This window comes from Physella acuta, unplaced genomic scaffold (assembly GCF_028476545.2).
Source record: "Physella acuta isolate Inbredline_101_S28 unplaced genomic scaffold, ASM2847654v3 ptg000883l, whole genome shotgun sequence".
Lineage (NCBI taxonomy): Eukaryota > Metazoa > Mollusca > Gastropoda > Physidae > Physella > Physella acuta.
In genome coordinates, this window is record NW_026732400.1 from 771,850 (window position 1) to 888,705 (window position 116,856).

The window sequence follows — 116,856 nt, forward strand, 5'->3', positions numbered from 1 at the left end:
TTTTGTGCCCACAATTTTCAATGCGACATTTTGCAGTCACCACACACACACTCACGCGCGCACGCACACACACACACATACACACACACGCACCAATTCGCCTCCCTAAAAATTGATGCAGAAGATTCGAAAATAAGACCAGGATCGATGCCGCCATAGTTACGTAACAAAGTGGTTGACTGTAATGTTTGAGCACGTGCTCCTTGAGTCGTCTGCCAATCGTCTGCTATTACTTCCCGGTTTGTCTCCCTTAAGTCGATACAAAAAGTATGTCAACTACGTCATCAATATGGTTGGAAAATTACCCGTCTGTTCGATAAATGGTGGCGAAATAGTAACTCGTTTCTTTCTCTCTGGTAATTGGTTCCCCACTTGATTACTATTGACCTTGTCACAACGAAAGTGACCTTGTATTTGTATTTCAACGGTAAAGCGTGTAATTAATTACCTTGAGTATGAAACGTATATCAATACCTGCGGCTCTACAGCTAGTAGATTGAGGGGTGGGGGGGGGGGTAGACCTGCTCCCCTCTTTCTTCTATCCAGATTTATCTGTTGTTTCAACCTTCTACGTCAACTTAATCCTAATCCTTAGGGATTAGGATTAAGTAAATACTAATCGCACGTTGTAAAAATGAAGAGCTACTTAAACTAGCGACTGACCTTTTCGTTAAAATGATGGCAAGATATCTAATTTCCGACAGACAAAATGATGGCAAGATCTCTAATTTCCGACAGTCAAAATGATGGCAAGATCTCTAATTTCCGACAGTCAAAATGATGGCAAGATCTCTAATTTCCGACAGTCAAAATGATGGCAAGATCTCTAATTTCCGACAGTCAAAATGATGGCAAGATATCTAATTTCCGACAGACAAAATGATGGCAAGATCTCTAATTTCCGACAGTCAATCAGGCAACATAAAGGTCCTGGGGTTTTTGTTTTGCTAACGTTTTTACATACGTCTTTCTTACACCCTGTATTCGGCACCTGCCCATTACATCCTTACTTCCCTGTTATAGCCGTTATTACATCCTTATTTCTCTGTTATAGCCTTTACTTATATACCTGCTCATAACATCCTTATCTCCCTATTACAGCCTTCATTACATCCTTATTTCTCTATTATAGTCGTTGTCCCTGCTATTTTGACTTGCATCAATCTAAAGGTCATCCAAAAATGTTTCCATAAAATTACATCACATTCATAAGTCGACCATTATTCCGGTCACGTGTCCTTGTTGTCGAGCAGAGAATTATGGGATACCACACTTACGACTAGTTACTCGTGTCTTTTTTTTTACAATCGATCTCCACCTTGTTGCACTGGGCGTTTGAAAAAAAAATTGGGCCAAAATACGATACTGGTCCAAAATATGATACTAGTCCAAAGTACGATACTTGTCCAAAATACGATTCTGGTCTGAATACGATACTGGGTCAAAATACGATACTGGGAAAGATATCATACTGCACAAAGAAACGATGATAGGCTAAGATACGATACTTATGGTACTGGGTCTAGGTACGATATTTTGTCTATGTACGATACTGGACCAATATTCGCAACTGGGTGAAGATACGCTTTTGGGTCTAGGCACGACACGATGCTGATCCAAGACACAATACTGGACAAAGATACGATACTGGGCAAAGATACCATACATGGACAAGATACGATACCGGGTCTAGGTAAGATACTGTGCCGATTACTTATGTTCAGCCGTTCGATACTAGGCCGCGATTCCATCCTGAGGTTTTTTATTACCCGACTACACAACAGACACACTGCACGACACATTCGATGTATGAACCTTGAACTTCCGGTCGTCTTTTTGCTCGTGTAAATCACTGTGTTCAAACTGCACAATTTTAGACTGACTTACGTTTCTACAAAACACAACTTTAATACATAGAACCAAGTCAGGCTCACTTTTAAGCTAAACACAATTTGTACACATGGATGTGTACAACTAGCACACACACACACACACACACTCACACACTACGCTTACCTATATATGTGTGTGTGTGGCTAACAGTGATCCTTGTGTATGTGTGTGTATGTGTGTGTGTTTGTGTGTTTGTGTGTGTTTGTGTGTGTGTGTGTGTGTGTGTGTGATGATCTGACGTCATAGATGACACAAGTTGTAAAGCCAGGAGATAAAAGTGCGAGAGAAATGTCAGGATGATGTTTTTTTTAGACCACTCGCGACAAGCTGGGATGTCAGGTGACATTAATGTCAGGCAATAATGGGCTAATTATGGGAGAATTGTGGGAAAAACTATGGGAGAATTTGTTTTCCTTTAGGTGTGAATCTGCGGCAATCAAAGAACAGTGTGTGTGTGTGGGGGGGGGGGGGGGGTTGTGTGTTTTTTTTTAATCTGCGTGTGCTTATATCTATTTTTTGCATATGAGTCCGCATGTATGTATGTGTGTGTGTGTAAGTGCGAGTATTTGTATGTAAGTGTGTGTGTTAGTGTGTGTTTGTAAGTGTGTGTCCGTGTAAGTGTGTGTATGTATGTGAGTGGGTGTATATGTATGTGAGTGCGTGTTTGTATGTAAGCGTGTGTGTGAGTGTGTGTATATGCTGGTGTGTTTAGGTGTGTATGTGTGTACAGATAACAACTATAGTATGTGTGAGTGTAATGAGGCGTGTAATGTTTGTACGACTGTGTACATGTATGCGTGTGTATGTAACGTGCGAACATCAACTAAAGACCAACAATTGTTGCTGGCCAAAGATAAATCTCAACACCTGTTGGCTGAACCACAACACAATCGAACAACAGCTGTTCTTATGACGTCACAACCAGCTGTTTACAACCCCATAACAACCAGTCCCGCTGGGCACACAACATGACGTATCTTTTGTTTTTACACCACCTATCAACTGCTCACTTTATTAAAATGCCCACTAAGGTCAAACTTCGGCAGCTCATTAACCCCTGGTAATTAACTTAACACTGGGTCATGCCAGGCCCCACCCCTTGACGTGCCGCCATTAGCAGACGATTGTTTCCTGCTCTGGCAGCCGGGGAACAAAACAACCAGGTGAACAGCTTTACAGCTCTGTAAATCTCTTGACAACTTGTAAACGATTTACAACGAGAGAATATGCGAACATTTCAACACAGTCGAATCGTTCACGTCAAAAGTTCCAATCCCGTCTGTTCTACACACAGTACTTGCTCGTCTAATGTCGAATGTTCACACAAGATTCAAACCAATTGCAACTCTCTTTGATCGGTGTGTAGGCTTACATGTTGAATTATACAGTCTTTAGTAATTCACCCGCGTGTTTGTTGTGTGTAGTGTGTAGTGGTTTCCTTACCGCCCTCTCTCGCTAGGCCTAACAAATGTTGTGTCACATGACCCAACTTCGCTCCACTTCCTCGGCGTGACGTCAGAGGGCCGGCGGTGACGATCTAAAAATAGGTTGCGACCTTCGATAACCAGATTTAGGAAAGGGGGGGGGGGGGGGGAGGGTAAGGAGAGCGGGTTAGTCTGCGCACCCCCGTCAACTTAGCATAAAGTGTGGTAGAAAAAATGCATCGGTGTAGAGTACGTGTGCTGTAGGATAACCTACACGTTTTTTTTTTAATGTGCTGTTTTATTTCGAAGGAGCACATTCAACTGGTGGGTTGTAGAAATCTGACCCGGCGCGGTTTGCTTCGGTTTGTGGGAGTTGGACGCGCATTTCTTTCTCGGTTGGTGGTGTGCATTGTACACGATCTTAAGCTAAATCTGTGTTAGTGTGGCATATATAGGGTTTACACGATCTTAAGCTAAACGGCCTGTGTTCATGTAGCATAAAGGGTTTGCACTCTAAACCTGTGGTAGTGTGGAATATAGGGTTTACACGATCTTAAGCTAATCCTGTGTTAGTTTGGAATATAGGGTTTACACTCTAAATCTGTTTTTGTGTGGCATATATAAAGTTTACACTCTAAATCTGTGTTACACGTTTACACGATCTTAAGCTAATCCTGTGCTCTTATGAAATATAAGTGTAGGCCTACGGATATTATTTTCGTAAAATTTGAAACCACCCGTTTCTTGAGTGTTGATCAAGTTGTTGTAAGTAATAGATTTTGTTTCGTTTTAGACATTGGCGTGTTTTTTGTTTACTTTCGTTTTTTTTTTTTAATTTGTGACGTCATATGTAGTCTGGTTGCTGTCAGTTAAATTTTATTACGTCTGGACTACAGGATAGTCAGGTAGTGGCAGGCAGGTGGTGACAGTCAGGTAGTGACAGGCAGGTAGTGACAGGCAGGTAGTGACAGACAGTTAGTGACAGGCAGGTAGTGACAGGCAGGTAGTGACAGGCAGGTGGTGACAGGCAGGTGGTGACAGGCAGGTGGTGACAGTCAGGTAGTGACAGGCAGGTAGTGACAGGCAGGTAGTGACAGACAGTTAGTGACAGGCAGGTGGTGACAGACAGGTAGTGACAGGCAGGTAGTGGCAGGCAGGTGGTGACAGGCAGGTGGTGACAGGCAGGTAGTGATGAAATGACAGAAGGGGGTAGTATCACAAATTACTAGAGGGGTGGTATCACGAGTTACTAGGTGTTCTGTCTTACCCTCATAAAATATTACAACTATAAAACATCAAGATGTCAATTCCCCCACCTCCTTCGTGGTCCCCACACCCACCTCCTCAATACCCTCCGATCTCCACCCTCCGCACGGTGTTTCTGTGTTCTACATATCCACTATAACAGTTTTATATATCTGTGGATACAGCTTCAACTGTATCGTGGATATATGTCCTATAGATCCAGTACAACAGCTAAATCAATAGAACACTTGTATTCCAACATGTCTTCAATTGTTCTGTTCTTTCGATTATAACAGCTACATCAATAGATCTTTTATTCCAACATGTCTTCAATTGTTCTGTTCTTTCAATTATAACAGCTACATCAATAGATCTTTTATTCCGACATGTCTTCAATTGTTCTGTTCTTTCAATTATAACAGCTACATCAATAGATCTTTTATTCCGACATGTCTTCAATTGTTCTGTTCTTTCGATTATAACAGCTACATCAATAGATCTTTTATTCCGACATGTCTTCAATTGTTCTGTTCTTTCAATTGCAACAGCTACATCAATAGATCTTTTATTCCGACATGTCTTCAATTGTTCTGTTCTTATCATCATCAGTGCCCCTATCACAATTGATCTAAAAATACTCATTTGATTGGTGGGTTCAGCTCAATGATTGGTTGTCGCCAGAGGTCATCAAAGCTAAGCCCCTTCTGTCTCCATCAGCAGACGCCAGTCGTAAACTCAGGTCTATATTTAGCATCAGCCGGCTAGCTCAATACTTACAATATGCGATTACATTTCAATTGATACGTGTAATTAGATTAGCTACAAATAGAAAAGCTTTTCTTTAAGCATAGTATCTGGATTTTAATTGCAATACGTGATTAAAAAATCGTCTTCGGATATTTGTAGTATGCTTTAAAATATCCAGGTGAGTTCAGAATATAATGTTTTATAGTTTCTGCAAGGAAACTCGCGAAGTTCTATATTTAGTAACCATCTCTAAATGGACGCGGGGAGTCTGACTGGCTAGCATGGGAACTAACGTGTGCTATTCCTAGACGGTTTCGGCGAGAATTCGCATTTGGGGCAGGCGTGGAAAAATCGCATTCCTAAATAAAAAGGTGACGTCATGATGTTGTCTTAGTGCTTCGGATCTAGCATTTGGTTGGTGGCTTTGTAAGAATTATGTGGTTATGTGGTTGTTTCTTAGTGCACGAGTTACTCCGTGGATTTTAGCCGTTTGATATATGCCCATGTGGATTTAGCCGTTTGATATATGCCCATGTGGATTTAGCCGTTTGATATATGCCCATGTGGATTTAGCCGTTTGATATATGCCCATGTGAGTTGAACCGTTTGATATATGCCCATGTAAGTTGAACCGTTTGATATATGCCCATGTGGATTTAGCCGTTTGATATATGCCCATGTGGATTTAGCCGTTACATCTGTTACATCGGGTTCGTATCTAAGTTCAAAGACAACTCTATCATGTAAGCTCACCGCCCCCCCCCCCTCCAACCACCTTCTCCCGTTCCCCTCTCCTCCCCCACCCCGTATCCCCCCCCCCACCATACACACACACCTTTACCCGTCACATCGGCACACATCAAACAATACATATAATCGATACGCGGTGTTCTAAAAGTTTACATTTTGATCATGAATTTTTTACACTCGCACAGACCCATTGTCAGGTGTTTGATGGATGTGTATGGGAAATGTTGGAAATGTAAGGTAGATGTAGGATTTTTTTTTTGCAAGATTTACCTGTTAGTTTGATGTGTGAATGTTTGCACAACTAATTTGTGGCTCAAACTTTAGTATGTTTTGGTTATGTTGCTTTTCATTTATTCACACACACACACACACACACACACACATATATATATATATATATATATATATATATATATATATATATATATATATATATATATATATATATATATATATATATATATATATATATATATATATATATATATACACTATATCAGAGTGTACATGCGATATTGACTTTCTTCTTCTTCTTCGTTCTTAATTTTTTATGGTGTAAGGGCTCGAGTCTTTAAAATCTTGAGACATTGTGTCGAAGCCACCGCTGATTTACTTTTCTCCTGCTAATTCTAGAAACTAATTTAGTCGAGATGTTTTCGTGAGCACTCTCTTGGCTCGTATTTGCCTTACCTATGCTGGTGATTAGTTGATGAAATGGACTGGTCTTGTTATTCCCTGAACTTGAAATCCGTATAGCCCGCACAAAATAATCTGATGACAGTTGGGGGATCTGATGTGGGATAAAGGACGAGTTAACGTGTCTGATTAGGCAATGTTTCCTTTATGAGTTGGCCGAACCAGTTTTTTTAATGCTATTTCCGTGTCAGGGTGAAAAGCCGGGGATAAAGATTAGCTAGGCTGGGTGGAAGATAATCTCGTTAAGGGTGGCGCCGTTTGCAAGTGTAAGAAACAAGACAGACAGACATTTATCTTCAGGTCAGCCTGTAGATTGACGCGGTCATGTTGGGGGGGGGGGGGGGGGGTGAAGGTTGTGGATTTGATCCAAGACCCAACTGACACTGAAGTTCTTGTTTCTCTGTAAGGGAGTGCTACAGTGGGCGCTTGTATGAGCTTGTATGAGTGCTACAGTGGACGCTTGTATGAGCTTGTATAAGTGGTACAGTGGACGCTTGTATGAGCTTGTATGAGTGCTACAGTGGACGCTTGTATGAGTGCTACAGTGGACGCTTGTATGAGCTTGTATGAGTGCTACAGTAGATGCTTGTATGAGCTTGTATGAAGGCTACAGTAGACGCTTGTATGAGCTTGTATGAAGGCTACAGTAGACGCTTGTATGAGTGCTACAGTAGACGCTTGTATGAGCTTGTATGAGTGCTACAGTAGACGCTTGTATGAGTGCTACAGTGGACGCTTGTATGAGCTTGTATGAGTGCTACAGTAGACGCTTGTATGAGTGCTACAGTAGACGCTTGTATGAGTGCTACAGTAGATGCTTGTATGAGCTTGTATGAGTGGTACAGTGGGCGCTTGTATGAGTGCTACAGTAGACGCTTGTATGAGCTTGTATGAGTGCTACAGTAGACGCTTGTATGAGTGCTACAGTAGACGCTTGTATGAGTGCTAAAGTGAGCGCTTGTATGAGCTTGTATGAGTGCTACAGTAGACGCTTGTATGAGTGCTACAGTAGATGCTTGTATGAGCTTGTATGAGTGGTACAGTGGGCGCTTGTATGAGTGCTACAGTGGACGCTTGTATGAGCTTGTATGAGTGCTACAGTAGACACTTGTATGAGTGCTACAGTGGACGCTTGTATGAGCTTGTATGAATGCTACAGTAGACACTTGTATGAGTGCTACAGTGGGCGCTTGTATGAGCTTGTATGAATGCTACAGTAGACACTTGTATGAGTGCTACAGTGGACGCTTGTATGAGTGCTACAGTAGACGCTTGTATGAGTGCTACAGTAGACGCTTGTATGAGTGCTACAGTAGACGCTTGTATGAGTGCTACAGTAGACGCTTGTATGAGTGCTACAGTAGACGCTTGTATGAGTGCTACAGTGGACGCTTGTATGAGTGCTACAGTGGGCGCTTGTATGAGTGCTACAGTAGACGCTTGTATGAGTGCTACAGTAGACGCTTGTATGAGTGCTACAGTGGACGCTTGTATGAGTGCTACAGTGGGCGCTTGTATGAGTGCTACAGTAGACGCTTGTATGAGTGCTACAGTGGGCGCTTGTATGAGCTTGTATGAGTGCTACAGTGGACGCTTGTATGAGTGCTACAGTAGACGCTTGTATGAGCTTGTATGAGTGCTACAGTGGACGCTTGTATGAGTGCTACAGTAGACGCTTGTATGAGTGCTACAGTAGACGCTTGTATGAGTGCTACAGTAGACGCTTGTATGAGCTTGTATGAGTGCTACAGTGGACGCTTGTATGAGTGCTACAGTAGACGCTTGTATGAGCTTGTATGAAGGCTACAGTAGACGCTTGTATGAGTGCTACAGTAGACGCTTGTATGAGCTTGTATGAGTGCTACAGTGGACGCTTGTATGAGTGCTACAGTAGACGCTTGTACGAGTGCTACAGTAGACGTTTGTATGAGTGCTACAGTGGGCGCTTGTATGAGTGCTACAGTAGACGCTTGTATGAGCTTGTATGAGTGCTACAGTGGACGCTTGTATGAGCTTGTATGAGTGCTACAGTAGACGCTTGTATGAGCTTGTATGAGTGCTACAGTAGACGCTTGTATGAGTGCTACAGTAGACGCTTGTATGAGTGCTACAGTAGACGCTTGTATGAGCTTGTATGAAGGCTACAGTAGACGCTTGTATGAGTGGTACAGTAGATGCTTGTCTGAGCTTGTATGAGTGCTACATTAGACGCTTGTATGAGTGCTACAGTAGACGCTTGTATGAAGTCAGTTGCGTGGCTAGGGTCACATGTCGCACCCGCACACTTTTCGCCACACCTTTGTACAGTGGTAGCTGGACATACGAAAAAAATTTTTTGGATACGAGTTATCGAATAAGTTAAATCTTGCTTTGACATACGAGCTGTCGAATGAGCTAAATCTTGCTTTGACATACGAGCAATACTTGAGACACGAGTAACCGGACTAGCGTATAAAATAATTTGCCCACCTGAGTGTCGGCTGGCACAGAGCTGACCACACTATCCTTTCATATGCCGAGGTGATAAAAACGAGTGAACTCTACTTCACCTGCCCCATGGACCGTCAGCTCCAACTTGACAACCTGGTCGTCAATGACCTTGACCTTAACACAAGTCAAAAGTTTAACCGGAAACCGTACCCCCCACCACAGGCAACTGACGCACCTCCCCCCCGCATCCCCACCCCCTTCAACGAGGTTGACTGCCACTCACGGGCCGTACAAAACACCCTTCCCCCGGGCAAGTTTATCTTCCGCTATCTGAAACCACCGCACTAGGTTTCTGCACTGTCGCACTGACGTCACGGTCTAGCTGCTCCATTGTCTAGCTGGTCGCTTGGTTAAAAATAGATCTGGATTTTTTTTGTTCAGCTTTAAATAGAGGCTTGAGAAAAGATTGCGACGACTAGATCTAGCAGTAGTGCACAAACATTTCAAGACCGTCTTTGTTGTGCTGCTTGTCTTGGGTCGGCTTGTTGTTTGTCTTGGGCCTGCTTGTTGTTTGTCTTGGGCCGGCTTGTTGTTTGTCTTGGGCCGGCTTGTTGTTTGTCTTGGGCCGGCTTGTTGTTTGTCTTGGGCCGGCTTGTTGTTTGTCTTGGGCCGGCTTGTTGTTTGTCTTGGGCCGGCTTGTCTTGGGCCGGCTTGTTGTTTGTCTTGGGCCGGCTTGTTGTTTGTCTTGGGCCGGCTTGTCTTGGGCCGGCTTGTTGTTTGTCTTGAGCCGGCTTGTTGTTTGTCTTGGGCCGGCTTGTTGTTTGTCTTGGGCCGGCTTGTTGTTTGTCTTGGGCCGGCTAGTTGTTTGTCTTGGGCCGGCTTGTCTTGGGCCGGCTTGTTGTTTGTCTTGGGCCGGCTTGTCTTGGGCCGGCTTGTTGTTTGTCTTGGGCCGGCTTGTTGTTTGTCTTGGGCCGGCTTGTTGTTTGTCTTGGGCCGGCTTGTCTTGGGCCGGCTTGTCTTGGGCCGGCTTGTCTTGGGCCGGCTTGTTGTTTGTCTTGGGCCGGCTTGTTGTTTGTCTTGGGCCGGCTTGTTGTTTGTCTTGGGCCGGCTTGTTGTTTGTCTTGGGCCATAATGAAGCATTAAGTGTCAACATGTTATGCGCCATATGGCGTTACGTGTCAACATGTTATGCGCCATATGGCATTAAGTGTCAACATGTTATGCGCCATATGGCCCGTAGACTAAAGTTTCACCTACTTTGCTGCCATAGCATTTGCCCATCCAAAAACAAACAACAAGGCAGCAGTTGTTAGAGGGTTCCCCCTAGATGGGTTGATGTGCCGGGATATTGAGCCTCATCTGCCTGGGGACACCGCTTGTCATTTTTATACAGGGTGCAGTCATTCACTTACACTATTCATTCAGTCACTTTTATAGAATTTACAGTCAGTCCCTTTTATACCTGTACACTCAGTCACTTTTATACACTGTACACTAAGTCACTTTTATACCTATACATTCAGTCACTTTTATACACTGTACAGTCAGTCACTTTTATACACTGTACACTAAGTCACTTTTATACACTGTACTACCAGTCAACTGTCACCATATCTAAAAAAAAAAAAACTGCACACAAAAAATGCAGGGAAAAAAAAATCTGCAGAAAAAAAAAAACCAACATCACAAATAATTTAGCGACAATTTCTGCCATTAACTTGGAGGTATAAAATGTCAAACCTATCGCTCAAGCGGCGTATGACGTCAACGAAACAAATTCGTTTGAAGCATTGGATTCGGACAAGCGCAGAAGCCACACTATTTGTCGCCTCTGAAAAGTTAGAATAATTCTCGACTGTTTATGTTCTCCATTCTGGCATCGCAAATGTTATCTGGCACAAGAAATGTTATCTGAACTCATGAATTATTCAAGATGTTGAGATCATATTTTAAACCTGCCAGTTGGCCCCGCGGAACAGATTTGTCGAGTACGCTACATAACGTATATGCCAGATTTTTCAAGCAGTGCAATTTACGATTATTTTAATTGCCGAGAAACTTTTGACGTCGAAGCTTTTTAATTTGAATGGGTTCCATTCTCTGTAGCAGGTGGTTGGGGGATGGGTCGGTTTTGCTGTACTGCAAGGGGCTCGAGTTTTGGTCGATCTCTGATTTCAGTATTTGCTGATTAGGTTGTTGTTGTTTCTTTGGGGTTTTTTTTTTTTGGGGGGGGGGGGGTAGCTTTTAAAATCCTTTTTTATATTGTTGCATTTTTTGTGTGTGAAACTTTTTATATTCTCTCACTAGTTCTTTAAGGGGAGGGGGGGGGGGGTAATTAGCAACAAGCTAGACCCTGTCTGTTGCTGTACTCACATCTCCATTTGACCTCACCAACTTTCCAAGGTCAAGTCAGGGGGCGCCAAAATGGGTTGGAAAAATAAATTGAAAGGTCGAGGGGGGTGCAAATCGAAAGTTTGAGGGGGGGGGGTGCAAATCGAAATCTTGAGGGGGGGGGGTGCAAATCGAAAAGATTGTCCGATAGGTAATTATCACTATTGTCACTATAGGTAATTATCCAACGCTATTTTTGCTTTACAGATATTATATAAAATACGGGCTATTGAGAAAGTATGATTTGTTATATCTGAATGACTGTCATTAATGTCAATAACAAGATGCGTGAGTTTACAAACAGAATACAGGAGTTTTATGTTGGCACTTTCCCAAAAGTGAGTTTAATTTGAAGGGAATCAGCTTTGGTCAACATTGCTGTCTTGGTCAACTCTGCTGTCTTCTTTCAGTCAACATTGCTGTCTCGTCTTGGTCAATATTGCTGTCTTGGTCAACATTGCTGTCTTGTCTTGGTCAACATTGCTGTCTTGGTCAACATTGCTGTCTCGTCTTGGTCAACATTGCTGTCTTGGTCAACATTGCTGTCTTGTCCAGGTCAACATTGCTGTCTTGTCCAGGTCAACATTGCTGTCTTGGTCAACATTGCTGTCTTGTCCAGGTCAACATTGCTGTCTTGTCCAGGTCAACATTGCTGTCTTGGTCAACATTGCTGTCTTGTCCAGGTCAACATTGCTGTCTTGTCCAGGTCAACATTGCTGTCTTGGTCAACATTGCTGTCTTGGTCAACATTGCTGTCTTAGTCAACATTGCTGTCTTGTCGTAGTCAACATTGCTGTCTTGTCTTGGTCAACATTGCTGTCTTGTCTTGGTCAACATTGCTGTCTTCTTTTAGTCAATATTGCTGTCTTCTCTTGGTGTATAGTCTTACGGTGGACATGTTTATTTGCGTGGTCAAAAGTAAAATTATTTCTGTTTATTTGTATTGTGACAGGAAATGTAATGATGCGATGTGTGATGATGTGTGATGATGTGTGATGATGTATGATGACATGAGCGAATGGCGTGTCAACACGTTGACGCAGCAAAAATTACCTTCATCGAGTTTTGAGTGGAAATTACCATGGGAGGGTCAAAAGGTTAAGCCAATCTCTAATTAGGAAATCTTTCATGTTGTAGCCCATATAGCAAGGTGAAGGACGAGTTGTACCACTGTGACCTTTGGATGGCCTACGCATGCGCACGGGCAGCGTGTTGTCCAGCCTCGTGCTGGGTGTTGATATATTTTTATAAAACCTCGCCACGCCCCTCGCTGACGTCACAGAGCAACCATTGAGAGTATTTCAAATCTTGATGTAAGTGAGATAAGTCTTGTGCTGGAAGAATCGATGTAACCAAGTGCACTAGATGTAGCGTTGGCCGATTTAAGCAGGTGCACCAGAGGTAGCATTGACTGATGTAAGCAAGTGCACTAGACGTAGCGTTGGCTGATTTAAGCAGGTGCACTAGACGTAGCGTTAATTGACATAAGCAAGTGCCCTAGACGTAGCGTTAATTGATTTAAGCGCATTAAAACTGGCCAGGGTTGAGAGAATTGATTCAGCCAACCAGTTGTTCATTTGTTTGTTTGTTTGTTTGTTTGTGGGTGTGTGCGTGGTGCTATAGCTCAAATCCTTAACATGGTTATTTAAGTTATGGCCAACTTGGGTGAAGATATATCAACATACATGTACAAGATCTCACTCCCGCTTACCTGCGTGTGTTTGTTTGAAAACACAGATGGGGAATATTACGGGTGGGGGGGGGGGGGTTGATTTAATCATGGCGTCATAATTCAGGTTATGTGCATTAGTGTAAGTTCTGTTTGCGTGTATGTGTGTGTGTGTGTGTGTGTAGGTTTGTGTGTAATTACATTCTGTGTGTGCGTGTAGGTTTGGCGTGTAATTAGATTATGTGTGTGCATGTAGGTTTGGCGTGTGATTACATTCTCTGTGTGCGTGTGGATTCGGCGTGTAATTACATTATGTGTGTGCGTGTAGGTTTGGCGTGTTTCATTGCGTGAAATGCTGAACGCCCTCCGCTGATGAAGATAAACTGAAGCCACCGCCCCTTCCTTGTAAAGTTAGATAACGTGGGGTGTGTGTGTGTGGGGGGGAGGGGTAATCAGGTAAACAGTGCAAAGGGTAAACACGGCTCAGCGTGCATGAGGGGATACGTGGGTCAAATAGTAGCTGGATACGGTTAGCTGGAAGTCATAGTCAGGGTTAAGGAGATTGATCTCTGACCTTTGACCTCCGATCGTCTCGCTGCGCTGCGTCAACTGGGCTACACGAGTGGCAATTTCCTCACTGGTGACGTCACGGCTGTAGGATAAGTGGAGGGGAGGTGGTGGTTGCAGGAGTGAGGTGGGGGGGGGGGTCAAGTTATTATTTTTTTCAATCCTCCACTGTCGCAGTGACTGCATTACATGCCTACATTAAAAATAGATGGGTCTCGTCTCCCAACTAGCCTGAGCTAGCTCGGCCATGTTTTTTTTTATCTCTCCCTGGTTTGTGGGCAGTGGTTCTCAAATGTGGGCAGTGGTTCTCAAATGTGGGCAGTGGTTCTCTAATGTGAGCAGTGGTTCTCTAATGTGGGCAGTGGTTCTCAAATGTGGGCAGTGGTTCTCAAATGTGGGCAGTGGTTCTCAAATGTGGGCAGTGGTTCTCAAATGTGGGCAGTGGTTCTCTAATGTGGGCAGCGGTTCTCAAATGTGGGCAGTGGTTCTCAAATGTGGGCAGTGGTTCTCTAATGTGGGCAGCGGTTCTCAAATGTGGGCAGTGGTTCTCAAATGTGGGCAGTGGTTCTCTAATGTGGGCAGTGGTTCTCTAATGTGGGCAGCGGTTCTCAAATGTGGGCAGTGGTTCTCAAATGTGGGCAGTGGTTCTCAAATGTGGGCAGTGGTTCTCAAATGTGGGCAGTGGTTCTCAAATGTGGGCAGTGGTTCTCAAATGTGGACAGTGGTTCTCTAATGTGGGCAGCGGTTCTCAAATGTGGGCAGTGGTTCTCAAATGTGGGCAGTGGTTCTCAAATGTGGGCAGTGGTTCTCAAATGTGGGCAGTGGTTCTCTAATGTGGGCAGTGGTTCTCTAATGTGGGCAGTGGTTCTCTAATGTGGGCAGTGGTTCTCTAATGTGGGCAGTGGTTCTCAAATGTGGGCAGTGGTTCTCTAATGTGGGCAGTGGTTCTCTAATGTGGGCAGTGGTTCTCTAATGTGGGCAGTGGTTCTCTAATGTGGGCAGTGGTTCTCTAATGTGGGCAGTGGTTCTCTAATGTGGGCAGTGGTTCTCAAATGTGGGCAGTGGTTCTCTAATGTGGGCAGTGGTTCTCTAATGTGGGCAGTGGTTCTCTAATGTGGGCAGTGGTTCTCTAATGTGGGCAGTGGTTCTCAAATGTGGGCAGTGGTTCTCTAATGTGGGCAGTGGTTCTCTAATGTGGGCAGTGGTTCTCTAATGTGGGCAGTGGTTCTCTAATGTGGGCAGTGGTTCTCTAATGTGGGCAGTGGTTCTCAAATGTGGGCAGTGGTTCTCTAATGTGGGCAGTGGTTCTCTAATGTGGGCAGTGGTTCTCTAATGTGGGCAGTGGTTCTCTAATGTGGGCAGTGGTTCTCTAATGTGGGCAGTGGTTCTCAAATGTGGGCAGTGGTTCTCTAATGTGGGCAGTGGTTCTCAAATGTGGGCAGTGGTTCTCTAATGTGGGCAGTGGTTCTCTAATGTGAGCAGTGGTTCTCTAATGTGGGCAGTGGTTCTCAAATGTGGGCAGTGGTTCTCAAATGTGAGCAGTGGTTCTCTAATGTGAGCAGTGGTTCTCAAATGTGGGCAGTGGTTCTCAAATGTGGGCAGTGGTTCTCTAATGTGGGCAGTGGTTCTCTAATGTGGGCAGTGGTTCTCAAATGTGGGCAGTGGTTCTCTAATGTGGGCAGTGGTTCTCTAATGTGGGCAGTGGTTCTCAAATGTGGGCAGTGGTTCTCAAATGTGGGCAGTGGTTCTCTAATGTGAGCAGTGGTTCTCTAATGTGAGCAGTGGTTCTCAAATGTGGGCAGTGGTTCTCAAATGTGGGCAGTGGTTCTCTAATGTGAGCAGTGGTTCTCTAATGTGAGCAGTGGTTCTCAAATGTGGGCAGTGGTTCTCTAATGTGAGCAGTGGTTCTCTAATGTGGGCAGTGGTTCTCTAATGTGAGCAGTGGTTCTCTAATGTGGGCAGTGGTTCTCAAATGTGGGCAGTGGTTCTCAAAGTGTAACCACTGAAGACTTGTGTATCTGACACATCTGTTGGTTATGTGCACACAAAGTCTCAGTCTCTTTAGCACATCATCTTCCCGTGTCTCCCACCCCCCCCCCCCCCAGAACCCCTGCACCTCCACTGTATACCCCCCCCCCAAAGAACCACTGAACCTCCGCTGAACCCCCCCCCCCCCAAGAATTCCTGCCATCCCCTCTCCCCCAAGAACCCCTGCACCTCCTCAGCACCGCCCTACATTTATATTCCCCCCCCCCCCCACCCCCATCACCGCCCTACATATAATGACCCACTTGTTGAACCTACCGAGAGATTTGTGAATGAGGCGAGGAAAAAAAAAAAATCTTTCACGCGCTCTAGTTTTTTGGTGCGAACGTACACGAAGCCCAACAACCACTGATTAGGCTCCAGGATTTTACGGAGGAATCTTTTTTCTGATGTGGAATTATAGTAAGGTCAGATTGAATGAATAGTGTTGTGGCATTTGTTTTGTTTTGTTTTTTTGCTGGAGTGGACGGGTCGCTCTATTCTTGTGGTAGTTGTTTTTACGGTAGGTTTAAATAGTTGTTTTTGTGTGTATGATTAGCTGGTTGTTATACTGAAGGACTATATACTCGTTTTAATATAGGAATGTGCAGTTGTTTTATTATAGGAGTGTGCAGTTGTTTTATAATAGGTGTGTGCAGTTGTTTTATTATAGGTGCGTGCAGTTGTTTTATTATAGGTGTGTGCAGTTGTTTTATTATAGGTGTGTGCAGTTGTTTTATTATAGGAGTGTGCAGTTGTTTTATTATAGGAGTGTGCAGTTGTTTTATTATAGGTGTGTGCAGTTGTTTTATTATAGGTGTGTGCAGTTGTTTTATTATAGGTGTGTGCAGTTGTTTTATTATAGGTGTGTGCAGTTGTTTTATTATAGGTGTGTGCAGTTGTTTTATAATAGGTGTGTGCAGTTGTTTTATAATAGGTGTGTGCAGTTGTTTTATTATAGGTGTGTGCAGTTGTTTATATAGGTGTGGGCAGTTGTTTTATTATAGGTGTGTGCAGTTGTTTTATTATAGGTGTGTGCAGTTGTTTATATAGGTGTACGCTGTTATTTTATTATAGGTGTGTGCAGTTGGTTTATTATAGGACGAGATTGTCATTCCACTTTAGGCCTAAGTTTTTCTTGTAGTAAAATAGATTTTGTGACCAAGTCATTTGTTTTCAGTAGCTGGAACTACCATTAGGATACCAATAAATCCATGTGTTTAGAGTAGCTGGAGTTACCTTTAAGATACCAATAAACCCATTTGTTTAGCTGGAGTTACCTTTAAGATACCAATAAACCTATTTGTTTAGCTCGAGTTACCTTTAGGATACCAATAAACCCATTTGTTTAGCTGGAGTTACCTTTAAGATACCAATAAATCCATTTGTTTAGCTGGAGTTACCTTTAGGATACCTATAAACTTATTTGTTTAGCTGGAGTTACCTTTAAGATACCAATAAACTTATTTGTTTAGCTGGAGTTACCTTTAAAATACCAATAAACCTATTTGTTTAGCTGGAGTTACCTTTAAGATACCAATAAACTTATTTGTTTAGCTGGAGTTACCTTTAAGATACCAATAAACCTATTTGTTTAGCTGGAGTTACCTTTAGGATACCAATAAACCTATTTGTTTAGCCGGAGTTACCTTTAATATACCAATAAACTTATTTGTTTAGCTGGAGTTACCTTTAAGATACCAATTACAGTAGGATTGAGTTACCTTAAAGATACCAATAAACCTATTTGTTTAGCTGGAGTTACCTTTAAGATACCAATAAACCTATTTGTTTAGCTGGAGTTACTTTTAGGATACCAATTACAGTAGGATTGAGTTACCTTAAAGATACCAATAAACCTATTTGTTTAGCTCGAGTTACCTTTAGGATACCAATAAACCCATTTGTTTAGCTGGAGTTACCTTTAAGATACCAATAAATCCATTTGTTTAGCTGGAGTTACCTTTAGGATACCTATAAACTTATTTGTTTAGCTGGAGTTACCTTTAAGATACCAATAAACTTATTTGTTTAGCTGGAGTTACCTTTAAGATACCAATAAACCTATTTGTTTAGCTGGAGTTACCTTTAGGATACCAATAAACCTATTTGTTTAGCCGGAGTTACCTTTAATATACCAATAAACTTATTTGTTTAGCTGGAGTTACCTTTAAGATACCAATTACAGTAGGATAGTAGTATATTAGGTCGCTTTTGGACCGCATTTTTGGCGGAGGAGCGGATGGGGAGGAGCAATGACATACAGTAAAATACTCGGGCGCGGGATGCGCAATGACATATAGCAAAATACTCCCAGCCTGGCGCATCGGGATGGGGAGGAGTGTACGCCAACTGCCGGAGGAGCGGATGCGGATGCGCAAAGACATATAGTAAAATACTACGCCAACTGGTGTTGGCGGAGGAGTGAAGGGTGAGTCACCTTTTGGTGACCTTGTGACGTAATCATTGACCTTGTGACGTAATTAGTGACTTTGTGACGTAATTAGTGACTTTGTGACGTCATCACTGACCTAGTTACGTAATTTTAATGCGTTTTTAATTAGTTTTAATTTAATTTTTAAATTTTAATTAGTTTTTTAATTAGTTACGTAATTTAATTACTTTGTTTGTGTTTTGTTTGTTTAATTTGTTTGTTTACTTGTTGTTTAATTTAATTACTTTGTTTATATTGTGTAATTTTTATTAACGAGTTACGTAATTTGATTATTTGTTTACTTTTTAATTATTTTTATTTTGTTTATTTTTAATTTAATTTTATTTTATAATTAGTTAAATTATTATTAACTAGTTACGTAATTTGATTTTAATTACTTTTGTTTATTTATTTATTTGATATATTTCTTTTCTTTGTTGTTTAATGTTGTTTATTTATTTGAATGTATGTATGTTTTAAATAAAAGACTAACACTAGCATGTACTAGAACAGTCTTTGTATAGGGACCATTCTCCAACACAACGAACGTTACAAAAATAGAACATCCGTTAAAGATAACGATCAGCCACAGCTGTTACGTATCGACCCGCCCGCGAAGTTTTCTCACCGCTGCCCGTTTTAATGGGAATGTATTGATCGCAGCCGCTGGCCCATCACACCTAATTAAATTTTGTTATGCTTCACCGAGTTTCCCCGCTCGATTTGACGGGTCATGGTGATTTATGTGGGTTCGCGAAGCGATCCCACCGGGGGGTATGGTAATTAACGACGTACATTAAGTGGCTTTCCGCGAAGTACTTAGGTCATTATGCAACAGATGTTGTGCGACAGCTGGTGGTGTAATTACGCTGAGCAATCGTATAAATGTCCGCGAAAATTGTGTTCTAATCACTTCAACTTCGGACTTCACACCAAGCTTCACCGCGACTTGTCCAGCCTGCGACCTCTGTTGACTCCTGAGACTAACCCACGCCCGCTTTACCAACCATCACATCCACCTAACCCTACACGGACCACCTCTTTTGTGCGTGTTTATTCTATTAAAGGTAAGGTTAATATTACTTTTGTTTTAAGAGAGCTAACCCCATTAAAATCAAAACTTATTAAATAAGTAGTCACAGGTATTTACATTAATTTTGTATCATACACCGAGGTAAGGTTAATATTACTTTTGTGTTAAGGGCGCTAACCCCATTAAAATTCCTTTTAATTAATTAATTTACATTTTGTATCGTACACCGAGGTAAGGTTAATAGTACGGATTGTTTTAAGGGAACTAACCCCATTAAAATACCCTTTAAATAAATATGTATCTAAATAAGTAGTCACATATATTCCTTTTTAGTGTACAACCGACCAAACAAGACAACCAGTGAGCTACCTATCCATCCCTGAGGCATCCACTGAACCAAACGTTCCAACTACAACCAACTACACCACTTTGGATCTCCACATACAGTTAACTACACGTTCAGCTTAGACGTTCAAACCCATAGGTACGTTTCATTTTTTAATTTTGTTTTAAGTATGTATTTTATTTCATGTATTTTATTTTATGTAATTCTTTTTATTCTACAGCCAGCGACCTACCCAAGCATCCGACTACTAGACACATCGTCAATAATGGAAGCCGCCCAACCTACCACCCACCAAGCCATGACCCGTTTCACATGTGAGATCTGCAACCGACTGTTCACTCGCAAAGACGCTTTGACAAGACATCACGACTCTGCACACGGACGACAAAGACATCCCTGCACAACATGCGGGAAAGTATTTACACTACTTTCGAATTTATCAAGACACTTTAAGAAAGCACACAACAACCAAACATCACCGACCGACACCCCATCAGCAACCAACAGACAAACACACCAACCCACATTAGTGACCGACACACATACTATCCAACTCCCAACAGCGAGCCAAACAGCTCGTACCGCGACCAACACTAGCCCCTTAAAACGACATACGACGTATGACGATATAGCAAACAACAAACGCGTAAAGACTAACAACGACAGTACCATTTATTCAGACACCGCTATTTTTCCTGTAGACGAACTTAGGGGAGATGCAGTAGACTTACACATGACCACAGACAAAGCTTCACCTACATGCCTTCTTACACACATTCCCGACTTTATTAAACATAATCACGCCATCAACATGTTACAACAGGATTCACATTCCAAACCCTACACAGACAATTTCTCGTTTTTTAGATGTTTAGCCACACATTTAGGGTCACCCTTAAAAGGTCTTAGAAAACCAACATTAAAACTCGCGAAACAGTGGCAAGCGCATCAAGGTCTCGGGACCTTGGATAATTTTAGCGGGGTTAGGTTGGTCGAAATTCCCCTCTTAGAGTCCTGTTTTAGTGTAAATATTGAGATTTTTGAATTTGACGAAAACCAGATCCTTTCTCCGAAACTTAGAAGTAGTGATAGGTTTAGGGAGACTGTATATCTTTTATTTTTTCAAAATCAGTTTATGTACATTAATAATATAGGTGGGGCGGGTCACGCTTTCGCATGTTCTGTGTGTAACAAATTATGGCCCACCGTTCAACAAATGAACAGACACGCGAAAGGGTGTAATGGGGGGAAACCCGTAGATAGGTATAAGGGAGGGGTTTATCAGACACAGCAAACAATCTGGGAGTTTTTAGCGTCCTATGGGTTAGATGTAGATAGTAACTTTGTTTATCCCTTCCGAGCAACTTACGATTTCGAATGCTATTTCGACCATACCGAGTTACCCACGTTAGGTAGAGTTACAAAAAGCGTTGCCAAACACGTGCCTTTGTCTTGCTCTGTCGCCTCAAACGTAGATGGGTTCGTCGAACCCATCTGTTTTATTTCGACTGGTGACCCTCAAGAATTAGTGACTAGAGTTATTGACAGACTCCACATAATCGCCGAGGCAGCTTATGGAATTTTGAAAAAACAGTTCGAGCCTGTTTTTAAGCAAATCAGGAAGTTATTTCCACCTAAAGCTAGGGGTAGTGATAATAAGTCGAACGACAAAGGGTTTGATAGGTTTCTTAGCGGTAGATTAGACGAGTATTTGCGACAAATGCCGGTTATAGGGTTTAATTCAGGAAAATATGATATAAATCTCGTTAAGCCGTATTTTATTCAGTACTTTTTAGCTTATTCAAACACAGAAGAGGGGTTAGAGGAGGGACCTAGAGCTAGTTGTAACGATGATGAAGACGACGTAGAAGATAAACAAACACCGTTTAAATATGTAGTTAAAAGAAATAATAATTTTATGTGTATATCAACAAATAAATTAAAGTTCTTAGATATAGTTAATTATCTAGCACCAGGGTTTAGCTATAGTAAATACCTCGCCGCATATAATGTTAAAGAGACCAAGGGATTTTTTCCGTACGAATATGTCAAAAATTTAGCCGTCTTAGATGAAACGTCTTTACCTCCGCATTCGGCCTTTTTTTCATCATTAAAAAATTGTAACATTTCAGACGAGGAGTACGCGACGTGTAGCCAAATTTGGGTAGAGAAGGGGATGCAAACGTTTAAAGATTATCTTATTTGGTATAACAATATCGATGTAAAACCGTTTATCGAAGCGCTCGAGCAGCAAACTAATTTTTACAAAAATTTAGGGGTTGCTATTTTTAAAGACGCGATTTCTGTCCCGGGGGTAACCTTAAAATACTTATTCAAAACACTTCCCGAAAACGTTTCTTTTTCTTTGTGTTCCGAGCGCGAATCAGAGTTACATAAAACAATCCGAAATAATATCGTAGGGGGCCCCTCCATTATTTTTCATAGACATCACGAAAAGGGTGAAACGTTCATTAGGGGGAATAGTAAAAAGGTGGTACAGGCAATTAAGGGGTACGATGCGAACGCGCTTTATTTATGGTCTTTAATGCAAAAAATGCCGACGGGATTTCCGATTATTAGAAATAGTGAGGAGGGGTTTAGACCGCGTAAAACGAATCATTACGGGGAACAGGCTTTTCAGTGGTTATCGTGGGTTTCAAAAACAAAGGGGGTAACTTTAAAAACCGCGTTTAACGGGGGCGAAGTTAGCTTAGGATCTCGCCATATAAGAGTAGACGGGTGGGACGCGAACACTCGAACCGTTTATCAGTTCCATGGCTGCCTCTTTCATGGACACCCTGACTGCCCTTTAACTAAAGACAGAACAGTAAACCCCATTAGTAACAGACCCTTGACTGAGTTATTTAAAAAGACAAACGAAATTACGAAGTACCTTACCGAGACTGTTGACGTTAAAGTCGTAGAAATGTGGGAATGTGAGTGGGGGAACCAGAAAAAAATGAACCCAACTATTAAAGACTATTTAAACTCTATTGACAAATCACAAAAGACACCGACACCGACCTATGGTAAGAAATGGCCCCTGACTGAAAAACAGATCATCGATTCTGTTTTAGACGACTCGTGTTTTGGACTGATAGAATGCGACATTAAAGTACCGGATAGTTTAAGAGAACATTTTAGTGAGATGACACCTATTTTTAAAAATACGGACGTTACGCGCGATGACATCGGACCGTTTATGAGACAATACGCGATCGATAACAACTTATTAACTAGCGGTAGACGGACTTTAATCGGTAGCTTTACAGGGGAGAAAATTTTATTAGCGACCCCCCTTTTAAAGTGGTATTTAAATCATGGGTTGGTAGTCAGTAAAATTTATCAAGTCGTTGAATATAATCCGGTTTCCTGTTTTAAGACATTTGGGGATACAGTTTCAGATGCTCGAAGAAAGGGGGACATAGACGACAAATACGCAATAACTAGTGAAACAATGAAATTGTTAGGAAACGCGGCATACGGTAAAACTTTGACGGATAAAACACGACATGCGGACATGACCTACTGTAGTGATAGGGATATAGGGGATTGTATTAATAATCCGCGATTTAAAAAAATGACAAAACTTACCGACGCTGTTTACGAAGTAGAAACGTTAAAAAAGAAGATAGTTTGGGATCTCCCTCTTCAGATAGGCTTTTTCGTTTATCAGTACGCGAAACTTAGGATGTTAGAATTTTATTATGACTTTATAGACAAATATATAGATAGAACCGACTTTCAGCTATGTGAGATGGACACGGACAGTTTATACTTAGCCCTAAGTACCGATGACTTGTTAAAAGCCGTTAGACCGGGACTAGAACACGAGTTTTTTGACATTTACGACAAATGGTTCCCCTCAGAAGTATGCGACTCACATAGACCACAATTTATAAGCGGCAAAGGCACGGTAGATAGTCATTGTCTGGGGTGTAGGGCTAGGAAAATTTATGAAAAAAGAACACCGGGGTTGTTTAAGCTAGAATATGAAGGGGATGGGATGGTATCTTTATGTAGTAAGACGTACCACTGTTTTGGCGAGTATAATAAAACATCAACCAAAGGATTATCTAAAAATCACAACACACTAGGCAAAGAATCTTTCATGCAGGTCCTCACAACAAAGGAACCAAGTGGTGGGACAAACACAGGGTTCAGAGCATACAACACGGGGATATACACTTACACCCAACACAGAAACTCACTTTCTTACTTTTACATTAAAAGACAAGTAGACGCAGACAATGTCACAACATCTCCCCTAGACATATAAGACCCTTTAGTTTACCAACCATGACTTTAACGAGACTTTAATGTAAATATGTAAATAAGACAGAACCATGACGGTATGCTGATGGGGTTGTTTTTATTCAATAAAAACTTATGATATAAACGATCTTTTTTAAATTTTTGATGTGAGTTATTGTTTTGTTACTTGTCCCTGAAAGTTATGTAACTCGGTATCCTGTATAAGAGGCATGACTGAAATCAAAATCAACCATTTAAAATACTGGATCCGAGTTGGAAACCGCTCTTTACGGCATTGATCGGTAGCCCACCCAGGTGTGGTAAAACAGTATTCAGGGAATACTATAAACACCGCAGTATAAGAACCCTATACCATGTCCGGTGAATGTTTTTGTCTTCAGTGCTGTGGATGGGATTCCCGTGAGAGCACGGGAATGTCGGATCAAACGGAAACGGGTCTTGATATTGGACCAGATGAAGTGAGATTGTATCCTGTACAGATGATCAATACCTTTCATGAGACTAATCAAGGGGAGATGAATCTAGGTTATGAGAGAGTGTTTGTACAGCGACCTATAGGTGGAACCTTTATTGAGCCCCTTGATGAGACACCACCACCACCCAACCCATCTTCTGACAGGGACAGTGACATCAGGTTCCATGATGAGGAGGAAAGGTTGCAAACATTTTCGGGGTGTTGGTCCGACGTCTACCCGGTCGACCCTATCAGTTTGGCTAAAAATGGTTTTATCTTCATTGGACCTGGTGACCTTGTCAAGTGTATTTTCTGTTTGAATACGTTGATGGGTTGGGAAACGGGTGATGTGGTAGAAGAAGAACATCGACGCTATTATCCAGACTGTCCTTTTGTACGGGCTGCACATACACACACACACACACACACACACACAATCAGGAGTTGTTTTAAGTAAATAAAATTTTTATATACATTTAAATGCTCTTTTGTGATTAATTGTAATAGCTGATTAAAAGGTGTGACAACTTTCCCATCCAACTTTGAAATCCTACGCAGTCAAAACATCGGTGTAAGTTATACACCGCAAACGTAACTTTTTCACTCAAACCAAAAAGCTCTCACATACACACACACACACACACACACACACACACCATCACAAAACGAACTGGTAAAGACAAAAACAATATTACATCGGGAAAACTTCACCGACCCTAGTATAAATTCTATCCGCAACAACTCCAAGACATGAATGGACAGAGTTTGAAACAGGCCTCGGTGAAAACTTCACCGACCTTAGTATGAACTCGACTGTCAACAATTCCTAAACATACATGTAACAACTTTGAAACCTACCTAGGTGAAAACTTCACCGACGCTAGTATACATTCTACCCACAACAATTCCAAGAACATGTATGTACCAACATGCCTCGGTGTTAACAAAACTCCCTCGACTCTAGTGTAAACTCTACCCCTAACAATTCCTAAACATACATGGTCTAGCTTCGAACCCTGCCTCGGTGAAAACTTCACCGACCCTAGTATAGACTCTACACCAACCCCTTCCAAAACATCGTGTACCAACATCACTCGGTGAAAACTTCATCGAGCCTAGTATGAACACGGCCCACCCCAATTCCTAAAACATGCCTGTATCAACTTTGTAACCTGCCTCGGTGAAAACTTCACCGACCCTAGTTTGAAACCTACCAACTCCAAAGCATGCATGTAACAACTTTGAACCAAGCCATGGTGAAACCAAAACCATACCACCCTAGTATAAACTCTACACCTAGCAATTCTTAAACATGTATGGTTCGAGTTCAAAACCAACCTCGGTGAAAACTTCACCGACCCTCGTATAAACTCTACACCTAGTAATTCTTAAACATGTATGGTTCGAGTTCAAAACCAACCTCAGTGAAAACTTCACCGACCCTCGTATAAACTCTACACCAACCAACAACAAAACATTGCCTCGGTGAAAACCAAAAACCTATGATACTGTCCGTATAACTGTTAGTGAAAAGCACGGGATCCAACCGGGGGGAAAAAACCGATTAACGTGGTAACAGATGTTCCCACACTTAACGCTGGCTTCGCGGAGAGACACTTAATGTACGTCGTTAATTATCATACCCCCTGCTGTGTTCGTTTCGGCGAACAACACATAAATCACCATGACCCGTCAAATCGAGCGGGGAAACTCGGTGAAGCATAACAAAATTTAATTAGGTGTGATGGGCCAGCGGCTGCGATCAATACATTCCCATTAAAACGGGCAGCGGTGAGAAAACTTCGCGGGCGGGTCGATACGTAACAGCTGTGGCTGATCGTTATCTTTAATGGATGTTCTATTTTTGTAACGTTCGTTGTGTTGGAGAATGGTCCCTATACAAAGACTGTTCTAGTACATGCTAGTGTTAGTCTTTTATTTAAAACATACATACATTCAAATAAATAAACAACATTAAACAACAAAGAAAAGAAATATATCAAATAAATAAATAAACAAAAGTAATTAAAATCAAATTACGTAACTAGTTAATAATAATTTAACTAATTATAAAATAAAATAAAATTAAAAATAAACAAAATAAAAATAATTAAAAAGTAAACAAATAATCAAATTACGTAACTCGTTAATAAAAATTACACAATATAAACAAAGTAATTAAATTAAACAACAAGTAAACAAACAAATTAAACAAACAAAACACAAACAAAGTAATTAAATTACGTAACTAATTAAAAAACTAATTAAAATTTAAAAATTAAATTAAAACTAATTAAAAACGCATTAAAATTACGTAACTAGGTCAGTGATGACGTCACAAAGTCACTAATTACGTCACAAAGTCACTAATTACGTCACAAGGTCAATGATTACGTCACAAGGTCACCAAAAGGTGACTCACCCTTCACTCCTCCGCCAACACCAGTTGGCGTAGTATTTTACTATATGTCTTTGCGCATCCGCATCCGCTCCTCCGGCAGTTGGCGTACACTCCTCCCCATCCCGATGCGCCAGGCTGGGAGTATTTTGCTATATGTCATTGCGCATCCCGCGCATCCTGCTCCCGAGTATTTTACTATATGTCATTGCTCCTCCCCATCCGCTCCTCCGCCAAAAATGCGGTCCAAAAGCGACCTAATATACTACTTAGGATTGAGTTACCTTAAAGATACCAATAAACCTATTTGTTTAGCTGGAGTTACCTTTAAGATACCAATAAACCTATTTGTTTAGCTGGAGTTACCTTTAGGATACCAATTACAGTAGGATTGAGTTACCTTAAAGATACCAATAAACCTATTTGTTTAGCTGGAGTTACCTTTAAGATACCAATAAACCAATGACTCGAGACGGTAGTGCCGTCTGTTCTGTAGAGCCGCTATTTTTTTTACCTGGCAGTGGAAGCTACTGGAAGCCTGTGAACAGGTGAACCCTGTGTGACGTCACACGACCCCTATCAATAAATCACCTATTGGCTTATCGATGACCTGGTTCTAATTGGGTCATTATTGTCTCGCCATGCCGGTCTGGTCGATTAACTAGGTCAATTGTGCTGGATGCCATAGTGTGAGCTTAATTTTGGACACACAGAAGGTTGTGATCTAAATCATATATTGAGAGCTTAATTGTTGACATAATGTGGGAGCTTAGTTGAAATATTGAGTGCATTGTGAGTTTAATCTACACCATTTCTGTTGGATCTAGGTGAAGTTGATTCAGAATTTTAGCTAAATGTTAAATTTCGTGTTGATTGCTAATGCAATAAATTATCTTAAAGGCCAGCTAAAATATTTTATCCTAGAAAAATGTACTCATTACGTTTTAAGAATGCCAGTGCATCTTTTTTTTTTAGCAAGCTAAATACGCTGTAATTAAAGTTGGGCATTATGTATTTTTTAGCAAGCTAAATACGCTTTAATTAAAGTTGGGCATTATGTATTTTTTAGCAAGCTAAATACGCTTTAATTAAAGTTGCGCATCATGTATGATTTTATTGTAAAGTTTGACTTTACGAAACGGCCCCGTGTTAATGTAGTGGTGTTATTTATCAATAAGTCGTATTGAAAAATATGTCGGCCTACAAGATTAGATTAAGCTCATATATCTGCTCTAAAGTCATCTTTGTGTCACAATGTTGTAGTCATACAGGTGGAGTTGATGGGTTAAAAGATCTAATGGTAAAAGAAAGGTGCAAATGTCTGAACAGCTTACGGCAAAGTGTTGGGGGGGGGGGGGGGGGGGGGGTAAAAGTGGAGGTAGAGCTACGGATGACGTAATGAAAAGCTTTCATGATCCCTCATCAGCCCTCTCCGGATTATAATTTATGCTAACGCTAATGTTGTGACGTCATGCCTCTCCTGATTATAATTTATGCTAACGCTACGGTGGTGACGTCATGCCTCTGATCAGAAGGTGAACGCTAATTTGAAACACTTGAGCAAATCTGCTCAGGGTTGTGTGAATGTGTGTGTGTGAATGTGTGTGTGTGGATGTGTGTGTGTAACCAGTAGGGTGTGAGTTACATAACCTCTGACGTCACTTCTGGTCAGGTTTTTAACTGACGACTGCTTGTGTGGGTCGTTCGCTCTTTGAATTCTGCGAAAGGGGAAAATATCCATCATGTGGTTAAGATGTGGGTGTTGTGTGGTTACGGTGTGGGTGTTGTGTGGTTTGTGTGGATACAATTAAAGCATTGTGGTAATTGTGTTAGTAGTCCAAAATGGTGAGGCGCTTCAGGTGTGTACAACTTTTCTACATGTGTACATTTTTCAGTTTGTACAACATTCTGTGATTTGTACCTTTTTTTTTGTCTGGTACAATACTGGATTTGAACGTTTGTAGATTTACACAAAATTTAACGATGTGTACGCTACTACATTCATTCGGCATTTCTAGTTTTCTTACAATGTTTCTAGATTCGTACGTTTTAAGCTTTGTACAACATTTCAAGTTGTATACAACATTTCAAGTTGTGTACAACATTTCAAGTTGTGTACAACATTTCAAGTTTTGTATAAGATTTCAAGTTGTATACAACATTTCAAGTTGTATACAACATTTCAAGTTGTGTACAAAATTTCAACATCAAGTTGTGTACAACATTTCAAGTTGTGTACAAAATTTCAACATCAAGTTGTGTACAACATTTCAAGTTGTGTACAAAATTTCAACATCAAGTTGTGTACAACATTTCAAGTTGTGTACAAAATTTCAACATCAAGTTGTGTACAACATTTCAACATCAAGTTGTGTACAATATTTCAAGTAGTGTACAGTATCTGTTCTCCCTTACCTCACGACACCTGTAAACCTAACTTAAAACCAGAACTCAAAAATCTGATGGCTGTTTGCTGTATTAAATGTTGACCTGCGCGCACCAAACCACCTCGATCGTGTGTGTGTGTGTACCAGCTCGTTCGTGTGTTCTTGTATGCAAGTGTGTGTGTCTAAGTGTACCTGTGTGTGTGTGTGTGTTCGTGTGTTCCTATTCGTATGTGTGCTAGTGTTCGTTTTCATGTGTTTGTGTGCGTGTCCGTGGTATACGTGCATGCGTGTGCCCCCTATCAGATAAACACATTTACAACACTGTGTTGGGAATCAAAGTCTACCACAGCCTTCTCCAAGTTAGACAAAACCGACTAGCATGTCGTCATGATTAGACTGTGAACGTGAGAGTAGACAGATTTTTAGCAGTTTTAAGTTGCCCCTAATTCATTAAACATATATCCTTTAATTATTCACAGAATTCGTTAGTTCACACATTGATCAAATCTATCTCCGTTAGTGTCTTAGTAACATTTTTTAAAAAATTTCCTGAAAGCTTTTCAACCGAGTGAATCGTCCGCTCCGTTCCACCCGTCGCGTTCTTTTCATCACTAGAGTTACCGTTCTTGATATTCTCCTTGTTGCCTTTATTAGGGGACTTTATACTGATGCGGTGAATTTGTTATAAGTCTTCACACTGCGCACGTTAATATCTGACAGGGAAAAAAAAGTTCCACGAATGTTGGATTAAAACTGTAGACTTTATCCGACTCAGTGTGTGTTCATTATGTCGGATGTGTGAAAACCCGGACTTTGACTGAGTGTGTTCATTATGTCGGATGTGTGAAAACCCGGACTTTGACTGAGTGTGTTCATTATGTCGACCAACGCCAGTCGGACTGTAGTGGACGCGGGGACCAATTCTCGCACAGGTGCGCGATCTGACGCGAAGGTCGACTCGCTGCGTCACTCGTCTTGGAGTCTCTCCCCTCCCCCCTCACCGGACATGAAAAGATCCGAGTCGAAGAAAAGTGACGACGACGACGATGATATTTTCGATGTCGGCGTCAGCCCAGGGGCGTCAGCGGCGTCACCGAAAGCTCCCACCAACAACGTCGTCCGGCGTCACGTGAAGCAGCGTCTGTCGGACGACGGCTCGTCCTGCACGGTGAAGAGCTCCTCCCTGGCCTCCATCAGCGAGGAGGAGGTGCTGAGCATGTTGGAGACGCTGGGGGAGCGGGAGATCATGTCTGCCATGCCGCCCTGCGACTGTGACGAGTGTCTGCTGCAGGACCCTCAGCCCGAGACCCCCGGCCTCAAGAAGCTGCTCAAGCGGGTAAGTTGCTCTGGTCTCCCGTCGCTGTCCTGTGTTTGCCCAGTGCTGTCCCAGTTGCTGTCCTGTGTTTGTCCAGCTGCTGTCCTATGTTTGTCCAGTTGCTGTCCGGTGTTTGTCCAGTTGCTGTCCTGTGTTTGTCCAGTGCTGTCCCATTTGCTGTCCAGTGTTTGTCCAGTGCTGTCCTGTGTTTGTCCAGTGCTGTCCTGTGTTTGTCCAGTGCTGTCCCATTTGCTGTCCTGTGTTTGTCCAGTGATGTCCCAGTTGCTGTCCAGTGTTTGTCCAGTGCTGTCCTGTGTTTGTCCAGTGCTGTCCTGTGTTTGTCCAGTGCTGTCCTGTGTTTGTCCAGTTGCTGTCCTGTGTTTGTCCAGTTGCTGTCCTGTGTTTGTCCAGTGCTGTCCCAGTTGCTGTCCTGTGTTTGTCCAGTAGCTGTCCTGTGTTTGTCCAGTTGCTGTCCTGTGTTTGTCCAGTGATGTCCCAGTTGCTGTACTGTGTTTGTCCAGTTGCTGTCCTGTGTTTGTCCAGTTGCTGTCCTGTGTTTGTCCAGTTGCTGTCCTGTGTTTGTCCAGTTACTGTCCTGTGTTTGTCCAGTTGCTGTCCTGTGTTTGTCCAGTTGCTGTCCTGTGTTTGTCCAGTTGCTGTTCTGTGTTTGTCCAGTTACTGTCCTGTGTTTGTCCAGTTGCTGTCCTGTGTTTGTCCAGTTGCTGTCCTGTGTTTGTCCAGTTGCTGTTCTGTGTTTGTCCAGTTACTGTCCTGTGTTTGTCCAGTTGCTGTCCTGTGTTTGTCCAGTTGCTGTCCTGTGTTTGTCCAGTTGCTGTTCTGTGTTTGTCCAGTTACTGTCCTGTGTTTGTCCAGTTGCTGTCCTGTGTTTGTCAAGTTGCTGTCCGGTGTTTGTCCAGTTGCTGTCCTGTGTTTGTCCAGTTGCTGTCCTGTGTTTGTCCAGTTGCTGTCCTGTGTTTGTCCAGCTGCTGTCCAGTGTTTGTCCAGTTGCCTTCCTGTGTTTGTCCATTAGCTGTCCAGTCGAGTGTTTTGTCCAGTCCACCTGACGGACTACCCAAAGCACTCATACAGGCTGATTGTGTTTTCTCTTTACCAACTCATAAAAAAGTCTTGCTAGGTCGAGAAACAGGCTGAAGTTTTTTTTGTCCAAGTCATATTTCGGCTATTTCCACTGTTTATTTGTCGTTTGTTCCACATCGGTGTCTTTTACCCAAATACTTGTCTTTTTTCCGTATACTATTTTTTTATCAATACTTGCCTTCTCTTCCCTCTCCCCCCCCCCCCCCAGACACACATACTCCCGTCTACTAATATTTTTATTAATACCTGCATTTCCCCTGTACAGTGTATAGGCCTACTTCTTTTGCCCCTTTACATTGCAACCTTACTCCCATTTTTTTTAAAAACTAAAAAGCCTTTAGACTATATAGCCTTTAATTTATAGGCAAAGGCTCTAGTTATGCTTCTAACACAGTACTGTACTTGTGATTGTTATTCCCCAACAATGTGATCGAACATTCAAAAAATAGTTATGGCTGTTGTTTTTTGAAAGGACGAAACCACATTATGTTAGCTGACTCAGCATTTGTTTCGCTGGTCTTAAATACCTTACTCCTGTCTCACTCGGAAAGTTAAGGTTATATATGTACGTACTCACATAATCCCACACCTGTACGTACTCACACAATACCACACCTGTACGTACTCACACAATCCCACACCTGTACTCACACAATCCCACACCTGTTAGTACTCACACAATCCCACAACTGTACATGTACGTGCTCACACAATCCCACACTTGTAGATGTACTTACTCACACAATCCCACACATGTACGTGTACGTACTTACACAATCCCACACCTGTACGTACTTACACAATCCCACACCTGTACGTACTTACACAATCCCACACCTGTACGTACTTACACAATCCCACACCTGTACGTACTTACACAATCCCACACCTGTACGTACTCACACAATCCCACACCTGTACATGTACGTACTCACACAATCCCACACCTGTACATGTACGTACTCACACAATCCCACACATGTACGTACTCACACAACCCCACACCTGTACGTACTCACACAATCCCACACCTGTTTTCGCTTCAAAACAACAGCACTATATAAAAAATGACATATCAAACGGAAACCGCAATAAATAAAACGTGAAACAGACATAAAAGAAACCCACGTTTACTTCATATAAATCATAACGAACACGAACTTCATCAACGATCACAATTAATAACACGCAATTGATAAATCTCAACTGGTAAAGTTAAATGGTACATTCACTTTAGCTTCAGACAGTAACAATAGTTCATGACAAACTGAGCACACTTTAAACACTTGTAATAAAATCTAGCGAGGAAGAATTTACGATTTTTTAAAAAACCCTATCACCTCTTCCATTCACAATCCAATAATCAAACAATTAAAAACTGACTTTAAAACCTAATTCTACCGACACTTTAGTTTTCCTTTTCAGTGTAAATATTTTAATTTTTAAAAAGGTTTCGAATAGAATAATTTTAGACGAAAACGTGTAATATTAAAGGGAGAGTATCCTACCTAACCTAGTAGTATAAACATTATCGTTGTTATGTCCCTTGAATTAATCCCTTCTTTACATTAAAACTAAGGAATGTACTCACACAATCCCACACCTGTACATGTACGTACTCATCAATTAATCTAATAAGATAAATATGTTTAACTACAGATTTAGCATTAGGACCAGTGGCGTAGCGAGGTCGGCTGTCACCCGGGGCGACACCTAATGGCACCCCCACCCCCTAAAGAAATATATATATATATATATATATATATATATATATATATATATATATATATATATATATATATATGTATGTATATATATATATATATATATATATATATATATATATATATATATATATATATATATATATATATATATATATATGAGTATGTGTATACGCATGTGTATATGTATTCAAATATTTTTTCTAGATGTATTTAAAAAAAATTACACCCACCCACCACCCCCATCCCATACATGGATTAACATATAAGTTACAAGGATTCTCTACCTAACTTGCGATTGCCTTAAGTGCTCGGATAATACTAACGATGTTTATCTATAGTCGGTTATAAATACTGCTGGATGTAGCATGTCTTCTCTTCCCTTGTTGGGACTTGTCAACTTAGCTCTTAAAAGACTAACTCACTGTAATTAATCGTTTAATTAAGTGGAACTCTCATTTTTCTGTATATGTTTGCCTTGGTGTCACCCATCCCCCTAAATGGTGTCAGCCGGTGCGGTCCCTAACCCCCTCCCACCCCCCACCCCACACCCCTCCCAGCTACGCCTATGATTAAGGCTTGAACAGATTTTCAGTAACGGAAAAAATTCAACCAATGGCAGCCGATGTTTGTCTTTCCGTGCTTTATTTTTAATCCTTCACCTGTTTGTACAAGATCCAAAGCACATAGAAAGTAAGTTTTGTTTGAGTTTGTAGATCCTTAAAATCACGACTTTAAAGGACATCTTTGCTTTGCAAATTTTGTTGTTTTTGCTTTCTCGTATACGAAGTAGGCCTATTGAGAAAGTAATGTAATCGTGCAAAAAAAAAGTCGAGATTTTCACAGATCTCGACGTTTTACACCTCTCTGAGCCGAAAAAAAAAACAGTTTTGCAAATGTGTCCGTATGTCGGTGTGTGTATGTGTATGTCTGTGAACACGATAACTTGAGTACCGTTACAGCTAGGTTGCTGAAATTAAATATATAATAATTCTATCAAGTTTGTAGTTCTGTCTCAACCGTTCAGCGATTTCCGGTAACCGGAAGTGGAACTTTTTCTACTTTCAATTTTTCAAAAGCCTATAACTTGAGTACTATTTCAGACAGATCAATGAAATTTCACAAATAAGTTAAAAATCTAATTCTCCGCTTTTTCCTATTTCTCAAAAAACGCATGCGAATTTATAAAGTACTAAAAATATAATATTATATTATACAAAGATTGTTTGGCGTTCACTTGGTGCGCAATTCTTTTTCTACGAGATTCTATTCTATTTTCAAAAGTTTAGTAATTTAAAATGGATTAAAAATCATGTCTATATCCCGAGTTGCTATCCCCCGTAGTGTTTTATATAAGACTACTCGAGGAAGTTTAGGGGAGATCAATCCCGGTTTTTCTTTTAAAATTGGTTTTTACTTTCTTGTAGACGTGCGCAAAAATTAAATGAGATTTTTCCAGTTTTTTGCCGTTTTACTCCTCCCCCCACTTCATTGCATACGGATTATACACGGTGTATCATATACGGAATATACACGATGTATCATATACGGAATATACACGATGTATCGTAAACGGAATATACACGGTGTATCATATACGGAATATACACGATGTATCATATACGGAATATACACGATGTATCGTAAACGGAATACACACGGTGTAGCATATACGGAATATACACGATGTATCATATACGGAATATACACGATGTATCGTATACGGAATATACACGATGTATCGTATACTGAATATACATGATGTATCGTAAACGGATCATACACGATGCATCGTATACGGCGTATACGGAATATACACAATGTATCGTATACGGAATATACATGATGTATCGTATACTGAATATACATGATGTATTGTAATCGCGCAAAAATCTAGTGGCAGACATTAGAACATTTTGGTCTTACAGTAAGGTTTGTTAGCGCGTCCAAATCATGACGTCAAGCTACAATGTTATCACGTCATAATTGTAACGTCACAGGCATTGATATTTAGACCGACCAACAATACAACGTGTATGTTGTACCGGATGACGTAGGTTCTTATCATGATCCCCTAAAAACAACAACGTAATTCTCCGGCTCTCTTCCAATTATCCAGCAGCAAATTATCTGTGATTATCTGGCGTGCCATCTATCCCGTGGTTTATCGATGTAGGAATTAGCCGAGATGACAAGACACAATAATTGGTTTTGTTTTTTTAAACAAACCGATTAATTTAAACAAAAAAAAAACATTAATTTTGTTTTTAATGTAAAATTATTCCAATTGACCATAACATTTCTATTGAAAGAGAAAAGAAATTTAGGAAAAAAATTACAGCAAATATAATCTTTAACGATTTGTTTGATTGGGCAGATTACAAGATTGTGTGGTCATGCGCAACAGCCTACAAGTTCGAACTTTGGATTCGAACTCGAAACTTTTTGGCTAGCAGCCATACATACTAGTGCTCGACCATTCATGACCACACGATTAAATCTGAACTTATCTTCTTTGAACTCGAGCCACATTTTTTTTATCTATACTATGATTTACATCCGGGTATTTTTAGTCTTTTTTTACGCGTCTACTCTTTGTATAGGCCTATTGTGACATAGTTTACCTTCATTATGGTTTTCGTTCCTTGCGGAGCATAGGGCTTCTGTCAAAGCTTCCCACTCTCAACGGTCCCCTCACACACCTGTTCCCATTCTCCACAGTCCCCTCACACAGCTGTTCCCACTCTCAACGGTCCCCTCACACAGCTGTTCCCACTAACCACGGTCCCCTCACACAACTGTTCCCACTCTCCACGGTCCCCTCACACAGCTGTTCCCACTAACCACGGTCCCCTCACACAGCTGTTCCCACTCTCCACGGTCCCCTCACACAGCTGTTCCCACTAACCACGGTCCCCTCACACAGCTGTTCACACTCTCCACAGTCTCCTCATACAGCTGTTCCCACTAACCACGGTCCCCCCACACAGCTGTTCCCATTCTCCACAGTCCCCTCACACAGCTGTTCCCACTCTCCACGGTCCCCTCACACAACTGTTCCCACTCCCCACGGTCCCCTCACACAGCTGTTCCCACTCTACACGGTCCCCTCACACAGCTGTTCCCACTCTCCACGGTCCCCTCACACAGCTGTTCCCACTCTCCACAGTCCCCTCACACAGCTGTTCCCACTCTCCACAGTCCCCTCACACAGCTGTTCCCACTCTCAACGGTCCCCTCACACAGCTGTTCCCACTAACCACGGTCCCCTCACACAACTGTTCCCACTCTCCACGGTCCCCTCACACAGCTGTTCCCACTAACCACGGTCCCCTCACACAGCTGTTCCCACTCTCCACGGTCCCCTCACACAGCTGTTCCCACTCTCCACGGTCCCCTCACACAGCTGTTCCCACTAACCACGGTCCCCTCACACAGCTGTTCCCACTAACCACGGTCCCCTCACACAACTGTTCCCACTCTCCACAGTCCCCTCACACAGCTGTTCCCACTCTCAACGGTCCCCTCACACAGCTGTTCCCACTAACCACGGTCCCCTCACACAGCTGTTCCCACTCTCCACGGTCCCCTCACACAGCTGTTCCCACTCTCCACGGTCCCCTCACACAGCTGTTCCCACTAACCACGGTCCCCTCACACAGCTGTTCCCACTAACCACGGTCCCCTCACACAACTGTTCCCACTCTCCACAGTCCCCTCACACAGCTGTTCCCACTCTCAACGGTCCCCTCACACAGCTGTTCCCACTAACCACGGTCCCCTCACACAGCTGTTCCCACTAACCACGGTCCCCTCACACAACTGTTCCCACTCTCCACGGTCCCCTCACACAGCTGTTCCCACTAACCACGGTCCCCTCACACAGCTGTTCCCACTAACCACGGTCCCCTCACACAGCTGTTCCCACTCCCCACGATCCCCTCACACAGCTGTTCCCACTAACCACGGTCCACTCACACAGCTGTTCCCACTCTCCACATCCCCTCACACAGCTGTTCCTAATTCCTTCCTTTCGGTCTCCTCCGCACGCTTCGTCACCATGTCTTCCTGGGTAGACCCCTACGTCACCATATTTTTTCCCTGGGTCGACCCCTACTTCGCCATATCTTCCTGGGTAGACCCCTACGTCACCATATCTTCCTGGGTAGACCCCTACGTCATCATAATTCCTGGGTCGACCCCTACGTCGCTAGCATTGCTGACTCCACCCCTTTGCCTGCCTGGCACTATTACCAGAGTCCTTCCTAAACAGGATAACTTGAGAACTGTTACAGCTACGTTGATAAAAAATTTTATATAATTATTCTATCAAATTTGTAGTTCTGCATCAACTTTTCAGCAATTTCCGGTAACCGGAAGTGGAGCTTTATCTACTTTCAATTTTTCAAAAGCGTATAACTTGAGTACTATTTCAGATAGATAAATAAAATGTCACAAATATGTAAAAGATATAATTCTCCGGCTTCCATCACATTCTCAGTAATTTCCGCTTTCTGAAAGTAGTAATTTACGCTATTTCCGATTTCTCAAAAAACAGATGCGGATTTTATAAAGTACTAATAATATGACATTATACACAGATCGTTTGGCGTTCATTTGGTGCGCAATGCTTTTTTTTACGAGATTCTATTCTATTTTCAAAAGTTTAGTAATTTAAAATGGATTAAAAATCATGTCTCCGTAGTGTTATATATAAGAATATTCGAAAAAGTTTGGGGGAGATCACTCCCGGTTTATTTTTTTTTAATTTGTTTTTACTTTCTCGTAGACGTGCGCAAAAATGAAATGAGATATTTCCAGTTTTTTGCCGCTTCACTCCTCCCCCCCCCCCCCCCACTTCATTGCATATGGATTATATACATGGTGTATCATATACGGAATACACACGATGTATCGTATACGGAATATACACGATGTATCGTATACAGAATATACACGATGTATCGTATACAGAATATACACGATGTATCGTATACAGAATATACACGATGTATCGTATACAGAATAGACACGATGTATCGTATACTGAATATGCACGATGTATTGTAATCGGGCAAAAATCTAGTGGCAGTCACTAGAACATTTTGGTCTTACAGTAAGGTTTATCAGTACGTCAAAATCAGGACGTCACGCTTAAATGTTATCACTGCATAATTGTAACGTCATAATTGTAAATTGATATTTAGACCGACCAACAATACAACTTGAATGTTGTACCGGATGACGTAGGTTCTTATCATCTATGATCCCCTAAAAACAACGACGTAATTCTCCGGCTCTCTTCCAATTATGCAGCAGCAAATTATCTGTGATTATCTGGCGTGTTATCTATCCCGTGGGTTATCGATGTAGGAATTAGCCGAGATGACAAGACACAATAATTGGTTTTGTTTTTTAAAACAAACCAATTAATTTTAAAAAAAAACATTAATTTTGTTTTTAATGTAAAATTATTCTAAGTGACCATTACATTTGTATTGACAGAGAAAAGAAATTGAGGAAAAAATCACAGAACCCACAAGTCTTATGATTCAGATTCCGATTATTTGATTGGGCAGATTACAAGAATGTGTGGTCATGCGTAACAGCCTACAAGGTCGAACATTGGATTCGAACTCGAAACTTTTCGGTTAGCAGCCGTACATACTAGTGCTCGACCATTCATGACCACACGCTTAAATCTGAACTTATCTTCTTTAAACTCGAGCCACATATTTTTTCTCCATACTATGATTTACATCCGGGTATTTTTAGTCTTTTTTTTACGCTTCTACTCTTTGTATAGGCCTATTGTGACATAGTTTATCTTCATTATGGTTTTCGTTCCTTGCGAAGCATAGGGCCTCTGTCAAAGTCTCCCACTCTACACGGTCCCCTCACACAGCTGTTCCCACTCTCAACGGTCCCCTCACACAGCTGTTCCCACTCTACACGGTCACCATATCTTCCTGGGTCGGCCCCTACGTCACCATATCTTCCTGGTTCGACCCCTACGTCGCCGTGTCTTCCTGGGTCATAATTCCTGGGTTGACCCATTTTGGCGCCCCCTTAGGTCGGCGCCCGGGGACATATGTCCCCCCCCCCCCTCTAACCTCATCGCTTCGCCTCTGGTTGACCCCTACGTCGTCATAATTCCTGGGCCGACCCCTACGTCGCTAGTATTGGGGACTCCACCCCAGGCCCTGCCAGGCACTAGTCAGAGTCCTCCCTAAACATGTGCCCAAACCCTCGCCATTTCCTCCAGGATTTGGCGATGTATTGTTTCCTATTTTCTTCATCCGTTTCTGTGACGATGATATATTTTCCGATGGACTGGTGTCATTAAAATGTCCAGCCCTAGTCTAAAGAAGATGTGAATCCATTGCTGAATAAAGCGAAGGATCTTCCTTTTAACAACCTTGTATAATTAGTTTTGTTTAAAAAATCAAAACAGAATTTAATTAAGTTTAAAAAAACATGCAACGAGTCCTCTCCTCAGGAAGCGTCAGAGAGTCAATGACACGAATAACTATGTAGTGTGGGCATCTCTTCTAAATTGTTCGCAGATCGTTCGCCCATCTAATGCCATTTTAGAGAGACCCTTTGATCCTTTCCAAAATATTAAAAAAAAAACTGTTTAACAGGTTTTATGACGTCTCATCAGGACGTCAGTGTGGACGTCAGTGTGGACGTCAGTATGTTTGTGGGGGTACAAAAACACCTGCACATCTTTTTATCTTCTAGTTTAAAACATAAAAAAGCGCTGAGTATTTCGGACATAAAAAAATCAAGAGAGAGCTATTCAATGAAATCGAAATGATAATCGTCTCTTGTTATATTTTTTTGGTGTAGTCTCTTTTAGTATGGATTTGTTCAGTTCTTTTATGCTATAAGAATTTTTTTTTTATTTGACATTATGTTTTATTCTTAACAGTTAATAACTGAATTGTTGTGCTATATCTAAATCGTTTATGTATAGTGTTTTTTCCAACTATTTACAAATATAGAAAATATTATTGTACGATATGTTTTTTAAATATAAATTGATAAATAACTTTTTTGTACATCACTATATATATATATATATATATATATATATATATATATATATATATATATATATATATATATATATATATATATATATATATATATATATATATATATATATATATATATATATATATATATATATATATATATATATATATATATATATATATATATATATATATATATATATATATATATATATATATATATATATATATATATATATATATATATATATATATATATATATATATATATATAGGGTGTATGACAAAAGGCCGACATCCAAAAGGCCGGCAAGACAAAAGGCCGACATCCAAAAGGCCGACAAGATAAAAGGCCTTTTGGCAGTCGGCCTTTTGGCAGTCGGCCTTTTGTCTTGTCGGCCTTTTGTCTTGTCGGCCTTTTGGCTGTCGGCCTTTTGTCTTGTCGGCCTTTTGGATGTCGGCCTTTTGGCTGTCGGCCTTTTGGCAGTCGGCCTTTTGTCTTGTCGGCCTTTTGGCTGTCGGCCTTTTGTCTTGTCGGCCTTTTGGATGTCGGCCTTTTGTCGTGTTGGCCTTTTGTCTTGTCGGCCTTTTGTCCATGTCGGCCTTTTGTCCATGTCGGCCTTTTGTCCGGATCCCCTATATATATATATATATATATATATATATGTATATATATATATATATATATATATATATATATATATATATATATATATATATATATATATATACATACATATAAGCAATATATATAGATCTGTCTGTAAGCTTTTGTTGAGGACGGTATAGTTGTGTAAAAACGTGAGCTGTACTGCATGACGCCACTCAGCCATCTATTTATGAAAAACGTTCGAGTCTTTGGATTTCAAAGCTATTTTTATCGTTGCTATTATTAGCACTAAGTGACGTCACACCACACCATAGTGACGCCGTCCTCACCCTTTTCGTATACACACCTCTCTTGGTTTTTTTTAAATTTGTGACGTCATGTTATCGATATCTTTTCTTGCTGACGTCACAAGGATCCCGCCACCTGACCTACCTGATGACATCAGTGAGCCGGCGTGGGTATCGTCTTTAAGCTCTTCTAAAAATAAACATCTTAAAATAACATTTCTATTTTCGTGTCTTTGTGAGCGAATATAAACCTTGCAGTCCTGAATTGTAAACAAACATGACTGATTTTAATCTTCTTTTCTTCGTTTTTTTTTCTCTCTTTGTTTTTTTTTTATCTTAATGACAACCATTGAATGTTTAAAAACAAAACAGAGACATGTTATGGTTGTGGTTTTGTATCAATTTCATTGCAAACTTATCATCTAAATTAAAAATGCATTTGTGATGGATTTTTTTTTAAATGTAGGCCAAAAGGACGAATTGCGAAATAAACATAAGATATCTAACAATTAGTTGTAGCTGAAGACAACAATAGCCCCTTGGCTGTTCAAATCGATTTGATATGACGTCATCTGTTTATGTAATGATGCGACATGTCCCCCAACGTTGACACGTATCGCATCAAAATGATCTCATATTCCTACGTCATCAAATGACGTCACTCTAGATATATTTCTTGTCTGATGAGGCTATGCCATTTGTATTTATTTATAGAACTTGTTGTTATTTGTGGTTTATTTTGGTTTACCTCGATTGGGCAATGTTTGAAAAATAAATCAAATATTCAGTTTAATATTTAGTTGCTTCTCTAGTGTTTTCAAATAAAAGTGTTGGAGGTTCGCGTATTCAGAGTTTCTTCCAGGCATCTCCTCGCCCCCCCCCCCCCCCCAACGAAATGAAATTTATATAATTTATATAGAAAATATATACTTTTAACAGTGTCCGCCCACCCGAAGAAAGTCTACTGCCCCCCCCCCCCCCCCGAAAATTTCAAGTGCCCCCCCCCCCCCCCCGGAGAAAAAAGTCTGGAAGAAACACTGCGCGTATTTCATATCTAATCATCCGCTGTTGTTGAAATACCTTTACTCAATATTGATGGACGTGTTTCTACGCCCGTATCAGTGTTTCTTCCAGACATTTTTTCTCCGGGGGACACATGATATTTTCAACACACATTCACACACACACACACACACACACACAAACTACGTTGCTGTCAAAATAAGCGTGCATTTATTCACAAAACTACGGTAAACATGTTGGGGAAGTAACTACCGTAAAACTGGTAAAGAAGGCCGTTCATCTAAACCGCAGGAATGTTGGATCGGAAAGGTGATCCGTCGTGAAGAAATCAGTGGACCGTGACGTCTGTGTGCGTGTCTGTGTGCGTGTGTGTGGGTGTGTGTGGGTGTGTGTGTACGGCCAAGTCTCATGTACATATGTGTGTTGGGCATGGTTTATGTGTATGTATGTGTGCGTTTACATGTCAGGATGTGTGCGCTTGTTGCATGTGTGTGTGAGTGTGTTTACATTTGGTGTGTCTGAACATGTGTGCGTTTGCGTACGTTGCAGTCTAAGCGTGTGTGTATACTTCCGGTTTGTACGCATATGTGTGTATTCGGATGTGTGTGTGTTTGTTCGTGTATATTCCCATGTGTGTGCGTGTGTGTGCGTGTGTGTGAAATCAGGTTGAGTGTGTAGCTAGCTGACTTGTGTCGGCTCAGGTGTGGGTAGACGGCTGACCTCTTGACTCCATTCATTAACCTCGTTCATCAAACGTTCTGACACAAGCCTAGATGTGCAGCCTGAGTGTGCAGCCGCGGTGTGCAGCCTGGGTGTGCAGCAGAATAGTGTCATATTTGCTCGGTGTGATAATTGTACTGATGATGTTGCTGTAACGGCACGTGTGTCAGGACCCAGGTGTGCCACGACCCAGATGTGTCACGACACAGGTGTGTCACGACCCAGATGTGTCGATTGTAGGAAAAAAAGTCACAGGAAAAAAAAACACAGGAAAAAAAACACAGAAAAAAAGTCACAGGAAAAAAAGTCACAGGAAAAAAAGTCACAGGAAAAAAAGTCACAAACATATATTTGCATGATATTTGTTAATACTTTTATGTATTAAATATTGAGAGAGTGCAAATTAACTTAGGATTAATTAAATGTAATGTAATGTGTGTAGGCTGTATACACATAGTAATTTTTATAATTCATCTGAAAATAGTTATTATGAAGTATGTAGATTGTAATTATTTTAAACTTAAGATTAGTAGCATTTAATAGAATGCCCCAAAGTCCACGTTTTTCATCGTGTTTTTTTTAATACCAATATTAAATTACCGTGAAATGGTAAGTTCATCTGACTTGCTGCATTCAACTCATGGCAACAATAGCTATATTTAGTTCAACCACCTTTACTGTCCACATTTATCACGCTCATTACATAACAAAACTTAGGATCAAAACAGAAAGCCGACAAGGTTCAAAGGCTGTCATTGACGCATAACGTCAACAACACAAAATATGTTCGGACAATGACTACCGAGGAGAGGCCGACCAGAGAATAGCCTACGGCAAAATGTGCCTAAATTTCTTTTATAATTAACTTTTCTACCGCGTATTTAACTAAATATGTAACAAAAGTTGAGATTGTTGTGTTAATTATCTTAGAGTATTTTTACTTACAATTGTTATAAATCATAATGCTTTTAACGTCTATAAATAATTTATGCTATCAAAAAATACAACCCACAACAATAAACACACAAAGTTTTACAATTCTTAACAAATTAATAAAAATATTTCTAAAAAGATTTTTGTGACTTTTTTTCTGTGACTTTATTTCTGTGACTTTTTTTCCGATAAAATTTTTCCACTGTGACTTTTTTTCTGTGACTTTTTTTCCTAGCAAAAACTGTGAGTTTTTTTCTGTGTTTTTTTTTCCTGTGACTTTTTTTCCGTTTACCGATGTGTCAGGACACAGGTGTGTCAGGACTCAGGTGTGTCACGACCCAGATGTGTCACGACACAGGTGTGTCACATTCCAGGTGTGTCCCGACACAGGTGTGTCTAAAGCTGTGTCGCCGTTGGTGTGTCCTACGGGCGAGGTGTCGCAGTGTGTCCCGATGGTTTCCTGCACTGGTTTGTTTACAACCTGATAAGGTTTGACTCGACATGTAGTGCTGACAGACGGCAAGCAGAAGCAGACGTCTCTGTGGTAGGCTAACACCAGCGGGCGTTTATTCACTGGATGTGTTACAGTTAATTTCTAGACTTGGATACTTCGTTATGTTTTCATTGGTCAACTTTTAGATTGACCAGCGGATGTTGACTCGCATATTCAACTTATACTTATAGATTTCCTGGTAGAATTTTTTTTTCGTGTTTTCATTTGTGACATTTTGTAATACGTGTAGGTTTTTTTTTTTTTTTTACAGGTAAGGGAAGGGAATGATCCTACTGCTATTTATTTAAATAATGTTCCTTCTGTTATAAAGTATCACATTTTTGTCACATTCCTTGGATTTATTTATCACATTTTGCTCAAAGTTTAAAGTATCACTCATGTAACACAACTGTGCTTGTGTGTATAACACCTAGGTATGTGTGTAACACACCTGTAAATGTTTGACGCCTGTATAACACACCTGTTCTGGTGTGTGTAACATATATGCACACGTGTGTATAACACACCTCTGTGTGTATTACACACCTCTATGTGTATAACACAACTTTACACGACATTTCTGAGCGATTGAATGTGTTGACTGTTAGGTATGTTTAATGGTGTATTTTATGCTTGGTCCAAATGGCATTTGATTTTTATATGTGGGAAACTATCAAAACGTATCGTAACGTCGGTACACATATAATGCTTTGATAATTAAGTATCGATGCCCAGAAAACTGAAAACGATACCCGGAGTTGTTGAACAGTTAACCTGCGCTAAAAATAGATGGTGGGTCACTAGGCGGTACTCGCAGTATTAAGGCGGTATTGTCCAGGGATTAACGGGCCGGCTGGACAAGGAGTGGACAATTAGACACGTGACACGGTGTCTGTATGGACATTGGGTGACCTGTGGCAGCCTGACCTTGGGAACCGTACAGGAAATGGGTGGTGGGGGGGGGAGGGGTACCGCTCGTGGTTGTAAGGTTTCGGGTGTAGAACTCTCGAGTCAGCTTCACAAATCAGGGAACTAGTCAGGTACCTTCCTAGTGCGTGGTTTACACCTGACTCAAGTGCCAGAGTTTCAGTGGGTCTCAAACTTTTGTATCTGGTGTTTTCTCATTCAGTTAATCTCAAAGTTTTGTTTTTTTTAATCTGGTGTTATTTTCATTTAGAGGATCTGAAAGATTTGATGTTTTGATTGAGTAGATCTCAGTTAACTTTCTGGTGATTTTGTCCAGGATATCTGATAGATATATCTTCGGTATTTTTATTTTTTTTTGGTGAGTGAATCTCAAAGTTATCTATTACGTGTTTTATTAGATGGGTATCAGTTTTCAAGTGCATATTTTTTTATTACTGGATCTCAGAGAAGTAAAAAGTCCTAACTAATAAGAACGTGGCTGTTTGGTTTGGGAGGGGGGTGGGGGGCATCGCAGGTAGGGAGGGCAGACGAAGTTTTCCTGTTATTACCTGTATGGAGGGGGGGGGAGGCGTGAGTGTGGCTGATCACGTGGTCACCTAACAAGAAAACAACATGACCCATCTAACTAGAAAACAACATGACCCATCTAACAAGAAAACAACATGACCCATCTAACTAGAAAACAACATGACCCATCTAACAAGAAAACAACATGACCCATCTAACAAGAAAACAACATGACCCATCTAACTAGAAAACAACATGACCCATCTAACTAGAAAACAACATGACCCATCTAACTAGAAAACAACATGACCCATCTAACTAGAAAACAACATGACCCATCTAACTAGAAAACAACATGACCCATCTAACTAGAAAACAACATGACCCATCTAACTAGAAAACAACATGACCCATCTAACTAGAAAACAACATGACCCATCTAACAAGAAAACAACATGACCCATCTAACAAGAAAACAACATGACCCATCTAACTAGAAAACAACATGACCCATCTAACAAGAAAACAACATGACCCATCTAACAAGAAAACAACATGACCCATCTAACTAGAAAACAACATGACCCATCTAACAAGAAAACAACATGACCCATCTAACTAGAAAACAACATGACCCATCTAACTAGAAAACAACATGACCCATCTAACTAGAAAACAACATGACCCATCTAACAAGAAAACAACATGACCCATCTAACTAGAAAACAACATGACCCATCTAACAAGAAAACAACATGACCCATCTAACAAGAAAACAACATGACCCATCTAACTAGAAAACAACATGACCCATCTAACAAGAAAACAACATGACCCATCTAACTAGAAAACAACATGACCCATCTAACAAGAAAACAACATGACCCATCTAACAAGAAAACAACATGACCCATCTAACTAGAAAACAACATGACCCATCTAACAAGAAAACAACATGACCCATCTAACTAGAAAACAACATGACCCATCTAACAAGAAAACAACATGACCCATCTAACTAGAAAACAACATGACCCATCTAACTAGAAAACAACATGACCCATCTAACAAGAAAACAACATGACCCATCTAACTAGAAAACAACATGACCCATCTAACAAGAAAACAACATGACCCATCTAACTAGAAAACAACATGACCCATCTAACTAGAAAACAACATGACCCATCTAACAAGAAAACAACATGACCCATCTAACTAGAAAACAACATGACCCATCTAACAAGAAAACAACATGACCCATCTAACTAGAAAACAACATGACCCATCGTGTTGAAATGTCTGTTTAAACATGTCGTCATCGATGATAAAAACCAGAGATCCAGTTTTACAAATCTACTCCCCTCATGTATTCTATAGTTAGGCAAGTTGGCCTTTCTTTAACAGAGACTGTAGTATCAACCTATGATCCCTGGGGTACAACAGTTTCAGCAAGTGTGAGAACCGCTGACTCCCTGTACACAATTTTTTTAAAAATCTGTATGACAACCTTTATTTACCTCGAGTTTCACCTGGGGGTGCACTTTAATCAATAATTACCTCATGTTTACGTTCCACGACCAAGTCATTAGCGGTATGCGCTAGCGGGTGTTTTATGGTGAGTAACAGACGCCAACTACATGGGGGGCTCACGTGCACATCTGTAGCCGTGGTCTGTTTACTCACGGACATACACACCACTCATATATATATATATATATATATATATATATATATATATATATATATATATATATATATCGTTACTCCAATTACAATGTAACGATGTGGTCGAGTAGTAGAGATCTTGACTGCTAGCCCGAAGGTCACAAATCCGCATCTCAATCCTCAATCCGAACTTGTGACTGTAGGACCTCACTAAGTCCACCCAGCTCTGGTGGTATAAAAACATAAACTCTGCTCCTTCTGCCCTGTGGGTCGTTAGATCTAAAAAGGTAACTTGACCACCTCCAATCGCCCTCTGTGCCAGACCAGACCGCCATCTTGTAGCGCTGGCTCCATCGACCACCAGAGCAGTTCATGTGATCATGCTGTTGTCGGCACGTCCACATTTGAAACCGCTGGTTGTGGTGATGCTACTAGTCCTGTCAGCCTGCTGATCCAGGGTCGTATCCTACCTGCTTCACATCAGTTGGTGTGGTGGCCTCACACTACCTGGTGTGGTGGTCTCACACTACCTGGTGTGGTGGCCTCACACTACCTGGTGTGGTGGCCTCACACTACCTGGTGTGGTGGTCTCACACTACCTGGTGTGGTGGTCTCACACTACCTGGTGTGGTGGCCTCACACTACCTGGTGTGGTGGTCTCACACTACCTGGTGTGGTGGCCTCCTCACACTACCTGGTGTGGTGGCCTCACACTACCTGGTGTGGTGGCCTCACACTACCTGGTGTGGTGGCCTCACACTACCTGGTGTGGTGGCTTCACACTACCTGGTGTGGTGGCCTCACACTACCTGGTGTGGTGGCCTCACACTACCTGGTGTGGTGGCCTCACACTACCTGGTGTGGTGGTCTCACACTACCTGGTGTGGTGGCCGCCTCACACTACCTGCTGTGGTGGCCTCACACTACCTGGTGTGGTGGCCTCACACTACCTGGTGTGGTGGTCTCACACTACCTGGTGTGGTGGCCTCACACTACCTGGTGTGGTGGCCTCACACTACCTGGTGTGGTGGCCTCACATTACCTGGTGTGGTGGCCTCACACTACCTGGTGTGGTGGCCTCACACTACCTGGTGTGGTGGCCTCACACTACCTGGTGTGGTGGCCTCACACTACCTGGTGTGGTGGCCTCACACTACCTGGTGTGTTGGCCTCACACTACCTGGTGTGGTGGTCTCACACTACCTGGTGTGGTGGCATGTGGTCAGTATGACATGTGGTCCGTGGTCATGTGGTCAATCTAAGAAAACACACAGAAGGCACAATAAAATACGTTATACAGAAGAAGATAAAGCGAGCCAGATAAAACATGTACAACAACCCCAAAGCAAATGTTTTGCTACTCCACGATCTACTTCAACGATCTGTGTCAAAATACTCTTTGTTTAGTATTGATTTCCTGTACATTCGTTTATTATATCTATAGAAAAATGTCATATAGAGAAATACTAGCTAGGTCAGCCCAACTTTTTTACGGGCTTTAAATTGCAACACACAAATAGTATTGATTTTAACCAAGCAAACAGGGAACAACAATTTTGCAATTATAAGCAAAGTCCTTGCTCCAGTTTTTTTTTTTGCATTTATATTAAATTATATTATTTATTTTGCGAATTTATAAACGACACTTCTGTTACATTATATTAATTGGATTGTGGTTGTGCGCGCTTTTACGATCTAAAATAAATTAATATACTGTCTGTTATATATTTTAATAAAGCTTAAGAGCGATTTCGTAACTGAATTTCTTTGGAATTTTCTTGTAAACAGATTATGTGTACATAACCTTTTTTCTTCTTGTTGTCTTTCTCTTCATCAAATTTGACTAATTTTGTCGTATGTGAATGAAATAAGTTTGACCAATCAGACTGCTTGTTGTATGTGATTGAAGCAAATTTGACCAATCAGACTGTTTGTTGTATGTGAATGAAACAAATTTGACCAATCAGATTGCATCTCAGATAGCTGCTAGCTGACATGGTCGCCATGGACACTGTCGCATATCTTTTCCTGCCAGTGGGATCGCAATCATCTTAAACCGTGTTTACCTATGTATGACCTACCTCTGAATGACCTACCTTTGTATGACCTACCTATGTATGACCTACCTCTGTATGACCTACCTCTGCATGACCTACTTATGTTTACTTTCCTTTCACTCCCACCCCACTTACAATCCGTATTGTATGACCTACCCCTGCATGACACCCCCGAACGACCCGCCCATGTATAGTCTACCCCCCCCCCTCCATCTCTAGTCTCTCCACCCACCAGCGTCTACTTCTATTTTATAGTCCACCCTAGTGTAACCCAAGGGTGATTATTAGACAATCGACCGGATTAGCGAGTACACATCCAATTGCGACATTTCCATTGTGTAAGGTGTAATTTTATTTTGGGTTTGAAATATTGTAAAGCCGGCGGCAATGGACTAAATGGTGCTGTGTGTGGGGGGGGGGGGGGGTTACAAGTCTGTTGTTTGAGATTGCGCAAGAAATTCTATTTGTATTTTTTAAAGGATCAGGCTGAATTACATTTGGTATCCGATTAGGATAATGTAGTTTTCTCATTTTTTAGAGGAAACTGCTCCACTCTACTAGCACTGACCAACCCCTGACCATCTTGTATTCTTGTCGCCCCCCCCCCCCCCCCCCCCCCAACCCTTGTTAAGTCAAAACGTCAAGTGACAAACGCCCGGAAAAAATTTGAACCAATAAAACACAATAGAGCCCCCGTCAATATGGCTGCCGACCATAGGGTGATCAACATTCCGGTTTCTAAAATTAGTTGAAGTCATTGCGACTCTATGTTAAATTGCTTCCTATAGAATGACGTACTAAAATTAGTTGGAGTCATTACGACTCTATTTAAAATCGCTTCCTATAAAATGACTTACTTGACTTAATCAGAGGCGTAGCGAGGGCGGGGCGGGGGTGCGGGTCGCACCGGGTGACACCATTTAGAGGGGTGTCACCAGGGGAAAAAAATTGCCAAATTTTCAGACGAAAAATGCTTTTTTTGCCTGTTCCATTAATAATTTGAAGTACAAATTTAGTAATATATATATATATATATATATATATATATATATATATATATATATATATATATATATATATATATATATATATATATATAGGTTTTTTTGGGGGGGGTGACACCACGAAGTGCCGTACCGGGTGACACCCGACCTAGCGACGCCACTGGACTTAATCCATTGAAGCCCCCCCCCCACCCAGTTACACCTCTCTACCAATAGCATGTCTGAGGATACTTTTTTTCAAGGGCCATGTTGCGTAGGGGTCTTTTTGTTGAAAGTCATATAGTCGTATGACGAAGACAATTGGTCGGGGCAGTCTTGTCACGGGCCATTATGAGGCGGGACCTCCCGTACTGGAACACACAGCTCCTCGTCATCTGTAGGGGGTTGGGGGATGGGGTGGGGGCTTCAAACGTTTAAAGTTCACCCGATAACCACAGGAAGTAATCGATACCAGAATTGCTTCAGGGTATCGATTATCGCTCATGGTCAGGAGTTCGTGATGTCTCCCCCCCCCCTCCCCCTGCGCGCACACACAAACACACGTATAGAATTTGTTTTACACTGTTGTTAGAAAGCCGGGTATTTAGTCAAAACAGATTATGTCACGTGATCGCTATTTATTTAAATAAAAACTATTTTAACACGTATTGCACATCCTTTTTCGTTAGTGACGTTAATCACGCATTTAGCTGCTTTGTATGTACATTTTTAAACTGCTTTAAGTTTAGTATACCCCCCCCCCACAAGTTATGAGGGAGGGGGGAGGTTGCCATTTTGTAATCCATGATTGTTGACAGCGCGAACCTGGTTGCCTAGGTGACCAGACTTCCGGTTCAAGGCCTGACCACACAAATTATCTTTGATCGTTTTTTTCTGGACTGACAGATTTCATTGATCCCGTTTTCCGAGGTCCACGGTATTCAAACAAGTCTAGCGTTTTATAGTTCAAACAAGTCTAGCGTTTTATAGTTCAAACAAGTCTAGCGTTTTATAGTTCAAACAAGTCTAAAGTTTTATAGTTCAAACAGTGTCGGGTGTGCTGATTATCTAAACCACAAAGCTAGTGACGCAAGACGAAGTTTTCACCTGGGTCGGATCGTTCCGTTTCTTATCTAATTCTAGTTTGTTTTTTTTTTTTAAAGAATTTTATACTTTTAACCAAAGATAATGTCCGGTAACTGTTCCCGTTGCTGAATTATCCATGCAATCGTGAAAAATAAAACGTAAATTCGCGTGCGTCTACTTTTACCTGAATGTGAATAATTGGCATAATTGGCATGATTGGTATTCATTGTAGTGATTTATGAATATTTGAATAATGGATGAATATTTAATTAAAAAGTAAATTATTTTTGAATGGTTGTTGGATGTTTGAAAGGTTGTTGTTTATTTAAATGATTGGAGAATATTTGAAAGATTGTTGTTTATTTAAATGATTGGAGAATATTTGAAAGATTGTTGTTTATTTGAATGATTGGTGGATACCTCAACTGAGTCATAGATTGACCACCTCCTAACTTTTCTTTGCCCTCATTCAAGTTTTCCGAATGCCATTTACTTTTTCTTGTAAGTTGAGTGTGTACGTGAGTGTTGGGTGTGTGTGTGGGGGGGGGGGGGTTGTAGGGTATTGATGAGTGAAGAGTGTCCCATATACTGAGATGTGTATAAGAGGGTTGGGTGTGTGTGTGGGGGGGGGGGGGTTTGTGGGGTATTGATGAGTGAAGAGTGTCCCATATACTGAGATGTGTATAAGAGGGTTGGGTGTGTGTGTGGGGGGGGGGGTTGTGGGGTATTGATGAGTGAAGAGTGTCCCATATACTGAGATGTGTATAAGAGTGTTGGGTTGGTGTATGGGTGGGTCAGGGTCGGCGCTACCTATAGGGCGAACTAGGCGGTCGCCTAGGGCGCGATTCCTAAGGGGGGGGGGCGCAAAAGGTTTAATCGCTATTATAAAAAAAGTACCTAATAATTAATAACTTTTATATATAGTTTGGTGTCGTAGTTCTGGAGCATCGCGTCTAGTTATGTTTAAGTATCGAAGCTTGATATGTGTTGTGAATGTAGTAGAGTATATTGAGTAGTCGAGTTTATCGTATGTAAGATGATTTCAATTCAGTACGGAACACACTTCAAAGAAAGGTAGGAGTCCTCTAGCTGAAAAATCTTTAGTTTTTTTAGGAATCTACATTACCACTCATAAAGTATTAATATATAATATTAAATAGGATGGAATTTATAACTAACCGTAAACTTTTTTTTTCAAATTATATTTTTTTTATATTTAATTAATAGTTCTAGAACAGCTACCCGTTTGATTTTTTGAAAGGCGTCCCTTTATTTAGGGCAGGGGTCGGCAACCTTTTGGGACGGAAGAGCCAAAAGTTATAATTTACCAAATATTCCAGTTTTTAGAGAGCCACTCACATTTTTATTTCAGTATTATGATATTTGATTAGGATTATATATATATATATATATATATATATATATATATATATATATATATATATATATATATATATATATATATATATATATATATATATATATATATATATATATATATATATATATATATATGCATAGATCCATATACATATAGCTTTATATACATATATAGCTTTAAATTGGAAATAATATTTATTCAAACATACATATATTTCGCAGAAAAAAAGTATTAAAGTATTTTATCTAGCTCTGCTAGAATAATAAAATCAGTAATCAAAGTATGTAACTTTAATTATTATAGACTATTAACAACAGTTTCGCCTTGCATGCCTTTTGAAAGTTTGTTTAAACCTGGCTAATAAAATTACTTGTTTTCAGTTTCAAGCACGCCTCTTTTTATTTGTTAGATGCCTTCTTTCTTTACTTTCACTATATTCATGCAAGAAAACGCTTGCTCGCATGAATATATTGACCCGAAGATCGTCAGCACTCCAAATGCAAACTATAGCATCCTGTGCAAGACTATTCCATGCGTCACACAGTAGGGCCTCAACTCGCGGCATTTCTTTTAGAGCTGTCCAGTTGTGCAGTGAAACTTGCGTGTTTTACTGGACCTCAAAATCCTCTAACTTGCTCTTGAGATCTGTGAACTTACCGCTCCACAAATTTTTGGTTTTCAAATCTAGCAATTTAATTTGGAGCGAACAAGCATCAATTCCATTTAGCTCAATGTTAATCGCATTTGTTTTTGTGTTGAGAGAATGGACTATGAAAGTCAGAGTACTTGGATTTCTTTTGAATTGCTCAAATCATCAGTTAACCCATCATTCATTTTTTTTTAAATATATATTACCGAGTGTTGCAGAACAATATTTTTGTGAGTTTAGAAAATAAAGTAAAATAATTATTAATATTTGTGAATGGAGCTGAAGAGCCGAATCTCGACACCAAAAGAGCCGCATGCGGCTCGCGAGCCGCAGGTTGCCGACCCCTGATTTAGGGGATCCAAAAATGTGTAGAATTAGCTTAAACGATGAGGTACAATTTAGTGAATGTCATCAAAATTGAATAGAAGTATGTTATGATAAAGCTACCATTTTTGGAATTTTCAAACAAAATCAACTGTTAAGTATTCAATAAGTAGAAGATATTGCTTTTCACAATCTTACATAGCTAATATAAAAGATTTGTTATAATCATTACGTAATGAAATTTAGAGTGTTTTATTGTGTTTTTAAGCATGTCTTAGTTACACTTGGTTAATTTAGCTATTCTTGTGAAAGTTATTTCCCTTGAATGAAATTTTGGTCTTTGGATTTTTAAATGGGAAATAATTCGTTGCTTAACTTTACATTCATTTCAAATTCCTGCACCTTAGGTTGACGCAGGGGCGTAGCGAGGGGGGGGGGGCGGGGGTGCGGACCGCACCGGGTGACACCATTTAGGTGGGTGACACCAAGGCAAAAAATAGCAAAATATATAGAGAAAAACTTGAGGGGGGGGGGTGCAAATCGAAAGTTTGAGGGGTGGTGCAAATCGAAAACTTGAAAGTTTGTCCCCGGGAAGGGTCGCAACGCCTCTGGAGGGTGACACCATTAAGTGCCGCACCGGGTGACACCCGACCTCGCTACTCCACTGGGTTGACGGCTTACATATAAACACAACTGTAAGTTATTATTTGCTATTGTAAAAATTATATAGAGCTTAAGATCTAATCAAAATAGTTTGGTAGGTTTTTTAGCATTATCAAGTTGAAAAAAAAATGCATCAGTAGCCGTTGTATATTGCAGTTCTTAATGTTAGTAGACATACAGTCTTAGTCGTAAATTAAACATCTAATTCATTGTCTTTTCTTATTTTTCACCCTTTCCTAAACGATTCATATATAACAATTTTAGACTGGAATCTATAACCTTTTATTTTTCAAAAACAAAACAATCGTTACATAATCACACAATATAGACATTTTACAATTATACCTAAAGACGGTCAAGCTTAAAACAGGTAAGTTCCGTTTTGGAACTCACCTTGGGAGGACTGCAGAGAGCCCAACAATACAAGAGCTGTGGTTTTTTTTTTTCAAAAGTTTTTTTCCAGACTTTTTTTCTCCCGGGAATGGGAGGGAAGCACTTAAAATTTTCTAGGGGGGGGGGGTGGCGGCGGCTATGTCGTAAATTACAAAATAGACTCATGGACTTAGCAACAATTTCAATAAAATGTGATTACCCTTGCAAACTGGAATTGAAGGAATTAATATAAACTTTTGAGACGAAGTAGGCAAGTAAAAATCTGATTTTGATGTCTACTTATAACGTGTATGCAATTTATAATAAACTAGCCGTCCCGGCCAGGCCCTGCTCTGGCTTCTGTGAAAAACCTTTCTGTTAAAGACCATTACCTGTGTGTTTAGTAATCATCATAAACCCGGCATTGCCCACCCAAACCACAACCAACCAAAACAACAAAACGCAAACATAACGCTAACACAATTATAAATACAAACGAAAACAAAAACCTAACAACAAACCCAACCACAACCACAAACACCAATACAAACACAAAGAAAAAACAAACAAAAAAGCAAACGAAAACAAAAACCTAACAACAAACCCAACCACAAACACCAATACCAACAAAAAAAATCAACGAAAAAAGCAAACGAAAACAAACCAAATCCAAACGCAAAACCAACCAAAAACACAAATACAAACCCAAACAAAAAAACACAAACAAAAACGAAAAAAGAAAGAACAAAAACGAACCAAATCAAAACGCAACCACTAACGCAAACCCACCTAAACACAAAGAAAACACTAACGCGAACATAAACGCCCGGGGCGGAATCACCTGTTTTAGCTTAATGAACGACTATAGTACCCCAACTTATTCATAGTCTTTTGCACTCACTTAAACGAACGCGCCTGTTTCAATTTGATGAACAATTTTAATACTCCAAGCTTATCCGTAAAATACCTACAACATTTGCACTTGATCAATCCCCGCTAATTATGTAATTATTTTTTTTTCCCAACACCAAAACAAAGTAATTAAAAAGTAAATACTTTTCCACAAAATGCAATTGTTTTATAAAGGGAAGTAATTGTGTTTTTCCTAATTTATCAAAGGGAAGTAAGTGCTATAGGACTAAATAAAGACATAATTAGAATTTTTGTAAAAGATGATATTTTTTTTAAAACTTGTGTTTAATGAACATGCCGATAATTATTACTATAATTTGAAAAATGAAAATTATTTCCCAACACTTTCAATAGTAATTTTTTAGCTCATAAATTTAGACAAATGCGCACGATAATTTTCTAACTTTTAAATTCGTACACTTCCAACGACATACAAATGCATTACATACAGAACTGAGCTTTATATATTAGATAAATATGTCCGTTTTAATTGTTTTCTTATACATGTTTTAGTAATTAATTTGTGTGAAAGGGGGCATTTTGATAAGTTTTGCCTAGGGCGCTGAATAACCTGGCGCCAGCACTGGGTGGGGGAGGGGATGTATTGATGTGTGATGAGTGTCCTGTATATTCAGATGTGTATGTGAGTGTGTGGGGGGGGGGGGGTAAGTGATGAGTGTGTCCCATATATTCAGATGTGTATGTGAGTGTTGTGTGTGTGTGTGGGGGGGGGGGGGGTAAGTGATGAGTGTGTCCCATATATTCAGATGTGTATGTGAGTGTTGTGTGTGTGGGGGGGGGGGGGTAAGTGATGAGTGTGTCCCATATATTCAGATGAGTATGTGAGTGTTGTGTGTGTGGGGGGGGGGGGGGTAAGTGATGAGTGTGTCCCATATATTCAGATGAGTATGTGAGTGTTGTGTGTGTGGGGGGGGGGCGGTAAGTGATGAGTGTGTCCCATATATTCAGATGTGTATGTGAGTGTTGTGTGTGTGGGGGGGGGGGAAGTGATGAGTGTGTCCCATATATTCAGATGTGTATGTGAGTGTTGTGTGTGTTGTGTGTGTGAGGGGGGGGGGGGGGGGGTAAATGATGAGTGTGTCCCATATATTCAGATGTGTATGTGAGTGTTGTGTGTGTGGGGGGGGTATGAGTATGTAGGCAGATCTTGACCTGTAACACATACCTTCATGTATTGCAAGCCGCCAGATTTGTGTAAGCACACTAGGCAGTTGAGGTTGTTTTTTTTTTTACAGACTTCCGGTTCTAATCGCCGGAAGTTTCTCCCGACAACCTGGTTGGCTGGAGGAGGGGGGGGGGGTTGGAAGGGTATAGGGGTGAAGATATCTGGTTGCCTAAACAAAGCGCGAGTATAAACGTCAGAACACAAACAAATTACGAGAATATCTGTCACGTGATTCATCACTAGACCTTGGACCTCAGCGTGGCTGTAAACAAGGTACAACTTCCGGTTCAAAGGTCAACTTTCCCGCCACTGTGTCGGTGTGTGTCATGTCACCAGTATATGACATAGTGAGGTGACATATATGTCATGTACGTCAAATGTTCTAACGCTGCACCGACTCGGCTAAATGACTCGGGCTACTACCCTAACCACAAGGGGCGTTCTAGAACATTCATTTTTGAATGCACACGCAGATTAATTTTAGAGTGCAGTCACGTGATAATCTCCAAACAAGTCTTTACCAGCAACAGAAAGTACTAGCACTTTGGCCACTCTCTCAAACCAAGTACTCTGTCGTACGCCTACGGCTACATACGTAGGTAACTGTCAACCTCACAATCCATTTCGGCGAAAGGTCAGAGCATTTATCTGGCAATAACTCAACCAACGTCTATTTAAAGCAGAGATCCTGGCATGCCCCAAGGCTGTAGGCTAGTGCACGGGCTAGTAAATGTCTGTAAACCCTGGACACCATACACATACGTTAATACCATATATCGTATGTTACCGCTATTACAATAATAGCTAGGTTTATTCTTCAATGAGTGTTCTTCTGATTAATGGTTCGCGATCGGCGTGCACAGGTGTATTTGCTGTATATATATATATATATATATATATATATAGCCTATATATATATATATATATATATATATATATATATATATATATATATATATATATATATATATATATTAGTATATACATTATATACATAATGTCCCAAGTTAATACAGAGCTACATCTAATGTGGCCACCACAACGAAGTTGTTGGTTTGGCTGGCCAGTGGCCAGTCCATCTCACCGTTACAACGGATTAGAACCTGTAACCCACGTGTATGGTCAGCAAGCTACCCCTCGACCACCTACTCGGTCGTCTGCCAGTGTTGCGTATACGATTACACGATGGCAGTGAGCCTTGTGCACGAGCCAAATGTCCGCAGACCTGAATTCGAACAGTTTGTTTTTATCGTTTTGTTTGAAGCTCTCCCCCCCCCCCCTCTCTGCCCGCCACACACCTACCCCTACCCGCATGAAGAGCGCGCGGCTACTCATTAATATCGGTAATTTTCAGCGCCGCCCGGCCACAGATTTGTCAGCATTCCGTGGTTGGCGTGGGCTTGAATTGCTTAACTCCCCTCGAGTTTTCTTTGAATTGCTTAATTCCCTTTGCGTTAAACCTGAGCTGTTTCAAAGTTTGGAATTTTTTCCTTGTGTGCATCTTGTGGTGTAGGCTAGGAGGTGAAATGGATTTTCCCGATTTTTATGTGTTTCCATCAGGCGCCAGACTAAACAAATAGTCCTGTGTTTGAAACGATTCTTCTCTTACATTATATGAATTTGATTTTCGTCGCGCGCATGCATACGATTTAATTGATCTAATTAATTTTCAGTAGATGAAATTTAAAACAAATTTTTGCATTTACAGTTCAAGTATTTATTATCTAACAACTCCGATTCTCGTTGTTATTTTTTTCTTTTTCTTTATTTTTTCGGTATTTAGAATTAGCTTCATGTTTAATTTACCTGATGTCCATTAAGTTAAAGGGAATGTGTGTCTTCATTCATTGATAGATCTCGCTTCTACCGACTTTAAAACTCGGTTAATGATCAGGCCCTGCCCAGTAATATGGGCTAGAACCAATAAACTTTTTAAAAAAATATAAATATAAAAAGTCGCCAATATTTTTCAGATTTTTTTTTTTAATGTTGTTTGATAATGTGGGGAAAAAAGACGGTATTATATGGTGGGGAGAGGGGAATTACATAAAAAGGTCTAAAATAAATTATTTTTGCCCATCCCGCCCCCGTCGCCGCTTATTTTGTACTAGAATAATGACGTATTTTCAACACAATTCTGACGTCATAATACGCCCATATCAACGCGTCTCCCCAGCGTGTATCGACTCGGTGCATGACTCGCGTTAAATGTTGCTTGAACAGGTGGACGGTAGGTGTAGGTAGAGGAGCATGTCACCCGGGGGTGGGGTGGGTGCAGGAGAGCATGTCACCCCGGGGGGGGGGGGGGGGGGGGGGGTGCAAGGAGCATGTCACTCGCGTGAGGTGGGTGCATGGGAGCATATCACCCGCGTGGGGGGGGGTGGGCAGAGTGTAGGATTAGACCCGGCTTATCATTACCCTGGCGTGGTACGGTATGTTCGATCTTCCACGTCGTTCATCAATTGTTCATGGATTTTGTCGTTACTAATGTTTGAACGTACTCAGTGGAAAACTATCGATTTGTTAATTGTGTTCTGTTTACAGAACTTTATTGGCGAAGTATACGCATAGTTTTATAGTTTTAATTGTGTTCTGTTTACATAGGTTTATTGGCAAAGTATACGTATAGTTTTATAGTTTTAATTGTGTTCGGTTTATAGAGGTTTATTGGCGAAGTATAGTTTTATAGAGGAAACGTGTTTTTTTTTTAATCTATATACATTTATATACATTCATCCATTAAAAGTTGTGACATGTTGATATTTTTTTAATGATTGGGCCATGATTGTGTCGTAATATTTCTGCAAACTCAGGTGTTTATTGTTACGGTGTAGTGGGTAAACATGTGTGTCTATTGTTCTTTACTAGCGGGTGAACACTGTTGTATCGATGTATTGGTAGTTGTATACTGTAATAATGGTGGACGGAGTGGTCTAGCGGTAGAGAGCTAGACCACTCCGTACGAATCCGGGTTCAAGTCAGTTGACCGTTCCTGAGTCCACCTAACTCTGATGGGTACCTAACTCACGTTAGGGAGAGTAAAGGCGGCTGGGCATAGTCTTGACCACACTATCTCTTCATATGCCGATGTCACACAAACAAGTAAACTCTACTTCACTTGCCCCATAGACCGTCAGGTTTGAAAGGGAAACGTTACTTTTACTTACTTATACTGTAATAATGGTGATATACTTATGTAACAATTGTTATATACTGATTTAACAGTCATTATATAATCATTATATAATGATTCTGGCATGTGATGTATTGGATTATCAGTAGTAATATACTTTAACAATAGCTATTAATAGACACCATAACCTTCAATAGGTTACAGATCACTATACCAACACATAACATAACATCACTATATCAACACGTTACATAAGATCACTATACCAACACATAACATAACATCACTATATCAACACGTTACATAAGATCACTATACCAACACATAACATAACATCACTATATCAACACGTTACATAAGATCACTATACCAACACATAACATAACATCACTATATCAACACGTTACATAAGATCACTATACCAACACATAACATAACATCACTATATCAACACGTTACATAAGATCACTATATCACCAAGTTACATAACAACCCTCTACCTACATGTTACATTACATAACAACCATCCAATCAACGGATGACCTAAGTGCCATCTCCCCCCCCCCCCCCCCCCCCCCCCCCCCGACAACCCCATATATACAACCTTTAACGTCCAATGCTCCAGTCCATTTGTCTACAAACTTCGATATTTTTTTTAAAAATTGCTTGATGTGCATACCCGATTCCCTATGAACCACCACCCCCTTTTAACTTAATGTGCATACCTCCTCTCTGCTACCCCCACCCCGTCAGCTTAATGGGCCTACCCCTCCCCCACCCCCAGTAAATCGAGTTGCTTACACCAGCAGCCAACTCCAGACTTCAGAGAGAAATAAAAAACGACCAGGCTGGTCTTCTTCCTGCATGTGTGTGTTTGTATGTGTGTGTGTGTGGCTCTCTGTGTATGTATGTGTACGCTTGTGTGTGTATGTGTCTTACATGTTCGCCAAAGAATGTGGACTAGAGAATTTGGGATACGCAAACTACAAATGTGCCTATAGTTTTCAGTTGACGCAGTCAAGCGCGACCACATGCACTTCTTATTGTGTGGTGTGTGTGTGTGAGGTGTGTGTGTGTGTACTAATGTAGGCTTCAGGTCACATTTAGGAAGTCATTTACCTTAAAAAATAGGGTTTAGATTCTTGCTGTAAGTTATTCTGTGGGATGTGACGTTCATATATAGGGCCTACTTGTATTTTATACTGATGGATCAAGGTATTCGTCGTCATTTGTGGATTGTGGATCGACCTTTTTGGATTAGTTATTCAGAGCTAGTGGATGTTTGGATTAGTTCTTTAAAGCAAGTGAAGGTTTGGATTAGTTCTTTAAAGCAAGTGTAGGTTTGGATTAGTTCTTTAAAGCAAGTAGATGTTTGGATTAGTTCTTTAAAGCAAGTGTAGGTTTGGATTCGTGTGGATTTGTTATTGTTAGCTAAAGTTTAAGTTTCTAACAGTTCACTCAATGAGTTGAGCCTAGTCGTACCGTCAAAACACTTTTATGTGAAGACCTGTTTACTAAGGTACTACTGCTGTTAGAGTACGATCAGAAATTTGAGCTGTGCCTGCAGTGATACCCCAAGTGTGTGTGGGGGGGGGGGCGTTGTCCTATTTACACCTTTGTTTTACGACCAAGTAGAACTTAATCTGCTTCTATATTTCCGCGTGTTTATTATCTGCGTATTGAAAATAAGCCTAGTATAATGAGCCATAATTTTTCGGGAGTTTGCATGCAAGACGGGTACCCTAATTTCGATTGTCCTATTAACGATTGTGCTAATGATGATTGTCCTGTTAATGATTGTGCTAATGACCAGTGTCCTATTCACGATTGTCCTATTGACGATAGTCCTATTCACGATTGTCCTTTTGACGATTGTCTTTCTCACCATAGTCTAGAAAAATATCTTTAAGCTTTAAATAAACACGCCCCTTACAGTAAAGTTGGTTTTTCAATAACCAACATAATTCCACACGTAAAATATCGGGCACTTCATGTTATTTATATAAAAGAAAGCATAAGCGTAATAATTTAAGCCGATATAAATACACGATACTTTCATACTATTGAGTTGAATATCTGTTGTTTACACATTGACCTATGCTTGTCATTGAAAAATATTTTTAAAAGAGCATGTTTTAATTTGATAAGAAAAAAAGCTTTTTTTTTTTTTCAAGCAATTAAACGTTTCGACCGTCTGCCTTCCTGTGAACGACCGTCCCACATTGGCTGAGATGCCCTCGATGTAGGACAATAATTATATCGGGGGGGGGGGGGGGGGGGGGTATGGGCGTGGCTTGTTTTACGGTTGGTTGGCTGTTAGAACACGTTCATGCACCGTTGATCCGTTAATCCCCCAACTGCCTTATCCACGATTTTCATATGCTAAATAGGTACTAACAATGTACCAAGTTGGTAAAAAAAATTTTTTTAATTAAGATGGTCGTCTAACAACGTTAGCATTGTGAGGACAGAGGGACGATAAGGCGATACAAATCAAACGAAATCATCTCCTACTCAAGTGGTTCGTTGGGGAGGGGGGGGGGGTTAAGAAGAGGAACACAGTATTCCAACAATACACATTGCTTTGTTTGTGTGCATGTGTTCTGTAGCAAAGCTGTAAGGGCGTTAACTGCGTGGTTGTATAGAGTGGCCGCGCCTTGATATAACCCCACCACAAGAAATATTTCACCAGAGGCGTAGCGAGGAGGGGGGGGGGGGGGGTACATATGTCCCCGGGTGCCGAACCTAGTGGCGCCTAAATGGGTTGGAAAAAAATAAAAGCTTATTTTAATGCCGATAATGTTTTTACATTTAAAAAAAAATAAAACACATGGCATAGTTTTTCCATTGTGTTAATTTTTTCTATGATAAAAATGTAAAAAAAAAATGTTTTTGGCTTTTTTTTTTATTTTTACTAAAAACATCAAACAAGTCCAATAAAAATCAAACTGTTATATTTTTATATATTTCGAAGCAATTCTCGTTTATGTACATTAAAGATTTTTTTATTTCATTGCTTGGAGGGGGGGGGGAGTAATCTCTCTTGATTGTACAGACAAAGACCTCATTCTTTAGCATTTTACTTTTTTATGTAGCAGGCTAATTCGTTTGATTTTTTTATTATGTTTTTTTTTAAGCGAACCTTATTACAAGTTTACAACCTCACGTTTGATCTCTCTTAGACCGGAGTGACCCCTGACCTCTAGGTTTTATATGTTGACGTTCGGCCGTGCGTTTGATCAATCGATAAATTAAAACGACATTTTGTACCCGATGTTTATAAAGCCATTAAATTCCTGGCCTTTATGGTTGATGGTCTAGGTTGTTTCCCTTGATGATGAAGTATTGAGCCGGTAGAGTGCCGTCCCTTCACGGAAGTCGAGGAAACGATAACAACAAATCTATCAATGGTATTTCTGGTTGGCGTGGGTTAGGGTTGAGGTAGTCGGGTTAACTAAGCTGTTAAACCGTCGGTTAATTTTGTACGCTCATCTGTTAAACCATCAGGTCACTGTTGACTCACCTGTTAAACCACCAGGTCACTGTTGACTCACCTGTTAAACCATCAGGTCACTGTTGACTCACCTGTTCACTGTTGACTTACCTGTTAAACTTTCAGGTCAATGTTGACTCACCAGTTAAACCACCAGGTCTGACTCACCTGTTAAACCATCAGGTGACTGTTGACTCGCCTGTTAAACCATCAGGTCACCGTTGACTCACCTGTTAAACCATCAGGTCACTGTTGACTCACCTGTTAAACCATCAGGTCACTGTTGACTCACCTGTCATGCCTACCATTGTCTGATCTACCTCCCCCTCCCGTCCCCTGTCCTATTGATTTCAACAAACGACTCTAGATGACCGCCAACACGGGACAGTTGTCATGGTAACGAATCTGTTTGTGCATCATCCAGTCCATACTTTGGTCTTTCATACCTTCCCCATTATTTCACCCCCCCCCCCTCCCATACACTTTATTTCCACTTCCTGTTATAGGTTGCACGATGTTTTCACTGATGATCAAAAACGGCATTTAGACTGGAAATGTAGCATGTTTTTTTATTTAAATTATAATTTGAGTCAGTATTTTCTTCCGCGTACGGCTAGTCAATGTAGTGGTTGTCATTTCGCAATTGCGTTGCCTCATTTGCGAAACGCGAAGTAAATAATAGCTGTGGAAAAAATCGTGGGGGTGTAATTATCGAAAATAGGTTAGTCGTGTGGTGTTGTGAGTTTTGTAACAATGAGGGCGGTGTTTGCTGCGGCGGTTTCGTGGGTGTAGTTGTTGGAAAGTTGTGTGTACTCCGTGTCTCGTGACTTTCATAACGGCAGTTGAATTTTGTCACTCAAGTTGTGGGCTGTCACTTGAATTGTGTAATGTTGAATTATGTGATGTCCATTTAATGAATGTGATGTATATTGAATGAATGTGATGTCCGTTGAATGAATGTGATTTCCATTGAAGGAATGTGATTTCCATTTAATGAATGTGATTTCCATTGAAGGAATGGGATTTCCATTGAATGAATGTGATTTCCATTGAAGGAATGGGATTTCCATTGAATGAATGTGATTTCCATTGAAGGAATGTGATTTCCATTTAATGAATGTGATTTCCATTGAAGGAATGGGATTTCCATTGAATGAATGGGATTTCCATTGAAGGAATGGGATTTCCATTGAATGAATGTGATGTCCGTTAAAAGAATGTGATTTCCATTGAAGAATGTGATGTCCGTTAAAAGAATGTGATTTCCATTGAAGAATGTGATGTCCGTTAAAAGAATGTGATGTCCGTTAAAAGAATGTGATGTCCGTTAAAAGAATGTAATGTCCGTTAAAAGAATGTGATGTCCGTTAAAAGAATATAATGTCCGTTAAAAGAATGTGATGTCCATTGAATGAATGTGATGTCCATTGATGTGTGTGATCTACCCTGAATGCACTGAACCTTAGCCATGTTTGTAAAATCTGTTAAGACGCGCCTCGGGATACAAACTCAACAGCATACGGTTATGCTCGTACCTTAAGGTCAAAGTTCGAATCGAAGTGGCACGACGGGAACATGGGGTTGAAAGGTCAGGAGGTCATGGAGTACAAACTAGCCCAAGCCAATTCTTACTTAAACATGAAACGCCGGCCTAGTCTATCAATCCGCGCCTTAAGTAGTCTGCCCCAGAGCCTCGCACTTGTGAGATTTATCTTACATCTTGTGTCTTACATCTTGTGTCTTACATCTTGTATCTTACATCATGTGTCTGGTTGTACAAGATAAACCAGGCAGAGTCGTGATAAGCCCACTGTGTCAAAATCTTGTTGCCCTAAATTTTGTGGCCCTACTAGTCCACTGCATCTAAATCTTGTGGCCCTACAAGCCCACTGTATCAGAATCTTGTTGTCCCACATAGCCCACTGTGGCCTTATTGAATGAGTGAGTGATACAGTATCCATACAGATATCCACGACCTTTCCCCAAGAGAAGAAACTCGCCATCCTTTCCTGGCTCGCTCTCTCATTCTTTCTGAGGGCTAAAATCGATTTGCGGTGTGGAGTTTTTAATTAGACTGTCATAAAATATGCGGTCAGCTGCTGGGAGGTGTGTGTGATTGTGAGGGAGGTAGGGAGGGTGAGTGAGATTCGCGTAACGTGAAGTGATGCTCATTTACCCCCCCCCCCCCCCCCCGCTTGATATTTAAACCTAATTTTGTTCCGTCGCTATTTATTTAATTAAAATTATTTTTAAATAGTTGACAATAGTTGAGTGGAAATATTTCACGAGTTTTGTATTCCCGTATCCTGATTTCATTTCCCTGTGGATTTGTAACTCCGATGGGAGAGCTACATTTCGCAACACGCTATCCTTTGTTACATCAGTAGCACACGGAGTTATCTTCCCATTCGAAGAGTTGTCTTTTCTATTTATTGTCTCGCTTTTTAAAAGTATTTTCAAAACAGCCAGGGAATAAAACAGCTATGTGGTGTAATGATTACCAGATGTGTTGGGATCATTACCTATTAGAAAACGTAATTATATTAGTCTGTGTGTTTGTTGAATGATTCTATTTTTAGCGGTTGGTAAGTTATACAATGTTGACGATGTTCGGTTTTTAATTCCATGTGTGCTTCTGTGTGTACCAGTAATATAACACGGTGATGTAGGTGTGTTGCCGCTCTATAACACATTGAAGTGTGTAGCCGTTATATAAAACAATCATTTAGGTGGGTTGCTGTTATATAAAACAATCATTTAAGTGATGTAGGTGTAGATGTGTAGCTGTTATATGATGCTGTGATTTATAATTTTAGACTGTGTTGTGATGACAGAATATCCGTCTAAACTTGTTTTGGATCTTTGATAATCTTATTTCATATTCGTGCAATTACCATTGCTAGGTGAATAGTTTAATTATTTGTTAATTACTTTATAATATTAACGGACTTAATTTTCTGTAGGAAGGTATTAGAAACTACCTGGTATAAGTTTACTCACCTGTTGAAGCAGGGAAGTGATGTTTAGCTCACACACACACTTTGTATAATGGTTAAGTTCGGACTACCTGACAGTTAGACCATTTGTGTTAACTTTAAAAAAATTTAAAACGTGTGCCCATGCTTGAAGAACTGAATACACTTGGATCACTTGCGGGCAATAGACAAACGCTTCTTGTGACCTAAAGGACCGAAACACACCTGTAACACACCTGTAACACACCTGTAACACACACAGCCGATGAGCAGTACAGCCCACTAGAGCCCGAGTGTCCACCACCACCACCACCACCACCGCCCGCCCCCGTGTGTCCGACAGACATGAACAACCATGTCATCTCGCCCTACCACCTCAGTGTGTCCGAGGCGGAGGATGACCTCAGCGACTGGGAAAGCCCGATTGATATCGACCTGGCTGACCCTCCGCTTCACAAAAAGAACGTAAGTAGTCTACTACGTCACTTCCCCCCCCCCCCCCCCCCGTAGTCTACTTTCACTTCTCCCCCCCCCCTAGTCTTCTACGTCACTTCCTCGCCCCCCCCCAGTCTACTACGTCACTTCCTAGCCTGCCCCCCTCCCACCCCCCCACCCCTCCCCGTAGTCTACTACGTCACTTCTTCGCCCCCCCCCCCTAGTCTTTTACGTCACTTCTTCGCCCCCCCCCTAGTCTTTTACGTCACTTCTTCCCCCACCCTCTTATCTCCTTTTGTATTCTACGTTCCCTTCCCCCCTCCCCAGTATTCTGTCACTTCTCTCTCCCTCACCCCCATCCCATCGGCTGCTCCAATTTCTCAACGACTTTCACACAAGATATTGCCCAACAATGTCCATGTGACTTTCCTACTTTACTGAACTCAACAAACAAGTAGTTGGGATTCGGGTATTCCCAAAAGTTTGGGAATCCCCATTCAAAGTCGTGGGCGCAACAACACAATTTTCTCAGAACGGATTTTGTAGCTATGACCTAGCCGGCTAAACCTCCAACACCAATACTGTTATCTATCTCAGGTTTAAAATTATTTTTTGAGTGTTTATTGTATGTATAGCCCTGTTACATTCAAAGATTGTCAGAGGTACTCTATGTTATTTTCTTTGACACTGTTAGGTTTAAATAAATAATTAGAGATACTGTTAGACAAGATTTGGTTTTAGCTCATATTGTCTTTGTTAACGCTCAGTTCAGTTTTATGTTAGGGTAAGGCTTTGGATCAAGTTTGTGATAAGGCTTGAGTTAAGCTCCTGTGACAGTATCAAACAATAGAGAAGATAAAGCCAAGCAGCTGAAGCATGTACTCTCAGCTTTGGACATTAAAAAAATGACCTGTGGATCAGCTGTTGTATCCTCCGTGGCTTACCTGTGCTGGGAATAATACAGCTTGTGGACAGGTATACCAGGTTCTTACACCTGTCCTCAACCAGATTAACAACAGTCTTAAGTGCACATTTAATGAATCAAAAAACAAGCGTCCTCAACTAATCCACATCATCAATCTAAGTAATTAAGCAATTCATTTTAATTAGCCGAATTTCATTGTAGTAATTTCGATGGGAAGGGGAGATGGTGGTAGGGGCGGGGGGGGGTCTCCTCCACTTGTTGTATCCCCCGGGCACCAGGTACAAATGTCAGTCTTTAGCTTGTTGAGGTGGACAAATTGTCCAGTCATGCCGGGGACATTTCAGGATTTGGTGGCAGTTGAGATAAACAAGACATGTGTCTCACATAAACTAGAAATGTCCCTATGTCTCACATAAACAAGACTAGTGTCTCACATAAACAAGACGTGGCATGTGTCTCATATAAACAAGGCATATTTCTCACATAAACAAGACATGTGTCTCACATAAACAAGACATGTGGCCTGTGTCTTATATAAACAAGACATGTGTCTCGCATAAACAAGACGTGTGTCTCATATAAACAAGACATATGTCTCGCATAAACAAGACGTATGTGTCTCGACAACACCCGCCGGGCCTGCAATTAATTATCTGTCGATAATTCTCCGTTTAATTAGGCTAATGACTGGAGTTGTTCTTTGAAACTAGATAAGAGCTAATGTATGATGTGTTCTTATAAAAGAAAATTTTATTTTAATCACCGGTAAAATGCGACGGTGAGTTCTGAAGGTAAATCTACAACATCCTGAGTTTACCTGCACGCTCCTTCTCACCTGAGTGTGAGCTGTTGTACCCCCCCTCTCCCACTCCCCTCTACACTGCCTCTCCAGGCAATTATAACCTAGTAAACATCTCCGTAGAAGAAAGCTCTAGAACCCGACCGCCCCCGCCCTACGACCTGTCATCGCCCCACATGACATAGATGACGTAGTAAACATGGCATCCACCCCCCCCCCCCCCAACCCCAGCACGGCACTACTTTCCTGACTATTATGACGTAGTAAACATGGCACCCCCTCTACCACCACCGCACTACTGCTCCTTACATTCATGACGTCATACATAGCACTTCCCCCCACCACTGCACTACTCTTCCCCCCCCCCCCCCGCGACAATGATGACGTCACGCGCATGACCGTGACTCTAAGACCTGCTCACCCTACCCTGCCCCACCACCACCGCACTATTCCCCCCCCCCCCCCATTGACATTCATGACGTCACGCACATGACCGTGACTCTAAGACCTGCTCACCCTACCCTGCCCCACCACCACCGCACTATTCCCCCCCCCTTGACAATGATGACGTCACATACATGACCGTGACTCTAAGGCCTGCTCATCTCCTACCCTGCCCCACCCATCTCTGCCTGTATGGACGGGCCGCCTCCCTTGATCCATCACGTTCACCCAGCCATCGATCCCCTGCCAATACCTGACTCGCGATCGCTGCTTACCTGCCCTTCTTTCTATAAGCCCACACTCTCTGCTCTCAGTGGCCATCCACTGACAAAACCACGTATGTGCCTTAGGTAGAACTTTGAGAGGATCCGGTTACCTTTCAAAATTATCAAACAATATGTTTTATTGAATAATCTATCAGTTGAGCGTCATTCCGGAATGTAAAATAAGCGGACCAAAAATTTTAAAATTAAAAAGTTTACAAATTTTGAACCGTAATTTTGTGTACTGTAAAGGAAATCCAATATTTCACGTACTATTGACTATAATACTACTCCTTCTTTAAAATATATAAAAATCTACTTCTTTATTTTTTTTTTGCGTGAAGCCAATTTAAACTGTTGTTTTTTGTTTTGTTTTTTCCGAATCACAACTTTATGTAAAATCAACAAGTTTTTCATTTAACCCTTTAAATCCCAGATTTAACTCATAAAAGCCCAGATAATTTCTATTAAAGGGCAATAAGTCCTGTTTCTCCCAGACCTAGTTTTCCTATCCAAGACAATCCACAAATAGCATGACGATTACGTATGACACGTTCAAGTGCACGTTTTACAAATCTGTTCTTTGTAACTGAGTGACATAACATTTCTGTACAATTATCTTTTATTTTCCCCCTGTCGATAACTCCAGCGGCAGTTTCTATATTTGCTCAAGAGTTACCGCACCTGCATTGATCGAACCTATATCATCAGATGACGCTGTGAGCTATAATCATCTTTTGTTTGAAATCTATGCCCTGAGGGCGTGTGGGATAATTGAATGGCCAATAATCAGACGGCGTTCGCATCATGGTGCGCATCTATTGAACTGCTCCGCATACTGCCGTCTTGCGTTGGATGTCAGATCAGGTGTTCGCGTGTCGTCTGTCATGTTGTCTGACATGTCACGGTGTCTGTCGGACTGACAGCACGCGCCTCGCACGAGATGTTTGGGTCCCGATTGGACCAGGTTTAAACATTGGACGTAGTGAGCAGACATCTGATGGACATAGATCTTCACGGACTTAGAGCACCACCTGTTGTGATAATTCTTCACATTGGACTAGATCCACCTGTTGTGATACTTTACATTGTACCAGAATAACTTGATGTCATACTTCACACTGGAATAGATCCACCTGTTGTGATACTTTACATTGGACTAGACGGACTTGATGTGATACTTCACATTGTAACAGCTCACCTGTAGTTTATCCTACCATTGGACTAGCTGGACTAGATCCACCTGTTGTGATACCTCACATTGGACCTTGTCAACACCTGTTGTTCAGGCTACCATTGGACTAGACACACCTGTTGTTCATGCTACCATTGAACTAGACACACCTGTTGTTCAGGCTACCATTGGACCAGACACACCTGTTGTTCAGGCTACCATTGGACCTTGTCAACACCTGGCCGGCACCTTTTGTCTGACCACACACCACGGTGCCGCAGGTTTGGAGATGTTTCTGCGACAGTTTACCACGCCATCGTCGGTGAAAACATTCCACCTGACTAAAAGAACATCGCCGGCGTTTGATGATGTAACTACCTGATGTTGTTGTATGTGTAGTTGTTGTTGTACTACATGAAACCACAAGATGTTGTATGTATAGTTAGTTGTTGTACTACGTGCTACTACAAAATGTTGTTGTACCAAATGCAATTATCTGATGTTGCTGTACCACATGCAACTAGCTGATGTTGTTTACGATAGTGTTGTAGTTGTACAATAACCACCCTCCTTCTCCCCCCCTCTCCCCCCCCCCCCCCCCAAGATGTCAATTCTCTACTTGTAACAATGTAGAAATGGCTACTATACTACATAATAGTACCTAGATTTTTTAATTGTACTTCTACTAGCTACTTTATATATAATCATTTTTCACAAGCACCCCCATCCTTTTCCTTCATGTTGTAATTATTATGGTGTTTCATTGCAGGCTAGGTATGAATTATTTTTAAATTAATCCTGAAACTATAAGAAATATAATTTGTGTTGTACAATGCGACCCATGTGAAGCCATAAGTGTAATTATAAGAAGTGTATCTAGCTTACATAAGTTCTAAGACTTGTTTGTTCGTGTCTAGACTAAGTACTTCTATGTCCGTGGCTGACCAATCAAACGCGAGCCTTCAGTCTGGGTAGCAGACGTAGCGGTCTTCTAAAGGTCAGCGTTTCTGCGTCCACCTCCGCGGGGGGTCCAAACAGGGGTCAGTTCTACTCTCGTCTGCTAATTGGCACCTCTCATGTTTGTTTCTCTTTCCCTCCTTTAAAAAAAATATCAATTCCCAAAAATCTGTTATGATCTCACCAAACTTGATAGGGTTGTTTACAAAACCGAAATCTTAAAACTTAATTTTTCTTTTGTTTTTGTTTTGTTTTTGTTTTGTTTTTGTTTTGTTTTTGTTTGTTTTGAAGATTATGAGTATCATCATGCACTGAGTATTTAAAAAAGTAATTGTATCTATAGTTGTAGTAGCCCATGCAGGACCGATATTTTAATGAACAACTTCCATGCTTGACAGTCAATTATCAGTCGAACTAATTATATTTTTATTATGCTAATATTCTCACTGAACTGCTGCCTACACAACTTTGTTTTAAACTGCTCCCTACAGAACATAGTTTTAAACTGCTGCATATATTAGAACTTAGTTTTAAACTGCTACCTACAGAACATAGTTTTTAACTGCTACCTACCTACACTTGGAACATAATTTTAAACTGCTACGGCTGCCCTGCGATTGATTGTCCCTGATCTATTTGTGCTGATAAAAGGTCGCGCGCCAGGGAAAAATCTTGATGTCATCTCCAGCCTTTGATGTGTATGTGAGCTGGTAATGGCCTAGTTCTACCATCACAAACCAGGAAGAGATTGGTCTGCCCTAGTTAAAAAATGTGTGGGCTTAAAGTGCTTAAGTGTTTATCCGTTAATGTTTAGTTGTTGATTCGTGTGCTACAATCATTGTTGGAACATAGATGTTTAGTTGTTGATTCGTGTGCTACAATCATTGTTGGAACATAGATGTTTAGTTGTTGATTCGTGTGCTACAATCATTGTTGGAACATAGATGTTTAGTTGTTGATTCGTGTGCTACAATCATTGTTGGAACATAGATGTTTAGTTGTTGATTCGTGTGCTACAATCATTGTTGGAACATAGATGTTTAGTTGTTGATTCGTGTGCTACAATCATTGTTGGAACATAGATGTTTAGTTGTTGATTCGTGCGCTACAATCATTGTTGGAACATAGATGTTTAGTTGTTGATTCGTGCGCTACAATCATTGTTAGAACATAGATGTTTAGTTGTTGATTCGTGTGTTACAATCATTGTTGGAACATAGATGTTTAGTTGTTGATTCGTGTGCTACAATCATTGTTGGAACATAGATGTTTAGTTATAGATTCGTAGATTTTTTATTGTTGGAGCGTTGCCGATGTTCATACAGCGGTGTGGTGGGGCGGTAGAGCGCACGATTACTCCCCCGAAAGGCGTCAGTTCGGATGACGAGCTCAAACTGTTCACCCAGCTCTAGCGGGTACCTGGTTCATGTTGGGGGAAGTAAAGACAGCCGTACACGATGTTGACCACTTCATATGTCCAGGTCAGCTAAACAGATGAACTCTAATCCATCTGCCCCACTGGCCGTATGATCTAAAGGGATAGTGTTCCCTTGATTATGTTGATGTATGTGCTACAACATTTGTATGGGCGTGTTTTACCGCTCATCACAAAAGAATGGTATCGATTCCATTGTGCCTGTTTAAATATTGGCACCAAAATATGGCATCGATTCCATTGTGCCTGTTTAAATATTGGCACCAAAATATGGCATCGATTCCATTGTGCCTGTTTAAATATTGGCACCAAAATATGGCATCGATTCCACTGTGCCTGTCTACATATTGACACCAAATAACGGTTACAAAAAAAACTATATACGCCTTTGATTGTGACATTTGTTCATCAAATACCAAATCTTAATGAGATTATGGCTAAAGGGCACGTGACCACGCCCATTGTTTGACTGGATATATGCTAGACTTCAAGAACTGATGTCCACAACATACCCAGCACTAATGCTAATAGTGTCTAAATGTGGGGACTATCGAAACCGTATTAAATAGAATTAGGACATTTTTTAAAATTATCTTCCCTAAATTAAAAGTTCATTACAAATTAAAATAGCACTTGTTAACGGCTAAAATTGGTTACGTTCTGTTGTTGTTTTGTTTTTTGTTTTTTTTTTATTTGGGTAAGCTACACTGTGTAAGCTCTACGACCCGGCCACCCCATACCGCTAGGTAGTGTAGCATTAGATGTAACTTTAGATGTAACATCAGAACCCCGCTCTGCTGAACGAGAGAGGATTGTGTAAGAAAAAAAATCCATAGGATCCAATCGTTTCTTGATAACATAGACGGTGAATGTATCAGAACCTGGCCAAGAACAGTTTGAGAACAATCGACGTTTGTTTTCAACCCACCCCTCCCCACCACACCGCACACAAACACACACGCCACCCACCCACCCCGCACTTGGTGACGATTTAAAATTGTGCAATACTTAAATCTAGATCTGTTTAGTGCAAACTTTTTTAAGCTTTGTTTTAAATGGAAATTTCACTTCACACATACAGAGATTCTCTGTGTCAAGTTGTATAAGTGTTAAGTGACGGCCGGACACTAGAGTTTTAGAGTTTTAGACTAGTGGACAGACACTCGGGTATAAGTGGACAGACACTCGGGTATAAGGCTAGTGGACAGACACTCGGGTATAAGACTAGTGGACAGACACTCGGGTATAAGTGGACAGACACTCGGGTATAAGACTAGTGGACAGACACTCGGGTATAAGTGGACAGACACTCGGGTATAAGACTAGTGGACAGACACTCGGGTATAAGACTAGTGGACAGACACTCGGGTATAAGGCTAGTGGACAGACACTCCCGAAAAAAGTCTACCGCCCCCCCCCCGAAAATTTCAAGTGTCCCCCCCCCCCCCCCCGGAGAAAAAAGTCTGGAAGAAACACTGGTGGAGTGGATTATCGTTCCTAGACTTGTCTTCCCAACTCATTTAATTTAGTGACGTAGTTTCATAACGCTTAAGGAACAGCAAAACATTATGGTAATTGGAATGATTGAAATGACGTGATTGACGTAATTGCGGCGCACGGGGTTGAGTGAGATATTTTTTTCTTGCATGAAGGGCCGGGTGGTATCTGGCAAATCAATGGATGACGTCAACACGAGATTAAACGTCACTCGGTTGATAATAAAAGCAAACATTGAATGACGTCAAGACGAGTTCATACGTCATGTAGTTGATGATAAAAGATAACATCTTGACGTCATCCTTTTACGAGTGTGACATCGCAACATAATCCGTATGCTATTGATGAATTCTCTCTCTCTCTCTCTCTCTCTCTCTCTCTCTCGCTACAGTCCAAGGGAATTAACCCATTTAAACGTAATTTGGTAATGACATCCAATTGGAACTTTCAGCTTTACTAGGATAACTCAACGTTTTATATAATAAGATTAGTTTTTTTTTTAGCAGAAATAAAATCTGACACCCTATTTAATTTAAGTAAGGGATATACTTTACTGGGAGAAATCAAGTCGTTGTATATTGTAGCTTTTATTCATCAATATTAAATTTAGATCTTTACAACTGGGCAGTTTTATAAGTAAAGGGCAGTAATTGATAATATTTTTCTCTTAAAATTATTTCGGAACTATCGTCAGTTACCTCCCCTAGTCTCCATTTATTTTTCGTTATTGGTTTATAATTTACATTTTACATAAATCTCTCACCTTAGGTTTCAAATGTAAATAAATAATATTGTTTCAAAAATATCTTTATTGAGAAAACTATATTTAGTTTTATCTATGTACGTATTAATTAATTTTCCTACGTACAATGTTTAGTGTAACCGTTAAGGCCTGTTAAAACTCACACAACTGACTGTTTGACTCCTAACGAATAGTTTTATTTTTAGTGATGCTTTCTTCTTGCCTGTCGACACTTAATTAATCAAGCATTAAATGTGAATACAATCACACACACGAAGTATGTAGCCATTTATATTTCAACTCTACTTCATCTGCGCGATGGACCGTCTGTTCGTAAAGAGAACGATGTATTACCTTTTGCTCCTATATGTGTGATGTCCATTTTTTAATCAATTTTTTTTTCATCAATCAAAATTTCAAAATCTTTAAATTTAAATTTATATATGATATAACAGTCCATGCTTATAAAACAACGGAGTAAAATCTTACGAAGCTGTCGTCATCTTCATCTCATCAGTTTATCTTCTAAAAACAGATACAATTTCAAAAGTTTATCTTTAGAACTACAGACGCAACTAATCTAGTACCTCTTAGTTCCTTGGCCCACTGAGTCGATTGTATTCTTAGTTCATCATTGATTATGTCCCCTTATCTTACGGAAAAAACATGTAATTGTTTTCAATTCAGGATTGGTTTGACGTCACAGTCTTGTACTACAACTTGTGCCGTCACTGATAAGAATTGGTGACACATTTTTTTCTATGGTAATCCAGTTGGGCCACCTTCTATATAATTTTTTGTTGACAAATGTGTGGAATTTTTTAGGTGACTAGAACTTAGAAGAGTTGTAATTGTAATGTAAAGAAGCAATACATAATTTGTCTCCCTTGTCCTAAAACAAAACTTATCTCCCTTGTGATAAAAGAAAACTTGTTTTAGTATGATGAAAAAACATTGTCGCCCTTGTGATGAAATGAAATTTGTTTCCCCTGTGGTTTGTCTCCCCTGGTGTGTGACGGTATAACGACCGTGGGACGGATGGCAACAGTCAGATAACTGAGAGATAACTCACAGATAACTCTCTCTGTGCCATTGGTACAGCGGACATCGCTTGTAGAGGTTATCTACGGGGACATGATAAAAATAATTAGCGCACTGTCTCGCATGGGACACGACCCCTATGATCCCAGTGTTAATTGACCCCATGCCCCTTGTCTAATTGACCCATCGTCCTTGTCTAATTGACCCCTTCCTTTGTCCTTGTTCAGTTGATCCCCATGTCTCCATATTAAGTGACCCATGATCCTAGTCTAATTGACCCCTGTGTCCTATCTTGACCCCAAAAAACAAAAATATCCTAGCCCATGGTGAGCAGCCAGTGTTACTTACAACCCTTGTGTATATCGGGCTGTGTGCTAAATTTGTGTCCTCAGCCAAAGCTCGCATGCGACGCCTATGATCAAAGTGCTCACTTTCTCCGTGACGTTATGCTCCATGCACGTGCGCTATCCCCCTCTGGATAAATGTGTGTGTCACATCCTTTGTTTACCAGCCATCAAACGTCACCTCCCCCCTCCACCCCAACCCCCCTACGTGTGGTGGTGTCAGACAGGGACTGGGTGAACCTGTGACGTAACTAACGAGACTTGGGACCGAGGGCGAGACGTTCGTGACACATCAGTTACTCACACACACACACACACACACTCACACACACACACACAGCCACACACTGGGACACTTTTGTTTGAACGGCGTGTGACCTAACCATCACAAGGTGGGTAGATCGTAATATGGTCACGTGGCTTGGTGCGTCTGCCGCAGATGGGTTTTATTTGCCGCCCTACGCGGTCGATCCGTTTGAAGCCAGCAGACGACCAAATATAACAGACACCCGATGTAAAGATCAAAAGACATGTATCAATGATGTAGGGCCCAGAGGTATTGGTAAAGTAAATTTGTGATCAAGGATTACGGACGAAGAAATTAAGGATTAATGGAGAATTAAAATAACTTCTCTTAGTGGCATATTTTATTTTTATTTTAAAAACATGTTTTAACGTTTGTACTTATTTTATAATTTTAGAAACCATCTCTGATTCTTTTAAGTGAAGTTAGTGTTAAAAAATTGGCTCAACTTGTGCAGTTATGACTAACACATGACTTTAAAGGCCTAAACTTGTGCAATCATGACTAACACACGACTTTAAAGACGTGTCAATTTCCTGAATTCAAGCACAGTTGTGTGGTCATCTCTTCTTATCTCAACTTTCGCGTTGGTGTGGGCGGTATTGAATGGCCTTCACAGGCCTCAATTGGTGTTCGTTAGTTGGGGCTGATGTCACATCTCTCAACCATCCACATCCCTCTACCATCCACATCTTTCAACCATCCACATCTCTCTACCATCCACATCTCTCCACATCTCTCTACCATCCACCTTTCTCTACCATCCACATGTCTCTACCATCCACCTTTCTCTACCATCCACATCTCTCTACCATCCACATCTCTCTACCATCCACATCTCTCTACCATCCACATGTCTCTACCATCCACCTCTCTCAACCATCCACCTTTCTCTACCATCCACATCTCTCTACCATCCACATCTCTCTACCATCCACATCTCTCTACCATCCACATCTCTCAACCATCCACATCTCTCTACCATCCACATCTCTCTACCATCCACATCTCTCTACCATCCACATCTCTCTACCATCCACATCTCTCTACCATCCACATCTCTCTACCATCCACATCTCTCTACCATCCACCTTTCTCTACCATCCACATGTCTCTACCATCCACCTTTCTCTACCATCCACATGTCTCTACCATCCACCTCTCTCTACCATCCACATCTTTCAACCATCCACCTTTCTCTACCATCCACATCTCTCTACCATCCACATCTCTCTACCATCCACATCTCTCTACCATCCACATCTCTCTACCATCCACATCTCTCTACCATCCACATCTCTCAACCATCCACCTTTCTCTACCATCCACATCTCTCTACCATCCACATCTCTCTACCATCCACATCTCTCAACCATCCACATCTCTCTACCATCCACATCTCTCAACCATCCACATCTCTCTACCATCCACATCTCTCTACCATCCACATCTCTCTACCATCCTCAACTTTTTTTTTTGCTGACCTGTGTTCATTTGTTCATTTTTCGAACTGTTTGCCTTATCGTAAGTCTGATAGATAAAGTTTGCATGTGATTGTCGAATTCCAGCACACACACACACACATAGACACACACACACACACACCCACCTAGAGTATAAAAGAGAAGTCACTGGTGAGATGTCACCTTCACGGGTCACTGGTGACGTGAAACAATGTGACACGTCAACCGTGACGGGTCATCAACACCTTGCCATGGCACCGAGTAGTGCTGGTAACGTCATCAGTTACTGCAGCTAATGACATCAATTACTGCAGGTAATGACATCAGTTACTGCAGGTAATGACATCAGTTACTGCAGGTAATGACATCAGTTACTGCAGGTCATGACATCAGTTACTGCAGGTCATGACATCAGTTACTGCAGGTCATGACATCAGTTACTGCAGGTCATGACATCAGTTACTGCAGGTAACGTCATCAGGTACTGCAGGTACTAACATCAGTTACTGCAGGTAATGACATCAGTTACTGCAGGTAATGACATCAGTTACTGCAGGTAATGACATCAGTTACTGCAGGTAATGACATCAATTACTGCAGGTAATGACATCAGTTACTGCAGGTAATGACATCAGTTACTGCAGGTACTAACATCAGTTACTGCAGGTAATGGCATCAGTTACTGCAGGTAATGACATCAGTTACTGTAGGTAATGACATCAGTTACTGCAGGTAATGACATCAGTTACTGCAGGTCATGACATCAGTTACTGCAGGTAATGACATCAGTTACTGTAGGTAATGACGTAAGGTAACGACAGGACAGGTGTGAAGGTTACACTGTACTCATGTGATGGTAAATCACTGCTTCACGTGACAGGGTACTACAAAATGTAACATTATATCTTTGTAACCTTTTGCTTGTGAACACATTAAAGTTTAAATCTTTTGCCCATGAACACATTATAGTTAACTGCAATTTTCTATAACTTTCGTAATTATACGTCTTTCGTATAGGGCCACACCGTAATCTTATTCAAATAACTAACGCAAATTTATTTTACCCCCCCCCCCCCCCCCACCACCACCATTCTCATATAACCCATACACATAGGGAGATTGTTGTTTGAGTTAAGCCGGTAACCAAGTGTGGTAGAGTGGTCCGTGTGTGTGTGTGTGTGTGTGTGTCGTTGAGATAAAGAGATTTACTACTCTAATTTAAAATATATTTCTGTACCAGGTCCTTACAACCCCCACCCTACCTGCTTATACCCACACATACCCTCACCACACACACACACACGGAGTGGGTGGAACAAGACGAGACCCCGGGAGGTCCGACAAATCTACAGCCACTCAACTGCTCTGGAACTCAATGAACCCGGCCTGACAGAATGGGCATAAAGTGCTCGGCTGGTCACCCCTAGTGTCGCTCTGTTTAGAATGTAAGACACATTTCTGTAATGGCAGCTCAGTGACGTCAATGCTGTAGCGGGGGGGGGGGGGGGCTGTATTCTAGCGGCAATAACATTTAACATATGGAGTTAAATCTTTAATCTAGGATAAGCGGGGACATGTAGGACTTGGGGGACATTCGTCATCGTAGGACATGTTTGACCGTAGGACATGTTTGACCGTAGGACATGTTTCACTTGTCTCAGGACCGGAGGACATATATTGCTCTAGTTTCCGGACACTAGAGGACATGTTCAACATTAGGACCACGTGGGTCAGTTAAGCCGTTGTAACTGTCATGGAGTCCAGGACTCAGCTGTAACCTCTGATGTACGTGTCCACTCACAGACCACCGGACCGTGGACTGACATCGTTGATGACGTCAATGCTCGCTTCAAGCTGTCTCCTTCACAGAACGGAATGCTATTTTTAGCTTACTGTGACCTAATTTGGTGCAACTCGGTCAACTGGTGAATTCTTTCGCAATCAGTTTCTTCTTGAAGCCTGGCGCATTTTGAACCAGCTCCATACCATTATAACTATTAGCAATCAAGATAAATCAGATAAATCAACTCCCCACAATACATTTTGACATAACTAACATTGGCTGCCAGTGGCGTTAGGCCTATCATATTGTTATTGGGAGGTTCAATTTTTTGAAATGGTAATTTACATATATTTGTAGCCTATTGACATTCGCAACTTTGAAATTGAAGGCAACACAAGCGCATAGTAGGACAGTTGATATTTTGGGACCTACCCCCACCCCCCGGACACGCCATTGTTGGGGGCTGCTGTCTCATCCTGCTACGGTCGAGCTGTCCGGGCAATTCCTTTAGCGCCACCTGTTGGCTGGGGGGTACGGGGGCCAGGTACGGCCGGTGAACAATGCGAGCTGTGACGTCATAACAACAGGTCGCCCCAGCCAGCGGAGCGTGACGAAGAAAAAAAAGGTGTATCTGGTGTGGGGGCACACCGCTATGTAGGTCAACGTCGCAAATTTGACGAGTCAGACGTGTTGTGTTGACGGTCCACCCGCTCGCCCCCCCCCCCCCCCCTTAACTATTTCCGGTAAACTGACGCAACGTGGGGATGTTTGTTTTGTTTACATTGAGGATTACCACCGCTCCTCGCCTAGTCATCAATACAAACTTCCCCTAATTACGCATGGAGAGCAACCTGCTTAAACATTCCCTGCTTGATTGCTGTGGGTTTGAGATAACGAGGCGAACGAGGCGTGTGCCGGGTGGGGGTGTAAGGGCACTGTTGTGAGTAAACACATCCGGTTGTGACGGGCATGTTTTGTCTACGTCACGCCGACCACACATTGTGTTTGTAGCACGCAGATGGTCGGTGACTTGCCTGCCTCCTTCACAATCCGTCACTTGGAAAGTTTTTTTATTAAATAAACAGGAATTGTTTTCTAAGTCTGGGAGATGTGACTTGAAATAAGTAGACTGGTGGGATAGTCATAGATTTGATGTAGTGGATAGTCACAAATGTAATGTTGGTGTAGTGGATAGTCACAGATGTGATGTTGGTGTAGTGGATAGTCACAAATGTAATGTTGGTGTATTGGATAGTCACAGATGTGATGTTGGTGTAGTGGATAGTCACAGATGTGATGTTGGTGTAGTGGATAGTCACAAATGTAATGTTGGTGTAGTGGATAAGTCACAGGTCTGATGTTGGTGTAGAAGCTGAAGTTTTAGTTTTCAGGTTTTGTCAGATGGTCTCCAGCAGGTCAGCATAGACTTTTGTCCCCATTATAATCATAAATCAGCCAGTGTATATCCACTGTAGCAAACTTAACTATAGTCAAATATACAGGATATATATGGTTTACAACTACAGATTTTAGGAACACTAAAACTTAACTATTCGCGTTCTTTAGCTAACTAATGGTTTGGTGTCACAGGCCAACTTTTAAAGTAATTTCGCCAATAAAACTGTTACTATTATTAGACTAATGTGATTGTCTGATATTCTGCCTGTCTATCCAGTGAGTGACATGCCGTGTCATTAGTTCCGCCTGACATGCCGTGTCATTTGTTCCGCCTGTAATTAGCATGTCAATGTCATTTCTGCAAACTTTCCTCGCGTAGTGGGAGTTGCCTGTTATTGTGATCCTGGTGTTAGTCCCCTCCCCCCCTTCCCCCCACACCTTAAGATTTTATTTCTTTTTTTTTTTAATTGGAATATTTCTCGTCAGAATGTCGGTCAAAATAAAATAAATTCTAGAAGCCATCAAAATGAATGACATCTTTGTAGGTCAGTTAACGAGTGTAGGTTACTGACAACAAACTGCACTGAACGCTTGCTGATCCCAAGAACTTTAGGGTTAATTTCAAGACGTTAATCACGTGATGAGGACGATGGTCAAGCTGTTCATCGTGACATTTATAACACTCAGATCATGGACAAACTACTGACAAAACTCCTGACAAAACTCTTGAAAAAACTCTTGACAAAACTCCTAACAAAACTCCTGACCAAACTCTTGACAAAACTCCTGACAAAACTCCTGACAAAACTCCTGACAAAACTCCTGACAAAACTCCTGACAAAACTCTTGACAAAACTCCTGACAAAACTCCTAACAACTCCTGACAAAACTCTTGACAAAAACCCTGACAAAACTCCTGACAAAACTCCTAACAACTCCTGACAAAACTCTTGACAAAATCCCTGACAAAACTCCTGACAAAACTCCGGACAACCTGACAAAACTCCTGAAAAAACTCCTGACAAAACTCCTGACAAAACTCCTGACAAAACTGATAATTGATTATCTCGTGGACAGCATTGACAGCAAAGCAAACAACGTGACAGATTGTAAGAAAACAAAAGTTATTTATAGCCCGCACGACTGCTAATAGAATCTCGTGACGTGATAATGTAAACGGCCTCTACCCTGATACGTTAGTTCGCGGTACTGTTCCTATTGCCCAAACTTCGTATCCGGATTTGGTACCTGTACTAAGCCCTCAGTACAGCCCGGGACTTATGAATGGGGGGGGGGGGGGTGGGTGATTGGCTGGTACTTCCGGTTATAGAAAACGTACAAGTTAACCATAACGATGTTAAATCATGCATCTGAGTTGAGCTCAACAGTTGAAACCATCACTGCCATGTTCTCTGGTCACCCAGTGAACAACGTGTTGTCTGGCTGTCCTGTCCTGTAACTCAATACACGCGTGACGATATAGAACTGCTGTGTTGCTGTGATTTCATCTATTCACACAAAAAAATTACTAAAAAACAAGCTCACATTTTGATGTGTCTCATATTTCGTGTTGACTGTCTATGATGTAGACTCCAAAAAAAAATCTACAAGTCTTCTATTCAGAACCATCCAACAACAATATAGTAACACTTCATTAATTCACTCCAAAATTTTATTAAGACCATCCTATATTTGTTATGTGCTATGTACCTTTTGCAGCGGCAAGCCTCGAAGACCTCGTTAACAATGATGTACATGGTCGTACTTTAATAGTTATCTCCCCTCACGCGAAGACAAATCGTTTCTTGTGTTAAGACTTATCGCCCCTGTCTTGACTTAAGTGGAGGCTTATCTACCTTGTATTAAGTCGTATTGTCTTTTAGAAACGTTGGTGTTTTTACCAATTATCTCCCCTGATGTGAGGAGTTACCTCCCGCGGTGTGAAGAGTTACCTCGACTGTACAGCTGATTGTACTCAGCCCGTATGACGTAGCTAGCAACAAATGGTGGGACGCCAGTGCTTGTACAACAGGCGTTCGCCCATGAACTGGCCTGGTGTTCGCTTCACCGACTTCAAAGTTTATCCACACACTTGTCTTGTTTGTCTTCAAGTATGTGTCTGACGTCAAGGGTCTTTTGTTTGTTTGGTTTCGCAATGTTCTGTGATTGATTGATTGATTGATTGATTTTATTAATTAGGTTGAAATTTGAATTTGGATCGTATAATTACCTATTTTAAGCAGAGAGCTTATAACAACAGATCACGTGGCCGAACACAGAGTTCCCCTCCCCCCCCCCCCCCCCCCCCCAACATGGCTTCTATAGTTATGTAAAGCTTACGTAACCCCCAGTGGTGCTTTTATATTTAAACAAGGTTAGACGATCTAAATGACTAAGTTAACCTTATAATAACGCGTTTATTCTTACATTGAACGAATTCCAGTTGCAGTAATTAGACAATGATTGATCTAATTAAGGTTAATTGATATAATCCCGAAGCCTATAATGACTCCCATAGACGTGCCATAGAAGTCAACTTGCTAGGCAGTTGCTGGGCCTATAATCCTATATCTGGGCCTATAATCCTATAGCTGGGCCTATAATCCTATAGCTGGGCCTATAATTCTATAGCTGGGCCTATAATTCTATAGCTGGGCCTATAATTCTATAGCTGGGCCTATACATTGTATGGCTGGGCTTATAATCTTATAGCTGGGCCTAAAATCCTATAGCTGGGCCTATAATCCTATAGTTGGGCCTATAATCCTATAGCTGGGCGTATAATCCTATAGCTGGGCCTATACATTGTATAGCTGGGCCTATAATCCTATAGCAGGGCCTCTAATCCTATAGTTGGGCCTATAATCCTATAGCTGGGCTTATAATCCTATAGCTGGTCCTATAATTCTATAGCTGGGCCTATAATTCTATAGCTGGGCCTATACATTGTATGGCTGGGCTTATAATCTTATAGCTGGGCGTATAATCCTATAGCTGGGCCTATACATTGTATAGCTGGGCTTATAATACTATAGCTGTGCTTATAATTCTATAGCTGGGCCTATAATCCTATAGCTGGGCATCTAATCCCATAGCTGGGCCTATAATCCTATAGCTGGGCCTATACATTGTATAGCTGTGCTTATAATTCTATAGCTGGGCCTATAATCCTATAGCTGGGCCTATAATCCTATAGTTGGACCCATATATTCTGATTCAATTAAATTTAGCCTATCGTGAGATTTACTCAACTGTTACCGGATTCTTATCGGCATCATCGAAACACTTATATAAACCAAAGGTCATCTCCCTATATATATATATATATGCTTACAAATCTAAATTAAGGCTTCTTTCTTTGTGCTCTATCATGTTAATTCCGTAAAATCCCGACAATGGAACAATTAGGTCTGTTTGTTTAGTTTTCTCCAAAATAGCGCGTTTGACTAAAACATACCTAGATCTAGTACTGCTAGGATGTTAGAAGTATTTTAAGATAGATACTCCACGGTCCACCGGTGTATTCTTAGCTGTTGCCATTTGCTTTCAAGTGCCTTTCTTCCCCCTCCCCCCTCAATAATACATGAACGAAATACGCGATGGATATAGATAGAACAGGCTTTGACCTTTGCACCGCAGTCCCCACTAATGTGTCTGTCAATACGAGGGTGATTCACTTTTTTGACGCAGGGGAATTAACTCCAGTTCACCAGGGACAACAACCGGGGGGATGGGGCGCTACAGAAAACGATCTTTGCGAGTAACTAGGGCGCACATGACAGGGGCGATACTAGGGGGTGGTCTGTCTGCCCCAGGCTTAACATATTACGGCCGTTTCTAACGCAAAAAATCAGGGTAGTTTTTATTATGTTCTTGATGTTTTACTCCCGTGATAATTTTTTCTTCCCCAGTTTTTTCTGGAGCACCGCGATAATCTCGCGGCCTCTCGTGCATCAATCACGGTGTATTGTTTTGATTGTGTTATCAGTGTGGACGATTATAAATGTATAACCACAGACGTGATAACGAAAAAATATACCTATAACTAGGCTATGAGATTAGATATGGAATTCAACAGACTCTAATGATAAAAATCGTGTTTGATCAAGCCTATGTGAGAGATACGATTGTATTCTAATTTTAGATTGACTTATTCACTCTGAACTTTGACCCACAATACAGCTCACGCCGTTCCTAAAGTTAAATACCAAAGCTTTATTTCTGGCGTACAAACAATGTTAGCTTTCTATTTTTAGACTGAGACGGTAAGTTTTTTTTTAACTGCTGGCCTTACAACACAACAAAGATGGACTTTGAGAGAGAAGGGAAACAATCTAACGGGGCCACGTTAAATTCTTTGTCCGTTTTCCTTTAATTGACTTCTGCTGGGATTTCTTTTTTTTTTTTAGAAATTTTTTCTTGCTTTTACTGAACATATATCATTACACAATACTAACTTAATACCCCCATCTCTCCACTTCCTCTTTCAATAATATATCGTGTCCTCTCGTAGGTCCCCTCGTAGGTCATCAAACAGGTCCTTCTGTCCTGACCTATCACATATATTTTTAGCCTTTATTTTTTGCACCAAAGGTCGTTCAAACACCGGCGACTATTTTTAAAGACCTTCGTCAGAACTTCCTTATGTTGTACTTTAAATTCTCCGCTTGGTGACGTCATTGAACTACAAACATCCCCTGGACTTTTAGGACCAGCGGTTCTAAGTCGACGTTGAATGGACCCCGTTGGGCTTTAACTGTATTGGGGGAAAACTTATGGATGGAATATTAATACCGGCTAGGTGTCGTGTCTGACTGAAACGGTTTCTGAAAATGTAAAGACTAATCAACCAATCAACATAATCAACGGTTGTGTATTTAATACCCGGGCGTGTTCTCGTTGGATAAACGACACATATATATATATGTGGATCGTTGTTTATAGTGATTGTTATGTAGCTGCCTATACCATGTTAATGCTGTACTACTGGGTGCAAGTGAATGCGTTGTGTCTTCACCAGCATGCAAGTGAGTTCATGTGTCTAAAGCTACAACGTATCAAGACTGCATGTATCCCTTTTGTGGGACGGAGTGGTCTAGCGGTAGAGAGCTGGACTGCTAACCCGTAAGTCACGAGTTCGAATCCGGGTTCAAGTCAGTAGACCGTCCCTGAGTCCACCCAACTCAGATGGGTATCTAACTCACGTTAGGGAAAGTAAAGGCGGCTGGGCATAGTGCTGACCACACTATCTCTTCATATGCCGAGGTCACAGAAACAAGTGAACTCTACTTCACTTGCCCCATAGACCGTCAGGTTTGAAAGGGAAACTTTACTTTTACTTTATGTATCCCTTCTAAATCCAACATCTGTGGTTTGTCAGTCTCGGACTTCACAGTGAAGTTCTCGCGTGTTAACTGACATGGTGTACTCACCAACCTAACACTGCACGTATTGACACTGTAGATTAATACTTTATGCAACATAGCTCTTCATACAGAACGATGCCTTTTCTTTGATTTTAACACGTTTTTATTAACTCAGCTTCGCGTGGATGTGTTTGTTGTTAAAATTGACATCGAAAATTAGCCCACTTCTGATTGTTCTATAGTTCTGAAATTTGGCATGCAGGTTACTTTCGCCTAACAATTTCAGATGCAATCATAAAAACTAGCAATTAGAGACCGTAATTAGCTTAATTTAATTACGCCCCAAGGACCATAAAATTGAGGACATGATTTCTAAAGATACCGACAAGACTGGAGGCCTATAGACACAGTTACTTCGGCCCCAATCGATGTGAGCGCGCTGGCCGTGATCGTATAGTGGTTAGTACTTCGCGTTGTGGCCGCGACAACCCAGGTTCGAATCCTGGTCGCTCAAGATTTTTTTAGTCCGTGTATTTATAAACACTTTTTTAAAAACCACGTTTTTCATGTGTAGCAACGGACTAAAAAGGAGAAAATAAAATACTTAAAAAAAACTTTTTAAAAAACCACGTTTTTCTTGTGGACTAAAAAGTAGAAAATAACTATTTACATACATTTGATGACAAAAAACGTGGGTCGGGCAGATGGGTCGGGAAATTTGATGGTGAACGTACCCACGTTTTTTGTCATCAAATGTATGTAAATAGTTATTTTCTACTTTTTAGTCCACAAGAAAAACGTGGTTTTTTAAAAAGTTTTTTTTAAGTATTTTATTATAGTTGATGAACTAACCTAATCAGAACAATGAGACGGACATTCTAAATCAAAGAGTGTATCAGTTGAACATTTCAAGTCTACAGACTACAGACCTATATATAGAAATGTATGTATAGCAGGTAGTAACGCTTCCAAATAGCCCTGCCGCAGTCACGATATCTTTAGAATTCTCATGTGCTCGCCCGACTCGCTTCACTTGAACGCAACCGTCCGAATGTTGACTACCGTCCGACGGTTGAATAGCGCCCGTCAGTCATACAATGGCGCCCAACAGCCGTTGAAAAGGTCCCGGCTCTAGATCTGCTGAGCGTGTATGTATGTCTGACACGCGTCCAGCAGCCGACACCAATCTCGTCCGTCCGTCGCCGATTCTCGAGGTCACAGGTTTACCCGTTGGTGGCAGGTTTATTCTGGATCTTTCCACACGTCGTCTGGGATGTGAACTTATGGGCAACAGCAGACAGGTGGGTCATCAAATCTAGGGCTCTTAGGTGCTCTCTGTTTGGTACGGTCATTACATCGTTGATCAGTGATTTAATTTTGTGATTTAGTCTGTTTTCGTTAATTAAGTTTGCTTAAGTTTCTTTGATTAAGCCCTGATTAATTAAATCGCCGTGATTTAGGTCTGTCTCAGTTTTAGTCCGACCGTAATCCTATTCCGACAGTCTCATACCTGACCATAAGCTTATCCTAAACTTAACGATACCTTCATTTAAAAAAAAACTCGATACGATACGGTACTGTCCTATTCTTTGATTCAACAAGAACCGTCTCCTGCTATAGCAGTCAAAGAAAACCCATTTGATAATTTCAAATAACCAGCAAACTATACATAACCCAAATGTAACCGTAACTATCCCTTAATCGCTGGTGTCAGGCTTACCGCAATTTTTCTTTGGCTAAAAATAAAACCCCAGTTTACCAGTTAAATTTGAGAGAACTTGGTCCTATTTCTACAACACGTCGTAAGCTTTCGTGATAGATTTCGGGTGTTTTTAGATCATTTAATTAATGCATTTCTGATTGGCCTACATTTTGTACGTTTGATGGGCCCATATTTTTTCGTTTGCTCGGTCTATCTTTTGTTTGTTTAATCGGCCTATATTTTTGTTAGATCGGCCTTTATTTTGTTAGTTTGACATGTCTATATTTTGTTAGTTTGACTTTAACTTTGTTAGATAGACCCACACTCAATAATACCCCATCAATTTCTACCGTTGTCCACTAATATCTCATTCCCCACTCCTCCTAAACTCCTCCCCCACCCCTCCTCTTTAGTAAGATGTAGGTACATTCTAGACCAACCTAAAACAATAAGACCTAATGTTTCTGCTTGGCTTGAAGCGGCCATTTTGTTATTTCCCTTGAAAGAAAAACCTTTCAAATCGGGAAATTTTTTTTGTCCAAGCGGTGTCGTGTTAACTAATAGCCTTCAGTAGGTCTATGACGCAAATGGACTATTTTTTTGTTAGCGGCAGCAGAGTGTAATGACTCCATTAGTTACTGGCAGTCATGTGACCTCACGTGATTACTTTGACCCCCCACCCCCCTTCCCAGTGTATGTTTTTTTAGACAATTCCACACAAAAACACATCAGATGTGTATTAATAGTTTGGAATAACACGAGTTAATTCATTGCTCTTTGGTGTATTTCTTGTTGTCATTTTCCTTGTCATTATCTAACTGTCAGCAGACGTTTGCTAGCCAGGCTTCTTAACATAGACACATGGAGGCTGTCACACAGACACACACACACATACATTCATCACACACACACACACGCACACATACATTCATCACACGCATACACACACAGTTTTTTTTTTTTAATTCTAATGTAGTTAATTGCTAAGGTTATTAACCCATCACACATCTAATTCTTAAACTTTAATTTAATATAATAGTTGCTGTTTGTGTTAGACTTAGTTTGGACGGCCAAATGTTATACTGATGTAAGGGTTGCTACTTGTTTTAGACTAGGTTTGGACGGCCACATGTAATACTGATGTAAGGGCTACTCCCTGTGTTAGACTAGGTTAGGACGGCCAAATGTAATACTGATGTAAGGGTTACTGTCTGGGTTAGACTAGGTTTGGACGGCCAAATGTAATACTGATGTAAGGGCTACTGTCTGGGTTAGACTAGGTTAGGACGGCCACATGTAATACTGATGTAAGGGCTACTGTCTGGGTTAGACTAGGTTTGGACGGCCAAATGTAATACTGATGTAAGGGCTACTGTCTGGGTTAGACTAGATTGGGACGGCCAAATGTTATACTGATGTAAGGGTTGCTACTTGTTTTAGACTACCTTTGGACGGCCACATGTAATACTGATGTAAGGGCTACTGTCTGGGTTAGACTAGGTTTTGACGGCCAAATGTAATACTGATGACTGATGTATTAAAGGGTTTCTGCCTGTATTAGACTAAGTGTGGACTAAATGAATGGAATGTTTCATCCCTTACGTGATGACGTCAGCTATGTGCAACTCCTAACAATGTAAACAACGGTTTGAAGTGTTGAATATTGTCCAAAGTGTACATAAACAAACCATTGGTTGTTCGGCGGATGTTGTTATTGTTTACGTCACACTATTGTGTGTTCCTGGTGTGACGTCATGAGCACTACATGAGCGAGTAGTGACACTAAGGCGCCCTACAAAATGACCTGAATGAATGTCCTCTCGTCTGGTCTGAGTTAATGAACTGTGTCCTTAGTGTGGGTAATGTACAGGATTTGCTTTAACGCTAATTAAATGTACAGGATTTTATCACGCAATCTGATTGGTCTAATTTTTACACAAATCTCGGTTATACTGAGTTTATTGTAGTTATTGAGATCAAGTTGAAACATAATGTAAACGGATATTGTATCAAATTTCACCTTAACTAAATTCATCACAGTGGTTGATTTAAAATATATATTTTGGTTACCGGATTACTCGGTGTGCTTTTGCCTATGTATAAGCCGAATAAGTCCCGAGTGAGAAGTCAAGCGTCAAGGCCTGTTTTAGGTATAATTTTGTTCTCATTGTAAAACATTAGATTTACATGGGAACTTTGGAAAGGTTTGTAGCATGGAACTAAACAAAGTTATACAACACAATTTATTCTCCTGGTCCCAGAAACAGTGATACAAAAGTGACATGTTATCCCAGATTTAAACCAGCGACGATATATGTACAGGCGACATTTACTGTGTACAGTGTACACACACATACACACGTAGACATGAGAGACGTTAGTGACGTCAAGTCACCGCTACGTCAGACCGCGGATGATACCCAAAGGTCGTTGACCTGTGACCTGTTGGACGTACAGAGATGTCAAGTGTTTCACCCCGTGACATATTTACAACATGAAACTATTGTCTATTGTCACGGGCCAAGTTTTGCCCAGTACGCGCTTTTTATATTCAAGTCAAGACTTCTCAACACGCTAGACTAGTGGCAATTTGCGTAGAGCACAAAGTTTGCATGGAGCCATCTTGCGCCACCCCTACATGTGCTGTTGTAATTTTAAATATTTAGGCATATATATATATATATATATATATATATATATATATATATATATATATATATATATATATATATATATATATATATATATATATATATATATATATATATATATATATATATATATATATATATATATATATATATATATATATATATATATATATATATATTGCAAACACAACAATCAAAGAATGAATTAAAATAATTCGTTAAATACGCAAAAAGCGCAGCACAATTCCAGCTATTAACTTAGAATGACCCCGACTTCATATTTGTTTTCGTCCATTTCTATATTTGGACAAGTAACGCTCTTTTGGCTCAAGTAGTCGTTTCATTAGCGGAGGCTGATTTTTGAGCGCTTCATTCTCAATATAGATCCAGTTACGATTGGGCTATTTTAGGCACCACACACAGACACACACACACACACACGCTGACCAACACTGGGTTTGCCACTGAGCTATAATAAACTTCAACGTTTCACAATTCAACATATCACCTGTGTCCGTCCGTCCCCCCCCCCCCCCCTCTTCTCCACGGGGATCAAGGGGACAAGGGGATTAAGTGTCAATAGAGATATTTGATTGACAACTTCACCTGTGTTCTCACATTTTTACCGGTTTCATTATCAAGGCCGTTCCCAAATTTATCTGCGTTATTAGAAATAGACCGCTGAGTGTGTTTAGGATTTGGGAGAGAGGACGGACCTTTCCCGTTTTTGACATGGGAGGGGCCCTTTCTCCCAAGTTCTATTATCGGAAACGGGAGAGTAGATTTGACAATACGTCTGCATTGAAATAGATTGGCCTGTATTACAAATGAAATATCGGACACAAAACAAGTTATTTTGGTACATTATTATTAACACTTATGCAGGGTGTATTTCATGCCTTTATTTTGCTAATATCACAAATTCCAATAAGAAAATAAGTAAAGTTCCCTATTCGAACTTGAAGGTCCATGGGGCAAGTGAAGTAGAGTTCACCCGTTTCTGTGACCTCGGCATAGGAATAGTGGGGCCACTACTGACTTATGTAGGACTACACATACATGATGTGTGGTCAGCATTATGCCCAGTCGACTATTAGCGATACTGTAATAAAATATGAACGGTCATAGTCCTGATATCGTTCTTCAAAGAACCATACACTAAGGATGATTGTGATCTGCCAGCGATTTTCAAGACTCACTAAGTTGTGCTAGGCACATGAAATAAATAAGACGAACTTGTGTAGAAAGTGACACAAAGAAAGTGTTTATCAACAGTACAGAAGACACCTTTATGGCGATTAGGATTTTATGACCCGTATCATGACGTCTTTAATGACTAAGACAAGATGATGTAAAACCATTCTATAAATAGTTTGTGTATGACGGGTTATCCATGCACTCCTAGTTGTACTGATTGTTATGTAGGTCATTGTTATGTTGTTCAAGTCATAAGGATTCACATTCTGATGAAGATTTTTGACCAACCGGACTTAATTGAAGCATCTTGTTAAGATCTATTGTTTCATAATGGACGCTGACAAAAATTTAGTGGAATACAGTGCGCAGAAACAGTGGAATACAGTAGGCAAAAATATTGGAATACAGTACGCAGAGTACGCATGCTTGTTTTCGTTGACCTATAACCTTAAGATAACCAGCAAACATGAATAGAGAATAGAGTTATGGAACTTGTGTGTGGTGTTGTGACTAATGTATCTGTGGTCAGCTACGTTACTTCCTGTGGTCATCATGATAGAGGAACTGAGATGGCGTGGAGACGGGGGGGGGGGGGTTAACTTAGGTGTGTGTGGGGTGTTTTGGAGATGGTGACTGTAAATTAGGTGGGGGTAAGGTAGTTGGGATATATGAGGGTGCGCTGTAGTCTAAAGCTGGTGGCTGGTACATAAGAGGGGGGGGGGGGGGAGATAGGATCACTGCTGACTTATGTAGAACTACACATACATCATATGTTACCTGAGATGGGGCCACTACTGACTTATGTAGGACTACACATACATGATGTTAGCTTATGTGGGGGGTGGGGGGGGGTGACACTGGTGTGAGATCCACCGGAAGTTTTGTTTGCCTGTTAGATCCCAGTCACGCGGGACAACACGTCACGCGTTATCTTGTTTGCTGTGTGACGTCATTCTTTGTTCGACTTCTAAAATTTATTTTTAATCATCGATAAACTCGCGATTGTATACCTGTCGGTGATACTAGCTTACCTGTCGGTGATACACGCTCACCTGTCGGTGATACACGCTTACCTCAGAGGCGTAGCGAGGGCGGGGGGTGAGGACCGCATCTAGTGACACCATTTAGGTGGGTGACACCAAGGCAAATATTGCAAATGTACAGAAGAAAAATGTCTTTTTCCAGTTCCTTTAATGATTGATAAAAGTTAATTTGTCTTATAAGTACAAATCGACAATTAGTATATGGGGGTTGGGGTGACACAATGACGTCCGTAAACGTACTAACTATAAACAAATACATATATATAGGGCTGTCTATATATATATATATATATATATATATATATATATATATATATATATATATATATATATATATATATATGTGTGTGTGTGTGTGTGTGTGTGAATAAGTACTATATTTCTTATACAAGTTTATCTGTACTTTTTCCCAAAGAAGAATATAAATATGAGGGCCTAATATTAGGTCATATACGTTTGCGAGAATTTCTTAAACCATCGCTACACAACTAAATGTAGTAGACTACTCACAAAAGGAAAATCCATTCATTTCTTGATAGTGTGTCACATTGACGTTTCAATGTGCTCTTCTTTTGTAATGAGTGTCTGACCATATTTCCTGTGAATCAAATCGATACAGATAGTGTTAGGTTTATGATGAAATGTGAAGTTGGGTTTGTAGGCATATGCCATATTTAAATAAATATGCGTACATCAGCCAACAGGAAAATAAAAAGTTTTTTTTATCCACTTTCTGTGGGAAATATTGTGGGAAAAGATATCAGTCATACCTTTGTTTACAATTTAGTTCAAAGTTCAAAAACGTTTTTAAAAACCGGAATATAATGTAATGTTTGCCTACGTGCCATTTACTTGTAGCAACATAATAATATCTACATAACACGATCCACTGTGTTTTATGTAAATTATCTGGGGAAAAGTGCGCTGGGCATCCGACAAAGATAAAAACTCAAAGACAAATGCTTGCTTTATATCTTTTGAAATAAATATAATTTTTTTATTGAAATTTTAAACTAAAAGCCTTTTCATTGTCCAACCCTTTCTTGCGAGACCTCGCATAGCTCCGTACCGCCTGAAAGAAACCTAGTTGTTGGCTAGGCCTACCCTCGCCCGGTTTTCGGCTGTGCGTGTCGAGTGGTCGCGCCAGCTAGCGGGGCTTATAAAACTAGATTGAGAGGGGAGATTACTCTCCATTCAGAGGTCGCGACGTAGCAACAAGTGGATATTGTATTATCTGGCCTACGCTATTTCTTCACGTTAGTAGTGTGTTCATTGGTGACTTAGACCTAGAATCTAGATTCTAGGTGTGTTTTAAAACGTGACAGAGAACAGAACTGGAAACATCAAAAATTTATTTTAGATTTATTAATTATTCTAGACTAGACAGCAGTTGAATTTTAGTTGAGTTAGATCTAGATCTAGATTCTAGATTTAGAATTTAGACTCAAGTAGTTGAATCATGAGAATTAATCAACGCGGACTTAGATTTTAGATTATTGGCATAGAAGTTTAGAAGTGGATGATAGATCAGATCCAGATTTTCTATATCTAGTTCGTGTGCTGGATTAATTGACTGTTGATTTTTTTTCATTATACTTGAAACTTCAAGTAAAAAAACGATTAGCCGATAAAACAATCGATCGAACGCTGCTGTTGAATACTCTTTTTCCGACCTGAAGGCAAGGATTAACTACCCTTGTTATAATAGTAAATGTATAACCTTGAGCAGGAGAGTGCATATTTCATGGAAATTATGAGTGGATTCAATTGTTCCGAGTGCTTAAACGTAAGGAAACTGATGGCTCGGTTACCTAGGATACGGAAAAGCTCAGAAAGAAATTTAACTTATTCAAAGGTGTGTAAACTGTAAACAATCTGACACAAAAGACCATAATTTGGTGTCAACACATTTTATTTTAATTATTTATTATTAGGCCTAATATATTTATCGTATTTATGCCATATAGTCATACATAGGCCTAGATCTATCTATATCCTAATCAATCATTAGAAACTTTCTTTTTAGAGACAATTAAATTAAGTTTTACTTATAACTATCTCTCTCTATCTCTCTCTGCTTCATTTTAATAGGGTTTTATTTTATAATGAACTATTCTTTGTTTGAAAGATCTGGAATGATCTAATTTTGATCTTTATGAAACCTCAGAGGCGTAGCTAGGGGGGGGGGGGGCATATGTCGCTAGGCCTCTGTGAAACCTGCACGATTTGTATAAGGCCTGTGTGACCTGGCTGTATAAAGCCTCTGTGATATGTATAAAAACATCTCATCTGTATGAGAGTATAGTTTTATGTGGTCTGTGTTACCTGTATGTATGAGGTCTGTGTGGTTTCTAGAAAACCTGTGTTATTTGTATGAAACCTGTGTATAATGTTCATCACACTTAAACACTGTAGTTAGTTTTCAACATGTTACAGTTACCTGGCCCTTTCATTAATCATTATCAGCAATTTTAATATACCTAAGATTTGTATACACACACACATATATATATTGTGTATATATATATATATATATATATATATATATATATATATATATATATATATATATATATATATATATATATATATATATATATATATAGACTGCCTAGTCACTACAGCCTATTTAGTTTTGAACTCTAAAATCCTAGATTTGTTGCATGCCCTGCTTTTCTTCACTTCATGTCTGTACGCCTAAGTCTCCTCACTGTCACAGTTTAAGGACAGCCTGTGATGTTGGTTTTAAAAGCCCTCAAAGAACATTTTTTAAGTCTCTGTGTGCTGAGATTATAGCCAGCAGAGCTGCTAACAAACCTTTGACAGCCCCAAACAATTACTCTTAAGCTTTGCTAATCCACCAGCTTAAATCAAGGTGAAAAAGCTTTTACCTGTCACCATTGATTTGTCAAAGGCTTTTCTTTCTTCACCAATTATGTTAATGTATTTCAAGTTTGTTCAGTTGATAACATTAATATATAATAGGCATATATATAGATATATAAAATGCCTACACATTTATATATACAGACTATATACAAACATATGTTATGTAAAATACAAATACATAAAATAAATAATTAATTATACTGTATATAAATAAATTTAAAGAAACAAAACTAAAAATAAATCCCATATTAACAAAACTTATCAATTTCATAATCACACAGCCATAAACATCCCACACTGCTATCAGTATCAGCCAACTTATCTTCATCTCTATTTATATACTAGTCTTTTTTTTTTCAAGGCCCTGCCTTTATGCATCAGCATGCTTATATTTCTTACTGCTTAGCTAATGCTAAATTTTTCTCTTTCTTTACAGCAAAGCTCATGGCGTAAAATTCGTAGTTTCATCCTGTGGTCTCCATTCATTCAAGTTTTCAAAAAACACAGGTACCCATGGATCCAGTTAGCTGGGCATCAAGGTATGTTAGGTTGTTGTATGAACTAAGTCTAGAACTCAGGTTTAAGTCTTTCATAGGATATCAACTTTGATCAAATATTGAAAGTTGTATAAAGGTGAAAAAAGTAAAAGTTAAGTACCCTTTCAAACCTTACAGTCCAAGTGGCAGCTAGAGTTCGTTGTTTCAGTGACCTCGATATATGAAGGGATAGTGTTGTCAGTACTTTCTATGGCCCCTTTCCTAACATGAGTCAGGTACCCATCAGAGCTGGGTGGAATCAGGGACCTCCTACAAACTCGAATGTTTATGAAAGTGAACTGCTTCTTCAATTTTTGAACATTAAACAGCAGTTCTAAGCCTTTTTCTAGAAGTTTAACTCTAGTAAAAATTCTTCTAATCTTCTTAAGTGTACCATGCATGTAAATATTGTAGTATGGGAGTAATGAGATGAGCCTTACCATGTGAGAAACTTGGAATTATATTGAGGGAATGGGTTTTATGGTAGTGAGGGGGTTAATATCTATGGAGATTCATATCTTCCAGCACAGCTAACCAAGCAGAACCATTGTTTAGATCTGTGCCATGTTTTGATAACTATTGTCTTAAAGCATAGAATACAAATTTTAATTAAACCCTAGAATAGGGCTTACACGTACTTATGTTTATCAAAGCATAGAATTGTTGTATCTCTCAGAAATGCTGTACACGTTTGTTTAAGAAAGTGTTTCATTGTTCAGGAAACTTCCATGCTGGGGAGGCAGGTTCAGTGTTGAAGAAGTTAGACCCCAGGGAACAAGTCTGCTTTCAGAAACTGATGCTAGACACACTCAGAGATTGTGTACCAGAGTACAGAGGCCCAGAAGAGAAAAATGGAGAAAGTATCCTTTTTAACAAAACAAAATAAGCTTGTTTTTGTGTACATATATTTTCACCATTTTGCTTGGTATTTAGAGCTACCTTAATCTTTTAATTTAAAAAGTAAAAAACGCTTATTCAATGCTTTCAAATTGATAGATCAAAAGATTTTTTAACTGTCAGTTATTTAAAACTTATACCTAATTAATATCTTTTATTATGTCTTTTATTATTATTATTTCGAGTTCTAATAGTTGATGTAAGGACCTTTCCCACTTTTTGTTATTTGAACCACCTTAAACTAAGCATATCTTATCTATTTATAAGGGAAGAGCCTTTAATCTATACTTAAGATACATTTTAAAAATTGTTTTGTTTGTTGTACAGTTATTATTTTATTATCACCCAAAGTGGGTTATTTAAAAATTAATCTGCCCCAAATAGCTCGGTTTATCAATGTGCTGCGGTAAGGTGTATTCACCTGATTAACTGACCTAATTTTAAACTGACCATTAGGGTTAATTTTTTTACTAAATTTCCTGTCAGAGATCTGAAAGCTTCTCTATTTTTGAACTGGCCGTTTCCCTCTTACTTCTTAATAAATCCGAGCAGTCTGAAACATAAAATGAATGATCCCTTAACCACTGAACTAGCATACATTCAGCTGCAAGACTTGTTGTGTTCATTCAACCACCCCTGTGTCATGGATGTTAAAATGGGGGTCCGGACATATTTGGAAGATGAGCTACAAAAAGCCAGAAAGTCTCCATCTTTGAGAAAGGTAAGCTCTTTCTCTTCACTTAGCATCCCTCTTATTACAGGTAATTTCTCTGGTAAACTACAATTATACATCAGAGTAATATAATATTCAGCTGACCTTTGAACTATGGTTGTTCACGTGTGTCATTGAGAAATGGCAGACACTAGTACAGCAGACACTAGTATGATAGACAGACACTGATTTGACAGACAGATAATGATATGGCCAAAACAAGAATGACAGTTACCATTATAACAGACAAACTAGTAAGGCAGTCACTATTGTGACAGACAAAAGTATGGCCGAAACTAGTTTTACAGACACTACTATGACAATGATTAGTATTTCAAGTCTAAGACCACAAATGCTTCATAACAACAAGCCATGTAGCTATCCCATTGTCTGTGGTTTGATTCCCTGGAATGTTAGCTATTCCTTTGTCTATACATTGATGGTGTAGGAATGCCAGTTATTTAGGCTTGACATCCCAGCACAATAGGCTTACAGGGAATCATCTGGTCTGCTGTCTTCTGGGTTTCCTTTGTGTCTACACTCACCTGGACTCTTTTTAAATACCTGGTTGTGATCTCAGGTACATTTTAAAAAGGGAGAGTGTATCAGGTTTAAGCCACAAGGGCAGTTAAAAATACGCAGCCAAATACTTCACACAGAGCTATTTATTTGAAATATTTTGCAATAAGCTCATGACATAAATTTTAAATTTTTCCTCTTATTATAATTACTTTTTTACAACCAAATGTATATAGTGCTGCATTTCTGTAATGAACTTACACTATACCTTTTTGGATCTCAACCAAACCAGCATCCTCAATAGTGTTCTCAATGTGCTTTGTGTACTTCATGTGTGTTCTAAAAATGGGGTAAGCCACTAATACTGTTCTTACTTGTACAGGACATGTACCAAAAGATGATTGAGATTGACACAACAGCCCCCACCACAGAGGAACATGAACAAAAAGCTGTGACCAAGCCCCGCTACATGCAGTGGAGAGATGAAATGAGTTCTTCTGTTGAGCTTGGTTTTCGTGTAGAGGGCATCAAGGTACAGAACTCTCAACTTTCAACTCTTAAATCTCATGGGATAGTGTCTTATAATTCAGTAAAATCTATTTCTGTTCTTTGTTCTAACCCCTTTGTGGCCCCTGGGCTGCAGTCACACCTTTCTGCCAGACTCGGTTCTGAGCAGATCTCTTTGCATGGGTCCACATAAGCCGGTAGCTATTGCCTCTTCTTTTACTGTTCTTCTATGGAATTTCCTTGGGCGGCCCATTTTCCTCCTCCTCTGGGGATTCAGTCTAAAGCTTTCCTTGCTATATTATCCTTTTCCCCTCTCAGGTTATGCCCAACCTATCCCCATATTGGTTTTTGTTTTGCCACAGGTCTTTATTTGTAAAAACCTATAGTAAATTTCAAATTAACTGTTAAATAGTTGTTTTATTCATTTATTTTATTTTGGCATTTAGTCATTTATTTTATTTTGGCAAAAACTTCATTGTTTACGCAAATTAAAATATTTTTTCAGAAAAGTGATGGGAATTCCAGTAAAGATTTTAAAAAAACCAAAACAAGAGAAAACATTGTTGATATAATTAAATCCTTTGTTGGAGATAATGAAACTATTGTGGTAAGTATCAGAAAATTTCCTCCTTTAGTAAATTTAGTTACCACTTAATTTATCAGAAAGCAAAAGAAGTTCTTATTATGAAATTGTCTTTGGATGACCTACATTGCTTATAGTGTCTTAAATATACTTGGTTGTTAATATTTGTTTTCTAGAGTTTTGAAGTTATTAAAAAAGTGTTTATGCACATTTCTAATGTCGTGTTATTATAATGTATGTGTATATCATTGTTTTGTATGGTATTTTTGCAGGAAAAATACTTACAAAGGTTAAAATATGTTATGCATACTCAAGAAACATCTGAATTTTTCTCTTCACATGAGGTAAACTTCCTTTTTAAAAAGCACTTTTAATTAAAATATTTTTTATTCTTACTTTTTACATTTAAAAAAATCATTCCATACATGCATGTTATTTATAATTTTTTTTAAGTGGAATTAAAAACTTGAACTTTACAGGTCATAGGCAGCTCCTTGTTATTTGTTCATGATATGGATGATAATGTTGGTGTTTGGATGATTGACTTTGGTAAAACAGAACCCTTGCCTGAAGGTGTGAAGATCAATCACAGAGACAACTGGGTGGAAGGGAACCACGAGGACGGCTACCTGTTCGGACTTGATAACCTGGTTTCTATTTTTGATGAAGTCCACAAGGGCCTTAAATCAAGTGCTGTATAATTGTGTGTTAGTTTATTGAGAATGATATTTGCAGGCTGGATGTTTTATTTTTAAGTATGCCTGTAAACAGGCAATGTATAAATGTAATTTGGGGTTGATGCTTGCATATGGTGTGTCAGATTATTGTATCATTGGATTTAAAATGTTTCAAAATTTCTGTAATAGTTAAAATAGTTTGCTATAAAGAAAAGCCTGTAATATAACCTTGTATTTGTATAATTCATCAATTTGGTTACAAAAATAATTGAATTTAGGCATTATTTATGTCAAAATTCATTAATATAAGGGAAGTAATGTACTCCAATTTTCCTTTTCAGTCAGCAAAATAAATTTAACAAGAAATTTGTTCTAAAGTAATCCAAAAAAAATTCTTTACACATCCTGTTTATTAAATATTTATGATCTCTTTTGATTATATAATTTTTAAATCCATGAATTGTTTAATATGAATTATTTATTCTATTAATAAAATTCACATAATGTATTTAAGGCTTTGTAGGAGTTGACCATACTATTGTTTAAGTTAATAAATAAGTTCAATATAATATTGTTATGGCTATGATGAAGTTTTAGTAAGAATTCAAGGCTCAAATCTTAAGTTGTGCTCAGGTTGTGAGAAGTATTATGTTTACTGTAGTTGCTTATTTGTGCAACGGTGAAATCTTTTAGGTTCTTTCTAAAAAATACTAGTTAAAACAGTATTACAATCTCAAAAAAATAAATACAATAAATAAATTGTTTACCTTGGGTTTTTTGTGACCAAAAGAAATGTTAATTTGTTACATTACATTTTTAACAAATATTTAGATCTCATTTTCTTATTATAAAAGAAAATTTCCTGGAATTATTACTTTCCAAGTAGTGGCATTGGCCCAGAAAACTTTCACAGGGGTCATAAATGTGCAGTAGTATTATAAAAACTTGTTTTTGTAGTCATTGGCTAGATTTTCTCATCCACACAAAAATGGCTACAAACTAGGCTTAACAAGATCATGCTGAATATAATTTATAGGATTACCAAAAAGGCATATGAAGTGTTGGCTTCATATGATTAGCTTGATTTAACAATAGCCAGTAAAAGTTAATCTTTCAAAAATGAAATGTCTGGTTGGTCTATATGTAAATAGAAATGTAGTCATATAATAAAAAAACTATTTTCAAGTTCTCTGCATTTGTCTAATGATTGTGATCCTTTCAGCCATCTGGGCCAATGCCATTATGTTCTTTTACAAACACTTACAAATTAATTTTTAAAAGCTTTTTAGGAACTTCTTTTTCTCTTTCATAACAATCACCAAATTTCCCATTTAAAGTTCATACATTTCATATGTTGTGAAATATGTATTTATATGTATAACATGCATGTATAATACGTATAAAAATGAGTATTTGGTTCTGTACATATGTAAAGTTGTGTAAAGTATAGCTCATTTTTTTTACTGTGATCTGATGTGTGCCACCTCATGTTTAACTTTTGGTGGCACATGATTAGCTGTCACTTTCTATAGCTGTTTACGATTTTTCTAAACTTAGTAGAGAAATAAAATTTGCCCGTTTTAAAATGAGTTTAAATCTCACTGATATGTGTCCAAGAATATTAAAAATGTTTAAAAGTAAATATTGTACAAAGCAAATGGCTGTATAACTATATTTTTTAGAAAGGCTATTATTATATAAATATATGCATATATAATTTATATATTTTCTATCAAGTGTCTTCTCTACATGTATGAGCTGAGAAAATAATTATTTTCTGAGATTTCTTGTGTTCTTGTTTAAAACAATTGCTTTAAGTCTGGGCTTGTAAATGTTTGAAAAACATCAGTATTTTCTTTTTAAATTTGTAAACAAAAATATCTGATGCTTTGTGAATTTTTTTTGTATTTTAAAATTTAAAATGCAGAAAAATATTTAGTATTTGCTAACCAGTCTTAATAGTAAAGTAATATTCTTTTAAGATTATTTAAATACTTTAAATTTTGACACATTTTTCTAAACCTTAGTGTACCAGTTGTCTTTTTGAAATCAAAGTTTTCTAACAACTTCTTAATATATCAAAAGTATCACATTTTAAAGATGTGCAATTGAAATAAACAATTGAAAAATATAATCTTGTTGTAACCAATTTCTTTAAATTGAAAAGCGTATCTGTGAAAAGTGCATGGCTGTGGATAAGATTACTGAAGAAACTATTTTTTTTAAACTATATTCTGTAATATTAGAAATAAAATGACAATTAAAAAACAACAAAGACCACATTAAAATATTTTGTATTTTATTTTGAATAAGGAAAAATTTGAACAACAGTCAAATAGTGTAGATAAAAATAATGAAAATCTGATCATATGCAAAAATAGCAACCATGACGACATCACAACAAGAGAAAGAGATGAAGACAAAAATACATTCACACCAAAAGTTGTATATTCAGTGAAGACCAAAGAAAAACATGCATTAGTGCACACGTATGGAGAGGAGGGGAGTTGTGGAGAAAAACTGACAGAAACAGGAGAGGGAAGGGAGGGGGGACCAAACCATATTACATTAAATATCTCACATCTAAACCTCACATAAGAATCTATACATCTGTTTTGGTGTTGTCCTTTCATTTTAATTTATATTGTCTAATAAATAAGATAAAATTCAGTATAATTCCTAGCCGAACTACTGTCAGTAAAATTTTAACAGCATAAAAAATTATCACTTTAAAAAAAAAGCACATTTGTTGCAAAAGCTACTTAAGTCAATGAAAAACAGTACACTGTTGGTTGCTGCTCAAAAGAAAAAACAAATCAAGAACACAAATTCAACTATAAAATTTTTAAAGAAAACAAATTTGTTCTTTAATTAAACAAATAATAAATATCTAATTCCTTAGCAAAAAAAAAATATTTTTTATACCTCTAGATGTATCACAGTTTTAGAAAGTAAACGCTAAACTGACATGAACTCTGCCATCGTTAATAATAGAGAATGGTTTTGGGAATGCAAACAAAGTTTTGGTGTTGAATCATTCAGCATACTCAGTAAATACAGCCACATTGACAACTCAACACAATAGTTACTCCTTTTAAAAAGTAAAAAAAACAACTAGACCCTGAATACATTGAAATGAAATAAATTTTAAACTAGAAAATGATTTTCAAATAAATGAACTGACTAGGGGCTGTAAGTCTGACCCCAAACATTCTTAGGAGTCATTCATTAATGACCTCACACAAATAGAAAGGGATGTTAAGGGGTCAGCACTAGTATGGAAATGTGTAAAATGGGAAGGGTGTGCTAAGGAAAAGTGACAGCATCAAAATGTCTTGTGTGTACTAACCTAATTCAACTAGCAAAATTTTATGTTCTCTCTGGCAATTTTACTGTTAAAACAACATAAATGTGCCGGTAGTATTTGATATCATTTAGTATAGGGTGGAGGTATATAAACCAGACAACTCATTAATGGAGAAATAAAGTAAAAAACCTAAACTTGTATGAAATCATTTATGAATGGCTCCTCAATGCAATCATCCAAGAATTAAAAAATATTTCCTTCAACCAAGTTTGCGCGTAAGTAACACCTCTTCTAAAAAATTCAACAAATTAAAATGTAATAAAACAGCTTGTAACAAAATTGTATATAACTATTCAGATCAAAGTTTTAACAATTAGGGGGTAGTTTTCAATGATTAAACACCATTCATTTTTTTTATACAACTAGAAAAAACTATCGGAACAGTCAAGACTATTTTAAAGCACAGTAATAAAATGATAGAAATTTAAAGCTCTACTTGCAAGGAATCTTTCCCTGCTAATTATACCATATAAAAAAGTACAAATGACTCTTACCTATAAGTAAAACAAAATGGCAACTGTGGTACATGCTATGTTCCTTATAACAGGATTAGCAAAGAAAGCCACATTATAATATGACTACCAGCCTTATTTACAAAGTGAATGTCTCCGCTGAACTAAACATAGTAGAAGATGATCCTGATCCAACCAGGACATTTGTACAAATTAGAATAAGACATTCTTGGTGAAATCAGCAGAAGCCTGACTGTTAGGGTTATCTAGATGCTCAGCACCAAAGGACAACAGATGGAGAAGATCCTACCTACTTGACAAAGCCTAGTTAATCTGTTCACCGCTAACAACCTTAAGCCAGTGGCTCTTACACCAGGCTAGACAACTGCCTGGTCACTCTACACTAAAGCAGACAACTGTTAGGCCAATGAGAAATTTGGGCTAAAAAAAAAAACATTTGAGTTGACACAGATTAACAAGGCTCTATAAAAAGAATGTCCATTTACAGGAAAACAAAACATCAATAAATGCAATGAGAAAGTAAGAAACAACTTTAGTTAAGCTTAAAATAAGATATGTTGTACTTATTTTAGTATTTCTGAATCACTAAACACTCAAGTTTTCATGGTTGTTAGTATTAGTATGAAAAACAGGATCAATCTATTTTAAGAATACAAATTTTAAGCCAAGTTAGACAAGCCTTGAGGAAAACATGAAAAGCAATGATGAACATTATTTATTTTGTTTAAATCAGAAGACCAGGTGTGTTGGTAACTAAGAAAAACAAGTTTGCTAAGCGGCAGTCCCTGCTTGAGCTGCTCTCATGTTGACACATCATTCATTCACAAAGACAAAAAACTGCTGGATGACAAGTGTTGAGCCATTGTTATTTGTAAGGAAACTCAAAGATTCTTATCAACATGAAAACAATGAAAGAAGAGAATTACTAGGCTGGACATTAAAACTCAAGCAGTGATCCAACTGGAACAATCAAGTGCAGGTACAGTTAATGCAATTTTAAATAGAACTTGATATCAAAGCTCGGGAATGTTGTCAATCAATTCTTTTTTTTTTACACAAAATTTCTTTTAAAATATTGTTCTTTTAACTAGAAATAAAGACTTCAGAAGGGACTGCCAAGAAAATTCTACAGATTTTTTTTTTAATTGACAAGTTCCTGTAAGTAATTTCTCTTTGGTGCTGGAATAAACAAAGGTAAACAAAACTGCAAAAATGACATCATGGGATCAAATGGCAAAGTCAGCAGGCCCCAACATTCTTTTAAAAAAAAAAGATGGCCAATAATTGTTTAAAAATGTATGCCTACACAGTAAAATAAAGACATCTGACAAGCAAGGTAGTTACACATGTTGTGCTACCAAACCAATACTTCATTAAGATCTAGATCTCAAATTTCTAAGGTTCAATTTTTTTTTTATTTATTTCTAAATAGTATGGTGAAAGGTATTATTTTGGAAGCACAACATATAAAAGCAATGATATCAATTTAATTTTTAAAAGTATCAATAGTTCTATATATATATATATATATATATATATATATATATATATATATATATATATATATATTGAAAGTTAAATATAGAATTAAGTATAAGAATAAAAATTTTAGTTTTTTAACACCGACTCATGACAACTCAAAATCTTTTTTCTTCATGTATACACATCTGTAGTGCATTTTCAATTTACTTGCCTTAAATATTATGTTAAAATTTAGTTATCCTATTATGGCCATATATTTTATTATCTTAACACTTGTAAAAGATTACTTTTTTTTTATAAAAACAAAACAACACATAAATACAATTTAGGGAGATTAATAATATGATGAAAAGAGATAAAGGGGGTGAGTATAGGGAGCATCCCTGGTTAATTTCAAACAAAAGTATGAAATGAGTAAGCAAAGACCTACATTCCTACACTGTGACATTTACAAATGTTTTACTAGACTTTAGTAGTATGCTGAAATATTAACAAATGTTAGCTTTATACAAATACAACTTCTTTCAATGCTATGAGCCTTTAATAGATTTCTTTTGCCTAAAAACTGCAAGTCTCATGTTTGTACAACCTGTGGTATATCACTATGTACAGGTAGCTTTGTGTCTTTTTCCAGTTATAAAGGAAACATCTCGGGTGGATACTTAACTTTACACACATGGTACAAGTTGGTTTTTGATAAGAAAATAAACACATGCAAAAACAACAACAAAAATAAAAGACTGATTGCCAAGCAACTACTACAGAAGGATTTTTTAAATGAAATAAAGTGGATAGAACTGTGAAAGACTTCAGTCTCTTTTTAGTTATTGAATGAGAAATAACAGTGATGGAAAGTAGACAGTTAGCTCCTATCAAGAAAGAGAAATATTTAGATTATAAAAATATGAGCATTTTAAATTGCATCAATACTGAATTTAGTAAAAGATAAGGGATAAGTAATCTCTAATTTATCTAGAAAATATCTGTAACAATAACAGGTATCACACAATAATAATTTTGTTTTTTAAACTAGTATGCTATTTTATCTGAAAATAATTTGAAGTAAATTCAAATTTTGTTTTCATTCATTATTATAATGTTATACAATTTTCTTTTAAAAAGTTTTAACAGATCAAATAAATTAAAAATTAAGTGTTGTAAATCAAAATAAAATGGCACTGTAGTACATTTAAAAAAAACTTGTTAATTTTTCATATTGCTGAAAACTGCTGATTACTGCATTACTTCATGTTTTTAAATATTTGCAACAAATGTACAGGTAATTTCATATACAAAGTAAGATTCACCACAGCACTGTGGACTACACTTAATGTGAACATAATTTTAGATATGTTAGTATACCAATTAGAGTTTTTCAATTCTCTATTTAGTTTTTAGTTACTAAATCCAGACACGAGTTTATAATTTATGAGTCTATAAATCTCAACAATAAATATACCACATAAATAAAAGATGTAATCATAGAAGGTACTGTTTCAACCCCAACTAACGGCTCTGTTAATTAATTTATAAATTACACTGGTTGAGTTTGTTTTTAAACAATGAAATCTCTCCATCAATAAATTAGAAAAACTATGAGCTGTTAATTCTATTCTAGTTGTAACAGACTTCTTTAAAAATAATAATTATGCAATAATATTTTACTAAGATGGAAAAATAAAACCAATAAAGAAATGTATTAGTGTAACAGTGTCATGGCAAGAAGAAGATACATCCTTTGTTTAAAATTTGATATGACAGAAAGGGAAACATTATGCTCCATATTTAAAAATGGGAAGTGGGAAAAAGTGTAAAAAATAGACAACATCAATAAAGTAAAAATTAAATCAAAATAATAATTCACAGAAAATAGGATATCGCTGCTATATTATTGATATATAGGTGGACAGGAAACCTAAAGATCAAGAAAGATTAAAATAGCGTGATTACTGAATCTGACTTTGTATGACTGGAGTAAAAGCTAGACTATAGCCAGTATACTAGCATAAGAATTGTCTAGCGTGACATAATAGAGAAATTTTATTGTTTTATAAAACATTTAAAGTATAAAAATAACCCACATTTAGACAAAAGTTAATTATTGAAAAATGACCATAAATGAAAAGCAAATATCCCTTCAGAGTTCCTTTGACTCAAAAAGATTTTATCTTTATCAGCAAGAAGATTTTTTTTTAAAACTAGCATATAGGCCTACTGGTTTTTCTAAAAAAGACATCTTTGCCATTTAAAACTTAATGACTAATTTAATGATAGATGTATTCTTAGCTTTAGAAAATCAAACAAACTCTTGCAGTGTAAGATAGTAAAACAAATATAAAAGACTAACTGAGAAAAACCAAATATTTTGGTTTTAATTTCAGAGGACTGATACAGAAATGTCATTGTGTAAATGATTGGCACCTTTTAAAAAACATACAAAATATTTTAAAATGTTTAACTTTTAGAAAGTGGACAAAAAAATTTAAGTATAGTTAAAATCGTACAGACAGAAAAAATGTAGCTATGTTTGTTAAAAAAATAAATAAACTTTCAACTTTTAAACATAATTTTTTAGCCTCTTTTCTTAAAGTTATCAATTATTTTCTGGTGGTAACTTCTTCAAATAGAAAGTAAAGTAATATTTTATAACCATACTTTCTTAACATGTTTAGGCCTACAAAGCATTCTTTTGCATATCTGTAGTTGTTGCAAAAATATATTTTTTTTTTAAATATATGAAATAAAGAAAACAGAGTTAGATTTGCTTAACTATGACAGATGGACTGGCTGTTAAAATTTAGAGAACTGCATATGGATACATTGTCCTTAAATGATGGGTTTCTTATGTACACATGCACGCTGATTATTTGGCAAAAGAAAAGAGCTCAGATGGAACTTTTGCTTTTAAACATATGAAAGTTAATGAGACTGGACATGACCTTAGACATCAACAACCATTTTCTTGTGAACATCCATATTTCCTACGACCTAAGTGAGAAGAAAAGGAACAAAATTATTTTTTAAACATCTTATATATAAAAATAAATATATATATACATACACGCACACACAAAACCAGACATTTAAATAAAACATCAAATGTATTAATGAATCAATGCCATTTTAAACAAGCACTCCTTCAACTTCACTTACTTTTATTTAACTATATGACTATTACTGCTTTAAATGTTTAGCATATTTTTTGTTATGCTATGTGGAAACTGGAAGTCTTACCAGTAAAGAAATTTTAAACAAATCTATGGAATCCAGAAATAATATTTTTGAAACTTAAAGTTTTTTTTCTTTTCTAGGTGCTAACCTTTAATATTAGACAACAGTTAAAGAGCATTTCTTTTAGCAATTATGGATACAGTACTCAGTGAATTTAGTGGCCAATAGTCCACCAATTTAAATGACGAATAAAAAAATCTCACTTCAATTCAAATTTATCAGGTTAAATAGGTATCAGATGAACATAACATAATTTTCTATTTTAATACTGCCTTCATTGTATGACAGTTTCCTTATAACGACAAAGCACTTTTTACTGATTAAGTTGCTTTCAATCTTTGTTAAAGGAGTTGAAAAGATGCTGAAGCAAAGGTGTGTTTAAAGAATCTATTCAAACAGGTATCTTTCTCTTGGCATAAAGAAAAGCAAACATTTTTAACTGTGACTGGTATAGCATCAACGTATAGATAAATAACTTTAAAAATGTTAAAAGAAATTAACTCACATCACAAAATTCTTCAAATGAGATCTTGCCGTCCCCATCAGTATCTGCATGAATGATAGTTTTATCTACTATCTGCTGTAGTTGTGTATCTCTAAGGTTATTTCCTACCATCATTTTCAAAACTTGAAAAAGTTCTCCATTGGAAATATAACCATCTTTGTCCATATCATAGATTTTAAAAGCAACTGTCACACAGAAATAGGATACATTATTATTGGAAATATATATTAAATAACTGAGTGCTTTCTATAAAAAAAACTGAGGCTAGAAAAATTTGATTTACCAATTACAAAATAAAATAAAGATAATTACTATTTTATTGAAAAGGAAATCCTAATGTCAAATCATTCTAGTAGCTAATGTTCCAGAGCTGACAAAAACTTGATGTAAACCTAATGTGAATTTGGGAACGTTTAGTCTTGAGGACATTTTTCTGACACAAAGCATTTATTTACTTATCTTGTAGAAAAAAAAATCTACCTTATGCATTGTCAAGCCCTGAAATCCACCTTATTTTATATTTTACTACATAAGCTACAAAATAATACTTACACCGCAACTTTGACTCCTTATCACCTTTTACACTAAACTGTGAAATGCCTTCAATAAATTCTGAAAAGGGGAGAGAGAATGAAAATTAAATAAAAAGAATGCTGCAAAATATAAAATTGAAATTATTAAAGAAAAATATGTTCACAATGATACAAAAGGTCTTTATATTAAAAACAATGACATTTTATAACTTAATATTAAACAATGAAAAGTTGATGCTCATTTTAATAACATCACATTACACAATGAACCAATTTTTGACAAAACAATTTTCTTTGTGTGTGAAGCTCAAATTATATTAACATTAATTTACAGTGTAAACATCACTAAAATAAAATATTTACACAATACGGCAACCTCTAAACAGGCAATTACCTTTAAAATCAACTTCACCATTTCCATCAGTGTCAAATATATCTATAACTCGTTGAACAAGGGGATTCTGGTGTAGTTCTGGTAATGACATGAATTCATCAATGCTAAGAGCTCCAGAGTTGTCTAAATCTAACTTCCTGAATCGCTTTCCTAACCTCTTGATTTCATCCATGTCAACTTGAAAAAACAATGTTTACACGCATTTAGTGAACAAATTCTGTGTAAAAATGCATACCTCTTTTAAATTTGTTTCTATACTGAGTATTGTTATAATGATGTAATGCTTTCAAACAAGGTTTTTATTATTTTAATGTTTATTAAGTAGATAACCTTCTAATTTTATATCAGAAATTATGATTTAGAATAACAATATAGTATTAGTATGTACTTACAAGTAGAACATAACTCCATAGGAAGGCTGTTTTCATTCCCCTAAAAATGAACAAAAAGGGATATTGAAAATTTTACTCTAATAATTTTAAAAGCATTGGGGGGAAGGGGGGTAGCTCCTCAAAACTTCCTCGTATATTCTTATATGATAGTAGGAGTTTGGATAGTACTTCAGTAGAATCAGACCTAAGTAAGTGTGAAAAACTGCTTGTTTTTTTTTTTTGAAAAAAACAGAGGTAAAACGTTCTTAGAAAAATAGTTAACACAATTGCCCAAGCCAGTCAACAGTGAATGAATATACAAGTCTAGATCTATCAGATGTTTGAAATTGCTCAAAAGTTCAAAGAAACCTGTGCACAGGATTTAATACTGATATTAGAAATTGTGTCCACTAAATTAAGAAGGTAGTCAAGTTATTGTGTCCACACAGACATACAGAAAAGACTGCATAAATGGGTTTTCCAACTGGGGAAGGTGTAAAATGTCATGATCAGTCAAAATCAATTATAATTGTGTATGAACATTACAATATATCCCCCTATACTCCATATATGATAAAGCAAAAAGTAAATGTTAAAGTTAATCTTGAATTAATCAATAAGAACATAATGTGACAGATACAAAGAACACATTTCATTTTTAATTTTTGTTAGCCTAGCCCTAATCAGCAGCAAAGTACAATGTTTTGAATAATTTAGATAGGCCCCCTAGATGCTTAGTATCTATAATAATAGTTTCGCTGTCTGTCTATCTGACAAGAACGCTCTGTCTGACAAGAACGCTCTGTCTGACAAGAACGCTCTAGAGAAAACACAAGCAATTTAAAAACATGCACAGTAATTCGAAAAACGAAATATGACGTCGACACATTTAGCGTAGAGTAGAACATAATCTCCAACCAGAGAGTGCACACAGTCATATGACGTTATTGATTATCGCGTAAACATTGAAAAAAGCAAATTTTATCTAATCTAAGTAGTTTGCGTGAAGAGTTTCTTTCATAGAATTCTTTGGGTAGGGGCGAAGCCCCACCCCCGTGTAAGAACGTCTGAGCCCACCCCCCCTCCCTAACTCAAAAGAAATTTCTTTATTGATACTCTATAATAAAATTACCGCCTAATTAATGTGTCTAATCTAAAAAGTGGTTTTCTTGCAATGGGACGGTAGACATGTTTTTTTTTTTGGGGGGGGGGGGGGGGGTGTGGAGGGGTGGGAGGGGGGTGGAGGGGTGGGGGGGGGGGGTGTGTGGGGGGGGGGTGGGTTGGTTTCAGTGTTTTTTTCAGACTTTTTCCTCCCCGGAGAGGGGTGGGGGTACTTGAAATTTTCGGGGGCGGGGGTAGAATTTTCTGGGAGGGGGCGGACACTGGAAAAAGTATATAATTATATTTCGTTGAATGGGACGGTAGACATGTTTTTTTTTGGGGGGGGGGGGTGCAGGGGTGGGGGGGCGGTGTGTGTGGGGGGTGTGTGTGGGGGGGGTGGGGGGGTGTGGGGGTGGTGTGTGTGGGGGGGGGGGGTGTTGGTTTTAGTTTAGAGAAAAGAGACAGCACTATCAGCCTAGCGCCCGTTGTACCCTTCCTCAACGGGCCATTTTTCTCGTATATAATATTAGTGTCAGTTGTAAGCATTGAAATACAGTTAGGCCCTACAACTCCAATGTTTGTATATTATTAATTATGGAAGTTAATAAATTCAATTAAATTGTAGGCAGGCTGCTATTACTCAATGCTAGAGCTCATTATGATTATCTAATGACATAATGATAATCTAATCTAACGTACTAACAGATAATCAGTTATATCAGAATATCTATATTTTTAATATGCCTAGTTGGCCTAGCTAGTCTGCAGTAGTAAGTTGTGGTGTTTTTTTATATTTTATAAAATTATATGGAGTGTAAAAATGTGTAACACTAACTCAATAACAGTACTGTAACTAGTAAACTAAAAAAATATGTAGATTAGGCCTAGATCTAAGATAAATTTATTTTATTTTATTTGATCAATATGTACATCTAGGCCAAATAGAGAAGAGAGCCAACAAAACAATAGAATGAATGAAGTATTAATAATTAAATTAACTTAGAAACAGAATTACCTACTGGATGAACACAAAGGGGACTGCTAAAACTAAAAATTGTTAAAAACTTAAAAGTAAGTGTAAGAAGTAGTTAATTGCCCAAGCCAGTCAACAGTGAACGGTTACAAGTCTATATCTACAGATCGAACTGTTAATCTATTAGATTCCTTACAAGGGTTATGTCCAGAGGCAGAGAGTGAGCGAGTTGCTGAGTTACAGTTTGGTAGTGGTGGAGTGGTAGACAGTGAGAGACAAGCTAGACAGGAGTGAGATGATCGTCTAACTCAAGTTTTGTATTTAATCATTCCTACTGTTTAGCTAAATGGTATTAGATATATCAAAATGTTAAACTCAACGACATGAAGTTAAATTTATAATCATAACACATAAGGTACAGATAATAAAATAAACAGGTCGAACCATTTTTGATTCAGTCTATCCTGCTGTTGACAATATTCCCCCACTATCGCCAGTCGACTTCCTTTTGCTATGTCATACGGGTCTTTTCATTTCACCAGAAACTAAATTCCGAAACGAAATGCAGGAGTAGGCCTACTGTATAATTTATTTTTGTCAGTAATGTATTGTAAGCATGTTTTTTTTCTCTCCAGGGTCAGTTCAACAATGACCCTGATTACGAATCATGATCTAAGCTACAAACTAAAAGGTCATGCGTACTTATTCCCATTTACCTTGCGTACTATACATTATGTAGGCCTATTGGAGACCATGGCATATAGGGCCTGCTGTGTGCAGTGGCGTCGCTAGGTCGGGTGTCACCAGTGGCGTAGCCAGGATTGTCTCAAGGGGGGCTCCAATTTTTACCCGGGGACAAACTTTCGATTTGCACCCCCCTCAAACTTTCGATTTGCACCCCCCCCCCCCCTCAAACTTTCGATTTGCACCCCCCCCCCCCCTCAAAGTTTTGATTTGCACCCCCCTCATACTTTTATATATATATATATACCGAGGGGTCTATGGGGGGGTTATGACCCCCCTACCCCCCCTGCCTACGCCACTGGGTGTCACCCGGTACAGCACCTCGTGGTGTCACACCCCACCCCCTAAGAAATAAAGCATATATATATATATATATATATATATATATATATATATATATATATATATATATATATATATATATATATATATATATATATGTGTGTGTGTGTGTGTGTGTGTGTGTGTGTGTGTGTGTGTGTGTGTGTGTGTGTGTGTGTGTCGGCCTACAATTTAAATATATGCCACATACGCGTACATGCATGCGTATAAGCCAGGGGTCGGCAACCTTTTGAAGCGGAAGAGCCAAAAGTTACAATTTTCAAAATTTCCCTGGTTTTAAAGAGCCACTAACATTTTTTTCATTTCAAATATTTTATTTTTTATTAAGATTATTAGTATTTGTTCAAGGAGCTGAAGAGCCGCATCTTGATATCAAAAGAGCCGCATGCGGCTCGCGAGCCGCAGGTTGCCGACCCTTGGTATAGTATAGTACAGGGGTCGGCAACCTTTTGAAGCGGAAGAGCCAAAAGTTACAATTTTCAAAATTTCCCTGGTTTTAAAGAGCCACTAACATTTTTTTTATTTCAAATATTTTTTTTTATTAAGATTATTAGTATTTGTTCAAGGAGCTGGAGAGCCGCATCTTAATATCAAAAGAGCCGCATGCGGCTCGCGAGCCGCAGGTTGCCGACCCCTGGTATAAGCTCTAATTACTGCAGACTTATAGAGTAACGATATTTATCTATTGTTTGTTAATAATACAGTTGGATGTAGCAATGTTTTCTATATAGTTAGCACGTTTACGTCATGGTGTAACCCCACCCTCTTAATAGTTCTCGATTCGTACTTAAAAGACTATTTAACTTTAAATAATCATTAATGGAACAGGCAATTTTTCAATTTTTTTTGCCTTGGTGTCACCCCCTTAATCTTAAATGACGTGTCACCCGGTGCGCTAGGCCTCTGGCTGTGTGCATTTTTATATTGTGTTGTGTTGGGTACTAGGCTACAAATGATGTTATTTAACACTGCGTATAGATTGTCTTTAATTGTCTAAATGTTTACTTTTGCAAAATGTATACCATTTAGAATGGCTGCATTTTTTATTATCACTATTTTTAATTCAAAGTAATATTTTGCAAATGTGAAACAAGTTATAATTATTTTCACTCAAAAATAATCAAAACTAAATTGTGTTGTAATTTGGGGGGTGGTTGCGGTGGTTCTAAAAGTAAGAGGACTGGTGGCCTTAAATGAGGTATTGTGTAAGGTGGTAGGTCTAATTAAGAGGGTAATACATAAATAATGTCCCACTTTTAGTCCATCACCCCCCCCCCCTCCATCCGTCAATCATCGATGCAATTAGTTAACTCTCCACTAAATTGGAGTTTTTCTTTTTTCTTTTTTTTAGTTGTTGTATATTTGATTTCTTTTTAAATATTCTAATCTGGTTCAGGATTAGGCAATCTAATTTAATTAAAAAAATCACAAAATTATTTATCTGTAACAATTCACTTTCAATAATGCAGGCTATAACCCCCCCCCCCCCCCCCCAACCTTCACGAACTCACAAGTAGTAGGCCTACTATAGAATATAATTAGAAACCCAAAAGCAACTCGAAAAGTGATATTTGATCAATAACCTCAAATAATTAGCTGTAATATTTATCCCAAAACAAGTGGTCTAGGACAGGGGTCGGCAACCTTTTGAGACGGAAGAGCCAAAAGTTACAATTTACAAAATTTCCCTGTTTTTAAAGAGCCACTAACATTTTTATTTCAATATTTTGCTATTTGATATGGAGTAGGTAAATAAATTGTACTAATGATTTGAAATAAATAGCGTTAAATATGAACTAATTTTGAATCATATAAAAACATAGCAATGTTTCGCACAAATAATGTTTTAGCTAACTCTGCTATGATAAAATTAGTAATCAAATAATATAACTATATGACTATCCAATCCACTTTAGAAGCCAACAACGTTTTTTTTTTTCTTTACGGACACCACTGGCTCAGGAGGTGTCTCCCATTAGCCAGTCAGGTCTCAATACGGCAAACTCCGAATAACAGGCTTGGATATCGGTTTCATTACTGTATCGGTCGCTTCTGTCTTTCGGTTCTCACAGGGCTTCTTCCGACCTACTCGTACCCCACAGTCCAGTACCTGGCTCAACCATAGGAAGCCAATAACTAAAGGACTACGTCACTGACAGGTAGAGGAATTCATTCTGAATTAAATAACACGAGCCGACCCGCGGCGTATCATACGCCGCTATTTAGTTGTTTTATTTTCTACTTTTCAGTAATTCATAATTTGTGAATTCGACAGTACCAATGCTGCCACTGAAAATATTTGCTTTAAAACACTAACCCCCCCTTTCCCCTAAC

General features: G+C 39.2%; 2 protein-coding genes across 2 annotated transcripts; one reads left to right on the forward strand and one right to left on the reverse strand.

The window, feature by feature from the left end:
- Positions 1–29,818: 29,818 nt before the first annotated feature.
- LOC131952646 (inositol-trisphosphate 3-kinase B) lies at positions 29,819–104,493 on the forward strand. The gene is made up of 8 exons (XM_059315406.1): positions 29,819–30,500; positions 97,012–97,114; positions 97,831–97,971; positions 98,602–98,729; positions 99,622–99,771; positions 100,252–100,353; positions 100,602–100,673; positions 100,809–104,493. The coding sequence occupies exons 1-8, from the start codon at positions 30,042–30,044 to the stop codon at positions 101,028–101,030; spliced, it is 1,377 nt and encodes a 458-aa protein (XP_059171389.1). The 5' UTR covers positions 29,819–30,041; the 3' UTR covers positions 101,031–104,493.
- Positions 104,494–108,903: 4,410 nt separating this feature from the next.
- LOC131952647 (calcineurin subunit B type 1) lies at positions 108,904–113,987 on the reverse strand. Its single transcript, XM_059315407.1, has 6 exons — positions 113,881–113,987; positions 111,384–111,423; positions 110,992–111,168; positions 110,617–110,676; positions 110,065–110,249; positions 108,904–109,316 (listed from the first exon to the last, which is right to left on the reverse strand). The coding sequence occupies exons 1-6, from the start codon at positions 113,881–113,883 to the stop codon at positions 109,269–109,271; spliced, it is 513 nt and encodes a 170-aa protein (XP_059171390.1). The 5' UTR covers positions 113,884–113,987; the 3' UTR covers positions 108,904–109,268.
- Positions 113,988–116,856: the final 2,869 nt, after the last annotated feature.

Excerpts from the sequence above, each read along its gene's own strand:
- LOC131952646 (XM_059315406.1), top strand. The coding sequence starts at position 30,042 with ATGTCGACCAACGCCAGTCGGACTGTAGTGGACGCGGGGACCAATTCT. Across the intron at positions 97,972-98,601 it reads AGAAGAGAAAAATGGAGAAA|CATACATTCAGCTGCAAGAC; the intron begins GTATCCTTTTTA and ends CCACTGAACTAG. Across the intron at positions 100,674-100,808 it reads AATTTTTCTCTTCACATGAG|GTCATAGGCAGCTCCTTGTT; the intron begins GTAAACTTCCTT and ends TGAACTTTACAG.
- LOC131952647 (XM_059315407.1), bottom strand. Across the intron at positions 111,169-111,383 it reads TATGGAGTTATGTTCTACTT|TTGACATGGATGAAATCAAG; the intron begins GTAAGTACATAC and ends TGTTTTTTCAAG. Across the intron at positions 109,317-110,064 it reads CATTTGAAGAATTTTGTGAT|GTCGTAGGAAATATGGATGT; the intron begins GTGAGTTAATTT and ends CTTCTCACTTAG.